A 103,865-nucleotide genomic window follows, 5' to 3' on the forward strand; every position below is an offset into this window, starting at 1 on the left:
GCAGTGCTGTAAAGCAAATTGCAGAAATAAAATGAAAATGTAATATTCATTTAAAAAAAAAAAAATTGCCGCACTGAATAATTCATTACTAGTCAAAATGATCTTTCTTTTTAAGCAGACCTGGAATCTGTACTGTCCAACAACCTAAGTACAGTTTTTGAATTGTATTAATAACCAAGGCATATTTTATTGTATACACTTTGTTCTATACATTTTTTAAATATAAATTGATCTTCACATTCTTATTTATATTTAAATAACAATGATAGATTTACTTGTGTGTTTTACAGTGGCAAATAGACAAGAGAAACAAAGTTAACTAGAAAATGCATTTCCTGCAGAAAATGCGTGCGAATGCTGTAAACTGTGAACATTTATGGCTGAATTTAGCTGAAAATGCAGAAAAAGCTGAATGTTATTAGCTGAATGGTAGCTGCTTTTAGCTAATAAAATGCAGAAAAAGCTTAATATTTAAAAGAAAAGGTTTAAAAAAAGGTATAAACAACAACATGTATAGCCTTGATGTCCTGAAATAGCTGAATAACGTAATAGTTGAATGGTTTCTGCAGCTGAAAATAGGCTGAAGGAGTTAAATATCAGATGTAAGTAGTAGTGAATGAATTTGTATTAAGATGAGAAAAGAAAGTAAAAAGGCTTGGGAAAGCAGCAGAATATTTTGACTGCAAACTTTTGAACTAACTTGATGGTGAATGATCTGTCGCCATGGCAACGACATTTGATGACATCCCATAATACTCTTAGATGTGTTGATGGCTGCATTGTTACCAAACCTGTGAAGTTTTGGGCCATTTTGAGTATTTTCACTGAAGTTATGAGAACACCGTGTTTCATGGTGAGCATTGTGTTGCCATTAGTGCTGCGTACCTGGACTCACATTCAGGTTCAGGTCCGGACTCAAGTCCAGAGGTTCAGGTTCAGGTCCGGACTTATAAGTCCGGACCTGAACCCATGGCTTGTGTCAAGTTAGCTAATTATCAATTGAAAATAAACTCATAATCAACTCAAATTCAAACACTTTTTGCCACTTAGTCTACAAATGACTTATGACAGTAACTACTACAAAGTTCAAACATTTATTTCATTTACCAAACTAAAGTAACCAAACAGTCCCTGAGCTGACTGAGCCTAAATCCCTAAAACGTTGCTGAAAGGTAGAGTGTAGAGTAGACTATACGCATTCCACTGTTACACACCTACTATACAGTATACACTGTAGTGACTATACAGTCAGAGTGTACTGTACTGTCTGTACACCATGTCTTTTCTACAACTCTACATGTGTACATTATACAGTATACTACATAGGGTTGCCAGAAACTGACCATGATCAAAATCGATTATTCGGCAGCCCTGGCGAATAATAATCGATTATTCGACCCCCCCCCGCGGGAGAAAAAAAAAAAAAACGAAAAAACAAAAAAACTCAGACAAAAGGAATTCCGTTGTTTTCTTTACTGGAACATGTTTAACAGTACAAACAACAAACAAGCATGTCATCACAACGACGTGGCCTTGAAGTGAAGTTGGTAATGGCCGGCTGTGCTGCGTCTTTCTCTGTAACCTCTTTGGCGTGCTTCGCACTCAAATGCGAACGCATTGTTGAGGTTGAGTTGTGATAGACCAACGTCTTTTCGCAGAGCTTGCATTTAACTTCCTTTGGACTTGTATGTTCGAAGTAGTTCCACGAGGAGGAACTCTTTTTACCTGCCGCTTTGTTCATCTTTAGTCGCACGTGTGAGGGAGAGGGGGGGGTCGGTGTGTAGCAGCTGCAGCAGCAGTCTGCTCTGCACGCAGGCTTCCTCCAAGTTTACAGTAAAACAAACTGGTGGTGTGACCAATGGCCATTGGCGGACTTTTGGTGACAGAGCCTTCAGTGTGGCATCCCCCACCCTCTGGAACTCTCTCCCCCCTGAAATCCGCAGCGCCCCAACCCTGGACATTTTCAAAAAAGCCCTCAAAACGCACCTTTTTACTAAGGCTTTCCCCACTAGTTAGTTTAATAGGTTTATTTTTCCACTACTCCCCCCCCCCCTACCCGACTTGTAAAGCGACCTTGGGTTTCCTGAAAGGAGCTATAAAAATATTATATATTATTATTATTATTACAATTATTAATACTATTACTATTATTAGCATTAGTCTATATTTTGGTTGAAATTAAGCCAGAAAAAAAAAAAAAAACATAAATAATAAAAAATATATATATAAATAAAATCGATTTTTAAAAATAATATTCGATTATGGAGACTGTAACGAATATTCGAATAATCGAATAATCGCTGGCATCCCTAATACTACATACATAGTGATGTACATACATACTGTTAGAAATTAAAAATCAATGTTGATATGGCGTAATTTTGAATTAAATACACTATTTAATTTAAATCAGTTTTATTCGGAAAAAACAGGAAGTTCACACTATTAACTTAATACTTTTATTCTGAAAATTCTTCACTTCCGGTTAGCATTAGCATGTGGCGAAATGCTAGGTTTTCAAACCGTGAATCGAAGGTGAAATGACATGTGATGTTGTACACTGAGCACACTGGGATTAGCACTCATTTATTGACGCTGAATAATGTTTATCAGGGAATGTTTAAATAACCACAGACACCAGAATATACGTAAGTGCTAGTTTTTTTGCGAGTCCAAGTACCGGTTCCCGACGTTCCGGTTTTAACCGGACTTGAACCGAAACTTTTTACAAGTCCAGTACCGGTTCGGCGTACCGGTACGCAGCACTAGTTGCCATGGCAACGGCATTTGAAGAAATCTCAAAACTGTCCTGGAGATGTCTTCACGGCTGTACTGTTAGCACACATGTGAAGTTTGAGCACTCTTTGAACATTTGTATAGGAGTTATAGTGACATCATATTTTATGGCGAGGGATACGCATCCCTCGCCATAAAATATGGCGAGGGATGCGTATCCCTGAGGTTATCTGTACTGAAAATTGGGATTGCTGCTTTGGAAAATTAAATATGACCATAACAATAATACTCTGCCATGAATACTACCATTCATATTTGTATACATGTAACACCTCTAAATATATATTGCAGTCCAGTGCAACACCACCTGTAACTCTGACCTCTGTGCTTATTTAATTAACCCTAACCCTAACCCTAGCACATTTCCAAAAAACCTAAACATTACAGGCATCATAAAAATAGACTGTGCATAAACAGTAGTATTGGACTGTGCATGTGTATTTAATGAGTAGTCACTGAGAGTACAGCCTAATGCATCAATACATAAAGCAAAAAGCAATATTATGCAAAGAAAATATATCATGAATAAAATACGAGTTAATGCAATTAGAAAAACGATGAAAACAGCTACAGACAAACATTGCAGTATGTTATCAATAAGCATGATAAAATAAAAGGTTTCAGTTTGCTTTTGAATATATAAGTATCCAAAAGCTTCACCAAATCTGGATCACTCTGTGTACAAATGGAAAACCTCCACCTGAAAGTGAGTTTTGTAATTGATGAGCAGGTCAAAATGAAATGACTGTTACCAAAACATATTCTGTATTTTACATGTTGCTCTGTATAGGTCAGGGGTCGGCATCCCGCGGCTCTTTAAGCCCTTTGCTCTGGCTCCCTTGAGTTTAGACCATTGTTTAGACATAAATAAGAAGGCAATTAAATACAAGTACAACATTTGTAGGACTATTTAAATGTTGCATTGTTGAAAATGTTTCGTATCTTGTATTTATTTCAAAGTGGGCCCATTTTAATTATATTCATTTTCTTCAAATGTGCAGAGGACTCCCCAAGTGCTGTGTTTAATTTATTTTAAAGTAGGCCTGTGTATTTTTTTTAATTCTCCTTATAAGAGTTCTTTGTTTCTTATTAGAGGTTAACAGTTTTATAAATAATAAATGCAAAAAAACTGTAGTTTGTGTGTATGATATAACAATAAATACAACTTTATAAGCTATCAAATATGTTTTGCGGCTCCAGACAAAACAAATTGTTAGAAAAGGGGGCAAAATGGCTCTTTTGGTCAAAAAGGTTGCAGACCCCTGGTCTAGGTTAATTACAACTGACCTCATGAGTTATAAGGAAACATTATGGTCACTTATTTTAATTATCCAATAAAAAAATGTGTTATCCTTCAAGCAAAATTGAGATAAAATCAAATCTCTCTGCCTCAAATGTGGGAGTATTTGCAGTTGTTCTCCTATGTGATATTATATTGAATCTACTGTACTTAGATGTTGCACTGATGACTGGCATTTATGATTTGGTCATGGCAATAAGTAAATCGTTTTTTTCATCAAGGAAAACTTAATAAAAGGTATGATTTAAGATCAATAAGCATTTTATTAGTGACCTACTGACATAAAGTTCTGCCAATCTAATAGCTTTTAATTGTGCAAATAATGTCCTGATGAATGGCACATCAATCCTCTAAAAAAGCATTGATGACATTTTTTTGTTGAACAGTGAAACATGTTATTATATTCAACTCAGAAATTCCTTAACAAAGTATGCATTATGAGACCAAATAATTGTCTGAAACCTAATGAAAATAAGTTTTTTGAATACATTCAAAAAAAGAAAGTAGTTCTGAGTAATGTTAAAGCTTGATGGGAACCATTTAAGAAAGAAACAGCCATCCTGCCGAGGAGCCAATCACCGTTCAACCTGGTTGTTGTGTTTACAGGTTGAACACTGGGTCACCAGTTTCACACTATAGTTTACAATAACCACATATACAAAACCACACTATGGATCAAGAACAGTCAACACCTGGGCTAAGCTGTAACCATGCCAAACAGTTGTCATGGGCACAAACCATTTATCAAAAAATTGTACATTTTTCTCATGCTCTGGTGCCAACAACTGAGGCAAGCATTGTGGTTAAACGATCATCAACGTTAACACCTCTGTAGCCATCTCACTATATGTTTTCAGCGTGGTTTATCACACACTTTGTAACACTTTCACCACATGCACAAACACATGCTAATAATGCTATCTGTTCCATGTGAGGCAGATGTGTATAGTCAACCATTTACCATATTGGTGATATGTTTTATTATTCTAATCGTAATCTGGATATTCATTTCACATTTGTATGACTTTTAGTAAGAAACAACATTATGCTGAACTCTTGGTAGATCTGTCCGTGGCTTTAAATACAGGGCGTCTTTGTGCTGTGCATTGATTAGCACTGTCGCCTCAAAGCTACAAGGTTCTGGTTCTGATTTGAATTATCTCTTACAGCCCAAAGCAATTACGGTTTGGTTAAAATCTTAAATATCCTGTGGTTATCAGTATGTGTTAGCCCTTTGACTGAATGCCTACCAGTACACCGCTTAGTTGCTTTCAAAGTGACAACCATGAAACCTATCGCGTAATCGGTGAGCTCTGCAAATATTTGTATTTTCATTTTTATCGTTTTGTCATTAAAGTCATTTTTCTTTTTTGTAACTGCTCCTTAAAGTAGACGTATTTTTGGTGTTTCTGTTTTTATATCAGTATTTGCAGACTGAATATCATTGGGACTTTTTGAAGCTGTGATTGGAATTTCACATTATATTATACAATAAGGAAATAAATCGTACATGTCTGCCCTAGTGTAATCTCTTTGTAGGTCAGCCTTGGAGAACATGTCTTGATTTCTATAGAGTGGGGCAGGAATGAGTCCATAACCCGGAGATTAGTTAGTGTATTAGCACTCCAGGGTTCCCTCGTCTCTTTGTGAACAGTTTTTTATATTTTCATCACTGCACCACTATTAGTATAGAAAGAGCTCAACTAAATGCAAGTTCAGCTTTGAATATAGACAAAAAGGTTGCTCTTGGGACCTGCCTCTAATGCGGCTTTCACACCAGCGCTTTTCAGTTTCTAGCTCCGAGCGGGAGCTTTTCTGGTTCAGCTCCGGTTTCCCTTTTCAGCTCCCGCTCTGTGCACACCGCCCACTGGCGCCCCAAAGCTGCCCTTGCTGCGTCATGACGTCACCGTTTACATCGCTGATTTGCTCCCAAACGGCAGCTCACAACAACAACAACTGCGTCGGGTCGATGATCGTGTTGCTTTTAATCACACGAAGCCAGAATAAATTGAATAACGACTTCTCCAACCTTATACTTTGCTCCAGAGTGCCGTGGTTCATTGTTTATTAATGTGTTTCTGCAGCATTTACCGACCGCTGCAGTGCTGGCTGCTCTTCCACAGAGTTTCTTCTCCCGTTAGCTCCCGGTTAGCTCACACTGCAGCGGCCGCTCTAAAGTATTCACTGTCCGACTCACACAAGCAGCTGATGCATCTCCCCAGTTCCCTTAGCCTAAGTGAATGTGTGTCAGTCTGAATTGACGCTGTTTGGTATCACAACGCTGTTATGAAAGTTTCTCTGGTATAAAACGGGTGATGTTAGCATAGCAACCGAAGCTAAACTGACTACTTGCATCCGATAGCTGCAATAATACAAAACAACACCTCTCTCCACAATGATCGATAACAGTGAACGGATGGTCAAAGTAAGGCACAAATAAACAGAATCACACGAAGCCTGGTTAGTGTTGCCTGACTTTATAAAGTGTGTTATAGGCACTACTGCTTGTAGGCAGGCATAACAGTCGACCCATGGGAGGTGGGTTTAGTTTCCTGCACGCCTCGACGTAAGAGAGACGTAAGCGACGTCGCCTCTTAGCTCCAAAGCTCTTGCCTCTGGACCGACAATTTTTTGGAGCTGGAAATGAAGCGGATTCCGGAGCTAAGAGCCGGCGCAGCTCCGGTGTGAACTGGAAAACCCGGCGCTTTTCAGGCTCTAGCTCCGAGCCGGAGCTGAAAAGGCGCTGGTGTGAAAGGGGCATGAGAAGTTACAGGATCAATTATTCAGAGCTGAATCAGATAGAACTTTATTTTGCTTGATTATTCAACAAACAGTCATACAGCCCTAAAAAGAGGTCAATGCAAAGCTGTGAATGTGTTGTGGTGCCAGTCAGCAGACACACCCTCATGTTTTCACATGTTGGTCGCCCGTTGAACCTGCAGCTTGATGTTGTGAACTTTGTGCCTTTTGTGTATTTACCTGAAATGTGTCTCCTTGTACAAGAACATATATATTTGTTATTATAAAATGTAGAGCAAATCAAACGGTGATTGTGGAAATTTAAGATAAATCTACTTAATAAGCACCGAGCCTGTTTTTCAGGTCTCAGGCTCGAAAATGACATTCCCAGAACAAATGACCATATCTTCCCTTCTAAAAGGGTTAAATTAATAATCTTTTTATCTCAAAGCAAGGTTACACCTGTGAGTTGGATGTAGAAGTGTCAGAGTCAATATAGATGTTTTTATTTTAAAGTAAATTCAGATTGAACACAGTAAAAATATGTAAATGATTGTGTCCGTCCAAAAAAACACTTCTGGGGTAATTTGGGTGCATTTGACCTATCTCTGGCCCCCCTTGCTCGCAGCTAACTTTTACTCTCCGATTTTTACATAAAAATGGAATTATGGATTATAAATTAAAAAAATTATTACCCAGAAACATTATCAACCTATGGATTAACCGATTCAGCCGCGTTTTTTCTCGTTTTAATGCCATTGAACAAGTATTTTGATCAGATTGACAGCTACGGTGAGACGATCTCCCGTAAAAGCTCCGTAAAGGTACGTGTTGTGATGTCTGTGTTTGCTTCCCCTGTCGCGAGTTCGGATCACTCAGTGATGATACTCTACCTAAATAATCTGTGGAACCTCAGCTTTAATCGGATATCTTGTATGTGCAGCTACGATAGGTAATAAGGGTGTCTTTTATCTTGAGTTATATGCCAAAGTGCGTTAGCATTTTTCACTCGGGGGTCATTTAGATGCTTCTTATGAGACTTGTGTTTTGTTTTGGTACAAATTAGGGATGCACGATAATTATCGGCCCGATATTAGGAATTATGACGTCATCCCGATAAACCCGATAACAGTATTAATAGCCCCGATAATATACAATATATTTTTTGGGTAAAAAGAAAGAAAGAGATCCTGCGGTGTGGGTGGATTGGGATGAGGGGCGCTTGTTTTTCACTCGGCTCCTCCCGTTTTGCCAGTACTGTGGTATTAGTGGTTTAGGAAGAGGGGAGTTCTTCACAAATCCAGCGCTCCCTAATACTTCGAACCTGATCAGTCACCTGAAACATCGCCATCGAAGCGTACGAAGACAATAATACAATACAAAGTGTGTGTGTGTGTGTGTGTGTGCGCACGCGTTGGAGCTATGTGCAACTGAAGGCATATGCTTGAACCGGAGCTGCCTGGAAGCTGCACTCATTACATTACATTACATGTCACTTGTTAGACGCTTTTATCCAAAGCGACTTACATACTCAGTACTGTGGGCAATCCCCACAGGAGCAATGTGGGGTGAAGTGTCTTGCCCAGGGACACAACGACATGCTGACTGCAGCGGGGTTTGAACCTGTGACCCCCTGATCCGAACACCTACGGACAACCCACTACGCCACACGCCTCCCGTTCATGTTGCACTATCCGTGCTGCTGAGTGTGCTGACTTCTCCTACAATGTCCCGCTGTCTGCTTCCTGCATAAAGTCAAGTGCTCGGCGCAGTTGTGGCGAAATGTCGCTCCTCTGTTTTCATTGAAACAGCTCCTTATATCCGTTAGCGCAGCTAGCTAGCACCAGATGCTAACAACAACAATGCACGTAAGGTCTCTCTCTCTCGCTCGCTCGCACCACACCCTCCCGGTCCTGCAGATGGCCAGTCGGTGCCTGCCGGTGAGCGTGGAAGTGTGGCCTGCCACAAGCGGGCAGCAGGAGCGGGGCTGTCAGCATCAGCTTGTAGATGGTATTTTAAACTCGATGCGCTCTGAAACTACGGGGCGGCCAAGGAAAAAAATGTGTTAAAATAATTAGTGGTGTACATTTTTTTATTATCGGTTATCGGTATCGGTCTTGAGAAGCAGGAAGTTATCGGTATCGGTATCGGTTTCAAAAAACCAATATCGTGCATCCCTAGTAAAAATGGTTTGTCAGTTAGCTGAGATTATTCCCGTTAATCTGGTATAACACATTAATAGGTTCTTAAATATTAAGATCCCCTGAGACACAGTGTCGTGAACAAAGATAAAAAGGGACCCGCCGAGGGGGTCCTTGGGGTTAACAGGTTAATACAGATTGTCATGACAAATATCTATGTGCAGTTGCAGTGTTGGATACATGCAGTATGGTTGCATTGATCTGTTGATTTAGAAGTAACATTGTTCAAATCAGGATGCCAATAACACTTCTCTTAATCAGATATTTTCCAAATGAGAGATCATATGCATCCTACAGAGTCAGTCTCAGAGATATGACAGTACCACATGTGCATCATCACATCCTTCTGGGAATTATTGGTCAGCAAAACACAGAGCTGGTTTCATTGGCTGGGTAGGGTTAGGGTTAAACCTTCAGGCTTGTTTTTAAGAGTGGCAGGCTCTGTATCTCTCCCTCAGGAACAGGAGGAGGACTCTGGACATGCTGAACTACTCAAAAAGCACAGGTAAGGTCACTAAGAAATTCTGGGGACTTTTGAAATAACTGATTGACTGTTTCACTTTGAATAAATATAGTTAAGAATACCAAAAAATTACTATTTTTAAATATATACATTTAATTAACATGACTATTACTAGATTACATGTAGCCATTTTGAATTAATACACATTTTATTTGATTGATTTAAAAACCTCACTATTTAAAATGAGTTATTGGGGACCATCATTTTAGAGAAACTGTTGCAATTATGGTGAATCACGAATTAGAGCCTACATAAATCGCTCATATTCTGTTAAATTAATATAAGAATCTGTATACATGAACAAATAAATGAATAATTGTCAAAATGTTTTGAAATTGAAACGTTTCAATGAGAAAAAGGAGGCACTTTTGAAACTGTTATGATAAAGCTTTTTTACACAAATATCATGCAATGTGTTTCCCTTTTAAATATGATGGTCCTCCAAGAATTTGAAAGAGAGAAACGTTCGTGAAACTTGGCATGGATTATAAAAACAACAATTATAGACTTTGTGTACTTTCACACGTTCACACTCTCCCATCTCCACTCTAGCTGTTATACAATGTTCCATATAACAGTGGAGTGTAGTATGACTCTAACACTATTAGGGTAGATTTAATGCTGAATTTCGGAAGCCTGTTTACAGATAATCCACATAACCTCTACATTCAGTATACATTTTCGTTATAACCAAAGATAAAGTTAGATGTTTGGAATACAATAATTCGTTTTTTCTTTCTGCATTTAGGGCGCACATATGATTGAGGAAAGAGTGAGGAGACTTTGGGCCTCAATAGGAGTTGAATTGACGGCCCAGAACATTATCATCGGCATAATAATTGACATTAGAATACAGTGAGAGATGCGGTTATTTGATAGAGTTGTAAATAATAGTGGACCAAGAGTTGACCGTTGTTGAACTCCTTTACACATTTTTGGCATCCTAGATTTAAAGTATGATTAGAACCATTGTAATATAGTCTTATAGACTGCAGTTTGCTTAAGATGTTTTACTTGGCAAATTACCTCATCAGCGTCTTATTGTTCCTCTTACCTTCAAGGGAAATACCATCATGCCTATATCCACCATCAAATAGATATTAAAGAATAAAAGATAAAGAGAAAAATGTAATATGCGCATAGTTTTGCAGACATAACCAAGTTGTACAGTGGAAGATGAAATGACAAAAGGTGATTGTGGAAACTGCCTATAAAGGCTGTTGGCACGCGACACTGACTGATATGTAGAGGCTCGCGCTACCCACGACTTCCCCTGTGCCAACGACCTGGTGCCAGTAGCACGCAACCCAGTGCAAAATGACTCAAATATCACAGAAGCTAAGTGAAACTGAGAAACAGAGCGGCAGGTCTCTAACTTTCAATCTGATTGAGGAGGAGTTGCTATGTCCTGATATAGCGACATGAAGTACATTTTTCTGCTTAAAATCAAACCGGGCGAATGTTCATAAGAAGCCCCATTTTTTTTCAAACAATGATAAGTCCACACGATTTGGTTTCACTATGGCATTTCGTAGAAGCCCAGACTGACTCATAATAAAAGATAATCATAGCAGCCGTGCTGCAGAAGTTCTTTTACCGCTAACACGTGGCCTTGTAGTGACACATCAGAATTGATGCCAGATGTATTGATCAAAAAGATACTAATCCATGAAAGAAATGTCCTAATGACATGGTAATTAGTGTCAAAACTCCTATACTAGACAAAATTGGCCCCATCAACCCTTACATTCGGTTTATATTTGTGGATACAAAGACAATATGACCATTCATTGGGTAACATGTCTCAGACCAGTTTCATGGTAATTCAACAAATACTTTTTCGTTAATTTAAAAAATATATATTTTTAAAAAGATGAAAAGTCAGGGGATCACCAAAGCTAAAATGTTCACAAAAGAATATTCCAAGCTTTTTTTCAATAGTATCACTGTTCTTCTTTAGCCTGTTAAGCCCCCCTCGCCGGGGGCTTTTTTTTTTCTTCTTCACAACACTGTGTCTCAGGTCATCTTAATATTTAAGAACCTATTAATGTGTTATACCAGATTAACGGGAAGAATCTCAGCTAACTGACGATACAAACCATTTTTACCAAAACAAAACACAAGTCTCATAAGAAACATCTAAATGACCCCTGAGCGAAAAATGCTGACGCACTTTGGCACAGAACTCAAGATAAAATATACCGTTATTACTTATCGTAGCTGCACATACAAGATATCCGATTAAAGCTGAGGTTCCACAGATTATTTAGGTATTAGTATCATCACTGAGCGATCCGAACTCGTGACAGCGGAAGCAAACACAGACATCACATCACGTACCTTTACGGGGCTTTTACGGGAGATCGTCTCACCGTAGCTGTCAATCTGATCAAAAGACTTGTTCAATGGCATTAAAATGAGAAAAAACGCAGCTGAATTGGTTAATCCGTATGTTGATAATGTTTCTGTGGATTTGAAAAAATTATTTATAATCCATAATTCCATTTTGATGTAAAAACAAGTAGAGTTCTTCTTTCAAACCTTTCTTATTTTTTCCCCACCAGCAATGGAAATCCGCCATGATGAAGACCATTATGACTACAATGATTACCCAGAAACCTATGACTTTTCAAACTACTCGTTGTGGAATATTAGTAACTCCACATACTTCAACGAGAATGAATCAGGCCTTTGTGATGCTGAAGATCAAGAGTTCACCATCAAAATGTTCCAGACCTGCATCTTCTGCCTGATTTTCCTGTTGGGCGTGGCGGGTAACTGCCTGGTCATAGCCACTTTAGTTTTTTCCCGCCGTTTCCGTCTTCGCTCCATGACCGACGTCTTCCTGTTCCACCTGGCGCTGGCCGACCTTCTCCTGCTCCTCACGCTCCCATTGCAGGCTGTCGATACGCACCTAGGCTGGATCTTCCCTAATGGCCTTTGCAAGGTTCTGCGTGCATGCTACGCTATCAACACATACAGCGGGATACTCCTGCTAGCCTGCATTAGCGTTGACCGCTACATTGTGGTGGCACGTGCCCAACAGATGCACCGGCTGCGCAGTCGCATTGTTACAGGCGGGAAAGTTGCCGCTGTTGCTGTGTGGTTTGTTGCTATGCTCCTGAGTTTGCCTGAAATCCTCTACTCTGGAGTGTTAGTGTCTTGGGATAAAGCGTACTGCGGCATGCTAAAGCGTGGAGCAGCCAAGATGTCAACCAACGGAGCCATCATTGCTGTCTTCTGCCTGTCATTCTTCATTATGGTGACATGCTACTCTTTGATAGCTCAAGTGCTGTGGGAAGGGAACAAAAATCGGCGGGGGAAGCAGTGGCGTCAGCAGCGCACCCTGAAGCTGATGGTGGCGCTGGTGGTGGTGTTTCTGGTGTTTCAGCTGCCGTACACTGTGGTGCTGTCGCGTAAAATGGCGGGGCCGCTCTGCGGTCTGCTGCTGGAGTACATAACCTGCACTCTGGCGTACTCCCGATGTTGCCTCAACCCTATCCTGTACGCTCTGGTAGGCGTGCGCTTCCGTAATGATGTGGTGAGGCTCATGTACGATTCAGGATGCCAGTAGGGGGTCCGGTCAGCGCCACAGACAGTGAGCTCCAACTCCATGTCCCCCACCTCCCCCGCTCTCACTGTGTTCTCAGCTTGCTCACCAGCATCCCCTGAAAGCAGCAGCTCCATGTCTACCATCAAATTTCAGTTTCCGGGAACCAAATAATACTTAATGATGTGGACCTTATTTGTTACATTCCATTTTTAAATTATAAGTATAAAGTATACATCATGTGTTATTATTTGGAAGAAATGAACTGAATAATTAGAAGGGGTTGCAAAGGTGTGCATTTCATCATTAACGATTGTATGAAATACAAGTGTCGAAACCAAGGCTCCAACTTAATTGTTTACCTGGGAGAGGAAAACATAGCAGGATGGAAGGTGACCCAAAGTCTAGAGAAACATACTGTACATCTGTGATTGAATTGGTCATTCTGGAATTGCGAGAGAAAACACAAAAGATTGCGCAATCACTTTGTCAAACACAGTGACGGATGTAATGCCTTTTTTTATTTGGGAGTGTGTGTCATTTTATACTTGGGAGGCCATCATTCATTTCGGTAAAATGTAAGTAGGGAAAAGGTTAAAGGTGGGATATGTAATTTATTTCAGAAACAGTTTTTGTTATATTCCATGGAATGCTCTTAACATCCCGATAGCAATGAATACATTAAATGCTTTGACAATAAATACATTAAAACAAATTAATCTGTGGAAGCCGTAGTTCTGTAAAGAGCACGACCAATCATTTTAGCCGGCCCGGCTAAAATAACTGGATGGCCTACCTGCCTGTCAGCCTTCCATCTGTGCACAAACTTATCTCCTGCCCTCATCGGTCATGTGCGCGTTCGTGTGTGTTGGAGGAGGGGCTCTGTAAGGAAGTGGCAGATTTTTTCCAGTTGTGTATTTTCAAATTCTAGCGCACTCGAGCCGGTTTCTCCAAAATTACCTACCCCACCTTTAAGTTTGATCCCTGGTCGAAACAATATAGTACTTCCACTGTATAATACACTTGTAAATGCTATACTTGGACAGACTTGTTTGTAAATATTAATGTACTTCGCTCTTTCATGTTTTTAAATGTAATTTGTTAATAAAACTGTTTTCATTATCATGGTATGTGCTGGAATTATTTTGGTCATCTGACTCATTGATTATATTTTAATTGGCATTTTTATGTTTTGTCTCATAACCCATTTTAAATTACTTTAGGCCCATTTGTCCCTTCCTTTGTAATTTTTATTTGTAGATTACTTTCTTTTAATTGGCTGATTGAGATATTTAAATATATTTCTGAACACATAAGAGAGACGAACTACAGGAACGGTTAGGCATTTAAAGTTTTCAGGCTGGGTACAAAACAGTTTTAATTATACCCCCCACATATCATGACATATGAGTGATGAATAAAATAATTTTAAATACAGCAAATAATACAAAATCTTTCAGAGTCATTAGCTAAGATGGTTTTCTACTTCTGCTTTATGTGGTTAAACCACCTAGATGTGGGTTTAGGTTTAATTTTAACTGATTTTTTTCTTCTGTTCTCTTGCTATAGCGTAATCAAAATATATATTATTTATATGAGTATTTGGTTAAACGTTGACACAACAAAATCATCAAATTAGTTGCAGTCATGAGTTTTAATAGCTGATTACTGTTGACACATTTCCAAAAAGTCTTGAGTTTTGATACCCAGTGCAGTCACTTGTCCTTATGGCTAAACATAGTCACAGAGACATTATCTGGTCGCATTCTCCCTTCAGTCCTATTATATCAGGTTACCAAAAGCAGAAGATCAGAGCCACAGATTGACGTAACACTAACCACAACCTCATGTTTTTTTTTATTTTATTTTTATTTATCCTTTATTTATCCAGGAATGTCCCATTGAGATACAAGATCTCTTCTTCCAGGGAGTCCTGACCAACACGGCACACAACAAGTTTCAACATAAAACAAAGGCATTAAACAAAAAAAACATACAATTCAAATATAAATACAGAAGGCCATTTGTGCAGTGGCAAGAAGCATAATCACATCAGCAATAGCATCAGGTAAAACAGTTACATGTTTCATGAAGGGCTAATCGTAGCATACCTTTAAAAGCATTTACAGTAGGAAGTGCCTCTAGACAAAGTTTTACTTGCAGCGTATTCCATAAAAAGGGAGCATAGTGGGAGAATGCAGCTTTACCAAGCTCTGACTGCATCAAAGGAACATTTAAAAGCATCCCATTTGCTGCTCGTCTAGTATTAAAAAAGCAAGTATAAAATGACAGAAGTCTGGAGATATATAAGGGCAGCTTACCTAGCAATGACTTAAGGATAAAAATCAACATGTGTGATTGTCTTCTTTGGTACAGAGAGGACCATCCTAAGGACTGATACAAAGTGCAGTGGTGGGTGCGAGAGCCTGCACCCGTTACAAAACGTATAGCAGTATGGTACGCAGAGTCCAGCTTTTTAAGCAGGGAGGAAGAAGCATGCATATAGATCACATCGCCATAGTCTAATACAGACAGAAAGGAACTCTGCACAATTCTCTTCCTGGCTTCAGACGGGAAACATTTCCTTAAACGAAAGAAAAAGCCCAGTTTAGGTCTAAGTTTTCTCAGTAGGTTCCCAATATGAACATCAAAGGCCATCTTTTCATCAATCCATAAGCCCAGATATTTGTAGGATGCTACTTTGTCAAGGCATGTCCCTTCCAGTGTAAGAATCGGAGGGACAGCTGTATTAGCTCGAGAGCGAGAGAAGGTCATGTACTTGGTCTTTTTTGCATTAAGGACCAGTCTTAGCCTTAGCAAGGAGTGTTGCAGTGTATTAAAAGCATCCTGTAGAAGCTCTATAGCCTGAGTTAAAGAGGAAGCCACTGTATAAACAACTGTATCATCGGCGTATAAATGAAACCGTGCTGGGTTTATCCCATTTCCTAGTTCATTTATAAAGATGGAGAATAAGACAGGGGCCAAAATAGAGCCTTGTGGAACACCTTTGTTTATAGTAAGAGCAGCTGAGGTATAATCTTCTACTGAGACACACTGAGTTCTTTCAGATAGATAGTTTTTAAACCAGCTCAAAGCCATTTTGCCAAGACCTATGCAGCCAAGCCTCTGCAGTAGCAATGCATGATCCACAGAATCAAAAGCTTTAGACAGATCAACAAACAATGCTGCACAGTGTTTTTTCTTGTCTAGTGCTTCAATGATGTCATTTGAGACTAGCATAGCCGCTGAAGTAGTACTATGGCCTGATCTGAAGCCGGACTGAGACTCGCTAAGAATATTATGGTCAGTTAGAAACTTTTTCAGTTGTTCGTTTACAAGAGATTCAAAGACTTTGGCCATTACAGACAGTCTGGAAATAGGGCGATAATTATTTAGGTCAGAGGGGTCTCCGCCCTTTAACAAGGGGAGAACCATGGCCGACTTCCATGAGCTAGGTAATTCACCAGCATAAAGACTGAGATTCAGAATAGAGGTTATGGGTTCTGCAATCAGACCTGCAGCAACTTTGAAGAAGAACGGCTCTATCTTGTCTGGGCCTGAAGATTTCTTTACATCTAGGCTCATTAAAGCTTTGTGAACCTGAGAGGTCAAGATGGGGGCAAAGGTGAACAGTTGATCAGGGTCAAGTGGCGGAGGACCTGGCTCTCCTTCTGCAGCGATCATCCCTGAGTTGCTAGAATCAAAGATTGAGCCAGCAGAAATAAAATGATTATTAAAGCTGTCTGCAATATCCATTTTGCCCTTGATTTCACTCTGATTTACCCTTAAGAGATCAGGAAGGCTGTTTGGAGTGATAGAACCTGAGGAGGATTTAACAAGTTTCCAAAACTTTGCAGGGTTATTCAAATTGTCATGTATTGCATTAAGATAGTAGGCACATTTAGAGTTTTTAATCAGCTTAGTGCATTTGTTTCTTAATGTCCTATACAGATTCCAATCTAATGGAATATTCGATTTCTTTGCTTTAGCCCAGGCAGTGTCTCTCTGTCGAATGAGAGAGGATATAGAATCATTAAACCAGGGGTTGTCTTTACCGCTTATCCTAGATGTCCTAAAAGGAGCATGCTTGTCACATATAGCCAAGAAGGTGGATTTAAAATAATTCCATGCTAACTCAACATCGGTCATAAGTGAAACAATGTGTAAATCACTATTAAAAACATCATGTAGAAACGCCTGCTCATCGAAATGTTTGAATCGCCTCTTGTGAATGAAACGTGGCTTTCCTTTAGGGATCTTACAGGTTCTCACACAAGCAATTGCGCAGTGGTCGCTTATATCATTACAAAACGTGCCTACTGCGGAGAAACGCTGAGGTGCGTTTGTAAGAATAACATCAATCAAAGTGGACTTCTCTAAATCTTTTTGGTTTAACCGAGTTGGCGAGTTAACTAGTTGCACCAAACAGAGAGAGTCACAAGTGTCCTTGAAAGAGTTTTGTAAATCCGTTTGCCAGTCCCAGTTTAGGTCTCCGAGTAAAACCATCTCGGATTTAGTCCAGTTATGGAGAAGATTGGAGAGTATATTCGTGGCTTCGCTTGAGGCAGCGGGCGGGCGGTAGCATCCGATCACTATAATGTCTGAACCACTTGGGAGCAATAGTTTAATTACAGAGAGTTCAAAGCATTTTGGTTTTGTTAGGGATTCGATGCAGGTGCAGTCTAAATGGTTTTTAACATAAATCGCAACCCCGCCCCCTTTTCCCACACGGTCTGTTCTAAAGACATTGTAATCTTTTATATTTATCATATCATTTGTAATCGACTTTTTGAGCCACGTCTCAGAAAGGACAATGATATCAGAGTCAGTCGAATCGGCCCATATTCTGATGGAGTCCATTTTATTAATCATGCTGCGAACATTAAGGTGAAAAAGACGTAATCCGTCTTTCGTTCTAAACTCCTCTGGTGTTTGCAGCTGAGACAGTTCTGGGCCTGGATTCGGTTTCACGTTACCCGACATCAGGAGTAGGAGAATTAGAAGCCAGGTCCTCCTCGCTGGGCTGGTCGGCTTGCCGTCGCAAGTGCGCGCTGCATAGGGGGAAAGTCTCCCATTTCCCTGGGCCCATAGACAGCGTAGTCCTCGCGGCAGAACCCCGGGTAGATGAGACGTCCATGAGAGAAGGTCCTCCGCGAGCAGCGGGGTTGTCATCATGGCAACAACTCTTCCTAAATCCGGGGAAGCCATGGTGCCTGGGGTAGGCCACACATCAAGCGCAGGTGTGTCTTGTGGGTGTTCAGCGTCGGGAGCGACACCGGTCCCGGAGATCCCCAGCACCAGGTAGCCGACCAGGTAGAATAGCAGGGGAGGTAGCCACATCATATATAAAATAAACTCCTTAATGTTTCTTGATTTATCGTCCAGTTAAACTTGTCCTCTCTGACTCTAAAGTCTCAGAAAGTTGACGTGAACTTTATAAACTTTATAAACGTCTTCCTTTTGACCGAAGAACAACCGTCTGGTTTCTCTCTGAAAGCAGCGGCACTACTATGTTCAGCCCTATGCCTGCAGTACCATGTTTTTATTTCAAGGAACTGGAATTTCATACTTGACACTGTTTGCAGAAGTGCTTGTTGTCCAGAATATTTGTTGTGATTAGTCAACGTCTAAGCCTAAGTAAAATGTGTTGGAGCGCTAGCCAATGGAAACACAAATGTAACATAGACATGAACAACATTTCTTTATAACACACTACAGGAAAGGGAAAACCCAAAAAAGCATAGTATTTAACTGTTCAAACCTCAACCCTAACCTGACCTAATTTCTAACCAAACCCAAACCTTGACCGAAAAAACCAAACTAGACTTCTTTCTACACTTATTTATCAGTTAAAAATACTTTGCTATAAGTTGCAATTTATCATCGGACTATAATAAAAAAAATGTGTATCACAATGTTTGCATTATAGCTATAACTATTATATAGCAAGACTTGTTGGATGTGTGTGTATCAAAGACTCTTTTGTACATTTATTTTTTATTATAGTTATTACTGTAGTTGTCTTCACTTGTCTGTAGGAATCAAATGTGATGCATACACCTAAAAAAACAAACATTATTTACAGCACTTTATGATTCAAGCACATTTTGCATTTTGTTTTTGTCAGAGGTTTTGCATTTTCAGTTTAAAAAAAAAAGGATGTCACCACACACAGTTTACCCTTGAACTCAGTGTCCAAGGGGGGAAATTGCCTCCAGTTTTCTATGAATTTGACTCATGAAGCAGAATCAATTATATTACATAATCTCTATTTTGGTTTTACATTTAAGATTATGCTGTCACAGGTACAGCATGTTTGGATCCATGTTGGTTAAAATCAGCCAGTTAACCTCGTATTGAAAACACCCCTCTTTTTAATAAGGAAATCCTTTTTAGTTGTTACCTTTATCATCACAGTTCATCCAAACAATTAAAATGACTTGTTTTACAAATGCTTTCATAAAGTGCAGTTCATCTCCTCATTTCATGTCTAGTTAATAAAAAAAGGTAAAATGTAAAGATTTGAGTGCTAAAATTATTTAAAGGTCCCATGTCATGGCCATTTCTACTGATCATATTTCCATTGTTGAGGTCTACTAAAATGGATTTATATTGTGCAATTTTCCAAAATCACATTGGTTTCTCATACAGCATCTCTGTAAAGTATGTCACATACTTTACAGAGACAAGCTGTTTAGGACAGAGAGTGAATACCGGTGAATACACATGTATGTGTATTCACCGGTATTCACTCTCTGTCCAACACACTCTCACTCCCTAAACGGCTTGTTGGAGCTCCTGCCCCCCCCCCCCCCCTCCCTCCCTGTGAGCCTAGTGTGCTCTGATTGGTCGGGACGTTACGATGCTCGCTGCTCAGTGAGCTGGCTTACGGGAGGGGTGAGTTGTACTCGCTACAGGGTGTACTTTGAGGGTTTTTTACTCTGCAGACCGTTTACATGCATCAAAACCTTCACAACACATAAGGGGACGGGTAATAACCAGAAAAGCATGACATGGGACCTTTTAAGATAATTTAATTAGACAGGCAGTCAGTGCCTCTGCATCAGGTACAGCAAATGTACTGTCCCTATGTTCACCTAAAGCCAATTCAGACACCATGTCACAATTCCGTCTGATAAATGCTAAAGACCTGGAAGACATTATCCATCTGAACTCCTCCTCCTGTAGCCTCCACATCATCCCGGCAGGATTTTTCAAAACAGTTTTTCATTGCTTGGCCTCAGATATACTACACATAGTAAACAAGTCTCTTCAATCAGGTGTATTTCCACAGGCCCTGAAAACTGCAATAATTAAACCGCTCCTAAAAAAGCATAACCTAGACAAAATCATAATGAATAATTACAGGCCAATATCAAACCTTCCGTTTTTAAGCAAATTGATTGAAAAAGCTGTTTTTCAACAGTTGAGTAATTTGAGTGACGGTTTTGATGTGTTTCAGTCGGGTTTTTGACCTAACCACAGCACTGAGACTTCACTTGTTAAGGTCTTAAATGACATCCATTCGAACACAGACAGTGGCAGAATATCAGTGTTAGTATTATTAGATCTCAGCGCTGCCTTTGATACTGTTGACCACAACATATTGCTAGACCGTCTTGAAAACTGAGTTTCAGCAACAGCTCTAAACTGGTTTAGTTCCTACTTAAAGGACAGAACAAACTTTGTCTCAATAGGCAATTACAAATCAACCCTGATAAATGAAGAAACACACTCCTCAATGTCAGTCTTGGTAATTTCATGACAAAGATGACGACACCCTGAAACAGAGCAATGCCGCAGGATAAGCTGACAAAGTATTACATACATGCATGTCATGACCAATACACATATATTCAATTACATTTATTAAAGACACACTAAACAGTAGTGGAAACAGTCTTACATGAGTGAGTGGATGAACGTCTCAACTCGAGGCGGAGTGAATGAACAACATGTGAACTAAAATGGCCGCAAGGCACTACCGGGTCAAAGCACGGCATATCCGGGCAGCGACTGCAGTGACGCTGCCCTCTAGTGGCCGGCGATAAACTCTTCATCCCCCCCAGACCGGAAAACTATGGGCCGGAATAGGTTAACGGTCTAAATCCAGCTGCCGGACTCGGGCTCGTAACGTGCAGGCGGCCTCCTCATGCGGCCTGGCCGAGTAGGCTGGGGCAGCATTGGCGGCGACTGCGGCACCGGTGCGCCCAGGAAGGCACCCGTAGGAACGGTGAGGTCAGAGGACGCCTCACCAGCAGGTGCCGGTGGGGAAGCGCCCATAGCCGAGTCGCGGGGTCCAACAGCCGGCCGCTGAGCGATCCCCTGGGGCGTCGCCCAGCCCGGGTGGATAGGTGGGGGCTGATGGGCCAGAGCAGCGGGCGGCGGCAAGGGCGCAGCCGGCTGCTCACGGGCGCAGGGTGTGGCCGGCGTATAGGCATGGAGGAAGCGCCGGTTGCGCAGTGTCAAACATTCCGAACCGTCAACCCTGATCCGATACTGGTCGTGGCCCGGCGACTCCACCACGATCCCTGACCTGTCCCATTTATGGGGGCTTGGGCCTTGCTGGTTCTGGAGGAATACCCTTTCGCCGAGTGCCAATGGGCGGAGCGGTCTTGAGTGAGTCCCCAGGGACTCGGTGGTACGGGACATACGGGTCCGAAGGGCGTCCTCCTTCGCCGCCCATGCCTCGCGCCATAGCAGGCGGATATGTGGGTTCGAGAACTTCTCGAGGCGGTTCACGAAGGAGAGCGAGCCACGAAGGAGAGCGAGCCACGAAGGAGAGCGAGCCACGAAGGGGGCGGCCGTAGATGATCTGCGCTGGCGAGAGGTTGCAGTCGGGGTCAGGCGTGTTTCGCAGCTGCAGCATAGCACGCAGGAAGCGGTCCTGATCAAGGCCGCCCGACGGGCCGGTGTTGGACATCAGGAGGCGCTTAGCGGTCTTAACCGCAACTTCTGCCCTCCCATTCGACTGCGGGAAGCTAACGGACGACACACAGTATTTGACGTGCCATAAGCCGAGGAAGTCCTCAGTGTGGCTCGCCTTGAATTCTGGACCACCGTCGCTCGAGAGCTCCTCCGGTACGCCGAAGGTGGCGAAGAATGAACGGAGGTGTTGGACCAGGCCAGCTGAGCCCGCCAGGGCAGTACCCACCGTAGAGCTCAGGACCTCTACCCAGCCCAAGAGACGGTCCCCGACAACTAGGTAGTGGTGGTCCCTATAGTTGAAGAAGTCAGCAAACACCGCCTCGAATGGCGTGGACGGGGGCGAGGACGGCAGGGGGGGTGTAGCCGCCTGTGATGGAGCATTGCGGTTGCAGTCTGCACATCCGTCCCTGGTGGCCTGAATGTCCCCGGACATCCCGGGCCAGTAAACTATGGCTCGGGCATGCTGCCCCATCGCTGAGGTTCCCTGGTGGGCGGCATGGAGATGCTGAAGGACTCTCCCACGGAGGGATGGGGGGACCACGAGCCACGAGCCCGAGGGGGAAGGATGCCTCGACGTGGGCAGCAGTCCGGTATGCCCGAGGCACAGTGACAATGTTGCTGGAGCAGGAAGTAGCCAATGCCACGCATGGACCAGTCAGTGCGGAGGCAGGTACGCTTCTGCATGTCGTAGATCTCCACACCCTCACGGATGGCCTCCATTATGGCTTGCTTGGACGCCTGGAAGGCCTCCTCTTGAACGGGAGACCATAGGAACACACAGCGTGGGCTGAGGAACGGCTTAAATGGAACCTTCGTGTCACGCAACTGGGCGTAGTTGGCCACCTGGTTGACAAGGCCGAACCAACTCCTGATGTCCGTCGTGGAGCCAGGGGTAGGGAAGTCCCGGATGGCGTCCAAGTATTTCGGGAGCGGTTCGATGCTATATTCCGACACCCTGAAGTCAGCGAAATCGACGCACCTCTCCGCGAACTGAAACTTGTCTGAGTTCAAGTTGGAACGGGGACTCAGTGGCGAAGATCTCACGTTGGCAGAACTTGTTAAGGGGGGAGAGGTCCACGGTCCTGCGTGGGGGAACCGTCGTGCTTCCGAGTGACTACCATACGATGGCACCACGTCACAGGCTCGCCGTATGGCACACGTTCAATGACCCCAAGGGCTTCGTCCCGCAGTAGGTCATCGTGGACCCTCCGCTGCCAGTGTAGAGGCACTGTAGCCGCGGTGTGACATGCCTTAGGCGCAGCTGCGGGGTCCACGTGCATCTCGATAGGTGGCCCCTCCATGCATGGTAGTGCTCGATGGGGGCAAGTATTGAACGTCGACGAGGCATATCTCCAGAGTAGCCAATCTTTCATCCTGTTATTGTTCTCTGGCTTACAAGGGAACGGCAGTGCTACGGGGCGCGCCGGGGGACGTGCACTGGGCGTCCCGGGGGTCACCGGGACGCCGTTGGCGGACCTCGTCGCATTGACGGACAAGGGCTGGTCTGGCGTGTCAGCCGTGTCAGGGCTACGCCTGTCCTTGTGCCCCTCCTCTCGAGTTCCCTCTCAGGTCCCCGCTCAAGTCTCTTCTCGAGTTCCCTCTCAGGTCCCCTGTTTCGGGTCCCATCGACACCAGCCCTTGCTCCGTCGTGGGTTCCACTGACACCAGCCCAGGTTCCATCCAGGATCTCGTCTACGTCTGACCCGTCAGGGGTTCCACCAGCTCCTGCCCATCCACGAGCCCGGCCCCCTGACTTTCCCGGCCGCGGTCCTCGCCCTCGAGCCTGGCCCCCTGACTTTCCCGTTTTTGGACGTTTTGTTGGGGTCGTCACAGTCCCTTGGGGGGGGGGGGGGAGGGTACTGTTTTCATGTTTTATTTTGAAAAGTCTTCACCTCCTGTCTTGCCTGTTGCTTTCTGTCTGTTTTCCCTCCTACCTAATTACCCGATTGTGTTCACCTGGTGCCCCTGTGTTTTCTCCTCCCTCCTCACCTGTGTCTTGTTTGTGTGATTAGTCTTTTGTGTATTTAAGTTCTGGTTTGTTTTTGACTGTGTCTCGGGGTAGGGTTCTGTTTCTTACGCTTTGGCCTTGAAAGAAAGGTATTTTTTCGTTCCTTGGAATAAAGGTTTTTCGTTGAAATCTGCATTTGGGTCCTGCCTGCTTCACTAAACCCTGACAATTATGTTATGCGGGGTTCCTCAAGGCTCCATCTTAGGACCTTTGCTTTTTAATATGTGTATGATATCTCTGGCTGAAATTATTAAAAACAGAGATCTAAGCTATCACATCTATGCAGACAACACCCAGATTTATTTTAAAATTACACCGGGAGACTACTCTCCGATTAGAACACTGAGCAAGTGCATTGAGCACATCACTGACTGGATGACTCAGAACTTTCTCCAATTGAACAAACAAAAAACTTAGATCATTGTTTTTGGAGCAAAGAAGGACCGATTAAAAGTAATCGCAGAGCTTCAGTCGGCAGACTACAAAGTAACTCACAAAGCAAGAAATCTGGGTGTAGTGATGGACTCAGACCTGAATTTTAACAGTCACATTACAACAGTTATTAGGACTGCATACTATCACCTGAAGAATATATCAAGGATTAAAAAACTTTCACAACAGGACTTAGAAAAGCTTGTCCATGCTTTTATCTCCAGCAGACTCGACTAATGAAAGCTTTAGCGCAAGTTCAATAAGGAAGACCTAACAATGAGTCACTTACACGTCACTCTATTGCTCCCTCCCCCCTCATTAAATACGAGGGCGTCACCCCTCAGCAGCCAATTGCTGCACATGGCTAAATTCCTTAAATGCCTGCTCTTCCTCCCTGTCAGTTGTCATTTCAGGTGACCACACGCAACCCTCCTCCACCCCTCTCGCCTCCCGTCTCCTCCAGGACAAAGCTAAACCTTCCTTCTTCAGACCGGTCCCACCTACTTATCACCATCACCAGTGTCTAGACCCCGGGGATTTCATCGAAGCGGTTATTTCCCTCCTGAATGATTATCCTGCAAACCGGGGCCTAATCGTCAAACACCATTCCATTCTCCTGTTGTATTATCATGGCAATCATTTCATTCATATGACGTGTAACAATAAATATGTAATTCTTACATCACATCTCTCCGGTTTGAACTGTAATAGTGTCTTTACAGGTCTCACAAAAAAATCAATTAGAAAGCTGCAGCGGATTCAGAACGCTGCTGCCGGAGTCCTCACAAACACTATAAAAGAGTGGATCACATCAGTCCAGTGGCAGGTGGTGGAAAATATTTTTGGTGGGGCTGTTGATATAGTGAGTAAAACAAAATTTTTGGGGAGAAATGAACCCTTAAATTAGGACTTCTGGTGATGTGATGGCGCGTTTCCAGTGCAGCGCGGAGCTCGCTTTAATGCTGCGTTCAGACCGGACGCGATGCGAATATTCGTTTCGCTCTAAATGCTCGAGTGTCACCGCGGCTGCCAGCTGTGTTTACTCGCATCATTCTAACAAGACGCACTCGGGAGCTACAACTACAACAAAATGAACATATTTTACCGTGATTAAATTGTAATACACGTTTCTAAATGATGCCGACGTAACAACATACTGATACCGGTTAGTAAAAACCATGAATTAATGCTTTGACAAGTCTGCAGACAGACGGCAGGCGAAAAACCTTTTAGAATGCTTGTTTTCTGAATGGAGATTGGGTCGACCAGGCTAAGCTAACGTTGTATATGCTCACTCCACACTCATAACAACGGCCTACAGACATAAATAAACCAGCGACTGTATTTGCCATGACACAGACAGTGCCGAGCCGTGCGGGAACCGTTTTTGGTTGCGTTTCCACTTGGCCTAGTACCGGCTAGCGGGTCCTAATTCACAGTTGTTCTGGCCCCATAAAATCGTGGTTCTAGGGCCAGGAACAACCAGGCTGAGTCGGGCTGAGTATGCTAAACTAGAGAGAGAATCGCTGGCAAAGGGGCTACAACTACAACAAGATGAACATATTTTACCGTGATTTAATTGTAATACACGTTTAAAAATTATGCCGAATTAACAACATACTGATACCGGTTAGTAAAAACCATGAATTAATGCTTTGACAAGTCTGCAGACAGATGGCAGGCGAAAAACCCTTTTTAAAATGCGTGTTTTCTAAATGGAGCTTGGCTAAGCTAACGTAATATGCTCCGACCGTCCACACTCACAACAACGGCCTATACAGGCATACATAAACCAGCGACTGTATTCTCCATGACACAGACAGTCTGTGGTTTGTACTTGTTTAACTTTTGTCTAGTTTCTGAACAGATCGTATCTGTCTCCGGCTGTTTGAAGAGCAAGCATGGGAAACAAAAGACAGCATTTACCTGTTTGCATCCAGCTAGCCTTGCCTTTCTGGTGTACCAGCTACGTGAGAAGCCTCGTTGATACGTTTTGTCTTTTTCACGAGCTTGCTGTGATATATACAAATCGGGTTGGTCTGGTCCAAGGTCTTTAAGCAACAGTTTATCTCCCAAACTTCTCCTTTAGAAAGGATTGGAGATTAGCTCTTGAACGGAATTGGGCTGGGACCGAGGTCCGGCGACTCCACCTGCACACGAAGCCATTCTCATCACCTTGGTCACTCACAAGTCTAAAAAACAACTCACGTCAACGCACGTAAGCAACATGGGCGCCAACGTGAGCGCCCTTGTGACCAAAATATTTGACGGCGCTGATTGGCTGAAATTATGTTTCGGCGGCACAGTTTACTATTGAGACTTTTGCAACGTGCTGGTTGCTGCTGTTTGGCTCGGGGGCTCCTTGCACGGCGCCCGGTAATGATCAACTAATGCCACGGGCAAAACCAGGCAGGAAACATGTGACTTATCCGTAACTTTAGACATCGTAACACAATTTTAAACGAGATTTTATTGTAGATTATACATTTTACTGATACCAATTGTATGATATTTACCTTGTTCATTCAAAATAAAAATATAAAATATATATATTTAAAAAAAAAAAATGTAATATTTTTTTTTGTATGTGGGAAGAGGTGGGGCGGCGCCACTGCATCAGTCCAGTACTGAAGTCTTTACACTGGCTTCCAGTCTGCCGAATAATTGATTTTAAAGTACTATTTCTGGTTTTTAAAGCATTAAATGGTTTAGGACCAACTTATATTAACGAGCTCCTGCAAAAATATGAACCATCCAGGAGTCTCAGGTCTGCTGGGACGGGTCTGCTCTCTGCTACAAGAGTCAGAACTATACAAGGAGAAGCAGCATTTAGTTTTTATGCCCCGACCATCTGGAACAAACTCCCTGAATCCTGCAAGTCAGCTGCAACTGTTTTTAAATCGAGACTAAAAACTTTTATTTTTGACGCTGCATTTGGATGAGTTGTGTTGATTTTATTATCATTGCTTTTTAAATGCTTGTTTTTAAAATGACTTTTTATAATGTGCTTCATCTGTATATTGTTCTTAAATGTCTTTTGTCATATTTGTTGTAAAGCACTTTAGGGTGCCCTGTGCGGAAAGGTGCTCTATAAATAGCCTTGCCAATCCTTGCCTTGCCGAGCTCTTTTGCTGTAATACCATATGTTGACCACTAGGTGTCAGTGAAATGCAGAGGCTTACAACATGACACTACTCTATGAAGAGGACAGACAGTGTTGTTTAACAGAAAAAGTGTACAAAGCAAAGGTTTTTTAAATAATGAAAGGTGACAGAGAAATGATAATCCACCCACACATACCAACACACAGTTTCACATTCATACTGATATAAAGTACTGTCCTCATCAAGGTCAATAATGATTTGTTATGAACATATAATCAGAAATTCAGTCTGAATTACACATTATGTCTACAACTTCAAAAACTGCAACTTTTGTATTATCAATGAATTATTATTAGTTATTAGCTTGATTAACTGATGAATAAGTTGTTGTTTTGATGTTTCAACTCAATCCAAACAATGGATATAATGTAAATGCAGAACAGTTCAGCTGTAAAAGAGGGTTATGTTTTTCAGGAGAAGCCGAGCTGCAGCTGACAATTATTCTTTGATTGCTGTACCGTTTTATATTCAAGTTTAATAGTTGGGTCTTCAAACATTAAAGGATAACCTTCCAAATAGTGTCCATTACAGCTTTCTAGAGTCCAAGGTCACATTTTAAGTTTTTTGTTGTTGTCAAAACAGCGATATAAGGCCCAAGGATATTCAGTTTCATTCATAAAAACAAAACAAACTACCGTAAATGGAATTAACCAAGAAAATTACAATCAGTACATCAGATTCTCTATAGATATTGCAAATACGATATGTGAGAAATCTCCATGACTGCATGTTATGATACAATCTCCAGTAAATTCTTTAGATTATAAAAATAAGTGTACATATATGTTGATCTTTATTTTGAGTCAGGGTACTCATCATATAGTAGTATGCTGTACTTTTGGACTGGTCACTCCAGACCATTATCTATTAACCTCACAGAGCTCCTCATCCCTTTATTCTTGAATTCAGACTAAACCCAGTGACAGAGTTCCTCCAGTAAATGTGTCACACTGTATTATGTCCTGTGTGCCGCTGAGCAGGCATGTCCAGACATGGAGGTATCAGTGTGACACTCATCATTTATTAACGTCTGCTTCCACATTTCCTGTTACACCCTGTAGCCAATAACAACACCAGGAGGTCATCACTGCAGCCACACAACATATGATTGCGATTAAGTGTGTGATCCTCTTTAGCAGCCACTGGTTGGTTAGGATAAAGGGTGTTATGAGTTTCTGATGACGCATGTTGGTATGAATGAGGCTCTTTGAACTGCCAATGTTTGGCCTTTCACCTGTTTGTAAGAAAGATGCCTACTGCTGCTTCATATAATTTACAATTAGTCCAAATTAAAATTCACATCCTGTTTCTAGCCTATGCAAACGTATAAAATAACTTCTAATGATCACATAAAAACAATAGGTCCTTACAATATGTTCACACTAATACATTAACACAAGAGTTACCTATAACATTAAATATACCTTCTATGTAAGTGTCAGTAAACCATGACCGTGGGAAAGCTAACCATACCAAGCCCCCTAAACTAAAGCTGCTTAATACATTTCAGACATCATTAGTTTTCTTTCTCTCCCACTGTATTGCGACATCAATCCCAGACTGCCATGCAAAAGGCAGACTTTAAGCACCATAATAATATTTCAAATGTTTTCTTCAAGGCTTTTCTGGTCTGTGCCAATATTTTGTGACTAACAAGGCTCAGTAATCTCCTTAGAACTATGGCAACTTTCGTTTTTTTTTTCAAGCGTTACATAAACAGGAAGAAATCCTGAATTGGTTAGGGACTATTTTCCTTGGCGGATTAACACACATTTTAAGTATTTTTGGCTATTTTCAGTATTTCAAAAATAAACTACAATGTGTGGGTTAATGATTATGAATGAACACGTCAACCGGTGCAACAGTGTGACTCAATTAAGGTCTATTTAATATGTTTTGGACAACAATAGAGGAAGAAGATATATCAGGGTTTCTTACAAAAACATATATGTTTGTAGATGCATTCAGTGTTTGTTTTGGTATTTTCTCTTGATATCAAAGTAAGAATAGTACACGCTTTAACCAGAATCGTAAATTAAATGAATACGAAAATCAGGTGCCATGATTTCACTGGTTTTGGTGTTCTGTGGGATTTGTTGAACACACACACTACCAAAGAGCCTTATTATTAAAAAAAAAAGAAGCAAAATCCTCTTAATTGTATCAAATGTTCATGTGTCATGCCAACAACTCTGGGTAAGCCAATTTAGCCCACTTAAAAGTCTTATAACTAACATAAAAGTCTGGTCACTAAAACACCTTAATGGCCCCTAAAGCTACTCAAAAATGCAAGAAATGTAAGCAAATTGTGGTTATTGCAAGCCATAATACCATTATAGAGGTATCTTTAACATTCCTGATAGGGCATTTGAAGACATGCTTAATTCTGTGTCTTTTTGTATTGCTCCAGCTTTCTGTAGCCTACTGAAGTAACATGTTGCTTCTAGTACATGGAGGCTTTAGGACCCAGGGTGCTGGATCTGGCTGGTCTGTCGGCTGTGAGGACTGTTGCCCTCCGTCTCTGTTTCGGATAGACACAGTGCTGCCTGCTGGATCTCTGCCTTTCCCTCTGTTCCTCTTTTTTCCCTCTGGATATGGAGATCAAAGTCCCAGAGTCTCCCAGCATCCAACAGCAGGTGGAGGGCTTCCACGGACTTCCTGCACGCCCAACTAAGACTCATTACCCGAGAGCACTGCAGCTTTTGGAGTAGTTTCCTACAGAGTTCTCTCCCCACCTGTGCAGCGGGAAGTGGTACCTTTCTTGGTTAATCCTATATATTTTCTTCCTATTGCAGCCTCGTCCTGCATGCAGAGCTCCAGGCTTTGAACTTCATCTCCTCCCCTTCTCTTTCACTGGTTCAGCTGTCACTCTGTCCGTCACTCTCAGGATATCCCCTTCCCTCTGTCTAGGGTTTCATAATGCATCAGGATCTCATTCAGGGGCAGGGGTGCATTTCATCCTACTGCTTTCTCCTTGTTTGAGTATGGACCAGTAATGAATGCTACTTTATAGGATCAGCCTGTGGTCATGGAAATAACAAAAGGTCGCGGGCCACACAGAGCCTCCTCACATGTAACTTTGACAAACTAGATTCAAAGTTATATTTTGGAGAAGTTTTTTTTGTATGTGTATTTTCTTGGATCTATTACATTTACAATCATGGGAAATGCAGCAGGAAGCATGGAGGTACCCCAGACGACCCCAGGGTCCACAGGCTCCCAGAATCCATCTGCAAAACTCCCGATGCCACCTGAAGAAGAACTGGAGCAACGCTTCAGTGCAGTGCTGGTGAGTTGTGCACTTGGCACTTCACATAAACACAAAGGGACACAAGGCAAACAGTTTATAAAAACTAAGAATTTGGAATATTTTGGAAATGTCCTTCGAACCAGCTTATCACAGTGCCAGGTACACAATGCCACTGTGGAAAGATACATAAGAGGTCCTTTATGCTGGAGCTTACTGCAGCATTTGGCTCACTGCATGGTCTGCAGGAGGATAAATGATAGAGGGGGGGTCAGATCTGTTTACAATTTCATAAAAGGTGCAACTTGTTGTCCTGCTTAACAGAAATGTGTGATGACATGCAATTTGTGTACTTCTAATTTAGTTTCAACAGTTCATGTTTGTCTTATGTTTGTTCCAACATGACAATGCCCCTGTGACAAAACCAAATCCAGGATTAAATGTTTACAAATCTCTGAACGCTAACTCCTCCAACCCCATTAGGATGTCACTTGAACACTTTGCAAGCCAGATCCAACTGTGTCTTCTCCAAAATAATAATATATCTTCAAAATAAGTGGAAAGGTCTTCCAAACTAAATTGCAATAATATAATAAATATAATTAATCATTTCTAATTGTGAAAACAACTCACTTTGCAGGTACAACATACTATTCACACCTACATGTTATTCTTGTTTGTCTAAACCCCATCTTTTAAAATGTTTACATGTTGTGTTATTCACCAAAACACATGTACGTGTATACTTGAGATTTAACAAAGGCATCCAATGCATATTTCACTTCCTTATGAAACCATAAGACAATTGACAGGAAGTGGATGGAGGATACTCTCAGTGACCTGAGCTTTAATTTTTGGTTTTAAAGCCACAAATTTGACATTTGATTTTGGCCATTGCCATCTTGTTTTTTAGGAACCAGAAGTAACACAAAAAGGTGCAGTGGCTTCAATTTCCTGACATGGAGGTTGCCATTTGAATAAAACAATTAGCAAAAGTCTTCTTATTAACGACTTAGCTGGTACATGATTGTGTTTTTGGTGCATCAGAGCCACCTGTAGATCAGTGGGTTCTATATCGTATAAGGCTTCGCCCTCTAAGGCTATCGCTATTGGGTAATCCCCTCTGCACGTGTGCAGCACTGACAGACTTATTCCATGCCCACCTATGATGTGGGCCCCACCTCCAGGCTCACTTCCGTATAAATAGGAAGTAGGCCCTACAATCCACTCCTACATTTCTTCAGCACTCCGTTGCAGAAGCACTGACAGGCAAAACCAGTTATTTTAAGAGCGACTTACTGAAAAACAAACATTCCTCCTAAAAAGCTTTGTTTTTCTGGTAAGATGGAGACTGGGCAGGAAAGTCAAGGTTGCGTTAGGCATTGCCTCGTATGCGGGGCGGGCTACATTATGAGCTTTGACAGGCACTCACAGTGTGAGTCCTGCCTGGGAATAGAGCATGCGAACGCTGCTCTCACTCCCGGGGTATCATGCTCGCATTGTGCCCGTCTGCCGCTGGCCCTCAGACAGCAGAGAGCGGACGCTCTCGCTGCTGCAGCTGCCGAAGCTGCCGAGGACGATTGGCACGTCCGGGAGGAGTACTCCGGGGACAAAGTCCTTGATTTCCTGGATCCGAATGGCGGGCACGAGTCGGACGACTACGTCCCCTCCATTCAGGGATCACCGGGTGAGGAGTCCCCCATTATCTCTCCCCTGCGGACGGAGGAGACAGATAGAGGACCCGGTGTAGTTCCGGTGTATGATCCCGTGATCCCTATCTCCGCCACCACGGCGTTGCCGTCGATTGGCGGGATTCTCCTGGAACTTCCGGAGATTATATCCAAGGCGGCCGCCTGGAGAAATCTCCCCGTTCCCCTAGCTCAGGAGAGCTCGCCTCCGGATGACATGTCCGGGGTGTTCTCCCGGGTACACAGGGTAAGGAGGGACCCAGTCTGGCCACGCTTCCCGGCCATAAGGAAGTACCAGGAGGGGGCGGCGGAGGACCCTGGAGCAATGAGGGCTCCGATAGGGACATACGTGCCTCTCACGAGAGTGGTGGGATTCACTGATGTAGGTTTCCCGACCGTGCCTCCTCTAGAGCCGTACCTCACGGCGTTCTTTGGGGCTAGGCAGGCTAGCGCAGTTACCGGACAGCAACCCATGCTGGCTGCCACCAAAGATCGGTTTGTCGCCCGACAGATGGACAGAATGCACCAGTGTGCGTTTCGGGCGTCAGCGGCGGCGAACAATATAGCGTTGCTGTCAAACTCCATGGTGGAAATGTCCGAGCGGTCAAAGACTATGTCCTCAGTGGAGGCTGAGGAGATAGGGAAGGCGGCCAGTACTGCACTTACACTGTGCGCAGCAGTCGCAGTCTCGCAGGCGCAGTCTCGCAGGCGCGGATTGCGGCATGGGCGACACAGGTCCACCGGTATCTCTGGCTACAGCAGGGGAATATACTGGAGGGTGCAGGACAGGATCTGCTGGAGGCTCCAATCAGTCCGGACGATTTGGACCACAGTTCCACACCATGGTGGAGTCTATTAAATCTGCGGCAGAGCAGGCAGATGACATAAGGCGTCACGCTAGCTGGCTTAGGGACAAACGGCCTCAGCGACAGAATCGCCCTTCGGTAGCTGCATGGACTCCGTCCCAGGTCTCCACTCCTCCGCTGCAGAGACAGGATCTGCAGGCGACGAGCCGGAGGGGAAGGAAGAACCCCCGCTCCTGGTCTGCTCCTCCGAGTGAACCTCCAAGGAAGCAGAACCGAAGATGACTCTTTGGGGGGGTTATGTGGGAAGAGAGAATTGTTAATAAAAATGATTCAAATCTCAACAGTGTGTCTGTAGCAACTGTGTCTCACGTATCCCCCACACTAGTCAGGCCGGCTGTCATTAATCTATTGATTAAAAGGCAGCAGGATTTGTTGCATAAACCCTCTGTTTTTAACCTGTCGGTTAATAGACAGAGGGACTCGCCGTTTGAGCCAGCGGTTTCTAATCTGTCGGTTAGCAAACAGCTAGGCTCGCTGTATAAGCCTGCGGTATTTAACCAGTCGGTTATAAGACAGCAGGGCTTGACATTTAAATCGGCCGCTTCTATCCTTTCGGGTAACAAGCAGCACAGTTTTTCCTCTGTCTCAGTTGTGCTTACACACAATCGTATTAAGCCTAGCGCGGCTATTACGCACGAGGTGAAAAGCACTGCACACACCTCCGCGAGTTGGAGCGTAAACCCGGCTCAGGGTCCTGTTTATGAGCCTTCTCCTAAACAGAGACAGGATGAGAGTCGGTGTGTGATGCAGCGTGTGGAGACCCCTGCACAGCCCTTTAGCGAGGGCTCTGGCATGGCTTGTCACAGCACAACCAAAACAGGTACGCCCGCTCTCAGAGCGATGCTCAGAGTGGAGGCGGCTATGTTTAATGGACGGATGGATGAGCAAGCTGATCAGCAGAGGTTACTCTCTGCAATTTGCCTTACCCCCCCCCGCAGTTCGAGGGGATTCAGGAAACACTTCTGTCATCCCGAGAACAGTGTCTTGCGCTCCAGTCAGAGCTGCGGAAACTCCTGTTAAAGAGAGCAATCTCCAGGGTTCCTCAAGGGGAAGAAAATCAGGGGTTTTACTCCCGTTATTTTCTTATCCCGAAAAGACCGGGGGGATGAGACCCATCCTAGATCTGTCAGCATTCAACAAAGTGATACAGAAAAGACCGTTTCACATGCTGACAATCAAACAGGTAATGGAGTGTGTGCACCAGGGAGATTGGTGCATCTCCATCAGTGTTGGGCAAGTTACTTCCAAAATGTAATATATTACATATGACTTATTACTCTCTTTTGAAAGTAATAAGTTACATTACAAAATTACTGTCTCTGAAATGTAATGAGTTACACTACTTTAGTTACTTTTCTAGTTACTTTCACCAAAATAACCGCAAAAGAATGGCTAGGTATTTTAAATGCTAAAATGTAGTTTAGTGCAGCTCATTATACATCCAATGAAGGCTAATGTGGTATAGCATAACAACTGTGTAGGCCCTTAAGGCTACTAACAACTTGTATTACACGGGTTAGTTGAATACTCGATTCTGATTGTAAATTCTTAACATGTGACACGTTGTTAATACAGCAGTACAGACCACTGTCAAGGACTATAATGAAGGTTGCTAAGGAGGATCAAGAAAGAGAAAGGAAAAGAGGTTAAAAGACGGAGCGCTGGACGTCAGATAAATCACCAGAAGAAGGCGGAGAGGAAGTAAACACTAACAGGACACGGAATGGGCTCTGTAGTTTGTTTATTATATGGCCGTGTACAGGCCCGGTTCCAGAACAAAGTGACTCAGGGTGCCTCTGAGATTACAGGGGGCGCAGCAGTAGTAGGTTTACATGAGCAATAGTGGCCGGCAACAGCAATGACAAATAGCATTGATGGTCCCCAATGAACAGATTATGGCATTTGTTTGTTGTTATGTTTTGAAACCAAGTGAGAACATTTCAAGTGAGTTAAAAGTGCAATCCTGTAATATCTCATATAGTCCAAAGTGGACCGTGGCAAAGAAAAGCACCAACGCTTCAAAACTGTGCTGATAAAACAAATGAGAACATATTGTAAATCAAGGCAAATATTATTTGAACCAGCTCATGGTTTGAAATGGCAAACATTGAAAAGCAAAAGTATGATTAAAACCATGTAGCCTACTAAACATCACCTTGGTCCCATCATATACTCTGGGAAGAGAATATTTACTGTGCTTGAAAACTGGTATCACATCATCATGTGAGGTTGAATTTGTGACCTGGAGAACATTTCAGCTGCAACATTAGCTTGTTGATAAGCTTGGGATATGAGATCTTTTTGTAGCCATTCGTGGTGAAGGCATCTGTGCTATTGTATGCATTATCTTTGACCCAACATTTCTACAGGCATGGCAGAATATGGCACTATTTTCACATATTGTCTATTTGTATACCACGAGCTGCAAAATGACCGCCTAACCCCACTGTACAGGCGGGTACTTGTTTAGATATACCTGGGCAGGCTCTGTTTTGCCGTGGTATCCTGGCACCTGCGGGCCGCAGAGGGGCGGCGTAGTTTCGGGCAACGAAGAGTGCTGCTCCGGGGTTGAGGGCGGCGAGTCAGGCGGGAGTCAGCTAGTGTTCACAACGGAGGGTAACGTGATGTCCCCATCCGACCTGTTGCTGCAGTCTGCAGTAGATGCAGTGTTGCTGGCGTTTAGTGATGGTTGCTTTAACCATTTTCGTATAAATGATTATCCACAGATGTGTGTCACTGCTGTGGAAGCACTTTGGAAATGATGCACGCGCAGCGGAGCAGGTCACGCGCACCTGACACAATTTGTTGTTAGTATTTTTCGCTCCGTTCTCTTTTTTGAATAGAGGGTGCATAACATAACTGCCCCGAAGATCCCGACGCGAAGCCTGAAGGGTAAACACCAGGTTTACTAATCTACCCGCACAATGTGTCTGGTGTCGGAATGTCTTGCTATGTTAGTACATTGTTAAAAAACAAAACACCATTTAATTTCGGGTTAAAATGTGTTGTAACTGCGTTACTGAGCATTGTAACGGGTATTTCATTAGTAATGCGTTACATTACTTCGTTACAGCAAAAAGTAATATATTACTGTAACTCCGTTACTTTTGTAACGCGTTACACCCAACACTGATCTCCATAGACCTAAAGGATGCTTACTTCCATATAACCATCATCCCAAAACACAGGAAATTCCTGCGGTTTTCATTCCAGGGAATATCGTACCAGTTCAATCGACTGCCGTTCGGATATTCCCTGGCTCCACGCACTTTTTCAAAGTGTGTGGAGACGGCGCTGGAGCCGCTACGCAGAGGAGGGATGAGAGTGTTCTTTTATCTGGACGACCTGCTGTTGCTGGCTCGCTCCAGAGAAGAAGCTGCTTTACAGACGGTACAACTCGTATCTCACCTGTCAAGCCTGGGTTTCATAATCAATTGGGAGAAGAGCTGTCCTCTTCCATCCCAGATCATCATGTATCTGGGAATGGAATTCAACTCAGCCCGCATGAGAGCACGACTCTCACAGCGGAGAGTGGAGAATCTGACAGCTCTCCTCAGGCGCGTCACACCCGGCAGGGTGGTGACAGCCCTCTCCGTGATGCAGCTGTTGGGCATGATGTCAGCTGGTCACGTGGTGATTCCCCTGAGTCTCCTTCACATGAGGAGACTTCAGAGGTGGTTTATTCGCCTGCGTATCGACCCCGTGTGTCAGAGGAGACGCAGGGTGTGCGTTCCTCCATCCGTAGGTTTGGATCTGACTTACTGGAAAAATACCCACGTCCTGTCCGTGGGGGTTCCCCTCGGCAGAGTGACGTCACACACCTCGGTGTTTACAGACGCATCGCTCTCGGGGTGGGGGGGAACATGCATGTCGCAAGCAGTGGGGGGACAGTGGCCGCCGCACATGTCCCTTCATATAAACGCGCTGGAATTACTCGCCGTATGGAGAGTAATCCAGCACTTCGCCCCGTTGCTGTGGAATCATCATGTGTTGATTCGGACAGACAACAAGACGGCGGCAGCCTACATAAATCATCAGGGAGGTGTACGATCAGCGCAGCTGCTGGACACAGCCAGGCGGCTGTTGTGCTGGGCGCGCACACACATGCTCTCGTTCAGAGCAGTGTATATTCCCGGCAAGCTGAACAAAGGGGCAGATCTCATGTCCAGAGGAGGTCCTCGACAAGGGGACTGGAGCCTCCACCCCGAGCTGGTCTCCCAAGTGTGGAGCAGGTTCGGGAGAGCGGAGGTAGATCTGTTCGCTGCTCGCGGGAACGCGCAGTGTGCTCTCTGGTTCTCCCTGAGAAGGCAGGATCACCCCCCCTCTGGGGGTGGACGCGTTCGCACACAGACCTTGGCCCAGGGTGTTACTGTACGCTTTCCCACCAGTCCCTCTTATCCCTCGGTTCCTGGACCGAGTGCAGGAGGAGCGACTGATAGCGGTCTTAATAGCCCCGGAGCGCACAGGAGCGTCCTGGTTTCCCTGCATGCAGCGGATGCTGTCAGGGAGACCGTGGGAAATTCCGTGGCGGGGGGATGCTCTCTCCCAGGCGGAGGGAGCAATCAGCGGTCACCCAGTGTTAGGCCAACGTTTGTGGGCATGGCCCCTGAACGGGAACACTTAGAGGGGCTCGGCCTCTCTCAAGATGTTGTGAGGACTATTCAGGGATCCAGAGCCGCGTCCACCAGGGCGTTGTACACAACCAAATGGACAGCGTTCCAGCGATGGTGTGTAGGAAAAGGCTTGGACCCCGTTGCGTGTCCCCTGCCTCACGTGCTATCTTTCCTCCAGGAAAAGGCCCATAGTACGATAAAAACATATGCGGCTGCCATCTCGTCATGCCATGGAGGTTTTGGGATCAGCACGGTGTTTAGTCACCCGCTGACAAAACGTTTCCCACGAGGAGTACAGAGACTCAGACCGGTATCACGCGCTTTATCGCCTCAATGGGATTTGGCTGTAGTGCTGCGCGCACTAAGTAAAGCTCCTTTTGAACCATTGGATCAGGTTCCCCTGAAGTTATTGTCAGCCAAGGTAGCGCTGCTCCTGGCTCTGACGTCAGCTAAAAGGGTGAGTGATTTGTCTGCTCTCTCGGTGGCTCCGTCATGTCTCCAGATCCAAGGAGATGGCAGCTCAGCGGTGGCTTTTATGCCGAAGGTGATCACAAGCTCGTTTAGATCGAGAGTGATAACTTTGGAGGGCTTCGCGCCCTCCAAAGCGCTGGCATGCTATGTTGCACGCACGGCTGCTTTACGCAAATCCCAGCGTCTGTTTGTGCATTTCAGAGAGCGCTCAGTAGGGCAGCCTCTATCTGCACAGCGCCTGTCACACTGGCTGGGTGAGGCGGTGTCTCAGGCGTATGTTTCCTCTGGGTTGGATCCCCCGGAAAACATTAAAGCGCACAGCACCAGGAGAATATCAACTTCTATGGCGTTGCACGGAGGAATGACAGTGGAAGACATTTGCATTGCTGCATCTTGGTCTTCACCCTGTTCTTTTATTCGTTTGTATTTAAGGGATGTCTCCCACTCCTCTCTGACACACTCAGTACTGAATAGCCTGCCAGAATGAGTAATATCTGGGTTTTTTCAATTGCATGCCCTCTCTCCTGCCTGTCGGCACTTAGAGAGCGGCCTTTTGTTCCCCTCTCTTGATCGTTTTTAACAAGTGAGACTCGATCTCTACTTTTATAAATGACAGGTAGCCCGAGTAAGCCTACCTTCGTCCCTGATGGAGAAATATTCATTTTTTTAAATGCTATATTCCCTGGGAATGGGATGCTCCATTTACGCACGGCAGGTTCAGCATCAGGTAGCGTCAGGTTCAACATCTGGTAAGATCAAAGTGGAATGTAGGTTGTCATCAGAGTTGGGTGTAACGCGTTACAAAGTAACGCGTCCGTCGGTAACGGAGTAGTGTAACGCGTTACTTTTATAATTCAGTAATCACACTACAGTTACTAACATTGCCCGACACGCGTTACTTCGTTACTTTCTAAAATAATAATAATCAAACCTCAACACACACCTGCAAAGAACACATGCTAAGGTGAAGCTAACGCACATAGCTGTTGTTTATTTATATCACACACGTAGTCTGTTCTTCTTCTCTGTTTTCCGGTTGTTGCCTGTTTTGAATGACGAATACACACTTCCGCCGCCTGCTGGTAAGGAGAGTTATTGCCACTCACGCATGCGCAGTTCGTACGTGCTCGGCTGAAGTCTTTGCGGTGTCTGGTTCCAGTGCAACACATGGCCAACACGCAGGAGAACACGCTGACGCAACAGCGTGAGCAGAGATAGACTGCGCAAAATATACAGATAGCAGGAGACAGAGGACAGCCACGGTCAGATAGCAGGAGACAGAGGACAGCCACGGTCAGATAGCAGGAGACAGAGGACAGCCACGGTCAGATAGCAGGAGACAGAGGACAGCCATGGTCAGATAGGAAAACATTCAGGAGCTATCTGGATCAGTCTTATGCGACAATGGAAACTGAACTAAAGAGAACATTTGAAACTTTAGCAGTCTGCGTGATCTGCCTGGGAGGGGCGGGCCGGCCCTGCGAGTAAAGTAACGAGTAAAGTAACGAGTAAAGTAACGAATTACTTTATGTAGAGAGTAACGAAGTATTGTAATATATTACTTTTTTTTAGTAACGACCCCATCTCTGGTTGTCATAGCAAAATTATGTCCAAGATGTGTGATACCTTGACATATTCAACTATCACATTTCTGATACATTATTGAGGCGTCCACATTCTTTTGACCAGGTCATAACTTTCTTTGGCTGAGTGGTTAGCAGCTGTGTGCTGTGGTTTTATTGAAAATAACTCTCCCTGACTTTCATTCACCAAGAAGACTTCATGTTTCTTGTGGAAAGATTATATTGAGATATTGTGTACTTTGTTTATTGCCTGGCCCTTCGAGTCAAAGCCACAAAATGATTCTCATACCAGAACAGCACTCCTCGTACTACCGTAACTTCATTTATTTTCCATTACGTCCTTGTGACAACATACAGTATATGCAGTGACAAACTGAACTCATGTCTTGGTGGTGACAGTCAGAAAAAAACAAGGGGAGACGGTTTTGAGTCTGAGAATGCAGCTATGTTTAATATGTGGCCGGACGACATTATGTATGCTGAGCTGCATTCCTATTGTGTCCTCATCTCTGTGGTGATGGGTGATATGTGTCATCACGTTGAGCTGGTCTGTGATTTTAGCTCGGAAGATAAAAACACAGACTTGAGGTTTTTTTAGTCAGTGAGTATACCTACAGGAACAGCTTCCTTCTAACCCTCCTGAAGGTGAATGGCAATCAATTAAAGCCCTGATAAATGCTGCCCCCTCCCTGATAGCGCAGAACCCAAACTCTCATTTTGCCTGCTCAAGAGCTAATGGGTTTTCTCAATAGGGAATCTCTCAACCGTACTCTGTGAAGTCGGAAATAGTTTCAGTCAGCCTTTTAATTACATTTTTAATTATTTTGTATTTCCACACATTGTCGCCTGGAGCTGAAATACACTACATTGATTAAGAATTATGTGGACACAAGTACATTATGGTTCCACATGATTCCAAAACCCTGGAATAAGTCATGTTCAAAACTCCACAGTTTAGTCAACACAAAGTGCATTGAGACCGGACAAGACCTCTGTATCAACCTGTCAATCAAGGTAGCCAAACAATCAAACAAGGTAGCCACGCCCTAAAGCAGACCCTGCCATATCTTTTATTACTTTAAATGTGATCATAATTTAAGATTTTAACACCAAGCTGTTTTGAATAAGACTTGAAACGATTGAGACTATAAAGATATTAGATTAATGTTTAGTATGGTAATACATCCAGTGAGAAGTAGGGTCATTTTACATCCAAAGTGTTTTGTCAGAGATATCTACATAATTTTGGCCATATAATATACATGTCTTTTTAACATTTGACCTTCTCTAGAAGGTGATCTAATTAAATATAACATGTTTCTTATAAACAAGGTATTTTAAGCTATCTCTTTCATTCTTTGCTGTAGCATTAGTTTTTCCAATCATTAGAACTGAAGCTTGAACGTCTCGTCAACATTGCGTGGAAGTCGGAAACAGTACCGAAGGAGTGGCAGCCCGGGGTGGTGGTTCCCCTTTTTAAAAAGGGGGATCAGAGGGTGTGTGCCAATTACAGAGGCATCACACTACTCAGCCTCCCCGGGAAAGTTTACTCCAAGGTACTCGAAAGGAGGGTCAGGCCGATTGTCGAACCTCAGATTGAGGAGGAACAATGTGGATTCCGTCCTGGTCGTGGAACGACGGATCAGCTTTTTACTCTCGCAAGGATCCTGGAGGGGGCCTGGGAGTACGCTTATCCGGTCTACATGTGTTTTGTAGACTTGAAGAAGGCGTATGACTGAGTTCCCAGGGAGTTACTGTGGGAGGTGCTGCGGGAGTATGGGGTGAGGGGGTCTCTACTCAGGGCCATCCAATCTCTGTACTCCCAAAGCGAGAGCTGTGTCCGGGTCCTCGGCAGGAAGTCGGACCCATTTCCGGTGAGGGTTGGCCTCCGCCAGGGCTGCGCTTTGTCACCAATCCTGTTTGTAATATACATGGATCGGATTTCGAGGCGTAGTCGTGGGGGAGGGGGTCTGCAGTTCGGTGGACTAAGGATTGCACCACTGCTTTTTGCAGATGATGTGGTTCTGATGGCTTCATCGGTCTGCGACCTTCAGCACTCACTGGATCGGTTCGCAACCGAGTGTGAAGCGGCTGGGATGAGGATCAGCACCTCCAAATCTGAGGCCATGGTTCTCAGCAGGAAACCGATGGACTGTCCACTCCAAGTAGGGAATGAGTCCTTACCCCAAGTGAAGGAGTTCAAGTATCTCGGGGTCTTGTTCTCGACTGAGGGAACAATGGAGCGTGAGATGGGCCGGAGAATCGGAGCAGCGGGAGCGGTACTGCAGTCGCTTTACCGCACCGTTGTGACGAAAAGGGAGCTGAGCCAGAAGGCAAAGCTCTCTGTCTACCGGGCCATTTTCGTTCCTAGCCTCACCTATGGTCATGAAGGATGGGTCATGACCGAAAGAACCAGATCGCGGATACAAGCGGCCGAGATGGGTTTTCTCCGCAGGGTGGCTGGTGTCTCCCTTAGGGATAAGGTGAGAAGTTCGGTCATCAGGGAGGGACTGGGAGTTGAGCCGCGCGTCGAAAGGAGCTAGTTGAGGTGGTTCGGGCACCTAGTTAGGATGCCACCTGGGCGCCTCCCTAGGGAGGTGTTCCAGGCACGTCCAGCTGGGAAGAGACCAAGGGGTAGACCTAGGACCAGGTGGAGGGATTATATCTCTTCGCTGGCCTGGGAGCGCCTTGGGATCCCCCAGTCAGAGCTGGTTGATGTCGCCAGGGAAAAGAAAGTTTGGGGCTCTCTGCTGGAACTGCTACCCCCGAGACCCGACCACGGATAAGCGGGAGAAGATGGATGGATGGATAGAACTGAAGCTCCGAAACCATAAAAACATGATGTGGCCTCAATATTACATGTTCTACTATTCAGAGTAAATAAACAGTGTTTTATGCACAATGTTTTAACATGTCTGATTCCAGTTTGAAACATAGTCTGTTAGTTCAAATGATGCTGACTATCTGTCAGTGAGTGGAGGTCAGAGGATATCTCCTCATCTGATACTGCATTCTGTTCTTATCCTTGTTTTGCATACAGGAAGTAGTTTGCAAAGGATGTTTTTACCTAGAGTGCATATCCATATTGTGCCCAGAGTAGATTCAATCCCTCTGGCAGTGGAATGATTTGTGTGTGGGGTCGTGGGATGACCACAGCAATGAATGAATGTGACACCAGCATATGCCCTGTGCCAGCTGCTGCAGGTTGTTCTGCTTCAGCATGTGTGGAGCTGCAGTGAATGTGCACTCTTTCATGTTCAAAATAGCAGGTGTCACTCTGCAGCACTTTAACTGCATCTAAAATCATTTCTCCTCCCTTTGCTGAACACATTCCTGGCATTCTTTTTTTTGCTACATCATCATTGCATCCCACCAAATGTACGTAGATCATTTCTCCCACACATCCCCTCCTCATGCAGTCGCCCCTACATCTTGTGCTGAGTCTGCACAGCGAATCTCCTGTGCTAAACGGAGACGATACTCTGTCTGCATACAGAACATGCGCCCGCCTGTGTGCGGGATGTTAAAGTGAGGGATGCTCCAAACTGTCACTGCTCTTATTCTTCTCTTCTCAAAGGGACAAGAGAAGAGGTGTGGATTAGGAGGGGGGAGGATAATGTGTGCGTGCATTCTCTCATGTACACATTGGCGTGAGGACAGGCAGTGTTTGGGAGTTATATAAGCCAATAAGTTTCTTTGCGAGCAGCTTTCATCAATGCTTTATTCATGTGCTGACGGATGTGTCTGGTGCCACTGCAGTGTTTTCAGAACTGGGAGAATCAATATCGAATCAACAGAAATCTACGCAGTAGTGTTTGTGCCAGTGTTCAAACGCTTTAGGCACAGCCAAGTTAGCGTGGAGCACTTTTCCCACTTTACATAACACTTTGCATATTTCCCACCAGGGGATGCGGCAGTGGGTGGAATTGCAAATGTGCATCTGTTGATTTGTGTACTGTGTTTACAGACTGCGACAGGAAGAAAAACCACAGAACAAAATAGTCACTTGTTAGCCGTTCTAATCATACAGCTGGTTAAGAGTTAAGATAGGATACGATTGTTTGTCAAACTTAGTTGGCAGAATTAATTGAGCAGTAATGTCATTGCTGTGTTTTATCCTAACTAGGAGTTTTAAGACTGACATTAAAAAACACTTCATAGTGATTTAGCAGGATAACCAGATAGTAAATTACGTCTTCTATAAAGAGTTAATTTCTTGTAAGACTGCAAAACCAAAAGTCCCACTCCCAAGCTCCATTTAAAACATTTTTTTTTTTTTTTTCCAGTTTGGTGTGAAATGGGGCGGTCCGCAGCGAGCCTTGAACAACCTTTGGGCTGATGGATACACAACCCACCAGCAACAGTCCTGGTGATACTGTTGGTGTAGTGGCCAGAGACCGAACTAAAATCAATCATTACACAATATATACAGTTAACGAGCATTGCAAATTCCCGCAAATCATTCTTGGTATGATCAGAATTTGACTTTTACAATTTCTTTCGACCAAATGGGTAAAAAAGCCTTATAAATGGATACTTTTCATGCCTTTAATCTGTAAAGAAAGTGAATAAGGAAGCCAAAGAGTGACTATACTGGAAGGGTACAAATACGTTGGAATTATTAATATCACATTTTCATATTATTTTTCAAATTCAATATCTAAATGTTTATATCATGGTTAACTTCAATACCGATACATAGAAACACCCTTATTGGATGCAATGTGGTGCCAGTTACAAGGCTTATTGCATTTTATTAATAATACAATGTTAAGCTTCTCCGGCTCCTTCTGCACCCCTATACAGTATACCCTTGCATGTAAATGTATATTAAAGTGTATTTCTTCATAATTAAATGGATTGATACCGGAATTAGTTTTAACGTGATTACATGTGTTACAGAGAAATAAGATTACATGCAAAACAGACTTCCACTGTATGAGACAGTAGGGCAGGGAGAGAAGTAAGGACACAGATTTAGCAGCAATTATTCAGCCTAGATAGCAGACGCAGCTTGTTTCTGTTCACATTGATCATGTCCTTTCGGGGTATTCAGCACATTTAGGAATTCAGAGTGCATCATTCAGCGACACAACATTTTTCCCATTTCTGTCCGCTGAATTCAACACTTTGTCTTCCCGCTGCCAGTTTTGAGCCCTGTATTCTTGAATGTACCACTCTTTCCATTCTGTTTTAACCTCCCGTGTGGTAACTGTCCAGTCACTCAACATAGAGAATACAATCAGGTGTAAAAGGTCCTCTATTTTCTTGAAATGCCTCGACATCAGCATAATGGAGGCTGTGTTAGAGCGATTCTGAAGTAGAGAATACTGAGGCAGTAACTGCGCAGGTTGTCATGGTGCCTTATTGAGTGTGACAACATGCTTTCACACTTGATGAGGCATTAGGGTGTGGAAAAGGATCACACGGTAAATCAGCACGCTAGAGATGAACATTAAACTTGTGTAAATACGGAACACAGGTTATACGTTAGATGTCTGACCCCACTTCAGTAGAGTGGTTCTTCCATTCAGACGACACACCAGAGACTGACTTCATGCTGATCGGAGCTCTTGGCCAGGTGCTTTGTTAATGTCATCGTTCATGAGAATAACCCAACACAAAAAGCAGTGTTACTCATTTGTGTGTATTCACGTTAATATATACATTTGTTGCTTGGACACAAAAAGGTTTGGGTACCACTTTATTCAAACTGATACCAGTACCTGTAATTCAGTACCAAACAGTACCTTCTTCTGTATTTTGCCTCCAAACATTGTAATTCCAGTCGTACAAAATAAGTCTAAAATTCAGCATCTTTACAGCAAACTTATTCTACGTCCAGTTTTGAAGAGTTTGACTACACTAGTGACCGCTTTTGCCTGGTCTCACTTTCTCTCTGCCAAAGCCTCTTACTTGTACAGGGTCATTCAGATGCATTGTCTACTGAAATGTGGCACCTATTGATTTAATGTATTTAGAATAAAGAGTTCCAAAGCAATATTTGTATTGTGTTTAAACTCACCTGGAAGAGAAAGAGCTTTAGTCCTATTTAGAGTAAAACAATCCTGACAAAAAAAGATTGCCTTGCAAAATTTTGTTTCACCTGTATTCTCAGATTGGAAGAGAACTAGCAAAATCTTACTCAGCACAAAACAACTCTTAAGATCAGACTTTATAGAAAATGTATCTCCAGATGTTCCTCCCTTTCTTCCTCGCAGCTCATGGATTCCGTATGTTGTTCTATGCTTTGACATCAATGGGACAAGCTAACCGTGTAAGACTTTCTGTACTTTTAACAGAAAGCTGTGCAAAATCAGCTTTTCTGATTCTTGAAACTCATGTGGGACAAACTTGCTTTTGATATTGTTGGATAAATGTGGCAATATACTAGTGAAGTAATGTGAGCTAATTCAGGCAGTCAACTCGAGCACTTATGCTGCATACAGGGTCTAAAACTCACTGCATTATGTGAGTGGGTTACACATACATAACGCCCCTTGCCACTCTACAACCAACCAAACAGAGCCTCCTTAATACACCGCTCTCCATGAATTGCTTGCTGCTGCTGTTGCTGCAGCTACTTCCACGTCGCTGCTGCTCGCCTGCCCCCCCACCACCCCAGCTTCCACCTGTAGGCTCGGGGGGTTAGTTATTTATTATTATTATGTATATATGCTGACAGTTATTTTACTCTTATTTTTATTTATCTCCTATTTTTATAGTCTTTTATTATTATTATCATTATTTCCTTGATTTTATGTTATTTATTTTAGATTTTAGATTTTATTGATCTGTGTGAATCTTTGCTGTACTGGTTTTTTTTTTTTTTTTTTTTCACGCTTACCCTGTTGCTGCTTTGTACAACTGAATTTCCCCTCGGGGATTAATAAAGGTTCACCTTATCTTATCTTATCTTATCTTATTTAATCATCACTCATCGTGCTATGTATATCTGTGGAGTGATGAGGCCGAGCCTAGACGCCAAACTCAACTATACTGTATGCTGCTTCTAATAAACATGTCAAATAAACACGTGAGTTGTCTGACTGAACTTAAATTCTGCTCACATTTTGTGAATTATTTGGTAACTGTCACAGTGTTGATGGAGCAGAGTTTTGAAGTGTTGAACTCTTCTTAAATAATACCTTAAAATCCTTTTCTAAAAGTTGATAGTTACCTTTGCAAACATAATTATTTAATGTTATAGACAAATACATACTTGTCATTTCAGGGACTTTAAATCCTGTCTCTTGCAGTATTAGAGTTGTTTTCCTGAGTGTTCCAGCAGGCCTATCACCGGCACATATTGACTGTTCTGATTGATCAGATTCACATCCAGCCTCACATTGATTTGCTGTGCCATTTAGAATTCCCTGAGCCACTGTATTTCACTGTAGCTTCCCCTGCGTTTCAGCTTCAGCTTTGACCTCAGGATAACATTGAATGTTGCATAATGATTGTATGATTTCCATTTTATAAAAGGACACATTTATAGACTTATGTGCTTAAGCTTGGGCTAATCTCCGCGGCTCAGAGGTAAAATGAAGTAAAGTCAGCAGTAAGTAACCACTGCGGGACATTCCTCAGCAAATTGAGTCAGTGTTGTGTCGACTAGCCCAGTTTCCTGTGTGTGTGTGTGTGTGTGTGTGTGTGTGTGTGTGTGTGTGGGCGTGCGCGCGTGTGCGTGTGTTATAATTAGTACAGCTGCTTTGTCTGTGTGATGGAACCTGTTTGTTATATGGGACACCACAACTGGTGTGAAGTGTGTGTGTGATGAGAATCTTTCTTTGGAGCCTCTCAAAAAACGTTGTGAAGATCGCCAAGGATGCAATGTGTTTATAAAATATATATTTAAAAATCCACATCAACAAATGTATCCTCAAACAGCTGAGATTAAGATGAGCAGTTTATCAAAGTATAGTATCAGGATGCTTTTTTCCAAATCGATTATTTTCATAGACTTTTATAGATAAAGCACACAAAGCAGCATTTCAGATTTGCGGTTAATATATTAGTAAGGTAACATTATATCACTGTTTATGAGAAGGTGAATGACGTGCTGCGTCGTTAGCAACAAAACAGTTATTGTGTTGTGACGACAGCTTTGCGGAATTGCAATGTTCACCTAGCACCAGTGACTTCTGACTCATAGAGTGACTGAACAGGAAGGTCATGACCATGAAAACATTAATTATTGAAGAAGGCTCCATAGTGGGGACCTGTCCACGTGTGTGTGTTGTTTCTAGGACTGAGTCTGCTTAGTTCAATTATACCATGAGTTTGGAGATCCACAACTTGACCCGTGGCCATGAATACTTAAGACGACATTAACTAATCCTGCCATAACATAATGTAAGACCATACAGGTCACTTAACATGAGTGGTAAGATTTTGAGAAAGCATACTAACTGTTAGTTTGGAATGGCTGCGGACAACTTTTGTATATATTTTTCTACAATCCATCTTTATTGACACTTTTTCAAAAATAATTTGCACAAAAGTAAATTAATACAACTAAAGGGGAGAAAATAAAAACACTTTTGACTTATCTATTTACATTTACATTTATTCTGATAGTTAAGATTGTCACTGTTCACACATTTTGTTTTTGCAAAGGTTCCATTGAAAATTATAATCATACATTATTTTGACATAGGGTTAGTTATACACTTTTGTGAACAACATTTGCAAACTAACTAGACATTTTCTATGTATTAACAACTGTTCGACCAGTTAACCACTTAGCCATATACTATGTATTTATTTTCTTTAACACTAGAACCGCCAGAGATTTGTTATACCTAAAACCGCCACGGGGGTCAAATTGACCCAGCATTAGAATGCAGTCTCCCGTGAGCGGTAGCGCGCTCCTTCACTACAGACTGTCGCTATCAATCTATCTCTCTCTATCTCAATCTATCTCTCAATCTACAGGGAACCGCAGTAGACAAAAGGCGTTTCTATGGCAACACATCATGTTTGTTTCAATACACGCAAAATCAATAGCGCGAAAAGGGGTGGGGTCAATATGACCCGCTTGGCGGAAATAGGTATAAATGGCAATTTCTTTTGCCAATTTCTTCAATCTGACTTCATATTGACCATGTTTAACAACATAGGGTGCTACATAACACACTTTCAGGAAAAGTCACGGACTGGGAGACTTTAATATGTTATTGAAAAAAAGTTACATACAATAAAAAACAGCTCTGGGTCAAATTGACCCGATTGGCGGTTCTAGTGTTAATAAGTTTTTCTTAAAATAAGTTTTTCCTAAAATTATACAGGTTATTATTTCAATTTCAAACCACCTTTAAATGCAGTAAGGAAGCAATGTCCTCTTAATTGCTTAACTGTGTTAGTCACAGAGCACCAAAAGGGAGGTATTGGTTATATTTGAGTTTTGAAAGACATTGCCTCCTGTCTGTGCCTGAGTGAGTCAGAATGCTGTTGATTCTGTCTACGCAGACAAATAGCTTATTTGCATATGACCAACCAAATGTTGTCATTTTTGCTTAAAGCAGTACACGTGTCTGTTCTATTATTGACACACAGACTCTGACTAACAGCTGACAGCAGCGTGAGCTTCCCAGATAATCAATGTGTCCTGTGTTGTATTTTTGCATGTTGAATGCTCACAGTAGTAATTAAACAATAAAAAAATCTGCAAATACAACAATTATTAGCTTATATACAAATGTACACTGTGAACTTTCAATACTGCTGCTAACAAGAGGCCATATTTCCCAAAAGTGTTTCTACATTGTTTCTCTGTGCATCTATATTGCTGTTCCTTTTCAGTAATAGATAAACAGTATAATACTGTATTATATTTTCTATCGTTCTATCTAAAAGCCTGCATCTTGTTTCCTCTTTCTCTCTGTTGTTTAGAACACAATGAATCTTCCTCCAGATAAGGTGAAGATCCTCAGCCAGTATGACAACGAGAAGAAGTGGGATCTGATCTGTGACCAGGTGGGTGTGCCCTCTAGATTTACTGCCCAGGCTGTCACCATGCACTTCTCTCTGCATATTACAATTGGCCAAATAAAGGCACTTGTTTTGTGGTTGGCAGACATACAGTGATGCAATGTGGATGCCACACACCACACTAATCCTCAAACACACACAAACATGCAGAAGCTCATCACCCTAGTAACCAAAGGAAGGTTAATAACAACCTGCTACATGATGGGAGGGTGACAGTGGACCCCTATCAATAACAAAGAGAGATTCACTAACCTTTTCATTTTCCTAAAATGAAAAAGAAGCCAATAGAGTATATAGAGTTTAAGATAGTACCTTTTCACTTTGAGATAATAACTCATCATTTGACAAAGTTTCTCAATATTTTCCATAGTAAGTCAATATTTCTGAGTCAATGATCTAAGACACAAAGTCATTTTGAGATACTAAGTCATTATTTTGAAATACTTCCTCATTATTTTAAGATACCGTCATGTTGAGACTCTAATTAAATGATATCAAGATACTAGGCCATTGTTTCGACATACTAAGTCATTATTGTGAGATAGTAAGTCTTTATAATGATTTGAACTATGTTTTTGTTGTTTTGCATCACATTGGCGGAAATAGGCTTCCATACTTAGATGTTTGTAAGCTCTTATTGTTTTCTCCATGAATACAAATGTAAAAAATAACTTAAAAGATGGCATGATTGAAGGGACTGCTGCACTGTGTGAATATAACTCCTGCTCTACTGTACAATCATTTCTCTAGAAGCATGTTAAGATCAAACCAATTTGCATAAGAGACGCTGTGTAATCAAACGGCCTGTGTGAAGCCTCGCCTGAGCTCTGCCCTCTGGACCCCCCCCCCCCCCCCCCCCATCACTGCAGTACTGCAATCAGATATAACAAGGTGTGTGTGTGTGTTTCTTCAGGAGCGCTTTCAAGTGAAGAATCCTCCATCTGCTTATTTGGAGAGGCTGAAGAGTTATCTGGATCATGGAGGAGTCAGTCGTAAGGTACAACACTCCCATCTGACCTCTTAATATGAGGCTCAGTTTCTGTTCACAAAATCCCGTTCCTCCATATTTTGACTCTGTACTGAATTGTTCCTCAGATCTTATCTTTAAGATTTACAGTTAATACTATGTTTGCAAACGATTAAGCTGGATCTAAAAGGACTTTTACACCTATTCTAAATCAGAAAAGTAACCTAAGCGTATTTGTTATGCTGCTCGTGATCTAAAAGACTGTTAATGATCTTAATTATAGATAGGGACGCATCGGAAAAAACCTTATTGACTTGGATTTTAATCCTCAACGAATTTTTCTCAGTTGTTTTCAAGATTTCCATTTTGTCAGCTCAATATTGATTTAAAGAAATATTATATTCCCAATATAAATGTGGATTCCTTCACAGAGCTGTCGATGACAACAACACCGAAGCATACATTCCTAAATCCCAAGAAACATGAATCATTCATCCTGTTGCATATAACTTGAATTTCTTCATATCTCACAAAAATACTAAAAACCCACTCATTGTCCTGCAGTCATAACAATATTTTGAAAAGGTTCTCTGCAGATCTAAAACCTTTAACAGCAGTCAACATTGATTGAATTACAGTAGATGACACAGTAAAACGCTAGATTCCCGTCCTGGAAACGTTTTAATTTTGTATAGCTTCATTTTATTCCGTTTAGAAATGTGACGGATTGGAATGAGAAGAAAATATTCATGTGGAATGTATTTTTGTCATTTGTGTCAGTTTCACTGGTAGGAAGCTTTTCTTTTAAATATGAATGCATATCATTGCAGTCAATGCTTTAACTCAATACATGTCTCTTAGATGTCCTGATATTTAAGCTTTTACTGACTTCACATCTTCCCTGCCTTCATGTGTGCGGTCAGTTTAAGAGACGTGTGCAGGAATCCACTCAGATCCTGAGAGAGTTGGAGATTTCCCTGAGGACCAATTACATCGGGTGAGTTTCACTCCAGTTCTCAAAGGCTTTGTCAAGCTCAACCCTCTGTTAAAGGGGAGACGCTAATTATAACACACATTCAAAGTTGAGCCAATACATTCTGAGCAAACCTCAGAATAAAACTTTCTATCTTGCTAGCATTTGAGACACGAAAGGACATGTTGAATTTAAAAGTGTGTCCATGTCTTAACACAGTATATTAAAATGTCATGTTCATTTAAAACCTCCTAAAATATGATTGGACACATCAGTCTTGCTTTAAAGGGAATTTTTCACACATTAAATACAAATTGTAATATTAAACGTTTGTATTAACTGAAAATATGCTTTGAAAGTTTTCAATTCTACAAATGCAGGTGATGTTTAAGGCAGAAAGATGTGATTTGTGTGGCCTATAAAGCACATTTCCCATATTAGTGTTATGTGTTCTTTCTTGCAGCTGGGCTCAGGAGTTCCTAAATGAAGAGAACCAAGGCTTGGATGTTCTTGTGGATTATCTGTCCTTTGCCCACAGTGCTGTCACGTAAGTCTTATCTCCTCCACACAGCCTCAACAGCATCAAACTTCCCCATGAATACCACTACGGCAACATTTGTTTAAATTCAGATTCTGTGATTTACAGATATGATGTGGACAATTTGGACAATGGAGTGCTGCCCACAGACACAAGCAAAACAGTGGACAAGTCAGTGGAGGATCTGAGCAGAAGTGCCAGCAACTCCCCCACTCACAGCGCCTCCAAGGCCAGCAAGGGCTTCACAGTCAGGTACGGACAGAGCGAGGATGCTTCATGTGAGGTGGATGAGATTCTGTCCCAGCTGAGAGTGAGATGTACTGGTTTGTTGCTGATCCTGTACACATCACATGTATATATTCTTTTAACAGATGTATATTCTATCGAGGCATATGTATTGTATTCATAAAGGGTTTAACCTATGAGTGGATGATCAGGCAATGGCCCCCTGTGCACGTGCACATGCACAGGCATGCACAATCCCCCAGAGCCTCACACAGGCTTTATAGTTGTTTAGCCTCTTTTTTAACCGACAAAGCATTTTAAGAAAATACCTTGGAGAAACTGGCATGGACATATTTTATTATTTTACCTGACTAGCCCTACTTAGTTATTTTGATGTCCCCTTGCAGTTGTATCGCCACTAGTAGTAGTTGTGAGTCTCTTTGCAGCTCTGTGTTTCGGACTCTTTGGAGTATCACTGAATTGCTTTGTGTATTGTTCGCCTGTTCTTTAACCCCTTCATGGGATTAGAGGGTATTGTCGTTTTTTTTATCAAGGTTTACAAATCAATGCTTGAGTACAGTGAGTTAGATACATCAAGTTAATATAAATACATATCAGTACAGTAAACTATTACAGGGGTCTTACGGTCATTAAAACCTGGAAAAGTCATGGAAATTCAAAATGCTAATTCCAGGCCCTGGAAAAGTTTTGGGAAACAATATTTTTCCCAAAGTTTTGGAAAAGTCATGGAAATGTAACTAAAGTTGAATCAAATATAATTTACATTTTATCCATCTAATAAATACTGTATCGTATAGTAATGAAAGGTAAAATGGCATTTAACTGACGAGGTGTTTTGCTGGTGAGAGATTTTAGTTGCTTTAGCCTATAGAAGCTAGTAAGCCTATTTTATTTGTTTTAGATAGGCACAACATGTTTCAGATGCAGACCACATTTTCGTGTTCCATGTTAAAATAAACTATTTCCAGTGGTACGCTGAGAAAGAGTAATTGTTTTGGTCATGAAAAATTAGGTAAAGGTCATGGAGAAGTCATGGAAAAGTCATTGAACATCATTGGTGAAAAAGTGTATGAACCCTGCTATTATTAAAGGGCCATGTATAAACTAAGAAGATACATCAAAGAAAGCTCACCCGGCTAGTGTTGGATGGGGTTGAGGTCCAAAGATATTTGAGCAGATATTTGAGCACTTAACTTTAAAGTTATCACTTGTCAATCCCTAAATAATGTACTGTAAATCTATAATATTTCCTGCTTAATGAGACAAATCTAAAGTACATGTACACATACTGCATACTTGTATGTACACTTTTCCAAAAAAAACAGAATATGTGTTGTGATGTATGTGCACACACACACAGAAATTCTTCATCTGTGCACAGATGAATTTCAGATGAGTTTCTCCCTCCTGATCCCTCCCTCGACAGATGACACAGTTGTTACATTTTGTATTTCATAATGAATCAATATAAAATAAGGATAAAAGTACAACATACTTTTTATACTTATATATAAATATTCAATGTTCAAATTTCAGATATTTTTTGTTTGGCAGAAAATAATTGAGTAATTGTTATTAAAGCAGCACAAGTCATGAACTCTGTGGGTTTTCTTAAAAAGATGTCACACTACAAATGAAGTTGTGCAGTTACATGTGAACACACTCTCACACACACTAAGACATGTCATCTTTCTGAAGTGACTTTCATAGTGCGGTGGGCTCTTGTTCAGACTGCAGTGAGAGAAGTCTGAGCGACACTGCTGATATTAGACCAATTGGGAGTGTCTGGGATTTTACCTGTAATCTGCAAAATGCTAATTAAAATATTGAATATCTTTATCAACAATCCAAGCACACACAGCCACTGCATCCACCATTTTGCTACAGAACATTTAACAGAATAAGATAACATACTTAAGCTTGTGGTTGATACATATAGACACATATGCGTGGAGGGACAGTAAAGCTGTAACCCCACGTCTCTCACCTGCAGATTCAACTCTCTCCAACACAGGAAAGCCCTGAGGAACTCTCGTGTTGTGCAGACAGATGACGTCCATCTCTGCATCATGTGTTTACGTGCCATCATGAACTATCAGGTATTCAAAACAAAACACTCACTTACCTCTTTAAAAAATATATACTTTGTTTTTATCAGAATCGGTTTTATTACCCAGTAGGTTTACACATAGGAGGAATTTGCTTTGGTGTATGTGGTAAGACACAGAAAGAAGAATACGTAGTTAAAATAAATATAGTACAATTATTTAAAGAATATATTTTAGGAGTATTCTAACAAATAAAAAATAAGACAAAATCTACACAACATATAATCATGTAAGGAACTCAGTACAGTATAATAAAATATGACAAATACTATAAACTATATTAAAAGTGGAAAGCTGTGCTGATTTAAAAGCTGGGTTGTCTTTGGACAACAAGATCGCATGCTGTGCATTAATGTAATGCACAGCTTTTACTTCATACGTCCTGATTGACCAATATGCAAGGAAGCCCATTTTGCCAGGAAATAAAAGCATCAAATACTCATGAGATACATGAGTATTTTTGGATTTCTTTGACTACCACATTTGGACTTGTGAGTACCAAGTTACTACGTCATCATTTTGACTCTCTCTTAAATTAAAATGATAACCAGTTAATAAGTTAAAAACAGTAATCAGATAGTCAAAATTCAGAATTCCGACTTAAAAGTAAAAATGTCGACACAAATTCAGATACAGTATGTGGCTTTGTTAATTACATTACACGTCACTTGTTAGACGCTTTCATCCGAAGCGACTTACATACTCAATGCTGTGGACAATCCCCACAGGAGCACTTTGGGGTGAAGTGTCTCAGGGACACAACGACATGCTGACTGCAACCTGTGACCCCCTGATCCAAACACCAACGCACAATCCACTGCGCCACACACCCCCTAATTAAAATGAAAAGGCAGTAAATCAAATCAAATGATGTCATTAGTTCAAATGAAGTCATTTTTAAGAACCGCACCATAATCATGATTACATTTTTCAGTCTGGGTTCAACCTGGTGATGAAGCATCCCTGCTGTGTCAACGAGATCACGCTGAGCCTCAACAACAGGAACTCACGGTACGGGAATGTTACACACTTTAATGTGTGTGCAATGTGTTTTCTGAGAGCTAACTTAATATCATGACTTACTTCGATGTAACTCTATCAACATTACATCAGAGTGAGCTGAGAAGGTTGACTGAAACTGAAAATCCCTCATTATTAATCTCATAGATAAATAAAAACAACACATTTCATTTTAATATACTTTAAATGTTGCTCCTCAGGACCAAGGCTCTGGTGCTGGAGCTGCTGGCTGCTGTGTGCTTGGTGCGAGGAGGCCATGACATCATCCTCTCCGCCTTTGACAACTTCAAAGAGGTACAGCAATAACACTTTATCGAAATGACTTTCATTAATGTTGATTTAAATTATCATAGTGATCACAGATTTGTTGTTTACACCCGTTGATCTAAATGAATGTTGATCTATTTAAGTACTGCTAATCTAACTAGTCACACACCACTGAACTGTTTTGGTTCCTTCTCACTGCTTCCATTGTTTAACTTTCAGCCCACATTTAGAGACTTGCTGGGGGAAATTGTGCTGCATTGATCACCTAATAAACTGATTTATAAGTGTGAAGTGAGAGCTCTTATGACAAACAACCATCAGGTAGACTTACAAAGATAAACTATGGAGATAAAAAAGGACGTTCAAAAAGGTTACACATCTGTTGTTCTTTGTGCTACATTCACATTACAGTATAGCACTGGTGAAATTAATACTAAATTCAGTCAAAGTAAAATAGTAGTATAATAGTTATTCAAATAGAACAGTAATAGTAATTTTGTAACACAACCTTAATTAAGTAAAGTTGTTTTCAGCTAAATGTACTTAGTATGAAAAGTAAAAGTAGTCATTGTGCAAAAAAATATCCACTGTCACGGTTTTATCATTACACAGACAAAAGTAACTAAAGCTGAGACAAATAAAGTGCAGAAGAAATGTAAAGTAACCTACTATGTAAGTAAAGTACCTTGATTTTTTATTCAAGTACAGTATACTTGAAAAATGTACTTTGCAACATTCCACCACTGGTCGGTACTGTAACTACATTACATTATATTTAGAGCCGGGACTCGATTAAAAAAATTAATCTAATTAATTCGAGGCTTTGTAATTAATTAATCGAAATTAATCGCATTTTTAATCAAATATACATATTTGACCTGAGAACAGTGAGAAGCAATTTTCACATGGATTTGACTCCAAGTGGTCTACAGTCGAGTGCAATCCAGTGAGCCAGGGAGTTGGTTATTTTCTCAGACGTGGACTGACTTATCCTGGCCCTGAAACCAGTCATCTGGTTGAGTGTGGGTTGGGTCAGGGTGTGGTTCCTTGCACTCGGAGTCGGGCTAACGTCCACGCTAGCCGCTACATGCTTTGTATTTAGGTGATACTTTAGGCTTGATGTGCTGCGGTGTTATGCAAATTCTTTTTTGCATAATTTGCACACAACCGTGCTCTTGTCAACGCTTCCATCCGTCCGTTTTTTAAAACAAAATGTCCCATCCACGGGGCCGACCAAAGCGGTCTCATCAGCTTGTTCGTTCATGTTTGACTATTGTTCACCGTGGTTTGTTGTTGTTTGAAGTCCCATGCTGAAGTCATGAACGTTAGTTGGTGCTCCAGTATAATCGGTACGCCTGAAACTCATCCGCTGTGCAAAAATAAGTGCGATTAAAATGCGTTAATTTTTTAGCGCGTTAATTTTGTGTAATTAATTAATCTTAATTAACGCGTTAAAGTCCCGGCCCTAATTATATTACATTGCATTTAGCTGACGCTTTTATCCAAAGCGACGTACAATAAGTGCGTTCGACCAACAAAATACAAACTTGAAGAAAACAGAATCATATAAGTACATCAGGTTTCATAGAGCAAAAACATTTCAAGTGCTACTCAACTGGCTTTAGATAAGCCAGTCCTTTATTAGTATATAAGTGCTTTGTTAATAGTTCTATCGCTCGAAGTGGAGTCGAAAGAGAGGAGTTCTCATTCATAACACTCCGTTCGATGTCTCACTATGGGATGCACCTCATCGCAAACAGAAGCATCAATCTCATTACGCCAATCCTGATTGGCTGGTGATCTTGACGTCAGCGTCAGGGGAAATCACCCCCTATAAGTAGCCTGCGCCACAACGCATGCGTCATTTAAACACCTCTTCTCGCTTCAGAGCACATCTCTACAGTAGCCGGGCAAGCTTCACTGTCCACAGACTGAACCCAAAATACTTTTTCGGTCGACGGGCGCTCGCCGACTACTCCTTCTGCTTCGCAGGAAGACGGTAGTACTAACGCTGTTAGTACTTGGAAATAAATCGACCTCGCCCTTCTCTACGAGAAAGTAAGGTAGGTCCGATTTTTTCAAGCTAGCAACACACCTGTTGCTAGCTCGCTCCCTTTCTACTGACACCACGGTAGCGAGGAAGTTGTTTTCTTTTCTCTTCCCCACGGAGGGGAAAAGGATTAAAAGAGGAGCATACTGCCACACCAGTCAGTATTCTCCGGGATTAAAAGATCCCCACCCTCCTCTTTCCCCGGATTAAGGACAAGGTGGTAATACCTTTTTCTCCCATCCCGCCTGTCGAGAGCGGGCCCTTTCCACGCCATGAGGCGACAAAGATGGACGCCCCTCTCCCTCACACCAGAGGAGTCAGGGACTCGGTGGCTCGACTCTGCGGCTGCGGGTTTAAGATATCGGGCACAGACACACACCAGGTCTGTTCGTCCTGCCTCGGGCTGGAACACGCCCGAGGCGCTATCGACAACCCCGGCTCATGCGGACATTGTGTCCGCTTCACCGTCAAGAGCCTCTGCCGACGGCTAGCGAGACAAGCTAGCCTGTCGGAACAGGACCCCCCCATGTCCATGGATCCGCCGGCCGGCAGTCAAGACATGGGGGCGTCCGCCACAGAGAGCGAACTCCTCTCCGTGTCGGTCTGGGGCTCATCGTCAGCGATGGCCTCAGAACCGGGATCCCGCGCCCTGACAGACCGGGACCCGGTGACGACAAGACACGCGGGAACGAGGAGGACGAGGAGGGGGACGCCCTGGCGTTCCTCCTGTCCGAGTCGGATGACCAAGAAGAGGACACCTTCATGTCATCGGCCCAGGCTGCAAAGCCTGGAGCGAGGGCTGCTCTCTCGGGCGACAGCACACCAGCTTCGCCCGGTCTGAGCATGGACCTGCAGGCCGTGTGCAAACGCGCTGCGGTCAGACTCAATGTTCCGTGGCCTGAAATGGCCAAGGAGACCTCCAGGTCCCGCTACGAGGGGAAGCACCTCCCCAAACAGCGGGAAAAGGGAGGCAACTCCTCCCGGTGTTTCCGGAAATGTTGGATGAAGTGTCGGTCTCGTGGAGAGACCGGCCCTTCAGCAACAAGGTCCCAATCCAGGGTGCCTCCTCCCTGGATTGTGACGGAATGGAGAGGCTCGGCCTGCTCCGCATACCGCCCATGGAACCGCTGGTGGCGGCCCACCTTCTGCCGAAGGTGGGCCCCTCACCGAGCAGGAACCCCACGCTGCCAGCAAAAGCGGACCGCTTTCAGTCCACAATGACTGAAAAGTCTTATAAAGCTGCAGCGCTGTCCGCCAGGGCCCTGAACGTGTCCTCGCTGCTAACCGCCTACCAAGCGGAGCTCTGCGAGGACCTGTCGGGTAGCCCAGGAGCAGCCACTCTGGACGAGATGGCAGCGGTCACGGACATGTGCCTCTGTGCCACGGGCAAGGTCATGGGGATCATGGTGGTACAGGAAAGAGCGAGATGGCTCAACCTCACCAACCTCCCGGACCGAGAAAGGGAAGATGTGCTGGATATGCCCATCGTTCCGAGGGAATTTTCGGCTCCGCTCTCGCCTCCATGCAAAGGAGGTGCGAGACGAAGAAGAAGGAGGACGAGGCACTCCACCTCTGCCTCCCTCGAAGGGTCCAGCCGCTGCCCTCACAGCAGCAGTCCTTCACCCAAGCAAACTCTGCCCGGTTCAAAGCACCGGTCAAGCAGAGGTCGCAGCCCACCCCGAGTCCCCAGCCCAGGCTGGAGACAAGGGCAAGTTGGCCGAGAAAATCTCCGGTTCCGGCTGCAGCTCAGGCTCAGCCAACCCAGAATTTCGGCCAGCAATCGAGGAAGAAGAAGCAAGTGGCGTGACAGCCCCTCCTTCTCCCCTCCGTGAATGTGTTCCCGCCGCCTCGAGAGATGCATAAACAACATCCTCAAGTCTGCACAAACACATGTCACACACTGGTTGATCATTCTGTCATTAAACATTTGCCGCTGAGGCATCCAGGCTTCAGGCCGAGGGCGCAGCTCAAAAAAATGAAAAGAAAATCAATAAAACCAATAAACAGCCCGCCAATTCTTCCCCTTTTGAGAGCAGCTACGGCATCTCTCAAAAGGCGGATTATTGACGGGTCTGTGAAGGCACCACCGCCACGCGCATGCGCAGTGCCGGCTGGGGCTTTAACACTAGAACCGCCAGAGGTCGCTGTATACCTATATCCGCCAACGGGTAAAGTTTACCCGCTATTGATTTCCAAGGTACAATGTACCATACAGAACGGTGAGTTTTGATCGCACAGGGATGATATGTATACCAATATAATCTGTGGACTCTCAGCTTTTCATATTATGTGACCCGCTCTATCAAAATCAGTCGGAAGTCGCAACGGCTCATTTCAGAGTAAACGTGGATTTACGTAAAAAACAATTTTTTTCAGGGTTCGGGTGTTTTGTTTGATTTTAAACAAACAAAGTCTTGGCTTTCAGAATATGAAACTTTTATTTCCAAAATCACACGATAAATACATTTTTGAAGCTTGTAAAGGGACGAAGACAAGCACCTCTCTCTCGCAATCTGCTCTTCCAGCAGCGCCGCCCCCCCCTCCCTCCGGCTGAAATTATGAACGTAAGAGTATAGTAATCATAGATAACACGGCAGGGTCAGTTACAGTTTGTTTTCATCTGATTTAAATTAAACAAAATCTTGGCTTTCAGAATATTAAACTTGTTTCGGCAAATTCAGATGATAAATATAACTTTGAAGCTTCGGCATAATTACAAGCGGAGAACGGAGTAACTTGACAGCAGGCAGCAGCAGGCACAACAACAGCCGGTGTTTCTCGTGAGGGTTTTCTCGTGAGGGTTTTCTCGTGAGGGTTTTCTCTGGGAAACAAACACAATACACACAAATGCAAAAATACACAAACACACACACACGTATACACACACACACACACTCGCGGGCTTCCCCTCCAAACGAAAATATCTTCCCTCCGTAGTATTTTGATCATTTTGATCGCAAAATCAATAGCGCGAGGAGCGCTGCATTTCTATGTGGTAAATATTACCCGCTGGCGGAAATAGGTATAAATATCAATTTTTTTGGCGATTTTTTCAATCTGACTTCATATTGACCATTTTTAACAACACAGGGTGTTACACACTTTCAGGAAAAGTCACGGACTGGGAGACGTTAATATTTGATTGAAAAAAAGTTACATACAATAAAAAAACAGCTGCGGGTAAAATTTACCCGTTGGCGGTTCTAGTGTTAAGGGCACCACCGTCACGCGCATGCGCAGTGCCGGCTGGGGTCGTAAGGGCTCCACCGTCACACACACTGGCACACAAACTGATCCCTTGGAGCGGCAGACGTCTCCTCTCTCTGAGAACGACGCATGTACCAGGAGTGATGCACCTCGGGACAGAACTACTGTCCAGAGGTGCACCACTCTATGCAGACTGGACTCCTCATCCAAGGATCGGGAGTCCGCTGTGGGTGCGTTACGGCGGAGCCGCGTTAAGTCTGTTTGCAAGAGGAGAAAATGCTCAATGACAGCTGTTCTCTTTAATGCACGATTTAAACGCACTGTTAGGCGGGGACGCACTCGTACACGATTGACCTCCGGATCCTCTGTACTCGCTCCCACCCCTGGTTCTGTTACCCCCAACTCTGGCCAGAGTGAAGGAGCAACGCCACACACTTACTCTGATGTTTCCGCCCATCTGTCACTCAAGACAGTGCTGTTACTGGCCCTGGCATCCGCTAAACGGGTCAGTGATATCCATGCACTGTCTGTACATCCCTCATGCACTCAGTTCGCCCCAGGGCAAACGAGAGTGTTGTTGAAGCCCAACCCTGCCTTTACACCAAAGGTGGTTGGTTCGTGTACCCCGATTGAAACCAGCGGCATTTCCTCCGCCGCTGGTTTCCTCCGGGGAGCAGCAGCAGGATCTGTTGTGTCCAGTCCGGGCTTTACACACATATATGGACAGATCAAAGGAGCTTCGTCTTAATGACCAACTATTTGTGTCCTGGGCTAACCCTCGCAAGAGTAAGCCTGTTACTAAGCAACGACTATCCCACTGGATCGTGGAGGCGATTGCTTTGGCCTATACGAGTCAGAATCTGCAAGCACCTTTGGGTCTGCGGGCTCACTCGACTCGGGGCCTGGCTACATCCTGGGCTTTGTTCAAGGGTGTTTCCATCCAAGACATCTGTGCAGCGGCGAGCTGGTCCTCGCCGCTCACTTTTGTCCGCTTTTACAGGTTAGACGTCTCCGCTCCAAGCGTGGCCCGAGCAGTGCTGGGCACCTTGTTGAGTCTGGACTCTACCTGTTAAGTTCTGGTTGATCGGTGATCTTCGAGATAAGCTCGTCTGGCAATACGGGAGCTACAATTTCCCATAGTGAGACATCGAACGGAGTGTTATGAATGAGAACTATAGGTTACTTACGTAACCCCAGTACTCAGAGTAACATGAAGTGAGATGTCTCACCAGACGGCCCTCCTTGCTATGGTGAAGCGAGAAGAGGTGCTTATTTTGAATGACGCATGCGTTGTGGCGCAAGCTACTTATAGGGGGTGATTTCCCTGACGCTGACGTCAAGATCACCAGCCAATCAGGATTGGCGTAATGAGATTGATGTTTCTGTTTGCTCCGCGATGAGGCGCATCCCATAGTGAGACATCTCACTTCATGTTACTCTGAGACTGGGGTTACGTAAGTAACCTATAGTTTTCAGTCTGTGCCGGAAGGTATGTAAGCTATCTGCTGTCCTGATGTCAATGGGGAGCTCATTCCACCATTTTGGAGCCAGGATAGCAAACCCACTTGTTTTTGCTGATGGGAACTTGGGTCCCCTTCGCAGCGAGGGTGCAGCGAGTCGTTTGGTTGATGCAGAGCGGAGTGCACGTGCTGGGGTGTACGGTTTAACCATGTCTTGGATGTAGGAAGGGCCAGATCCATTCGCAGCATGGTACGCAAGTACCATTGTCTTGAAGTGGATTCTAGCCGGAAGCCAGTGAAGGGAGCGGAGGAGCGGCGTGGTGTGGGAGAATTTAGGAAGGTTGAAGACCAGACGAGCCGCTGCATTCTGGATGAGCTGCAGAGGTCGGATGGCACATGCAGGTAGACCAGCCAGGAGGGAGTTGCAGTAGTCTAGGCGTGAGCTGACGAGAGCCTGGACCAGAACCTGCGTGGCTTTCTGGGTCAGCTGGGGACGTATCCTCCTGATGTTGTAACTAGAAAATATTACGTTTTTTTCTGAGCATTTGATACCAATCTCTAACAAGGAAATAATCAGTTAGTCCAATCTCAGAAGTACAATTGTGGTATGTTTTAATAGTTTTACATCTTATACAGTAAATAACTGAACCAGGCTCTGTTGCAAAAATGCACTCACTTGATTAGACACACTCATTCCTAAAGTTCACTTTTACCACTTTATTTTCCTTTTAAATATCCATGCCGACCTATATAACCAGCGTCAGCAGGGATGACTCAGCCTACATTGAGACTTTATTTTAAACCGCTCATATGCGTAACATAGTCGGGGTATTAGTGTTACAGCGCCCACATACCAGTAGCCCTTTAATGCACGGAAACGCAGGTTAAGGGGAACCCCAGAGCCACCTGCCCCCCCCCCCCCCCCCTCAGCTGCTCTGCCCAGTTGTCCCAGCGCCAGAGCAAACTCACTGCATGTAGAGGTATGTGAAACACTTGTTGGGTTAACTCTGACCTCTCCTTGGCCCTCTCTCATCTTTGCCTGAGAAAGCAGCAACTGTTGCCAACAGATCGCCTCCTGCAGCTACAACAACGCAGGCAGAAAGCAGCATAAACCTGAACTAGGAGCGGCTATTATTAGCAAACGTCAAGGAAGTTAGAAATCTGCCCTGCGACACGCTCTACAGAAGGAATGTAACGCCTCGTGGCTTTTGGAGTCAGAAATTACAATTCAGTTCACATACAGACAAGTTTAACCAACTCCAAATATGCTAAAGTTCACGCAACTCCTAAGAAATGCTTGGAAACTGATGACTTTTTTTCTTTTTAAGTTTTCGCTTCAAGTTTTTAGAGTTCACTTTTATCATTTCTTATAATAGCCCACAGCTGTCAGCATCAACTACCTTTTTAATTTCAGAAAAAGCAGTTTAATTAGAATGGATAGCTGCTCCAGTGGTGTTTTACTCATTTTTATTTGAATTTAAGTAACAAATTACATTTATATTGCTGAATTAAATTAGTTTTGCCTCTACTCCCATGAGGTTATTTCCTTGTTTGTCACCCTGAGAGCGGCTGCAACCTGACACAGACGCATCACTTACACTACCTACACCTTTGGCCTCATTGCAGTCAGTTTCTCAATCAGTAAGGATTCCCTCAGTATTCATCGTTCAGAAGGTTTTTACCATCTGCAGTCGTCTCTTTATCTGCAAAACAAACATACAAATGAGGTTAAATTGTTAACATAGGTTCAGGAGCATGGCCACGCCTAAAACTCCGCCTCGAACCACGGCCACCACTATTTATATAGCAGACGCTCCGGTCTCTCTCTCAGAAAAAATAATACAAATAATAAAATAAACTTCGCTAGCCAAGCCGCCGGCCGCATCAGATGACCATTACAGGTATGTATGATCTGTATGTGCAGTGTATTTGTAAAGCGCTTTGAGAGTCATTGATAAAGCGCTATAATAAATATAAGGATTATTATTATTATTTATTATCAAGCCGTTCAACCAGGGAACATACCGGGGTGCTCCGGACTCCGAGCGTTACTTTCGCAGCACGCGCATCCCTCCCTTGCCAACTATGCGGAGCCCCCCGCCCACCCGGCCTTAGCATGCTTAGTCAGCTCTCCACCATCTCAAACACCTCACTCACTTTCCTCTCCATCACGCAACGCCTCAGACTTTAACCGTCTATCACCCGCAGGGAGGCAGGATGGTGTGCAACAATTTCAATGACCTAGGCTGCTCTCTTTCTAGCTGCCGCCTCATGCACATCTGCTCTTTCTGCGGCGGCGCTCATGCCAGGAGCACCTGCCCCCACAACCCAACTACATCAGCAGATTGACTAGCACGGCAACTCAGCACACCCGTCAAGATAAGCAACTTAGCTACCGCCTCAGTGAATCATCCAGATAGTCCGTTTACTTTCTCACCAACGGCTTCACCCATGGTTTCCACCCAGGCTTAGCAATACTGCCTGACACATCTCACATCTGCCACAACCTTCAGTCCGCTATAACAGAACCTCACACCTTTGACACCTTACTGGCCAACGAAGTCAAAGAAGGATTCATGATAGGCCATTCAATAGTCCCCAAACAACCACAGCCTCCCCCACGTGCTCCATCTTCTCGACTTCTTTCTCACAGTCACTCCACCATCCTCACCCCCCTGCCACGGGCTGAGCACACTCATACAAATATTTTTCAGACCTTGGCATTCCTCCTTCTGAGGAGAAAACCTCAGGGCCTACAACCTTCATTAAGTTTCTAGGCGTCACCCTGGACTCAATGTCGTTCCGGGCTTCTCTATCCTCAGAGAAAGTACAGCGCATCACTCTCCTCTTGTCAAACTACTTACAGGCAGACAGATGCACGAAACGGCAGCCGTTAGCCCTCCACGGCAAACGACTCTCATATTCACACTCCGGAATAAAACGGATCAGCTGGAAATTTCTTTCCCCATCCACATCTTCCGCCTGAACTCGTATCCCAGCCATACGAACCACTAACCAAATACTTCAGCGCAAGGTACGATGCATACGCAACGCCTCAACACCCACTCTTTCTCACCGAAACAGGGAAAACGGCCACACGTTTGCGCAGCGTCCACAGCAGCTCGACCGGGCATCTCTTATCCAACCATCTAGGCCCTCGGCCGCTCGTCATCCCAAGCGTATCACGCTTACATCCACAACAATCTTAATGATCTCAGACACGCACACGCTTAAGTCAGCTGCTTTAATCCGACTCTTTTGGGGGCCCGTAATCAGCCCACGTAGATCATGCCGGAGACGGAACCCCCACTCTGAGTCTCCCACTGCACGGACCACAGCTCGTCCTCCCAGATTATCTCTTCACCCCCCTCATATCATTCACATGTTACTTCAATAAACTTACAAGCATCACCTTGTTGTAGCGTGGTTCCTGCTAGTGAAATGAGGTTAAATTGTTAACATAGGTTCAGGAACATGGCCACGCCTAAAACTCCGCCTCGAACCACGGCCACCCCTATTTATATCCGGCAAAACTTCTGGCCACTGCTTGTCTCCATCCTTTCAACCCACCCTCCCTCTCCCTTTCTACCCATACAGTTCCCCTTCCGACTCACACCGAGCGATACATCCATCCATCCCTTCTTCCCTCCCTCAACATCCCTACAGCCCTTCATCCCTTCATCCCAACATCCCTCATCCTACATCCCAACATCCCTCCATCCCTCATCCCAACATCCCTCATCCCTACATCCCAACATCCCTCATCCCTTCATCCCAACATCCCTACATCCCTCATCCCAACATCCCTCATCCCTACATCCATCATCCCTACATCCCTCATCCCTACATCCCTCATCCCTTCATCCCAACATCCCTCATCCCAACATCCCTCATCCTACATCCCAACATCCCTCATCCCTTCATCCCAACATCCCTACATCCCTCATCCCAACATCCCTCATCCCTCATCCCTACATCCCAACATCCCTCATCCCTACATCCCAACATCCCTCATCCCTTCATCCCAACATCCCTACATCCCTCATCCCAACATCCCTCATCCCTCATCCCTACATCCCAACATCCCTCATCCCTTCATCCCAACATCCCTACATCCCTCATCCCTACATCCCTCATCCCTACATCCCTCATCCCAACATCCCTTATCCCTACATCCATCATCCCTACATCCCTCATCCCTACATCCCTCATCCCTACATCCCTCATCCCAACATCCCTCATCCCTTCATCCCTCCATCCCTCATCACTACATCCCTCCATCCCTCATCCCTTCATCCCAACATCCTCTGCCCGTCACCATTTATATTTAAACGGGCATGTTTATATACTGCGTATACTAACACCTTAATTCCAGGTATCGTCTGGGGGGCCCGTAATCACCCCACGCAGATTATGCCGGAGACGGAACCCCCACTCTGAGTCTCCCACAGCTCGTCCTCCCAGATCATCTCTTCACCCCCCTCATATCATTCACATGTTACTTCAATAAACGTACAAACATCACATTGTTGTGGCGTGGTTCCTGCTAGTGAAGCTGAATATAACAACACAGAATAAAGTAGCTATATCTTAATAATCAGCCTGTTTCTCAAGCAGACGCAGGATGTATGGGGCTGCTAGCTAACCGCTAACGTTAGCTCAACTCTTTTCTTTGAAGACCCCGGTATCTGATGATTTGAATCCTTTATTCAGCTTAGTTTAAATGACCAAAATCTAAAGGATATCTTAGAAAAGTTGCTTTAATTGGATAAAAGGTCAGTTTATGGCTATTGAAACGAACCACTACTTTAATTTTAAAACAGATTTCAATATTTTATGGAAACATTTGGGCTAATATAATACATTACTTAACAAAATATACAACATACAGTAGGTCATCATTTTTTATCCGGAAATGTTACATTTCAAACCTTCTAACCAGACTTAATTTGGAAACAGCCACACACAGAAGCAGAAGGGACAGCAAAGAAAACAAACAACTAGTGTCTGACGCATTAGTGATAAACTTGATCTGTTCCGACTTTAAAAATAAATCTATCATTATGTAATTATTTCTTTAGTGTGTAATTACATAACAGAGCTGGTCACTAGTTTGTGTCAAACAACAGGTGGAAGTAGTGCATTGGTTGGGGACTATTTTTAAATGGCGGATTAATCCACGTTTGGTACTCTTATGAGTGTTGTTGGCAGCAGGACAGTGTATGTGAGATGTAGTCAGAATAAACAAAAGACGCAACAGTATGACTTATTGATATATTTGTAATAGTTGTTCACATCAATGCAGCACTTTGGCACTGAAGAAACATATATATCAGGCTTTGATACACATACACACTACTGGGAGAAATGTGGAATATTACCAGACTCATCCTTTAATACAGAATAGGTGACAGATCCTATTGATCAGTGCAGCATCAGTTACCCCACAGAGACTGGAGTATCACAGTGGCTTGTTTTGGTGCCGCAGCACCGCTTCGTGTGTGTGGGCGAGAGCCAGAGATGGAGCAGCGATAGATTGGTCGTAGAGTGGGGGGGGCACACAGCCAGGAGCTGGCTCATGTGTCCCCTCAGCAGCAGAACGTGGGCAGCATTGTTTTGGGTTGTGCAGGCTGTCAGGTTGGCATGCTGCATTATTTAACAGACATGAGTGGGCAAAAGGGGGAGGCAGAGTAAAAGATCTAATGGAAGCAGGCAGGGAATCTGCTGAGCTGTGAGTTAAGGAAGCACACTTTGGTACCACATCATTTAACCACATTGTTCTCAAGCACATACTAAAGCCTTGTTTATGTGATGGTTCTCCTGCAGAATGAAGAACTATCAATGTAGCATAGCAAACACCCTGCAACAATCTAAAGGCAACACTTTTAATTTCAATACATTTGTTATTGTTATCTTCATGTTTGTTTGTTTTTATTATTTCCATTATTGCCATTATGTCAGTTTGTCAGTTAATAATAATAATATTGTGAGGGAATGGGATGAAACCCTCTGTAATGGTCACACATGCAGAGCACACAGCACACACAGTGATGTGTTCTCTGCTTTGAACCCATCCTAGTACCAGGAGTCTAGTACTAGGAGCAGTGGGCAGCTATTGTACAGCGCCCGGGGAGCAATGGGAGTGGGGGGGAAGGGGGTTGTCCGGTGCCTTGCTCAAGGGCACCACGGCAGGGCAGGAGGTGAACTGGGACCTCTCCAAGTAGCAGTCCACACTCCATTTTTAGGTCTGGTCGGGGACTTGAACCGGCGACCCTACGGCTCCCAGTCCAAGCCCCTACTGACCGGCCACTGAGCCGGAGTTTGTCCATTAACTGGGCCTCATCTTAACCCCCAGACACAAAAGCAGATTTTAATTTAAAACAAGGCAACATTATCTTTTTGTCAGTGTATTTAAATAGTTTTCTGAAATACAGACAATTTAGATGGGTAGATATATATATATATATATATATGTATATATATATATGTATATATATTTGTATTTATATATATAAATACAGCTCTGGAAAGAGACCACTGCACCATTATCATTTTCTCCGGTTTTACTATTTAAAGTTACGTGTTTGAGTAAAAATAAAAGGCATTCAACAGACACCGGAATGGAATGGCAGACGTACATCTAGAGATAAAAAAATGTTCAGAGCTATATATATATATATATATATATATATAGATAGATAGATAGATAGATAGATAGATAGATAGATAGCTGGATAGCTAGATTGATTGATTTTTGGACTGATTTTTGTGAGCACACTGCCCCCATGTGTGTACATACGGAGAAGGCATAATAAAAGATGTATCTCATCCATGTCTCACAGGACTTCATGCAGATTGACCTCAAAACTCAGTCAACACATCATTAATCATCCTCTGTTTCACTCTGCCCGCTGTGAGCTGATTCTAATTCTCACTCCTCTCACTGTGTTTCAGGTGTGTGGAGAGAAAAGTCGCTTTGAGAAGCTCATGGAGTATTTCTGCCATGAGGACAGCAACATCGACTTCATGGTAAAGCTGGAAGCAAACAGAACCAATGATACAAACAATCATCCAATAACACGGCATGTGATCAATGTGAAGTCTCACATATACAAACAGAGAGGATATAACTTGATACTAATGCTGGTCATGTGATAGTAGAAAAACTGATGCTAATCACCAGCTTATTGTAGTTAAAGTGAAACCACCTCTCTTAGCAGTAAGTAGTTAAAAAAAGGTTAAAATAAAAATTGTATAAAATATATTTTCAGTAAAACAAACTGAATCAGTATTGCCTGGTTAAGAACAAGAGGAAAAAAGAACATTTAAGAAAATGCATTTCGATTTTGTGGCTTCAGAAGTTCTCTAATAATAATAATAATAATAATAATAAATGATATTTATATATCGCCTTTCAAGGGACCCAAGGTCGCTGTACATGGTGGACAAACAAAACAAACCATGCATTCTGTAAATACAGTTTACCTGGCTCTGAAATAAACTAAACTGATACAAACTAAAAATAGATAATTCAATCTGTAATACAAATGGTAACTTCATAACGATTCTAATATTGGTGTAAAGTCTGATAAATGTCTACCTACTGCCTGTCATTTAGCTTTACATACTTACCCTCATCTGTAATCATTATCAACCATAATATTGGCACCTGTAGTTAAAAAGTATTTCCTCTGTCTGCCCACCAGGTGGCCTGTATGCAGTTCATCAACATCGTGGTGCACTCAGTGGAGAACATGAACTTCAGGGTCCACCTGCAGTACGAGTTCACCCGCCACGGGCTGGATGAATACCTGGAGGCAAGTGTGATGTTTGTCCATTTAATAGTTTTATTTATTAAGACTCAGAAGAATCTATTGGATAACATTGATGTAGTCCCTTTGTAATTTGTTAATCAGTTACAACACGGCAAATGTTTTAATCTTTTTTAAATGTCCTGTTTGTGCAGAAGTTGAAGTTCACGGAGAGCGACCGGCTGCTGGTGCAGATCCAGGCCTATCTGGATAATGTGTTTGATGTGGGGGCGCTGCTGGAGGACGCAGATACCAAGAACGCTCTGCTGGAGCACATGGAGGAGCTTCAGGAGCACAACACACAGGTGGAGACACACGCACACACACTCACACGCACACACACTCACACTCACACACACATATCAGGGTTCGTAGCCTACGGGTGTTGGAAATCCTTGAAAATGCTTGAACTTTTATGAGGTGTTTTCAAGGTTTGAAAAGTGCTTGAATTTTGGGAATGGTGCTTGAATTTGGGATAAAGTGCTTGAAATTGTAAATGCTTTCCTTCGCTTTTTAGATTAAAAGAAAATAAAGAAGTCGGAGCGAGCTTAATTGCTTCGCTTTTACATAAAACAGCCCCGCTCCGGCCTTCCCGCGCTATGCGCGCGACCTGCAAGTGTTTTTGTTACGTGTGAACTGGGCATTCTGATGAGAGTGATAGATGACAGTATGACAGGAGGTTGCAGTTTCAACGAGCGTTAGCTAGCAGAAGACAAATACAAGCCATGGCTAAGACGAGGGTCAAGCCCACGAGTAGCCTCCTGCAAAGTTTGCAAAAAAATAATTTCAGTTGTTCACGATGGGAGAGTCTGCGCTGACGAGCCACATGAAAGGTACGCCGTATTAGAGCATTTTAGATTAGGCTAACGTTGAATGTTACGTTTGTTTAAGCTAATGTTAGCGAGCTGAATAGCGAACTCGATGAGGGATAATAATAATAATTGTAGGGGAAAATCCTTTCAGAGGAGCACACCTATGTTAATATGTACGTTACAGTCGCCATCCTGTGGTGTTCAGAGGATGAAGCACTCACTGTTGTAATTCAACCCAGTCTCACGGCATTTCGTGTTATAGTCACGAAATATAATCTATTGATTCGACACAGAACGATTTTAAAAGCAATGTATTTCTACTGTATGTTTCGTGCCTAAACCAAATGTGACTCGCTCTATCGAAATCAGTCACATTGACCCGAAGACACATTTTCGTTTGTATTACTTGTCTGGGGGAAGCTCGCGAGTGTGTGTGTGTGTGTGTGTGTGTGTGTGTGTGTGTGTGTTTGTGTGTATTGTGTTTTTTTCCCGGGGAAACACTCATAAGAAACACCGGCTGTTGTTATGCCTGCTGTGACGTTAAGTTACTCCGTTCTCCGCTTGTAATTAGGCCGTTACAAGCTTCAAAGTTGTATTTATCATCTGAATTTGCTGAAACAAATTTAATATTCTGAAGGCCAAGACTTTGTTTATTTGAAAACAGATGAAAACAAACTGTCACGGACCCTGCCGTCTTATCTATGATTACTATACGCCCTTACTTCATAATTTCAGCGGAGGGAGGGGGAGCGGCGCTGCGGAAGAGCAGGGTGCGAATTGAGAGGTGCCTGTCTTCTTCCCTTTACAAGCTTCAAAAATGTATTTATCATGAGATTTTGGCAATAGCAATTTCATATTCTGAAAGCCAAGACTTTGTTTATTTAAAATCAAACAAAACACCCGAACCCTGAAAACAATTTTTTTTACACAAATCCACGTTTATTTTTTCTAAATGAGCCGTTGCGACTTCCGATAGAGCGGGTCACAAATAAGAAGGAAAACAATATACACAGATTTCAGTATTCTGAGGCTCTGAGCCCCATTTCTTTTCCTCACGGACGGCAAAGAAAAGCCAGACATTATACGATTTAAAATAAAATCAATAATCGTGGGTTGATATTGAGTAAGAACCATAGACTGTGTATATAAAAGGTAAGAACATGTTTTTATGAACCACACAGTCTTCCAAGACCCGACCGGACAAAAAGACGCAGGCACGAAACATACTACCAATAGAAATACATTGCTTTTAAAATCGTTCTGTGTGTCATGAAAAAAAGGGGAAAATCGTGTTGGTGAACACAAATCAATAGATTAAATGTATTTCGTGACTATAACACGAAATGCCGTGAGACTTGGTTGCGTAATTAGACCTTAGCTTGTTAGTATGTTGTTATAAATTATAAACTGAGGATTTGACCGCATCGCTATGGTTAATACTTTTAGAAACAGGCTTTTATATACAATCTTGAAGTATTGTACAAGTAAAACTACATTTTGCTTTAATCCCATGTAACTGTAGAATAAATACAGTCTTCCTTTGAAGATGTATAAGACAGGTGTCTTGAGTAGTCAAAATGACCTACAAATCATTGTACACATTTGTAAATATTATTTTCCACTTGTTACCATTGTGAGTCTATTTGTATGCAGCTCTGCGTGATTTTGTGGCTACAATTCAGGCTAATACGCTACCAGAGGTGGAATAAGTACTCAGATATTGTACTTGAGTAAAAGTAGAAGTACCAGAGTGTAGGGAAACAATCAAAAATGTTCCTCAAGTAAAAGTAGAAAGGTGTTATCATCAAAATATAGTTAAAGTAGCGACAGTACCCATTGTGCAGATTGGTCCATTTCAGAATAATATATATATGATATGTTTTATAATGATTGATCATTAAAGTATTCTCAAAGCTGGTAAAGGTGCAGCTAGTTATTTGGCTGATTGTTTTAGGCTCAGCCAGGTTATATAGGATGCCTTACAGATCTACTTGTCTACTTACAGATGGGTCACTCATTTTGAAATATTAAACTTAGTTTTATTTTCTTTAATTTTTCATCCTCATTTAGAATGCTATCACGGAAACACACATTTGGTAGTAGTAGTAGTAGTAGTAGTAGTAGTAGAACCTTTATTTAGCCAGGAAAATCAATTAAGAACAAATTCTTATTTTCAATGAGGGGGGTTTGTAATAGTGTCCCTGAAGGTGCAGGGGGAGATAACGGTCTCCATCTTCAAGGTTTTTTGTATGATATTCTAGCTATCAGCTGCTGCACACTCAAAGGCGGAGCGGCCAAAGGATGTATGGGCTTTGGGGATCTTTAGTAGGATGTTTGTAGCTGAGCGTGCGTTGTGCGTCAGGGGTGGGCGGAGTTGCAGTAATTGTGTGAGGTAGAAGGGAGTGAGGCCTAGGAGTGTTTTATAAACACATCAGCCAGTGGATGTTGCGCCTGGTCTCAAGAGAGGGCCAGTTTGCCAGAGAGTACAGATCACAGTGATGTGTCCTGTAGGGGGCATTGGTGGCGAAGCGGATGGCGGAGTGATACAGAACGTCTAAATGTCCGAGAGCGCCTTTACACGCCGAGGGGTAGATGGTATCACCGTAGTCGAACAGAGTCATCTGGACCAGAGAGAGTTTAGCAGATTAATTGAATGAGGAGCGATTCCTATATAGAAAGCTGAGTCTAGCTTTAACCTTGGTCTGAATTTTGGAGAGATGTTCTGAGAATGACAGATTACTGTCAATCCAAAATCCTAGGTATTTATAAGATTTAACTATTTCGAGGTCCCGGCCATCGGCGGTCACACAATAGTGCCAGTTTGGGAGGCACCACTGTGGCCAAGCCACATGATCTTGGTTTTAGTGGTGTTCAGGACCAGGCCAAGGGCAGAGAGATTTGAAAACTATCCTGAAGAGTTTTTAAGACGGTATCTGGGGAAGGGCCAGCAGTGTACAGAATTGTGTCATCAGCATATAGGTGGATAGAGGAGTTGCCCACTGATTTCTCCATGTCATTTATATATATTGAGAATAGGATGGGTGCTAGGATAGAGCCTTGTGGTACTCCCTTAGAGATGGATAGGGGCTGTGTCATCAGATTGTCAGATTTTACACACTGGGTGCGCATGGACAGGTAGCTTTCAAACCAGGCTATCGATTGGTTAGTAACACCAATGCATTAGGGCTGCACGATATTGAAAAAAACTGACATTGCGGTTTCCCCCCCCCCCCTGCGATATATATTGCGTTTTTTTTTAACCTGTTAAGTCCCGGCGGGTACTTTACTTTTTTTTTCACGACACTGTGTCTCAGGGGATCTTAATATTTAAGAACCTATTAATGTGTTATACCAGATTAACGGAAATAATCTCAGCTAACTGACGATACAAACCATTTTTACCAAAACAAAACACAAGTCTCATAAGAAGCATCTAAATGACCCCTGAGCGAAAAACGGACTTTGGCACAGAACTCAAGATAAAAGTACCCTTATTATTTATCGTAGCTGCACATACAAGATATCTGATTAAAGCTGAGGTTCCACAGATTATTTAGGTATATAGTATTGTGAAGCTGACCGTTGAGCGGCCCAGACCAAGAAAGGAGGCAGAGGCAGAACATCCAAAAATATAACCCGGCGTGGGCATTTATTAAAAACACGGGCACAAAGTTCACAGTCTCAATCCTGCTGTTCTCTTTGTCCACATCATGCAGCCACAAGGATCTCACACACACACCCAGCCCTCAACAGACAGGGCAACAGAGCCTAAATACCCACACTCCAATCATCACAACAAGACACAGGTGAGGGGGGAGGAGACAACACAGGACACTAGGTGCACACAATCATCAGCCACAGACAACATATACTGTGCAATCACGCCAACAAAGTGCCCTATCACCCGGCCTGAAGCCTTCAGTCCATAGTGACGAAGCCACCTTCGTCACAAGTATCATCACTGAGTCATCCGAACTCGCGACAGGGGAACAGGGGACAGGGGACAGGGGAAGCAAACACAGACATCACAACACGTACCTTTACGGAGCTTCTAGGGGAGATCGTCTCACTGTAGCTGTCAATCTGATCAAAAGATGTGTTCAATGGCATTAAAACGAGAAAAAACGCGGCTGAATCGGTTAATCCATAGGTTTTTAACGTCTCTGTATAAAACAATTATTTCATTTATAATCCATAATTCCATTTTTATGTAAAAAGCAAAAGTTAGCTGCTAATGGTAGCCACCAGAGTGGCTGCTGCTTCCGGTCACACATTAACAAATAATGCCACTCTGGTGGCTACCATTAGCAGCTAACTTTTGTGCTCCGATTTTTACATAAAAATGGAATTATGGATTATAAACAATTGCTTCAAAGCCACAGATACATTATTAACCTATGGATCAACCGATTCAGCCGTGTTTTTTCTCGTTTTAATGCCATTGAACATGTCTTTTGATCAGATTGACAGCTACGGTGAGACGATCTCCCGTAAAAGCTCCGTAAAAGGTACGTGTTGTGATGTCTGTGTTTGCTTCCCCTGTCGCGAGATCGGATCGCTTAGATACTATAATCTGTGGAGTCTCAGTTTTAATCGGATATATTGTATGTGCAGTTTCGATAAATAATAAGGGTATCTTTATTTTGAATTCTATGCTAAAGTGCGTTAGCATTTTTAAAAAAAAATGAATAAAACCGCACGTCCCTGCGGTGTGAATATCGCGCATGCGCATATCGCGGTTAACGCAATGACACGGTATATCGTTCAGCCCTACAATGCATCTAAGCTTTCTCAGAAGAAGTTGGTGATCTACAGTGTCGAAGGCTTTGGCAAGATCGATGAAAATGGCAGCACGGTATTGTCTGGAGTCAAGGGCATTGATGATATAATTTAAGACTTTAAGAGTCAACGTCTCACACCCATGACCTGCACGGAACCCAGACTGCATGTCAGATAGAATGTTGTAAGCCTTCAGAAACCATGTTAGCTGTTTGCAAACTAACTTTTCTAACACATTCGCTATACAGGGTAGAATGGATGATAGCCAGTTGGGGTCCTGGAAGGAAAAGCAGTTCAGTCTTGTCAAGGTTGAGCTTGAGGTGATGAGCAGACATCCACTGAGAGATGTCAGCTAGACAAGCAGAGATGCGTGCGACGACCTGGGTCTCTGAGCGGGGAAAGGACAGAATTCATTGGGTGTCGTCAGCGTAGCAGTGGTATGAAAAACCATGCGGGCTAATGACTGATCCGAGCGAGTTTTTGTACAGGGAGAAGAGGAGGGGACCAAGAACAGAGCCCTGAGGGACCCCTGTAGTTAATTGACAAGGGTCGGACTCGGACCCTCTCCAAGTTACCCTGTAGGTACGGTCTTTGAGGTATGAGGTGAGGAGGGAAAGTGCAGAGCCTGAAACTCCAAGTTCTTGGAGAGTGTGAAGGAGGATCTGATGGTTCACCGTGTCAAATGCAGCAGACAGGTCCAACAGGATGATGACAGAGGAGAGGGATGCTGCTTTAGCCGTGTGCAGTTCCTCAGTGACAGCATCATATCAAACATCAACATTATAACCAGTCCGTTACACTTTCCCCCCTCCTCAAAGTCCCTCGTCCTCGAGGGAATAAACATAGTCTCTCAGGTGGTTAGGGGGTCTGCGATTTCTCTGCGGCCGTGCCTGGTCTGCGGCAGGGGGAGACAGGCCCACCGTGGGGCCCAGAGTAGGGCAAGGGGAAAAAAGTCCAGGTTGTGGGGAACCAGGCAAGGTCCCCGGGTCGTGAGAGGGGGGTTGGGAAGAAGAAAGAAAGTGTGTCGCTGTACCCCGATAGGGTGCCAACCTGTCCCGGTGAAGAGCAACTATTCTCCCTCTCCGCTGCAGTTGGACCCTGTAGACGACCTCACTCAGTCTCTCCAGAATCCTGCAGGGCCCTTCCCAGTTGCTGTCCAGCTTTGGGCATCTGCCCTTCTTCCTCTGTGGGTTATACACCCAGACCAACTCGCTTGCACTGAAATGCTGTCCTCTAGCATGCACGTCGTAGTTCCTCTTCTGCCTCGCCCCTGCACTCTATAGCTGGCGCCTGGCAAAGTCGTGAGCAGACTGCAACCGTTCCTGGAGTTTCCTGGCATATTCGAACCCTGGGGGGTCCACAGGAGCGTCGGGGGGCAAGCCCATCATCATCTCGCCCGGTGTGCGCATCTCCCTTCTTAACATGAGGAGGGCAGGGGAGCAGGAAGTGGAATATTGGGTCGCAGACCGGTACGCCATCAGCACGAGGGGGACATGGGCGTCCCAGTTTCTTTGGTGTTTTGCCGTCACTATGGCAAGCTGTTGAGCCAGTGTGCGGTTGAACCTTTCTACGAGGCCATCACTCTGTGGGTGAAGGGGTGTGGTGCGGGTCTTATGGGATCCCAGTTTTTCGCGCATAGCCTTAAACACTCGGGACTCAAAGTTCCGGCCCTGGTCTGTGTGTATGACTTCAGGCGCCCCGAACCTTCTAAACATTCCCTCCACCAAAGCGTCCACAATAGTCTCTGCCTCTTGATCTGGTAGGCTGTATGCCTCAGGACACTTAGTGAAGTAGTCCATGGCTGTGAGGATGTAGCAGTTCCCTTTCTCTGTGCGGGGAAACGGCCCAAGAACGTCGATCCCAATCCTCTCCATTGTGCACCCTACCGGAAACTGCTGGAGCTGGGCATGAGATCTGTCGGTAGGGCCCTTACGTGCAGTGCAGCTGTCGCAGCGGCGACAGTAATCTTCCACATCTACATCTCTGTCGCAGGCGGCGGAGAGTCTTGGAGAGTCTTAGAGACCCCAAAGTGACCAGATCCTGGAGTTCCATGCACTGACCAAAGTACCGTCTCCCGCAGGATCCTCAGCACCACCACCTGCCACCGTGTCACTCCTGCAGCCGGTTCCTTCCACCCCCTCTGCAGCACTCCATCACACAGGCGCAGGGCTTCAAACATTGACCATAGCCCTTTAGTGGCACAAGAAAACTGTTCCCACCGGGGTTTGTATTGTGCAGCCACCCAAGCTGTTACCGGCCTGATGTCGACATCCCCCTCCTGATTCTTCCTCCATTCGGCAGCATCTACGGCTAAAAGTCCATGGTCAGTTGATGTCCCGACTGGTCCCACCGCTGCACATACGTATCACCTCAGCCTGTAGACATTCCCTCTCCTGTATCTCTCTCTTCACGCAGTAGCGGCAGTCATCACTGTAGCAGGGGCGGCGGAAGAGTGCATCAGCGTTGCCGTGCTGCACGCCAGGTCTGTGAATGATGGTGACGTCATATGCTTGTAACTCTTCAATCCAGCGTGCCAGCTGGCCTTCTGGTTCTTTGATGGACATGAGCCACTGTAAGGCAGAGCGATCAGTCCGGACTGTGAAGTGGAGGCCCCTTAGGTAGTACTTGAAGTGCCCGATGGCGCTGACCACAGCAAGCAGTTCCTGTGTGGTGAGACAGTAGCAGCGTTCAGCTTTGTTAAATGTTCTGCTATAATCGGCCACTACTCTCTCTCCTTCTGGTGTCACCTGGGCCAGCATGGCTCCTGCTCCACTGTTGCTGGCATCGGTGTCGAGGATGAAGGGAATTGTGGGGTCAGGGGGGGAAGAGGATCGGTGCCTCCACTAGGGCTTCCTGTAGTAAAGAAAATGTTGCCTGACATTCCATGTCCATGAAAACACCTCTCCTTTCTGTAACAGGTGGAACAGCGGCGCAGCTATGCAGGAGAACCCTTTCACAAACCTACTGTAGTAGGGGGACTGGCCCAGGAAGCTCTTCAGGTTCTGCACAGAGCTGGGGGTGGGCCAGTCCTTCACAGCCTGCACCTTCTCTCCCATGGTCACCTCACGCTTCACGAAACAGCACTTCTGTGGGTGCAATTTCAGTCCTGCTCCAGCCACTCTCACCAGCACACGTTTGAGGGCCCCGAGAGCTTATTCGAAGGATTTCCCATGGACAAAGATGTCGGCCAGGTAAACAACACACTCATGGCGGAGGATGTCTGCCAGCACCTGGTCCATGAGCCTTTCAGGGCATTACAGAGGCCGAATGGGAGAAAACTGGGAGAATGGGAGAAAACTGCCATAAACCCCCGTTGGTGATGAAGGCTGTTTTCTGTCTGGCCTCAGGGGCAAGGGGGACCTGCCAATATCCGCTGCGCAGGTCCAGGGAGGAGAACCAGGAAGACGTTGCCACTGTATCGAGTGCCTCATCGATGCGAGGAAGGGGGTATAGGTCCTTCTTGGTCACTTTATTGAGTGGTCTGAAGTCTACGCAGAACCGAAAGTCCTCCTTCTTTGTCTTGGGAACCATGACTACTGGAGCGGCCCAGGGGCTGTTGGAGGGTTCGATGAGTCCAGCCCGTTGCATCTCCCCCAGTGCTTTATCTGCTGCAGCTTGTCTGGCCAGAGGGAGGCGTCGTGGTCTCATTCTAATGGGCTGTGCATCTCCAGTGTCGATGTTGTGTTTGATGAGATCTGTCCGGCCAACATCGGCCTCAGACAGTGAAAAACAGTCTTTGAATTCCAGCAAGAGCTGCAGCAGCAGGTTCTGCTCATTGGGAGTTAGTCCATCAGAGTTTCTCTGCCAGACGTCTGTCACTGCTGAAACTCTCTGCAGCAATGACTGGGTGAAGGCAAGGGTCCAGGGTCGGCAGGGTGGGGGTTTGTGCAGGTGCCGTCATCTGGGGGTCGCAACAAGCAACGGCGTCGGTCACTGTATCGGTTGTCTGTGTTATCATGGTGTGGGTCACACGACAGCCTGTCTGGTGTGGCCGCCTACACATCTGAACAACCTGTCCATCTGGAAAAGTGAGTGTACCCCTCTTTGTATCAATGACACAGTCTAATGTCCCAAGAACATCCAGCCCCAGGATGCAATCTTCCAGGTTTGCGACCCACACTGGGCAGCGAACAGACTTCTTTCCCATCCCCATTGTCACAATTGTCTCTCCCACCATCGGAGATCGTTCCCCGGTAACTGTCTGTAATTTCACTATGGTGGGGCAAATAGTTGTTTTATTTCTCACCGTTTCAGGCTTCACCAGGGTTGCTGAAGAACCTGTGTCGAGCAGCGCAAAACAGTCTGTTCCCGCAATAGTCACTGGGGCATACCAGCAGTCCTCGACCCAGGTTCAGCCCAGCCTGATGATTCGCTCAGGCTGGCCGCCAGCCTCTTCGGTTGGTTGTAACACTTCTGCTTGGTTAATGCGTTGCGACGTTTCCTCATTTGAAGAGGGACGGGACACATCATCAGGGGTCCGCATTGTCCCGGTTATGCAGACCCGGCCCCATTTCCCTGGTTAGCTGTGCTGCGAGGGCAATCTCTAACCAGATGGCCAGGCTGTCCACACCCCCAGCAGATCCTCTGACGGGGTCTCGGAGACTGCTCCTCTCTCAGCGTGGTGGCACGCACAAGCTGTGTCAATTTTTCCACCCAGGCCGGCTCTGCTGTATTCAGCTCAATACCACATGCGGCGCTCACCTTCGGTGTGTGGTCATCCGCACTCCATGAAGCAGTACATAGCATCTCTCTCTCTGTGGCTAGCTCCAAAGCCTCCTGTAGAGACTTGGGGTGGGCGAGCAAAGTCTGTGTACGCAGGTCGGCTGGTAGTAGGCCCTGGAGGAAGTAGTCCTCACTCTAGATAACAGGAGGCATGTGAGCATAGGTGCGGTGAACCAGCCCCTCAATGTCGTTGGCGAGCTCCCTCAGCGGCTCCCCAGGCCGAAGCTTGCGGCTACACAGTTCAGAGCGGAGCAGGCATAGTCCAAAGCACCTCTTTTAAGCTCCCACCAAAGCATCATAGTCACTCCTATCATCAGGGTTAAGTAGCAGCAGGCTGGTTAAAGCATCCCCAGTAAGGCACATTGCGAGCTGGAGGGCCTTTTCTTCAGCAGACCACCTGCCAGCCTTGGCTAGCAATTCAAATTGTGCCTGGAATGCTTCCCAGTTAGCTTTGCCATCATACCTGGGGGTTTTCATAGATGAGGGGAGGGCTTCTCTGTGCTGCTCATTGTGTTGACTCATGCCTGCCCTCTTTGTCTCTGTTTTCCCGCGTGTGGCGTCTCTATCGGGGGAGTAGCCAGAGAGGTCGAAGCCAGCCTCAGCGGCCATTCTCATGGTAATTTCTCTCACCCGCTCTCTGTGGCTGTCCGTTCCCAGACCCTCAGCAGCGCCGAAGTGTTGCCGCTCGTCAGCTTCCTCCTCCCGTTTAATTTTAGAGTAGTCCAACAGCGACATGTTCTCACCGAGATGGAAACTGTAGGCTGTATGGCAGCAACCCCTGTAGCACGCCGCTAGTTAGCTGCCGTTAATCCGAGTTGAACTTTTACTTCTGACACCAAATGTAGCGTCTCGCTACAGGAACACAGGGAGGCTTAGTTTGTCCTTTATCCGGGAGTTTATTGTACAGATCACAGGTTACTGTTGGCCATAACCACGCCAAAACAATCCACTAACCCTGTCGTATTCTCACACTCCGTCACGTCTCCCGCTAGCTCTCTCCTAGCTTCCCGCGTCCCTCCCCCCAGGAACCTCCCTCTTCCAGCCCCAACCAACCAGACAACACTCTCCCACCCAAACCCACAGCTACAGGTCACAAGAACCGTCCATCAAAACAGTGGCACGTTCACTGACACTCTGTAAAATGCAAACAAACTCTGAACAACAAACACATCAACATTATAACCAGTCTGTTACAATATTGTTTGGTGGATGCAGTTTGAACCAGAGTAGCAGCATGGAGGTCGGATCGTCACCAAAATAAATAAACAAGTGGTCCGAAAAAGGTTAATGACAAAAAAAATACACATAGCCTTCAGGGCTGCCAACATTTGAGTTCAGCTTGGAGTGAGATTTTTTTTTTTGGTGAACCGAAAAAGGAAACATTCATGTGTACAGTGTTACAAATGTATTGCACATGTACAAACTAGGGTTCTCATTCACTTCATGTTACTCTTAGAACTGGGGTTACGTAAGTAACCTATAGTTTCCCATTAATGTACCGGGCGCTACAGTGGAATACGCACATACAGTGTACCCGCGACTCTTACAATGAAGGCTCAATAATCAGCTCACAGCATATAAAAGGGCATATAGGTGTAAGCAGAGGTAAAGTGCTATTTTATAAGTGGGGGGGGGGTCCTCACCTCCTCTAGGGGGGTCCGGGGGCATGCTCCCCCGGGAAGATTTGTTTTTTTAAATATTGAAGTTAAATGCATCAACCTGGTGCACATTGAGAGCAAAATGAATTTATGGTAAACAGATTTTCTTGTATGTAGCATGTAGGAAGATAATCATAATGTATAAATGAAATGTTCACAGTTGAGCTCCAGGCTTGAGGAGAGTGAGAGGGAGGCGATGGAGAAAATGTCAGAAAAGGAGAAGAAGCTCATTCAGACCACGAAAGAAGTGGAGCTCTTAAAGGTACAGTACACCATTCTATTTTTTATATGTTTTTCTTAAATAAAGTATAACTTGTGTTTTATTTTCATGATATTCTGTGCAGCGAAGTAATTTCAAAGTCTTGGAACATTGATTCATAAAAATAGCTTAAATATTTAGACAAAGCAAAACTAGTTTGGCCAACATACTTGGAGGAGAAAGCAAGCTTTCAGAAAAGCACCCAAAGAATCTCTTCTGCCTGACTTTGTGGTTCAGTTTTGACCTTGCATACTTGCATAGTTGTTGATGATCAGTAGTGAAAGAAGTACTAAGATCTATCTATTAAGTAAAAGTATTAGTACTACAAACATGTTCTGTTACAAGTCAAATGTATGTAATTTGCAATGGGCTCATCATTTCACTCTTGGAGCTGATAGATAAAATGTATTTGCCCTAAAATGACGTGAAGTAAATGTATAAATAGCATGAAATGAAAATACCATAAAGTTATAATTAAGTGCAGTACTAGAGTAAATGTATTTAGTTTTATTCATAACTATTTTGCCCCATATTTTGTTTAATTACCTCATTTACGAGGGTTGGTGCGGCCAATGCATACTTTTAAAGAAATACCTGTAGACAAAAAACCTGTACTTCCATTTAATCTATGTTTTATACTTAAAGTTAATATTCTTTTGAAATGCTAGAGTTTGTTGTTAAAGAAAAAATGTATTTAGCAGGGCCCAAAATATTCATCTGCAGTTCAGTAAAGCACTAGGACAAAACAATATATTACAATATTAATATCCAGATGTACAACGACAAAGCCCGAGTTATAATATATGCAGTTGTAGTTTTGTGTTATTCACACGCCATAACACATCAGATATTATATCAGCAATATATAATGCTGGTGATGGTTATTGCTAGTATTTGATACTCTAGGCCCCTTGTGAGTGTATCGTTCTTATACTGTACACAGTGTCCTTATACATAGTGTGTATTGCACTGTGTTCTGTAGGAGGGTCTGCGTGAGTCCTGCTCCCAGGTGATCGTCCTGCAGCAGCGAGAGCGAGAGAGAGAAATAGAACGTGAGAGGGAAAGAGAGATAGAGCGAGACAAGGATCTCTCCACCCAGGCCCTGAGGGAGCTGGAGGTCAAAGTTCAGGCTCTGGTGGAGCAGGGGCGGGTCCAAATGAAGCGGTCCTCCTCTGGACAGCTGGACGTCCAGGTGGTCCCCGTCATCCAGCACGTGATTCAGAAAGGTCAGAGCTGCAGGCTGACATTGTGAATTAGAAACATCTACTGTCATTTCTTCAGGGCCCCTGGGCAGCTTGTTCGATCAAACAATACTACTCAAATATTTTAAGATGAATAATATTTAAGTTTGTGTTTTTCTCCTTGCAGATGAGACAAGAACATACAGATCAAGTCACTTATTTTAAACCTGTCTGTCCTTCATCAAGTTTTATTTGAGGGTCAGGAAAACATATTTGGTTGCCGCTGTTCATTTTGATGATCTGATTTCATGCTTTGGAAAATGTGGACAAATTGTTGGAGAAAAAATGACCTATTTGCAGGCCAGATTTATCCTAAAGAAAGACTGTCACTAATGTCATCAACTGAGCGTGCCTTGATCAAGGCCCACAAGTTATTCACATTGTTGATCACCTTCATCTTGCTGCTTCGACAACATTTTGTGACAATGATCGATTAGTATTACATGAATATATGAAATGAATGGAAAGCTGTGATGAAAGGGCCCCATTTAGTTTATACTCATCTTGTGTCTAGTTGTTCAGCCATCACAACAGAATGTAATTCATGCCCAGGTGGCGTCTTCTCTAATGTAGGCGATCGATTGCATATAAAGTCAATGCAAAGACGTGATTGGACATCAAATGAACCTTCCCCTGGGGGTTGGCATTGAAGGCAGAGACGTTGGAACTCAACTTGAGTGGAAAGCTCCAGAAGTTCAGTTCCCTGGACATAACAGTTAATAAGCACGAATCAACAGTACAACTGAGTATTTCAAAGGACGATGAATTGTCGAGCTAGTGTGAGTTTAGATGAAAAAAAAGTGTCTCTGTTTTTCTCTTAGTTTGTACCAAATAAGGTTTTTCTTTAAAGGACGCTTAAAGAAAAATTAAGTGTGCGTTATGTTGAGGTATTAAGACTCCACTTTGTTCCCCTGACAGCTAAAGAAGAAGCAGACTCAGGTGAAGACCCCTCAGCCTCCCCCCCCCTCCTCAGACCCTCAGCCCCCCCCCCTCTGAGGATGCTCTGCAGGCTGCAGTTCCTACTCCTCCACCTCCAGGCTTAACTGTAACTCCTCCTCCTCCTCCTCCTCCTCCTCCTCCTCCTCCTCCTCCTCCTCCTCCTCCAGTACCCTCACTCCCCCTGCTGCCTCCTGGAGGTGGTACGACCCAGCTGTCTCTGACCGATGGGAGCTCAGGTAAGTCCACAATGAAGGAGAGGGGTTCTTAAAGAAGACTGAGCATGACTACTTCAGAGCAAATGATTAAAGACTTATTTATTTAAATGTGACCTAATTTCTGACCACGAGTGAAAACAGCTTTAGGCTTATTTCTTTCTCCCAAATAAAGGAACATTAGCCATCCTGAAGAATGATTCCCAAACGCTTTAGTTTGATTTAAATACGATTTAGTTCCTGGAAGAGGTTACAATTATTAAAAAATATATTTTAGAAAGAAAAATAATAGGAGAAAGTCAATTCCAAAATATATTTTTTGCATACAGTTTATTCCATAAACAACATACAGCATACAATAGGGGGGGGGGGTGCAGTTAAGGAGAGGAAGGAAGCCTGACACGCTCATTCACAATCCTCCCCTTGTAAACAAATCAAAATGAAATGATTACTAATTTCAAACTAAACAACGTAGATCAAAAGGAATCTGTGTATGAAAACACACAAGCCTGTAGGAAAGAAGCGAAGAGGACAACGTGAATGTAGAATAAGTAGATATGTACACCCACCAGAAGCATCTTGCTTTAAGGTTCAAGATTAAATCAGATGTTTCTTTAATCCTAGCTGTATCACTGATTCCATAACTGTAGACCTCTAAATATGATTTTTATTTGATTTGTTATTCTTTGTTCTAGGTTGTAAAAAGAAGAAGCCGATTCAAACCAAATACCGCATGCCTCTGCTGAACTGGCAGGCCCTGAAATCCAGCCAGGTGGCAGGAACCATCTTCAACGAGCTGGACGACGAGCACGTCTTAGAGGTCAGACATCGCCATGTATACACAACATACTGTACATACTAACATTCTTCATTAAGTATACAGCAGGTCATTCTTTAAATGTTTATATATTTGTTTTATTTGTATTAAGAGTATATTTTTGGGGGCCACTACATAGCTCGATTGGTAGAGCTGCTACCAACTACTAGGGCTCAGTCCCTGCTGTGGAGGACCCTAACCCTTTTTGTTAATTAACAAATAAAGCATTTTGAAACAAACAATTGCTCCGGTCCATCTGGCTGTTTTCCTGCCTAAAAACGGCAAAATATAAAAAACAATCTAAGAAGAATTATTTGTTTGATATTGTTCCAACATTATCTTTCCCAGGAGCTGAACATGGCGTGTTTTGAGGAGCAGTTCAAGACGAAGGCCCAGTCCAGCCCTCTGGAGATGGGGACCATCAAGATGAAGCTGGCCCACAAGACCCCCAGTAAGGTTTCTCTAATGGAGCCCAACAGGGCCAAGAACCTGGCTATCACCCTGCGCAAGGAAGGGATGGCTGTCTCCGATATCTGCTGTGCAATCGAGACGTATGTAGCGGTATCATTATCCTTGACCTTTTGAAAAAACATCAAATAAGCAGGTTGACGTCAAAAGTCATTGGTATGGATGTTGCAGGGGCCACTAATGTTAGCTTAGCTTTTTTTTATTGTTTTTCCGAAACCTCCGTTTGTTTATCTGATCGTTTTCTGATTGTTTGGAGTGAAGGTCTAAAAGGTTTAAAAAGTGTTGAAACATGTGGGATAATTTTGGTACACTACTCACTTTTAGACTCCCACGATTTAGACAGGAATGTAACATACCTTTATTATACATGTAAGGGAAACTTCTGTTGCAATGGAAATCAGGACTCAGAGAGACACGGGAGGAGCAGGAATTCTGAATGTCAAACACTGGGATTTATTGAGAGATCCAACGGCTGGGAGAGATTACACAGCATAAGCCGCGTTCACACTGCGGAACTTTTCCCACAAAGGTTCATGAGAACTTAGTTCATGCGAACTCTTTAGTTCTCTTTAGCCTTCCGAGTAAATCGCCAGAACGCCGACAACTCCTCATCTCCACCGCTCCACCGCTCCCATGTTTTATTTTGTGTTGCCATAAGTTAGTCTCTCTGCGTTTCTGCGCTGGGCTAATGCTAATAATGCTAATAATGCTAATGCGAGGATAATAAAATGGCGGCTTCACAAAACTTTTTGGGAGTTTTACGGGGCGTGGTTTGCAATTCGCCCAGCCAATCAGGAATATAGCTCTTTCCTCAAAAAAGAGCCGCTCGAAAGTCCCTGCTTTCTAGCAGCTTTCTAGCAGGGACTTTCGAGGGGGTAAAAGGGTAAAAAGGGTAAAAAGGTTCGCATGAACTACTTTTAGTACCGGCTCTTTTTGGTGTGAACGCGATCATGAACTAAGTTCGCATGAACCTTTGTGGGAAAAGTACCGCAGTGTGAATGCGGCTATAGTCACACTTTCATGTGAGCAACCTTGCAATCTCTGAAGACATAAGACAAAATACATGGTCTGTATATCCATAAGGTGTGGCCTATTTTCCCGCCTCTGGTAATCATCAATACCAGACCCTGGAACAAAACTGTTTGTATGGCAACTTCTCATGTGCCTATACCCCTCCCCCCACAGGAAAGGCAAAGACCTGTGTCTTCCTGAGAAATGACTTGAAGGAGACAAAGAGAGAAATCACTAAAAGTCTTCCATGCACAGATCTCATTCAATATTTCCTTCACAATACCTCTAAATAATCAGGGTCTGAGACATCCTCTATTGCACTGGATAATATTGGACTCTGAAATGGTGTCATTATACCATGCGTCCCCACAGGTACAACCAGAGAGCTCTGAGCCTGGACTTCCTGGAGCTCCTGGAGCGTTTCATCCCCACAGAGTACGAAATGAAGCTCATCCACAACTACGAGTGTGAGGGCAGGCCCCTGGACGAGCTCAGCGAGGAGGACCGCTTCATGGTGCGCTTCAGCAAGATCCCGCGGCTCTCCCAGCGCATCAGCACTCTCACCTTCATGGGAAACTTCCCCGAGAGCGTGCAGCTGATTCAGCCGGTGAGTAAACCAGAGGCATGTTCACTGACCTCACCCGTCATTCAGATTATAAGGTAGGAGGCATCCAGTCTTTCAGATACAACACAGAACAAATGTGTATCTCAACCAGCAAATAATGGCGTGATAAAACACTGTTTTACCAGAGAATGTATAGTTCCCATTACTAGGGTCTCATTTCTCTTCCATAATTATTTTTGCATACCCATTTTCCTCCATACTGAAAATATCTTGTTTGTCTTCTAGGTCGTCACTCGTCACACACATTTTCTTTTTAAATCAAGCAGAAATAATAAAACAAGGAAATGCATGCAGAAAACATAGATACATATAAAACAATACACTATACACGTTTCACAAATACACAGCAACTAGAGAATACAAAAACAATCTAAAAGTAGTTTTTATATAATAATTTAATTTACTATAATTTTGGTGAACTAAATGAAAGTAAACTACAACAACTAAAATATAACTTAAAATAAAAGGTGTCTTTTAGCAAAGGATTTCGTATTTTCATATTAATTAAAAACAACCAAGGCTTAATGTAAATGAAACCTGGCACCTGAAACTTTACGTACGGAAGCCTTGAGATGTCATTTGTTACATCTTAAATATTTGTTTTGTTTTATTTGGCTGACAAACCATTTCAACTCTTTGTGGCAGCAACTGAACGCCATCATCGCGGCCTCCATGTCGATCAAATCTTCCAGCAAGCTGAAGAACATCCTTGAGGTCAGTACTGAACCGTTTTGTTTATTCATTGTTGATGTACGACTAATGTTTTATATTCCTGGCACTTGTTTATGTGACTGAATTCCCCCTAAGGGATTAATAAATGAATCTTAACCTTAAGATAAAGCTGAGGTGAGCCTTGGGGTCATTTGCAGAGCAGATTAACAGATAGATGTTAACTGCAAAGGCTTGAAGTCGAATAACTCTTACACCAGGAAACTCTATATGATGGTGATATAAGACTGTTTCGTGATAATTGCATTCAGTTCTAAATCCCTTTCTTTGTTATGATTATACGTACCCTTAGTTTACATCAAATTAGTACACTTTGTATATAAATGCTATATTACGAGTAATGAGCAGTAAAGTGCTAGATGGTAGTCCATATTGAAATAAAAGATTATAAGACAATAATGTATCTGATTATTTGTGTGTACATTTAACATTACCAGATACAAAAACACTTACATTTAATGTTTTCAATGAGGAGAAAATAACTTGTTTGTTGAGTGATGAGACGGAAGGACATCTTAGGTTTTATGAATGTTTACCTGGTGATTTAAAGGTGTAGGATTTAGGGGGATTCACTTGCAGAAATGTATCTTATATCGAAAGCTATTATTGCGTAATATGTGTTGCACCATTCTTTGACGGTGGCCCAGAATAGACAAACTAAACTGTGGCTCTAGAGAAGGCCTTTCATCTTTGTGTCTTCTTGCGGGAGGGGTGAGCGGAGGGGTATTACATAGGCTACAATGTGCATCCTCACCACTACATGTCCCTACAGCTAACACACTAGACCTTTAGAGGAAACACTTTTTGTAAAAGTCTCCTTTTTTGCTGCCTTTGTGTTTTTTGTAGTTTTGGGGGGAGAGTTATTAATTATAAATATAATGTTTATATTGGAGGTTTGGTTATTTTCTCACAAACGTTGTTTCCCCACTTCACACAACAACAGTACTTAACTGTCTTACTGTTTGCCTCTTTAAAGGCGCCCGATACAAACCATCTTTCTACTCATTACTTTGAGTTTTTTGGCAACACTTTCTTCTCTGATTCCACAATTAGATCATCTTAGCGTTTGGAAACTACATGAACAGCAGCAAGCGCGAGGCAGCGTACGGCTTCCGTCTGCAGAGTTTAGATTTGGTGAGTAAAAGGCTGTTATACTCTTGTATTTTCTTATAATACTACAAACAGCTTGTCACCTAGAATTGAGAATTTCTATACGTACAGTATAGTAAGGTAGGTTTGAACAACAAAATGTATTGTTTTTTGCTCTCTACCCCAAGCTGTTGGACACCAAATCCACAGACCGAAAGCAGACGTTGTTGCACTTCATCGTCAGCATCATCCAGGAGAAGTACCCGCAGCTCCAGTCCTTCTACACAGAGCTGCACTTCCTGGACAAGGCGGCACTCGGTGAGTACATCAGGGGCTAACACACTCTCACTCCCTAAGCGTCCAATAGCGACGTTTGGTCAGTGTCCGTGGCGTCCAATTGTGACGCTCCTAGGCTCCTTCAGCTTCATAAAGGGACGCAAATAGCTTTCAACTGATTGCAATGTATTCCCATCTGCGTCGGGATTTGACGCTCATGGAAGCACGGCATTCGTTTGTGTCGGCTGCCCTTAAAGGTAATGTGAGCGTCCATTCCCATTGGATAACGGAGAATTGTACACCTGGATGTAAGTATTCCTCTTACTGTCGATTGATTTTACAGTGATATCTGCACTACTCGTCGACTACAAAACACCAGATTATCCTTGTTAATTACACAACATTGATTGGCTTAAATTGTGTGTGAAACAAATATTTGTTCTGAGTAAAGGATGGCAGAAGACACTACACTACCCAGAATCCCCGGCTATCGTTTGGACTACACCATGTGCTCTGTTTGACAAACCCCCGTTTTTTCACCATTCATTCCGATGGCTGGCGTCTATGTCACGTGATCTTCAAATGTCTCCCTGCAGAAAAAGAAAACATGGCCGAACTTCGTTTTATTCTCGGTGTAAAATGCCTATTTTAAAGTTAGTTTGGCCATTAAAATGCGTTTTGATGTCATTTGATGCGAGAAATATGAGTTGTTATTTCAGATTATGTGTGCAGTGGATGTACATGATCTTTAGTTTGCTAGTTATTACGAAGATTACTTCAGGAAATCGCGACGTTTTCATTGTTACCAAGGTGGTTGCTAGGGACGCTGCTATCGATATTATTTCTGTTATGTTGTGTAACTGTTTAATGGTGTTATCTTTATTGCTACCCCCTTCCCCGTCAATGTATAGTGTTGGTCCACAGCCTAAACATATTAGTTTAACAAAATCCGCATCTAAAGATAGCCTACGTTATTTTCCCCTGTGCAATTCCAGTCTCACATCTCACAGCACATCGTCATTAACAAATACCGGAAACAGACCGAAAACATTTAAAATAAAAAATAATAATACCTTATTCCGAGTGTGCTTGCTTTTCTCTTTGAAAGTCATCACATAAAGGCATTGTAATACACGGTTCGGCTGCATTACATATTACATATCTGCCGTAGTTCTGTATTTATAGAGCCCTGATGAGAAGACTTCTAGACAAACATGAGGAACTGAAAACGTGACGTGGATCATAAATATATCAGCCATTAAACAACATCTTACATTTCTTTTCACACAATACGTCTCCTTGCAGTATCAACACTAACTTTTATATTTGATCCAATTGGTAGATAGGTTGTATTTACACCATAAAGGTGCACAGCTGATATAAAGGGACACCTGGTGGTTAAAGCATGTTATTGAATTTAATTATTTTTATTATTAGATATTAATAGGATCCCTATAAAGTATATTCATTACTCGTTATTCTCTACTAATAGTTAATTAAAGACTGTATGTAATGACTATTTTGCACATCCCTTTCAAGATTTTCTAAGGTTTATTGACATATCATATAGGCCTACACAACTGTGGTGTAGTTCTGCACTGAATGAAAAACTTGGGTTGCAGGTTCCTCAATAGTGCATTACAAGACATCTATCAATATTTGTGCATACCTCCAGCAATGTTAACTATGTTGAAGCACTTATTTTAACTGATATTATACATAATGTATTATACTCTTATAAGATGTATGTAGATATTTCATCTCCGGCCTTGTCAGGTATTGAACAATCAATAAATATAAAACACAGAATTTGTGTGATTATACTAAATGATTTTCAAATAAACACCACTGCATATTTAACTGTTACACATGCTGATGTAATGCAACTTTTCCAACTTGGGATCAATAAAGTTTATCTTATCTTAAGCTGATCGATGGCTACTGCCATATTTGCAAAATGTGCCTCTGAACCTTGACAAGTGCATGTTTCAGGCTCAAAATACAAAAGCATTGCACACAATTTAAGCCAATCAATGTTGTGTAATTAACAAGGATAATCTGGTGTTTTGTAGTCGACGAGTAGTGCAGATATCACTGTGACATCAATCGACAGTAAGAGGAATACTTACATCCAGGTGTACAATTCTCCGTTATCCAATGGGAATGGACGCTCACATTACCTTTAAGGGCAGCCGACACAAACGAATGCGGTGCTTCCATGAGCGTCAAATCCCGATGCAGATGGGAATACATTGCAATCAGTTGAAAGCTATTTGCGTCCCTTTATGACGCTGAAGGAGCCTAGGAGCGTCACAATTGGACGCCACGGACACTGACCAAACGTCGCTATTGGACGCTTAGGGAGTGAGAGTGTGTTGCAGGGGCAGAGCAACAATATATTGTGGTAGGAATGATGTGTTCAGGGGCAGATCGTTGTAGGAGTGTCATGTTGACAGGTACTTTTCAGCTTCACAATACAGACGCATACTTCAAAGGCAATACTGTATGTGACAGATTTGAGTAAAATAAATCAAATCAAAATGAAACATATGCTAAATAATTTGTTGTTGCGCTTCAAAGAATTACAAATGAATGAGGCAAGTATCTGTTCACTAAATAACAATAGCAGTAGTGTGATCAAGAGAAGTGTCAAACTAATAACATCCTATTTTTATAAATCGATGTAATCTTAGAATAAAGCTTAAAAATCATTATTGTTGTTTTTATATAATTCCTTTTTTTGGCCATATCAACAGAATACCTTTCGTTATAACTGGAAACAAGACAAGGACTTATTTTCTGTCATGTAGATGAATGACTATATATATTTATATATATATTTATATATATATTTATATATATATTATATATATATATATATATACTATATGTATATACATATATCTTATGACTATAAATCTTGAAATTGTAAATTATTGTATTAAGAGCCTAAAAATGGTGTTGGGAAAAAAAAATTATAGCTGTTAGTTTTATTATAAAAAAAACTACATTTGTTATCACAGTAAAATAAAGGTAGTAGTATAAATCATAATATTTCTAAATGTGTCAAATTGTTTAATTTGATCATCTGCCAGGCTTTTTCAAGACTATCTAACATATATTAGACTTCTAAGGATGATTTGTAGCAATTAAAATAAAGTTTATATTGAAACTGAATGGATCTATGGCTTTAAATCCAATTACACTTAGACAGTACATCCAACCAGTGCAGATATAAGTGTGTCATACATCGGAAGTGAATGAGGAGTTATTACATTACATTACATTGCATTTAGCTGACGCTTTTATCCAAAGCGACTTACAATAAGTACATTCGACCAGGAAGACACAACCTTGAAGAAAACAGAATCATATAAGTACATCAGGTTTTATAGAGCCAAACATTTCAAGTGCTACTCAACTGGCTATAGATAAGCCAGTCCTTTGTTAGTATATAAGTGCTTTGTTAGCAGTTCTATCGCTCGAAGTGGAGTCGAAAGAGATGAGTTTTCAGTCTGCGCCGGAAGGTGTGTAAGCTTTCTGCTGTCCTGATGTCAATGGGGAGCTCATTCCACCATCTTGGAGCCAGGATAGCAAACCCACGTTTTTTTGCTGATGGGAACTTGGGTCCCCCTCACAGCGAGCTATGGCAGTGAGAAGATGCTTTTATTCATAGTTCTCCCTTTGTGCAGGTTATCTTTGCCTTCACCCTGACACAGTATGACCCCTACATCACCATTAATACCATATCATGGAATGACTTTACTATCAGCACTGATAAGGGTGTTAAATTGAACTTTGAAATGACACTCAAGTCCCTCCCCTTTCTCTGGTAGTTTCTTTTGACAGCATCCTACAGGATGTGCGCGCTCTGGAGCGAGGCACGGAGGCCGCCAGGAGAGAGTTCTCTGTGGAGAAGGACAACCCTGTGCTGCAGGCGTTCCTCAGCAGCAACACTGAGCTGCTCCAATCCCTTATCGGTGATGGAAAAACTGCCCAGGTCGGTTTTATTTACCTACAAAATAAACATAAATCACAGGTTATTGCACTGAGTTCACACAGCAGGCCACCATTTGACTTCTAGATGATAACGTACAGAAGACCTGAGAGGCCACGGTGCAAAAAGTCATTCTGTTGATCAATTTTCCTACGACTGATCTCCTGAGTTTATTAAGACTTAAGAATATATATATTTATGTCTGTGAAAACAGGTGCAATTAAGTCATTTTCGTGGGTCAATCTTTTGTTTTTGTGATGATGATAATAATAATCAGGGTTCTTACGGTCATTAAAAACCTGGAAAAGTCATGGAAAACAATATTCTTGTTTTCTCTCAAATCTTGAGAGATTTGAGTTGCTTTAGCGTGTAGAAGCTAGTAAGCCTATTTGATTTGTTTTAGATCGGCACGACATGTTTCAGACCTTATTTTCCTGTTCCATGTTACAATATAACATTTTCAGTGGTACCGCAGAGAAAGAGTAATTTCTTTGGTCATGGAAAATTAGGTAAAGGTCATGGAGAAGTCTTTGAAAATCATCCGACCGCGTCGTGCCGTCAGAGCGGGGATCGGCTCACGTAAAAGGCGTCAGGGGTCTGCGGCGATGTCGGCAACCCACCCTTGAAACACGGACCAAGGAGTCTAACGCGCGCGAGTCAGAGGGTGCATTCAAAACCCCGTGGCGCAATGAAAGTGAGGGCCGGCGCGCGCCGGCTGAGGTGGGATCCCGGCCCACCTTGGTGAAAAAGTGTATGAACCCTGAATAATAGAATAAAATATGGTTTTAGGATCAAAAGAATCCATGTTTTCTTCCAGGTGAAACACAGATACGTATATTTTATGTTAGAAAATGATGTAAAATGTTATTATGCCATTAATGTTATTTCCTGAGACATTGACACCGAACAAAATATAAATGAGTGAATTGAATCCTGGAAAAAAATTAAATAAATAACTTAAAAATCCCTTTTTTAATGTATTGTTAAGTGATATACACTGGAGAAAACACAATGTTTGCCTCCATACAATTAGGATTCACACTCTTTTTATTTGAGTTGAATTGAAGCTAAAGATTTGTTTCCTCTATCTTTCAGGATGTGTTTGACTCTGCCGTGGAGTACTTTGGAGAGAACTCTAAAACCACGCCGCCCTCCATGTTCTTCCCGGTGTTCGTCAGGTTCATCAAAGCATACAAGGTCAGATAACGCTCATCATATTGACTCCTAGCATGCATGAGCAGACAGAGCAGATAGCGGCTCCACTGATAAAACAGCTATTACTGTAAACTCTCCGCTCTATCAGTGAGCTACTGTCACACTTTCTATTTGACCTTTACTCGTAGATAAGTATACAAGATTTCAATGATTTCCCCCCGGCAGCAAGCGGAGCAGGAGAACGAGCAGAGGAAGAAACACCACGTGCTGAACTGTGACGCTCCAACAACTCCACCCAAACCTGAAGTCGTGGGTGATAAGGTACATTTAGTTTCTGCTCAAAATACAGTGTAAGCATCTACATATTCATAAACCATCCCAATTACCATAAAGAAGTACTGTATAAAGGATAATATCTCTTTATTGCACTCACTTATAATAATAATATGCTACATGCCTAGTTACTTGAGAAGATTGGACATTTATATAATATTCAAAATAAAACCAGAAATAGATGTTTAAAGCAAACAGGTTGGTATAAAAATGTTACAACCTAGAAACTTTAAACTCCTTCATTCTACCTTTAATTGACTCAGTTATATTGTAAATAGGATCTTTACATCCATTTCTCCTTCAAAAAAGAAAATAATTACGTAAAAATTGAGATAAAAAGTTAAAATACTACAAATCCAAATAAGTAAAATATTAAAACCTCACAAATAAATAACACAATTAAAATGAATCGAATCCACTACAAATAGCTGAAAGTGGAACGGGACAAAATAAAACAATTGAACGCCAGTAGAATTAAAGGAGGTACGCTTCATTTTCTTCTGCATGTTATTAGAGTTTGAGTGAAAATATGGAATTTAAAGCTCAGTAATAAACAGCCATCCCTAAAACAGACTTACTGTATGTGTGTACTGTTCTCTACATGTGCAAACGGAATAGGTAGAAACCGGCCCAAGGTATGTATTGACTGTATGCTGTACATGCTGTAAACAGTCAAATGTGTAATTTGGGAGATCATAACATCTAAGCTGTAAAACACCGTAGTTATCCTTTAGGTTTTCATCAGCAGCTTTTGAGAAAAGAAAAAGATTCAGACATGGACATGTTTGATGTTTCAGGCATCAACGGCCTCCAAACTGCCGCAGATGGACCTGATAGCAGAGCTGAAGAAGAGGCAGGTGTCTACTCTGGTGAGGGAGGGGAAGGACGGGGCCATAGAGGACATCATCACAGGTACACACACACACACACACACACACACACACACACACACACACACACACACACACACACACACACACACACACACACACACACACACACACACACACACACACACACACACACACACACACACACACACACACACACACACACACACACACACACACACACACACACACACACACACACACACACACACACACACACACACACACACACACACACACACACACACACACACACACACACACCAACACGTTCTCACTCTCATTCCGTCACATATTGACGGACGGTCAGGGCCCCTCCCCGTCGCTATATTACGTACAGGGTACCCCTTTCCCGTCATTTTCTACAGGCAGGGCGTCCCATAGACCTTCATTGCAGACACAGCGGACCCCTTGCCCGTCAGGCTTCTACGGGCAGGGCGTCCCATGGACCTTCATAATGCCTATTTTAAGGTTCATTTGGCTTTAAAATGCGTTTTGATCTCATTTTATGCGAGTAATGAGTTTTTATTTCTGATTATTTGTGCAGTACATGTACATGATGTTTAGTTTGCTAGTTATGACGAAGATTACTTCATGAATGTGTACACATTCATGGTTGCTAAGGTGGTTGCTATGGACGCTGCAACAGCTCCCAGACCACGTGATCAACAACAATGGCTGTCCTTCGTGTTATTCTCGGTGAAAATGCCTATTTTAAGGTTAATTTGGCTTTAAAATGCGTTTTGATGTCATTGTATGCGAGTAATGAGTTTTTATTTCTGATTATTTGTGCAGTACATGTACATGATGTTTAGTTTGCTAGTTATGACGAAGATTACCTTACGTCTGTGAGGAAAATACACGGGGCTCAGAGCCTCGTATTTTTAAAATCTTTTTTTCCTTCTAATTTATTATTCTTTTCAAAATAACACACTGTTATCCTTGCTTTTATTTATTGGTTTAATTCCATAATCTCGGTCTTTTTTGGTGTCCGTCAGGAACTGAATTTCAAAATGAAAATAACCGGAAACAGACGTAGGCCTATAAGGGACATTTCGAGCATCATTGCGATTGTCAACATGTTTGAGTTTAGGATGGCCAAAGACACTACACTACCCAGAATCCCCAGCTATCGTTTAGGACTACAGTCCCCGTGATTACTCTTCAAGGTCTGGGATTGGATGTTGGAGTGGCAGTGCGCCAAGGTTACAGCGTCAAACAGCTGTTTGAAATGGAACGAAACCACGCCAGACTATCCAAAACTGGAATCGAACGCCCCCCCAGAACTACACACTACACTATTGTGTTTCGCAAAATGTTCTATGGGACGTCTCTACTGAACGTTTTCCCCACAATTAGAAGTTGCCAGTATTAAACACATTGGTGTTATCAAATGTAAAACATATAATTAATAAATGGGTGAAAATCGCTGTCCATAATGCGCAGCATCAATATATAGCATTAATATACCCACATGACCGCTCATTGATACTTTGTAATTCTACTCCACTACAATTCAGAGGGTAACCTGGTATTTTTACTCCACTACACTTATTTGAGTTACTTTGCAGATTCTGATTAATGATGTGAAATATAAACAACCCTTAAATCAGACTTTAGTTACACCTGAGTGACATTCAGGTAAGGTGAAGTGCCAACAATCAGGAGAGATATTTGATAGTTGGTGCTTGAGAAGACTAAACATGTATCTGCAATTGACATTAATGGAAACGAGTAATAAAGTATATTAATTACTCGTTATTCTCTACTAATAGTTAATTAAAGACTATATATTATGGCTATTTTGCACATCCCTTTCAAGATTTCAAGATTTTAAAGGTGTATTGACATATCATACACAACTTACGGTGTAGTTATGAAATGAATGAAAAACTTGGGTCACAGGTCCCTCAACAGTGCATTACAAGACATCTATCAATATGTGTGTACCTCCACCATTAAACTGTCATATTCTGCACATTTCTTATTCTATCTACATACATAAGAGTATAATCCATATGTATAATATCAGTTAAAATAAGTGCTTCAACATAGTTAACATTGCAGGAAAGCAATATATTAGACGTTAAGTACTTTGTATTTATCTGTAGATAGATACCCCCAACGTTTTTTTCTTATTTAAAAGAAGACCGTAATCTGTTATTTAATGTTTAAATAAAGGTTAATTCGTTTTTCTGTTTTGCACCTCCTCCTATTAATATCTTTGTACATCCTGCACTAAACTGTTTTATTGAAGAGATCACTTATAGTATCTTCTTGATTTTTTATATTCTATATTTCTATCACAGACCTTCTACTTTCCCCCTATGAAAGTATATGTACTCTTAATATTTTTTTAATCAAATATAACACGTAAAAACAATAATTCAATAACGTGCTTTAACCACTAGGCACACAAGGTACACACAGACACTGGTATGTACAACATCTGAAGATGTGTAGTTTTATTCATGCTTTCACATAATTTTACAGCATATTGCAATACTATTTCAGACTCAGTATTTACATTCTTACATTCAAAATTCAATCCAATTCAAATCAGTAATATCTTTAAAAACTACAAGTCCTTTTATATCAGCTGTGCACCGTTATGGTGTAAATATAACCTATCTATTAATTAGATCAAATGTAAAAGTCAGCCGAATTAGTGTTGATACTGCAAGGAGACGTATTGTGTGAAGAGAAATTGAGAAGTTTTTTAATTGTTGATATATTTATGATCCACGTCAAGTATTCAGTTTCGGCGGCATTTCTTCAGTTTTTCCAAAGGTCTTCTCATCAGGGCTCTCTAAATAAAGAACTACGGCATATCTGTAATATGTAATGCAGCCGAACCGTGTATTACAATGCCATTATGTGATGACTTCCAAAGAGAAAAGCAAGAACACTCGGAATTAAGTATTATTTTAGTCTTTTCAAATGTTTTCCGGATTTCATCTAATATAAACACCAAACCCCAGCATGCATTGCGGCTAAAACATCCAATCAGCGTAGCTGAGAATCTTGGGTAATCGCTCGAAATGCCCACGTCAGTTTCCGGTTATTTTTATTGTTAAATTCAGTTCCTGACGAACGCCAAAAAAGACAGAGATTATGGAATTAAACCAATAAATAAAAGCAAGGATATTGTGTGTTATTGGTGAGTAAATAACAGTGTGTTATTTTGAAAAGAATAATAAATTAGAAGGAAAAAAAGATTTTAAAAATACGAGGCTCTGAGCCCCGTGTATTTTCCTCACAGACGTAAGGTAATCTTTGTCATAACTAGCAAACTAAACATCATGTACATGTACTGCACAAATAATCAGAAATAAAAACTCATTACTCGCATACAATGACATCAAAACGCATTTTAATGGCCAAATGAACCTTAAAATAGGCATTTTCACCGAGAATAACACGAAGGACAGCCATTGTTGTTGATCACGTGGTCTGGGAGCTGTTGCAGCGTCCATAGCAACCACCTTAGCAACCATGAATGTGTACACATTCATGAAGTAATCTTCGTCATAACTAGCAAACTAAACATCATGTACATGTACTGCACAAATAATCAGAAATAAAAACTCATTACTCGCATAAAATGAGATCAAAACGCATTTTAATGGCCAAATGAACCTTAAAATAGGCATTATGAAGGTCCATGGGACGCCCTGCCCGTAGAAGCCTGACGGGCAAGGGGTCCGCTGTGTCCGCAATGAAGGTCTATGGGACGCCCTGCCCGTAGAAAATGACGGGAAAGGGGTACCCTGTACGTAATATAGCGACGGGGAGGGGCCCTGACCGTCCGTCAATATGTGACGGGATGGGAGTGAGAACGTGTTGCACACACACACACACACACACACACACACACACACACACACACACACACACACACACACCACACACACACACACACACACACACACACACACACACACACACACACACACACACACACACACACACACACACACACACACACACACACACACACACACACACACACACACACACACACACACACACACACACACACACACACACACACACACACACACACACACACCGGCTGTAACACAAGAATACACTGTACACAAGAGGATTTCAATCACTATCCCTCTGGTTCTCTGACTGAAATGAATCAAACAAACATTTTGGGAAATACACTTTAGCTCCAGGACGTGGTTAGCCTAGCTTAGCATTAGCACGGGAGGCAGGTAAAACAGTCGGCCTTAATTAGATTGAAGAAATACAATTCCTCTAAAGCTCATTGATTAACACTATGTTGTTTAAACTAAACAGACAAAATGGATCTCCATTAAACTCAAAACGTTTTTTACATTTTTGTTTGTTTAAAGATTAAACATGTACTTGTTTAGCTTTGGAGTTGTAGATACTGAAAGAAATAAAACTAAACCAATCTACTTAAAATACCAGCTAAAATAAATAGAGCACTTGTCCTTTGGCTTTATAACAAAGCTGTTGCTGAATAGTGGCTAAATGAGGCTACTAAACATCATCACTCCAAACGATTTACTGACCTTTATGATTTATTGACCTTTTCAACCTGAGTTATCAACTATTCTAACTCAAACACATTCCAAGGCGTTATTCTTAGAAGGGATCAGTGCAATAACACAAATTAAAAGCTGAAACCGTAGTGGTGGTGTCGTGCGGACATGCCACCACGGTGTAGCTTATTTATGGCCTAATGTTGGCTTTTACTTCTGGCGATTGTATTTACGCTGTCAAAATCATAAATGTGTTCATTAGGGTAACATTCTCATGCTTAACAAAATGTGTAAGTATATAAACATTTGTTTGCTAAAGTTCTTGTTTAGTTGCAATAATCCAACATCTGAGTGACTCTTTTCTTGGGGACCAGGGCAAAGCAGTCCTGGTGGCATCGTGTCACTCCTTCACAGAGCCCACCAACTGTGTTCCTCTGCTTCCAGTGTGTATGCTAAGCTAGGCTAACCACACACTGACTTCCAGCACTGAATGAAATGGACATGATATCAATCTTCTTGGAAAAGAGAAATGTTTTCCAGTATGTTAAAGTTTCTTCAAAGGGGATCTTATAGCTTAGTGACTTGTTTCTAAGTAATACCTTGGTTGGCTTCACTAAACATGTCCCGTGTTCTCTGTATCCTTCACTCCTTCCTTTATGCTTACTTCACTTGTATGTGTCCTTGCCTCTCCTCCTCTCTCCCTCCCTGTGGGTTCTCTGGTCTTCAGCTCTAAAGTCCGTGCCCTTCACGGCGCGCTCTGCCAAACGCTCGTCCCGTCTCTTCTGCGACTCGGTGTTCAGCGACGAGGTGACTTCTTAAATCCCTCGCTGCTCTGTCTCTCCTTCACTCTGTTTACTGTGACGCTGACTGAGCAGCTGTTTATCTCTCACTGCACCTTTCACAGACTCTTAATGTATATCTGTATGTGTTACGGGGAAATATCATAAATGCACTACGATGACAACTTCATTATTGTGACTTTTCTTCAACTTTATTCTTTAAAGTCCAAGAATCCATATTGGCTTGGGGTTAACCCGTCCCTACTTCAGAATATTGCAATGGTTCTCTAGCAAAAATGTAACTTTATATCATAGAATTGGACCTTTCTTGTAAAATCATGATCTTGTAATATGACAGCTAAATCATAATGTTACAACTTAATTCTTAAAGATATTTGTACCTGCAATATCTGTAAAACACTTTTAGGGGTTATTGAAAAGGCTCACTGGCTCTGTTAATGTCAACATGCAAGGCTGAGACTGAAACATGGTTATTCATAAATATCATGTATTTCAGTACCCCTGATGTTGATTTATTTTACACATTTCTTTGAAGGACAAAAAACCACCTCAGGAAATGTATCATAAAACAAGACATGACCTCTACTACTACAAATATGTGTCTGGTCCTTTCAAAATGTAATTGCTGTTACAAAACTTGGCAACCCAATAAATTCAAGACCAAAGATACACAAGCTTTGGCTCTGGGTGTCATAAATGACCAGCGGGGTAATGTAACTAGTGGTGTAAAGTAACTAAGTACATTTACTCAAGTACTGTACTTAAGTACAATTTTATACAATTTAGATTTTGTACTGCTTCATACTTCTACTCCACTACAATTCAGAGGTAAACGGTGTACTTGTACTCCACTACATTTATTTAATATTTGTAGTTACTTTACAGATGTGGATGAATGATGTGAAATATAATCAAGTGTTGAATCAGGCTTTAGTTCCACCTGGAGTAAATTCAGTATACAAAGTACTTCAAACTAGCTGCACCTTCACCAGCTTTGAGAACACTTTCATGATCAATCATTATAAAACATATCATATATTCTGACATGGACCAATCTGCACAATGACTACTTTTACTTGTGGTACTTTAAGTATATTTGGATGCTCGTACTTTTGCATTTTAACTGGGGAAACAATTGCAATGCAGGACCTTTACATGTAACTGGTATTTCCATGTTTACTAAAGTACAAGATAAGAGTACTTCTTCCAGATGTTATTCCTGTCATTTACTGCGCTTACATTCAAATGTTATTTCTACTTGAGTACATGTGATTCACTGTTGGTAAATAGTGTGCTCTTTACTCCACTTATTTTACCTCACACTGAGTGTCTGTTTGGTCCCCCCCTCAGATTTAAGGAACCAGCCGTACAGACGGGCAGACGCCGGCCGACGCAGCGCCAAGTGGAAACCAGGACAACAGCTCCACGTGTCCTCAGACATCTCGCTCTGAAAAAACACTGCACACACTGACAGCTTCAAGTAGACAAGCACAACAAATATCAGATGTTTAACTCACCGGGGCAACCGTCTTTCTCCCTCATGCATGTTGAGGAATGCAGAGGTGACTGATCATGCATGTGAAGCTGTTCCCTCTCACACACACACACACACACACACACACACACACACACACACACACACACACACACACACACACACACACACACACACACACACACACACACACACACACACACACACACACACACACACACACACACACACACACACACACACACACACACACACACACACACACACACACACCACACACACACACACACAC

General features: G+C 42.9%; 2 protein-coding genes across 2 annotated transcripts; both read left to right on the forward strand.

Moving 5' to 3' along the window:
- The first annotated feature begins 12,125 nt into the window (after positions 1 to 12,125).
- On the forward strand, positions 12,126 to 13,283 carry ccr10 (chemokine (C-C motif) receptor 10). The gene is given in 1 exon segment (XM_034108082.1): positions 12,126 to 13,283. A coding segment is annotated over 1 exon segment (1,158 nt).
- Positions 13,284 to 30,196: 16,913 nt separating this feature from the next.
- Positions 30,197 to 103,504, forward strand: fmnl1b (formin-like 1b). The gene is given in 28 exon segments (XM_034106932.1): positions 30,197 to 30,930; positions 50,004 to 50,087; positions 51,016 to 51,099; positions 51,993 to 52,066; positions 52,506 to 52,589; positions 52,689 to 52,832; positions 54,841 to 54,925; positions 55,869 to 55,945; positions 56,155 to 56,248; positions 69,893 to 69,967; positions 70,645 to 70,755; positions 70,905 to 71,054; positions 82,881 to 82,982; positions 83,962 to 84,205; positions 85,139 to 85,191; positions 85,194 to 85,395; positions 86,067 to 86,191; positions 86,537 to 86,739; positions 88,040 to 88,274; positions 88,938 to 89,006; positions 90,075 to 90,155; positions 90,299 to 90,428; positions 94,223 to 94,386; positions 95,479 to 95,580; positions 95,764 to 95,859; positions 96,669 to 96,783; positions 102,006 to 102,085; positions 103,429 to 103,504. Coding segments are annotated over 28 exon segments (3,198 nt in total). The 5' UTR covers positions 30,197 to 30,801; the 3' UTR covers positions 103,435 to 103,504.
- The last annotated feature ends 361 nt before the right edge of the window (positions 103,505 to 103,865 follow it).

The sequence above is a fragment of the Pseudochaenichthys georgianus genome, chromosome 19 (genome assembly GCF_902827115.2).
Source record: "Pseudochaenichthys georgianus chromosome 19, fPseGeo1.2, whole genome shotgun sequence".
Classification (NCBI taxonomy): domain Eukaryota; kingdom Metazoa; phylum Chordata; class Actinopteri; order Perciformes; family Channichthyidae; genus Pseudochaenichthys; species Pseudochaenichthys georgianus.